General features: G+C 44.9%; 3 protein-coding genes and 1 long non-coding RNA gene across 16 annotated transcripts; 2 read left to right on the top strand and 2 right to left on the bottom strand.

The window, feature by feature from the left end:
- Nucleotides 1–6,529: 6,529 nt before the first annotated feature.
- Nucleotides 6,530–32,618, bottom strand: CBX5 (chromobox 5). Of its 3 annotated transcripts, none has more exons than XM_075591759.1 (6): nucleotides 32,315–32,614; nucleotides 29,206–29,262; nucleotides 17,139–17,301; nucleotides 16,377–16,542; nucleotides 10,755–10,852; nucleotides 6,530–8,659 (listed from the first exon to the last, which is right to left on the bottom strand). In XM_075591759.1, the coding sequence occupies exons 2-6, from the start codon at nucleotides 29,228–29,230 to the stop codon at nucleotides 8,509–8,511; spliced, it is 603 nt and encodes a 200-aa protein (XP_075447874.1). In that variant the 5' UTR covers nucleotides 29,231–29,262; nucleotides 32,315–32,614; the 3' UTR covers nucleotides 6,530–8,508. The 3 variants fall into 3 exon arrangements, with proteins under 3 accessions (XP_075447874.1, XP_075447875.1, XP_075447877.1); XM_075591760.1 differs by lacking the exon at nucleotides 32,315–32,614 and adding an exon at nucleotides 32,023–32,107; XM_075591762.1 differs by lacking the exon at nucleotides 29,206–29,262 and having other exon boundaries at nucleotides 32,315–32,618.
- A 220-nt stretch (nucleotides 32,619–32,838) lies between these two features.
- Nucleotides 32,839–41,528, top strand: HNRNPA1 (heterogeneous nuclear ribonucleoprotein A1). Of its 4 annotated transcripts, XR_012799972.1 has the most exons (12): nucleotides 32,839–32,998; nucleotides 33,678–33,785; nucleotides 34,699–34,845; nucleotides 34,933–35,143; nucleotides 35,274–35,366; nucleotides 35,764–35,877; nucleotides 35,967–36,206; nucleotides 36,289–36,441; nucleotides 36,930–37,010; nucleotides 37,155–39,825; nucleotides 40,491–40,564; nucleotides 41,421–41,528. XR_012799972.1 is itself a non-coding variant. In XM_075591757.1 (10 exons), the coding sequence occupies exons 1-9, from the start codon at nucleotides 32,984–32,986 to the stop codon at nucleotides 40,514–40,516; spliced, it is 1,107 nt and encodes a 368-aa protein (XP_075447872.1). In that variant the 5' UTR covers nucleotides 32,839–32,983; the 3' UTR covers nucleotides 40,517–40,564; nucleotides 41,421–41,528. The 4 variants fall into 4 exon arrangements, 2 of the variants coding, with proteins under 2 accessions (XP_075447872.1, XP_075447873.1); XR_012799973.1 differs by lacking the exon at nucleotides 37,155–39,825; XM_075591757.1 differs by lacking the exons at nucleotides 36,930–37,010; nucleotides 37,155–39,825.
- Nucleotides 37,152–103,440, bottom strand: NFE2 (nuclear factor, erythroid 2). 7 transcript variants are annotated; one of them, XM_075591753.1, is made up of 5 exons: nucleotides 103,305–103,437; nucleotides 102,513–102,557; nucleotides 58,149–58,259; nucleotides 57,731–57,927; nucleotides 37,152–45,068 (listed from the first exon to the last, which is right to left on the bottom strand). In XM_075591753.1, the coding sequence occupies exons 4-5, from the start codon at nucleotides 57,857–57,859 to the stop codon at nucleotides 44,004–44,006; spliced, it is 1,194 nt and encodes a 397-aa protein (XP_075447868.1). In that variant the 5' UTR covers nucleotides 57,860–57,927; nucleotides 58,149–58,259; nucleotides 102,513–102,557; nucleotides 103,305–103,437; the 3' UTR covers nucleotides 37,152–44,003. The 7 variants fall into 7 exon arrangements, 6 of the variants coding, with proteins under 6 accessions (XP_075447868.1, XP_075447866.1, XP_075447869.1 ...); XM_075591751.1 differs by lacking the exon at nucleotides 58,149–58,259 and having other exon boundaries at nucleotides 103,305–103,440; XM_075591754.1 differs by lacking the exon at nucleotides 102,513–102,557.
- Nucleotides 103,441–104,238: 798 nt separating this feature from the next.
- LOC142490007 (uncharacterized) lies at nucleotides 104,239–111,963 on the top strand. 2 transcript variants are annotated; one of them, XR_012799974.1, is made up of 4 exons: nucleotides 104,239–104,425; nucleotides 105,382–105,516; nucleotides 106,188–106,233; nucleotides 110,096–111,963. It is a non-coding gene; the product is annotated as an uncharacterized LOC142490007 (long non-coding RNA). The 2 variants fall into 2 exon arrangements; XR_012799975.1 differs by lacking the exon at nucleotides 110,096–111,963 and having other exon boundaries at nucleotides 106,188–106,414.
- Nucleotides 111,964–126,683: the final 14,720 nt, after the last annotated feature.

Raw genomic sequence — 126,683 nt, 5'->3', positions numbered from 1 at the left:
CCCCGATGCAATCTGGGGTGCAACTAGGTACTCACCCTCAAAGCAAAACCTCAATATCGTCTCGGCGATTACCACCACCTACCAGCTGTTCTTTCAGCTCCAGCGATGGGGTCTCGTTGTACCCTCCAGGGGAGCCAAAATTACTCAATTTGAGCTGCCCTTTGTTTTCATTGTGTTTTTCTATGTAATTTGGGTCCCATGTATTTTCATCTATAGGACCTCATTAAACGGCTTTTTACTACACTGTCATATTGGTACTCACTTTCATTGTCAGGGACGTTCTATCCTCTGTACCACATCAAGACCTATGCAAACCTTCCATTGCTTAATTAAGTATACTTCATGTACTTCCAGTTATAAACAACCAATCAGTGAGCTGTCTCATTGCCCACTCTCCACTTTTGGAGTGTTGCTTAGGGCTCTGATTTGTGTTTGTTTTACTTCTAAAGGGAGGAGTGCAGCAAATATGTAGTATTCCACAAAAAAAAAAAAGAGAGAGAGAAATAACCCAATGTGAGTATAATATGGAAAAAAGGAATGTGCCCAAAACAGATGTGCAAAGAGCAAATATATTCAATTTATAGATACAGTGATACACAATATATCATTTGTTCATAGAAAAGTCCTATTTCCAAGTGTAAAAGACAGTCCATCCAAGGAAAAAAGGGGATCCAAATTATCCCCAGAGTTCAAGGGGTTAACAAGGTTTTGAATAACCCAGTATGAATACACTTGCGCTACCGGAGACTCTGGCAGCTCTCAAATGGACGAAACCACATCCAGAAGCAAATCTAAAAATAGAAATGAGAGCGCGCGCTCCAAAGCGTAATAAAGTATAAACAAATATTTATTAAAATGGAGTACAAGTGGCACTCACAATGGCAGAATTAAAAACATTTAGGTTGACATATAGTCACCAGCCGGTTCCAGCAGATGGACAGGTAGTCTCAGCGTCTCCAGAAGTAGTGGGACTGGTACAACCTTCCCGTGGGTATGTGGAGGGGATCCAATGTGTCCCAGCAGCTGCTCAATCGCCTCGATCCAAAACCAGCAAGAGAAACTACAAGCCGGCTGATCGATCAGCTGTGGAGGCAGGAGCTCGAGAGGCTGTCCCAGTGAGGCGAACGTCGTGACAGTGACGTAGCCCAACGCGTTTCATCACACCACGTGACTTCATCAGGGATAACATTGGTATACTCTACACCCTTTAAATAGCCAACCGTTGCTTAGCAACGTAGACCAACTATTCAAAGGCTTGAAACTTTATCAAGGAGAGCGGAGAGCCAGGAAAACAATGTAAAATAGCAATTTCAAACATGCTATTGCTAACAGTTATATAATCCATAACAGAGGAGTTATCTAATGATAAATAACCTATTAAATATAGTCCACTGTAACAGGTTTACAGAAAACTTTAACTACCCACATCCCATATAGGGTAGAATGAAAAGGAGATAAAGCTGATATAATAGCTAAGATTATATAAACTAAATCTATCTATCTATATATATAAAACTCAAGTGTTTGATTGTTAGTAGATGTGGGGAATCTCATTGGTCCGTCAGTCCACCCCCCCCCCCTCTCATTGGCCACGAGGTACACTGACATCAATGACACACCTACTCCACTGTGACACACACACACACATACTGCCACAGAGTCTCACCATACCCCCCGAGACTGTCACCCGAGACTCTGAAGCCTAAACTGAGCCCTCAGCATAGCCTCTGACACCCTCTACCTGCGGACTCACCCTACCCCCCTGGGATCACCCCTGTGGACTCAACCACCGACCTTGTTAAGTCTAACCCACTTTCCAACCCTCTCTCCCTGCACCCTTTACTACCTCTCCACCTCCTCAATCATCACACCTCACTTTCAAACACTCTCTCCACCTCCTTCAACATCACACACCATCAATATAACCGCCTCTGCTGTCCACCCCCCCTCTTACCGGTCCACGTCACCGCTGTACACCACTCACAAATCACGATCTCCACTGTTCAGACCCCACGCACCTCCGCTCAGCAGGCCTGACAAATGGCCGACTACACCCCACCCCCTCTCACCGGCACCGCTATATACAGCCGCTCCCCGCTTACTGTCTCAAAATGGCCACCTTCCCGGTCGCTCCGCTATCACGCCTCTGCTTTGCACCCCACCTTCCCGCCCGCTCCTCTATGTCCCCGCTTACCCCTACAAAATATGCCTGACAACATCACGCTCACCGTCTCCGCTTTGCAGCCAAAGCCCGACTATACCACCACGCCTCCGCTCAGCAGCCCTCACAAATCGCCGAATAACAATCACCCTCTCACCGCCCCTTCTATATACACCCGATCCCCGCTTACTGTCCAATGGCCCAGTAATAAGCACACTCACCGCCTCCGATGTGCACGATTACTGTGTCAAAATGCCCGTTCCCGCCCACTCACCTATGTCCCCGCTTACCCCTCCAACAATTCATCACGCTCACCACCTCCGCTGTGCACCCCCATTACTATGACAAAACAGCCTTTATGTCCCCAATTGCTTACTGTCTCGAAATGCCCGGCTTCCCGTCCGCTCTGCTATCACGCTCACCGTCTCCGCTTGCCACCACACGTACTGTGAACAAATGCCCACCTTCCCGCCCACTCCGCTATATCCAATGGCCCAGTAATAATCACGCTCCCCGCCTCCGCTGTGCACCACGATTACTGTGTCAACAATTCATCAGGCTCACCACCTCCACTGTTCACCCCCATTACAAGGACAAAATGCCCGTTATATCCTCGCTTACCCCTACAAAATAGATAAATGCCAAACGAACAATCACGCTCACCGCCTCCACTGTGCCCGGCTTCCCACCCGCTTACCCCTACCAAATGCCACAATACTTTTTCACCAACTCCGCTGTGCACACACCCTACAAAATGTCCACATACCCCAATAACTGCCTCCACTATGCCTCCCCGTTACCCCTCACAAATGCCTTGCCTTCACCGGCTTCACACCGGGAAACGAAGCGTTGAAAGGGGGGGGGGAGGGGGAAATCGGAGATGTGAACTGGGTGGGAGGAGCGCAGCTCTGAACGAAGGGGGGGACAGAGCTGTGGAGGGGGGGAGAGAGTGGAAGGGAATGGAGGGGGAGAAGGTGGGGTGTAGTCGGCCATTTGCCAGGCCCGCTGAGGGGAGGCGCGGTGGGGTCTGCACAGTAGAGGTCGTGATTTGTGAGGGGTGTACAGCAGTGGCGTGGACGGGTAAGAGGGGGGGTGGACAGCAGAGGCAGTTATATTGATGGTGATGGTGTGTGATGTTGAAGGAGGTAGAGGTGGAGAGTTTGAAAGTGAGGTGTGTGATGATTGAGGAGGTGGAGAGGTAGTAAAGGGCGCAGGGAGAGAGGGCTGGAAAGTGGGTTAGACTTAACAAGGTCAGTGGGCGAGTCCGCAGGGGTGATCCCAGAGGGGTAGTGTGAGTCCGCAGGGAGAGGGTGTCAGAGTCTATTCTGAGGGCTCAGTTTAGACTTCAGTCTCGGGTGAGTCTCAGGGGGTATGGTGAGTCTGCAGGGGTGAGACTCTGTGACAGTATGTGTGTGTCACAGTGGAGTAGGTGTTGTCCGTGATGTCAGCATACCTCGTGGCCAATGAGAGGCGTGGGGGGGGGGGGGCGGATTGACAGACCAATGAGATTCCCCACATCTACTAACAATCAAACACTTTTGAGTTATATATATATATATATATATACTATATATATATATATATATATAGTGTTCGACAAACCTATACATTTGCACGCCCTGGGCGAGTGAATTTAACATCGTGGCGAGCTCCTATTGGCCCAAGCAGCACACGTATGGTACTAGGTGGCGAGTAGATTTTTTTGGTGATTTGTCGACCACTGTATGTATGTATGTATATATATATATATATATGTATATGTATAAATGTAATACTATTCAAGAGGAATTGTCTATGTAGGGGAGACAATTTAATATCAGTATCAAAAACATGTTGGATGCACGTATATAAAGAGCAGACATCACACGATGCCCAGATAGAAGTTTCTTTCCATTTAATCCCCGAGATGGAGTCGATGATGTGCAGCGTGTCCTTGATATATGACCTTAGGACCAGGACATAGGGTTGAAGGTAATCAACATACTGGGACAGTCTCATGATAAAGGGCCAGCGCCCAAAACATCATATCTCTTCAGATGTTTTTTTAATTATGTACATTTTTTCTATTTTTGCACTCCGTATGTCTATGTAATCAATTGCAATTGTCACTTTTTTTTGTCTGTACGCTGAAATACAAATACTTATTTGTATGAGACTGGTGTCCTTTCTTTATTAAGATTGAAAAGTGTGTGTGGGGGGAAAAAACCCACTCAAATGTTTATATTATTGTCACGGGCATCACTGCTGTGAAGCACTATGAACATAAATGGTTATCGTTCGCTCTCTCGCTATATATATATATATATATATATATAAATAAATACATACATACGTCAATTAAATATTACTCACTGTTGAAAATATTGACACCAAATGTATTTTTCTGTGAAGATACATACACCACCTTTTTTTGCACCTTAACCAGTCTTCTGCCAATAATCAGGCCATTTCCTAACCTCAGGAAATTGTTTGTGAATAAGTCACTTATTCACCCTGTTGCTGCAGCTAGCAAGCAAGACAATACAGCAAATGTATTCCTGGCCCAATATGTAAAGGCTTAACGTTAAGAGTCTTTAAAAAGCCCCTTGAGATCTTGGAAAGCACACTGCAGGACAAACTGAAATTAAATTGTTGTGGGTGAATACATGTATGCGACTCCCTTGCTTTTGTTTCATATTCTCTATATTTAAATTGTTCTACTTGATTTGCAAATGACCAATATCCTCCATAAATAAAGCAATTGTTTTTCACGGAGAAATAAAACATATAGGGTCCTAAATATTTTTTTTTTAAATACCGTGCCTTATTTTGGCACTAAATACATCTGGCAGGACTGCAGGTTTAACAAAGTGGAAGCATACAGGCGTTGTGTTAATACAGATCTGTGCATATTTAACATATTCAACTGTATGAGAACCGCATCCAAAGCAAAATAGATTTGAGTCTCCTGGGCTCCCTCAACACTTATTGCTAAAGTGTGCACAGACTACTCGGACTATATAGGGATAATGTTGTCTACAATACAAATGTGTTATATAGCACATTTCACTAGGAGGCAGTTTTCTGTGGCCAGTTTGCGTTCAGCGTGCACAGGAGCCTTACGGATTTGGTTGAACGCTTAGAACAGCCAATTGTTACTATAAGACACACACACACACACACACACACACACACACACACACACACACACTGTAGCAAACATGCCCTGGGCTAAAATGATGTATTTGTCCATTTTATTTATTTGCTATGTGACCACTTTTTGTGTTGTGCCTTGGAAGTCACTGGTTTCTGTGAAAATCAGACTTCACCGTACCACAATATTGCATCACATATCATCTTTACACAGTACTCTGTATTTACAGCTTTTTTTTTTTTTTTTTTAGAAACCAATGTTTTATTTTCATGCAGACTTCTTAAAAATCATTTGCTGCCCAATGGGCTTGCAGCAGGTTGTACTGCAATACACTACTGTCATCCAGCAGCAGTATTGCCTATCATAACACTGTTTTAGATTCTGGGCATTTATCCATCTACTCAATGCATTGAGACAGCAGAAGGGACATTCTGTGTGTCTTCTTTACAGGATGCAAAGGATCCAAGCAACCTCTAGGTGGATACAGACCAGATCACAGCTCTTCCACAGGAGTAGATGTTGCCACCCAGCCTTAGGCTGTGGTTATAGTGCCGGCGACAGCAACGTCGCGGCAAAACAAATGCATTGCCGCCGCCGCCGCCGTCGCGTGCGCATATAGTAAGCGCGACGCAACGGTCGATGGAAGTCATCTCTATTTGATTTTCCAGTGACCGGCGCCGGCACTATAAGCGTAGCCTTACAGGTGGCAAATGCAGCGTGAGAGAAGGAAGGTGTGTCTCTATTAACAGCTTAAAAAAGGCTAAAGAATTACATTTATTTATAGCTATAGGGAGGTTTTTAAATACTCCTAAATATTCCGGTAAAATGTTTTATTTTAGCGCAACCCTATTGCCTTTACATACAGCAACAGTAACACACAACTTTCACTGCTGAATAACGTTTCTCAGGGGTTCTTGCAGTAAGGATTGAACAACTTCATGCCTGTTTTACTGACTTAGTGCATTGAGAGATGATAATACAATTAGATCAGAAGTGGCCAACTCCAGTCCTCAAAGGCCACCAACAGGTCACATTTTAAGGATATCCCTGCTTCAGCACAGGTTGCTCAATCAGAATGGCTGAGCCACCTGTGCTAAAGCAGGCATATCCTTAAAACCGGACCAGTAGGTGGCCCTTGAGGACTGAAGTTGGCCACTCCTGAATTAGATAATTATCGAAGGTCAACTGTTACAGGCAACTGAGGATACTCAAAATAAATGTTGCCATTACATAGCCATGTTCCATCTTAAAATTTTATAAAACCCAAAGAGACGCAGTTCATTTTTATAAGCAAGGGATTGCTACATTTAACAAATAAATTGCCTAGGCGGACTATTATAAATCAGATGGTGCTTTGGGACAGAAAGGTAAAAAACAAACCGTAAGTTTCACTACAACTCTATAGGGGTATTATGTACTTGGCAAACAATACTCATTATCATAGCATCCATTTTGGGCCTCGGATATGACATAAGAGCATGATATTCTAGTACTAAATATGGTACATTAAATGAACCACACATACAAGCCCACACCATCTCTAACAATCTCTCCTAAAAACGCTGAAGTCTCCTTCACGGGGCAAGTAGTGGGAACCATTTGCACTGGTGTAGTGGGCTTTTTTCAAAGTGCTTTTGAATTACATATCACATATAGGATTAGTCATCTCCAGAGTGGAATCCTCTTCTTATGTGAGACGTTCTGGCTCCTTGCTTTGGTGTCATCCCAAACATCTTCAGGAACAAAAACAAGTAAATTCAAAAGAGACTCGACATCAAGGTATACAGATACAGATATTTAAAAAAGAAAAATATTTAAAACAATTAAAAAACACAAAGTCTTCTCCCTTTAAGAACAACCGTCCAAGTATGGGAGTAAGCAGCGAAATTCCCTTCACAGTACACAATATACCACTGTTAATACAGGGAGGTCCTTTCACAATGGAGCCCGGCTGTACCCAACCAACACCAAATATTATGAACCATTAATATTAAACCCTTCACCACCACCTTTGAAACACTGTAGGGGTTGGGTTATCCTTACAATTTCTGTTAAAAAGGGGATGAGGGTATATTACCACATATTACAGTCTAATGAGAGTGAATAATGAAATCCTGCTCTCGGAGTTAAATTCCAGGCATTAACTCAAGAAATGCCCAAATGTTATCGACCACATATCAATGTAATTCAATATACAATCTGAACTTTTAATTCTTTGTCTTATTATCCTTGTTTCCAATTTATAATTCCATATTAACTTGATTTTTTTTTTTTAAATCTTTACTTTTTCTGCATTGATTTATCTTAATTTTTTTCTATTTTATTGTGTATTTCTCTCCATCTCCCTTTTCCCAATGTCTCTTTAGTGTTCAAGTTTTTTGCTCCTCCACTAACCTCTCCTTTTCTCACAGATTCCCAGGCACACAACTTCAACAGGCATGCATATATTGCTTGGCACCAACATGAGTTTGTAGGGCAGTATAAACAGGGGCAGGTTCTACTCCTGGGATTCAATTTAAATTTAAAAAAAAGAAGAAAGAAATGTATACATTTCTTAAATGTTTCTTCAATGTTAAAATAAATAAATTTTAATGTTACCGTTTTTATATCCTATTAAGACTTACATAGGAACTATTTTATATGTGCTCCATTTAAAGGAACTATTTTATTATACAATGGAGGAAGGACTAACATTTCTCAACCAATAGAGAAAATTTTTCATTCATCATTGAAAAAAGCTTCTAAATCCCTCCAATCACAAAATATAACAACAAATTAACCTATATCAGAAATAATACCATCAAGACATGGCATTATGTGGTAGTGAATGGCACAAGTGCGTTAAAGGCCATTGGCAAACTCCTCCACAACAGGCATTGCTGGCCAGGTGATGCCACATGTCCCGATGGCATTATTACTTGAATAACCAACCTCTACAGTGCCTCATTGCTGATAGTGGTTGATTTGCCATCACTGAAACGTCTTGTAACTCATGGCTGTCAGATCTGGTGCAAATGCCACTGCTGTGTGTGTTTCAGGACAAAAGGGTTCATTATATATATATAAAAAAATTAAAAGCAAGGTTCTTTCCTTGATAACACTTGGACCAGGGCAACGCTGGAGAAGGGCAGGTAAGGAGTGTGGGGAGGCTGTGTGTGCGCACGAGTGTGTAAAGGAGAGGAGGTATATACACAGGTTAAAAGATGGCATTGCTTTAGCTTTTCACAGCTTCCTTCTCTTTGCTTTCTGTGTCCTCAGGGTAGGCGTGCCAAGTCAGTCTCTCCTCATAAAATGCTATGACGATTTGGGGGCACTTCAGGTTGGCTTCTTTAGCTAGTACCAGGTCAGCTTCGTCAGAGTCTTTCCTACAAAGCAAGAGGCAGGGATAAGACAAGAAAGAAAAAGTGTATTGTGGAGGCAAAGTGTGAAGTAAGAAATCCTAGTTCAAAGCCAACACTTTTCAAAAGGTTCAATCCCCTCTGAATATCAAAACAAACTCATTGAAATGTTGTAGTTAATGGGTGCAATAAATGCTTTAAAAAAAAAAATTGAGACGTATAACCACTTTATAAACATTTCCACTATAGCTTTTAATTTTGTAAACAATGTTCATTGAGCTTTGGGAGCTTCACCTCATCCTTCCCGGGTGGTTCTTGGAAATGGGAATCCAATCAAGATATCATCAGTATGGAGAAAATAGAAAACACCAACCTTACTTCCTCAAAATACTGCTGTTTCCTGTGGTATTAGATAATACTCACTGCTTTTTTAATTTAAATTTAAAATGCAACTCAACGCCAATTTAGAGTTTTAATATACTGAGCATCCTTTGATTTCTATGGCAGGTTTTAGGCAACATCCCAAGCAGTGCAAGATCTTTGCAACACTTTCATGTTTCTGATCATTTATTGCGTTTATTCCCAGCAATTCGACCTATAAACTAACAATAATGTAATATATTAAACCTTAGTAATATAAGAATACATTGTAGCTGCTGAGTTACACTGACTGAAGCAGGATTTTGCTGATCAATCACAGGAGAACTAATCGATTGGCAGCTTAGGTAATTCGTTTTCAAATCAAGGCTATCAAATGTTGCATATATTAAAACCAATTATAATTTTTTTTTTAAGGCTAATTGGATTGCCTCTTTACATGTGCCTTTTAGGACAAAAATGAACTAGTGGCAGTTATATGTTTACGTTAAACCTAGGTGATTGATACTTTTCTAAACAAAATCAGCCACCTGTAACTATGCATTAATTTTTGTTTAAATGTTGGCATGTAAACATGGTGAATTAAGACATTGGATGGGTTTGATGTCCTCTGGCTACTCTTGTCTGATATCAAGGTGTTCAAAAAGTTCTCAAAAGCAAAGCCTCCCCTCGCTCCTCCTAACTTATCTTTATTGGTCCTCTAACAGGAATAGGTTGAGCTAGAAGTTAACACTACCACATTTAGAGGCCCTGTTGAAAGGGAAATTCTTAATTTCCCAAAGAAAACCAGAAGACAATTACTTTAAGTATTACATTTGTTTAACCCTCTAGTACCCTAGTGCCCGTATAACTTATTGGACGTCATGAGGGATGACACACAGGTGGCGCATTTGACATCCATTGAACGTCAACCGTTGGATAATTTTCTAAGGGAAATCTCAATTTATTTTTTTATTTTTTAAGTCCAACAGGTCTCTTTTAGTGTATTGCTTGACTCACTACACTATTTTAATCTAGTGTATGTAGAAAAACGATATTGGGCCACTTAAGTATTATATATATCTACAGTAAAACATTTCTAGTCTGCAAAAATAGGTTCACCAATTACACATTTCCCCTGCAGTAAAACGCTGTAAACAATTGTGAGAACCCTAGAGCTAGCCCTATACAGTATGTGCACCCGGCTTGCATATTTTATCTTGAAATAATGTATTAACCTATTAAGTGTGATAAGTAATGTTCCCCCGCACTAAGAAAAATAAGCCAATTCCTTAATAAAAGCCGCGTTACTAAATGGCTCAAAAAAAGTTTCAACATCAATACGTTTCTGGATCAATAAGCAAGTATAGATATAGGATAAAATATCTGTTGTCTAAATTTAGCATAGGTTGAACTTGATGGACCAACGTCTTTTTTCAACCTCATCTACTATGTAACTATGTAACATGGAATAAGATTGGTTTACTCCTTATAAGTCATAATCTGTCATAATTAAAAGTTTTTTTTTTTTTATATCGGTGCTAGAATTCAAAAGAGAGAATGTCCTCTTACTTTGTGGGAAATCTTTCACTGGATCGGCATTTACATTGCAAACGTCTACAAGCTACCTCAAATAGAAAAAACCCGCAAATACATAGAAAGTGGATTAACAGGACAAGATTCAAACTGATAACTACATCTTCCCTCTGCCATGCAAAAGGTTTTCACACAAGTTGACAATGCGGCACATTCAATTCATGCTTACCACTTCATGAGGAACATTAGCTCTCCACAGGAATCTGTAGCGCCAATGATCTTTTCTGGCTCCAGCCCCCTCTCAAAGCCCCGGGCAATGTCATTGCTCTGCAAGGAGCAAACGCCTTAGTCATATCAAAATATGTTAATTTATAATCCATTACCACTTATTTCATAATACAGTTAACTGGGAATATTAGGACAGGATTTTGTGACCGGGATCTTTCTCACAGAGGTGTTTATAAACCAATTAGGTTAACGCCCATTTTGGGAATACTTTGTACAGTATAGTGCTGCATGCTTTTCTGGGGCGCACACAAACAAATGATACCATTTGCCAATGAATGGGCTAGAAAAGCAGTTCTGAGCCAACTGTAGAGCAATATTTCCCTCCTTCAATGCTAGAATGGCCTATGAGACACTGGTAGGTTTTAATCTAGGTGTGACGCAGTCTTAAAAATTATGGAAAAGAACAAAACATTTAAGCTTTAAAAGGAAAGTGGAGACAAAATAGTTTACATCATAACCATTAAAATGGAGTCCGGGTATTCCTTTCTAATTTAATATACACGCCTCACTAATACATCTACTAAAACAAAATGCACCGAGCACTGCTGATTAAATATACAACAAAAACCATTTGTACATAAAGTCTTTGTTGAATGGATTATATATTATGATGAATACCACAAGATGCATCTAGTTTCGTATTGGTAGCCACACAGTACTAGGTGCACAAACACCCACCTCTGCCAACGACACATGCCCTTTCCTCTCCTTGTTAGCATTTATATTGTGTTAGTTGGAAGATGAAGCACTATTCTGCTCTATCACATGTTAATGATGCTGAGGTTTGCTTAGAGAGCCTGGACATCATTGTACGTTTCCTTGCCAGCTATATTAATAGCTCTATTCCAGGTTTCATACCAGTGGTTTTGAACCCTTTTTTTGTTAGGGAACCCGAGAATTCGATTGTTAAATTATGAAGGACACACACATGAACTCTTGGAAGTATGCCATTGGGGCCAGGTGCCTAAGGCAATGTTTATAGTTCCGGCGACACGACATCAGGCTGCGGTCGCTGGAAAAATCAAATTGAGATGTCATCCAGCGATCGCAACCAAGCCGTTACGTCGCGCTTACTATAAGCGCACGCGAGGCGACAATGCATTTGTTTTTACGCAACGTCACCACTATAAGCGCAGGCTTATTTACTTTACTCAAGCCAACTATGAACTTCTGCCTCAGTTAATCAAATGTTCATTAATATATAGGTTGCAGCTTCCTCCTGCGGCACTATTATTGCAATGAATTCTTCCCTGGTAGGTACATAGGCAAAGAATTTGTTTCATACCTCTGCTTTTTCCTAATCTCCAATGACTTGCCTGCCCATGTCACACTGAAAGGATCCTATATTTTCTTTCCTAATTTTTTTGTTAAGGTACAGTACTTAAAGAACTTCCTAGAGTTGATCTTACTTTCTATTGCAATCCTTTTCATTTTTTTGCTAATTTGATTGCCCTTTTGCAACCTTTGTTATATTCCTTATAATTCTATAATGCCTCGTACCTTCTGAGTTTAAGAATCTAAACGCCTGCCTCTTTTCCATTTCCTCCCCTACTTGTTTATTTAGCCACATTGGGTAATAAAGATAAAAGAAACAAGCCTAAACCAAAGGTATACACTGATAAGTGTGCTTTCTAACAATGGTTTAAAGGGTGCCCATTTATCTTCCACATTTTTCCCTGCAAAATCATCATCTCAATGATGCAGATGCCTTGTAGATTATTCCTCAGTTTATTAAAATCTGCCTTTCTAAAATAAAGTCTTGTTGAATCCATGCAATATGGTTTTTGATAAATTTATTTCCAATGAGACCATGTTATGATCACCGTTTCTCAAGGTTCTGACTTGAATGTTTGTTATTACCTCTACATTGTTTGATATTACCAAATCCAGTAATGCCCCTCTCCTGGTTGGTTCCGCAATAATTTGGGTCATGTAATTGTCTTTAAGCACTCCCAAAAAACTGTTTTCTTTCGTTGTAATGCTAATCTCATTGCTCAAGTCTATGTCTGGATAATTAAAAATCACCCATTATTTAATTTATTTATAAAATGTTTTAGAAGGAAGTAATACATTGAGAGTTACTGCCCGTTTTCAAGTATGTCCTGGGCATAGTTATGATGAGAAATAATACATGGTTACATAAGTGAACAGGGTATACATTATATAGAAGACATTGCATGCACAATTAAGGATAATATAAATTACATGTGTATGTAACAGTTACATACCAGATTAAAATGTGAGACAGCATTAGCTTCCAAAGAACTTAGACTGGTGGCGACAGAGTCTCCAGTAGATTGTTTCGGTTTCCCAAATGTTAAATGGGAGTCAAACCATATGCCCATATTTAAAACTAGTAACAGGAGTTAGAGTGGTATTAGCGTTGGTTCTGATCAGGGGCGCAGTCATTGGAAGCTTTAAAAATGTAGCCTTGGTCCCAAATACCATTGTTACAGTCTTGTCAGTGTTTAAAAACAGTTTGTTTTGGGAAATCGAATTTTCAAGTCTCAAAAAGGTCACATTGAAGTGTGTTCAAGGTCGGAGAGGCTAGGGCTGTGTGCATATAAGATTGTGTCATCTGCATACATGCGTATTGAAGCTCCCTTACAAGCTGTAGGATGATCATTGATGAACACGGAGTAGAGTAAAGGCCCCAGAACAGAGCCTTGCGAGACACAGCAGGTGATATCCAAGGGGTTGGAGTGTTTGGGGCAAAAGTCAGATTGGAATTGGCTAGGGAAATTTGTCTTGGTATAGTAATCGCTTAATTGGCAGTGAACACATTTTTCCATGACTTTGGATAGAATTGGGAGAAGAGAGATTGGCCTGTAGTTTGAGACAGTGTTTTTGTCCCCACTTTTGAAGATTGGGACAACTCAAGCAGTTTTCCAGGTCTTAGGGATATGGCCTGCAGGCAGGAAAGAGTTGACTAGGGAAGAAATTGCTTTGGCAATGGCTGTGGCACCAAGTCTTAGTTACTTAGATTGCAGTAGGTCATTATGCAAACGTGACCTAATTTTGATGCCTTCTCTATTTGAAGAAGTATTTTGGCTTCCTCTATCTCAGATATTTGGTGGTTTATAGCAAACATTTTCTTTGTACTAATATCTATCCACAAGGTCTCTACATTTGCATACTTCTTTTCATAAACATCTTCCCTTATAATAGGTTTAAGATACGATCTAACATATAAACATACTACACCTATTCTATTTACTCGATCATGCTGAAAAAGGGAATAACCCTCTAAATGAACCGCCCCCAGTCCGGAGTTTCATCCCATCATCTTTCAGTAATGCCTATGATGTCATACTGCTCCCTTGTAGCTATTAATTCAAGTTCCCCCATTTTATCTCGTCAGGATTCTTGCATTAGCAAGCATTTATTTAAGGGTTTTTCCAGTCTGTGCAATTATCTTATCTGCACCTGCCTTTCAACTTCAATTGAATTTAGTGTTCAGACATTTTCTAGTAGTATCTGTATTTAATGTGGGTGCCTCCCAGCTTGCCAAACTCCCAATTGCCCCCATTCTACCCCCATGACCCCTTGCTATTTCCCCATCCCTATCTATTCTATTAAATTAAGTTAATCTGTTTCTTGTTCTCCCCCCCCCCACCCCCACGCCCCTCCATCCTAGTTTAAAAAATCACCTCCAATTTATTTAACATTCTACCCTTAGCAGACGATCCCTCTTCATTGAGGTGTAATCCGTCCCTGTCATAAAGACAACACTTCTTAGAAAAGGAGTCCCAGTGCTCTAAAAACCACCTTCTTACACCACTTTTTTTTAGCCATGCATTAACCTCCCTAATCACCAACTGTCTCCCTGGGCATGGCACTGGTAATATTTCAGAAATACTACCTTGGAGGTCCTTGCCTTAAGCTTGCGGCCTTGATCCCTGAAATCAATTTTTAGGACCCTCCATCTCTCTCTAACTTTGTCATTAGTGCCAATGTGTACCAAGACCGCCGGGTCAGTCCCAGCCCCTCCCAGCAATCTGTGAATTTGAAACAATTAAGCGCAATAGAGTGAAAACAATATAAAACAAATGAACCAAAATCAGGTGCAGTGTTTGGCAAGTGAATAAAGTACTCACATCAGGCCTGGGACATAGTAAGTTTAAGCTCGCTGAGGCGGGCTGAGCACAAAGCCCCTGCATCTGTCATCAGCGCGGCTATAGTTTCCCCCTCCGCATGCGCACTGATGCGTGCGGAGGCTCAGAAACTTTGCCGAGACAGGCAGGTTTCAAATTTGCCGCTCGGGGAAGCGGAGGAGCGGTCACGTCTCCGCTAGGGACTAGGCAGGGACTAGGCCCGCCTCCCGCTCCACCTCCTGACACGCCTCCGCTCCGCCTCAACCCCATCCCCAGAGCGCGCTCACTGCCTCGCCTGCAAGGACAGAAAAAAGCTCAATTTTCAGCAGGCGAGGCAGAGCAGGAGCGCGGCTGAACCCTCTATGTCTCAAGCCTAAGTATTGAAGATAAATGTCTCTGTAAACAATTCCTCTCTTAAAAGCATGTACAGGGAGGACATGGCATAATACAGTTTTATTTTAACATGAAAACAAAGCTGAGAGAGAAAATATACACTCACATTCTCCCAGCAATCTGTCTAGCCGATCGGCAATGTCGAACTCGAGCCAACATGTTTGGTTCATGCGGTCATGGCAACAGATTGCCCTAATAATGGAGTCCCCTACTGCCACAATCTTTCTTGGTCTCGGAGTATCCCGAGTCCCCTCTGTGCTGTAGGAACTATTCCCCTGGTTGCTTGAGGAATCAATCTCCCCCAGCCTTACCATTCCTGCCCTGCCACCCCCAATATCTTCACTCAATCTAGCAAATCTATTGGGATGGGTCAGCTCAGAAATGGCCTGCCTCTTCCCCTAACTGTTACTCCGCTACCTACCTGTTCCTCACTCACAGCTGCACCCTCTGCAACATTAGTCCCAGACAGGGACTGCTCAGTGAGCACTAAACTCCGTTCAAGATTGTCAATGTCCCTCAATATTGCAAGTTGCTGCTTCAGAGCAGCAATCTGAGACTCAAAATAGACCACTTGCTCACACTTTCCACAGCGGTATGCTCTCTGGAACAGCCGCTTCAAGTGCATATACACGTGGCAAGAAGTACATAGAGTGGCATTCTCAATCCTGCTCATTGTTGCAACTATGGAGTTATAAGTGCCAACAATGTACTTCCTATACTATATCTGGATTCACACCTTCATTGTTTCCACTCTTGGTTCTAACTTCATACTTGATACAAAGAGCACTTGAAATCACAGTAATCCAGTCACACAGATCGGGACACACAAGCTTAGGATTCATTGCAAGCCTGTTCTGCAAATGCTGCAAAATGTTTTTATATAAACAAATGTTACTATTCACACGCAAATAAAATGGTGATAGTGTCTAAGTAACAGAAACCATTTTAGTCTGATATAAATTAAAATGGGATGTTCTCTCACAAGCCCCCCCTCCCCCAACCCTTAAAGTTTGTGTCATATAGCACTTATCTTGTGATATTCCAAGATTGAGAAGCGACTGTTAATGGCATCTCACCTCTCGCCTCTTCTTTGCTTTGATCTCCTCACTCCCAGCTTTCCTTTTGGTGCTTTCAGTCTTCGGTTTTGGTTCGCTCTCCTTGGGTTTCTTGTACTTCTTCATGAATTCAGAGATGAGCTCAGGACAGTCGAGGTTTCTATCTGGCTCCCATGTGTTGTGCTCTCTGGGATGGGGAGGAGAATAAGCATCAAACCCACAAGCTCTCTATTATTCATTGCCACTCGATTACTTTTTAAAATACTGCGTAATAGATGGCTTTATACAAGAGTACCGTAGGCTGAGTCCATGGTGACTGTAGCCGTGCGGAGGCGCGCTGAGGGAAAGTGGGTGCTTTCCCTGGCCTTAGTTCGCGTGCCGTCCGGGGGCGTGGCAGGGGTGGGCCAGTGACGTCACGTAGCTGGTTCGCCCTCATTGGGCGAACCGCTCACGTGACCGGCCCTGCACTCCCGTCAGCACTTAAACTAAAAATTTGATAAGGCCTACGCATCCGCACGCTTGCGGAAGCGTGCGCGAGCCCCTGCTAAAGCCGCACTCATTGCGGCTGCAGGGGCTCACTGCCGAGCGTAAGCGCGCCTCAGCACGGGTCAGCGCCGACCATGCCCGAGGCCTTATGTGCAGCATCCCAGCTCCATGTGGGTTGGACATAAAATTACCTACTTACCACAAAATGCTTTATAAGTGTGACATGTTCAGTTAATAATTTACCCTCCTGTATGGTTGAGCCCTTAAACTGCTGCCAATAAAGCACAGGTTACTTACTCAGAGAACCCTTTCCACTTAAGGAGATATTCCACTTGCCCCTTTACCATTCTCCGATCAAGCACTTTTTCTACCACATATTCTTCTTCTTCTGAGGAAGAGGAGGCATCTGATGTTCGCTTGCTCTTTTTCCCCATCTTGTTGCTCCTACCCTGCCTGGCTCCTGCAAAGACAAGTGAGGGATAGAACAGCCTGTGGTGTGATCTGCTGCTACATTGCTACAGGAGGTATGACTTGTGATAGAAAAAAAATAAATGGTGATTTCACCAGCCATTTGCATGCCCAATGTGGTTGTAATGATAAACAACCATAAAGTAGGCACCAAAAACAACAATCATCTTACATAAAATGGCTACAAAAGCTGTGGTCAAGCATAAAAAGGTGCTCTGATTTTTTTCTAAATGCTCAAATTGCCAAAGGTGTAAAAGTACAGAAAACAGATGAGTTAATAAATAAAAAATAACGTACGCAAAAAGTGCACTCCTACCGAGGGAAGTATTGGAGTGGTAAGGCTGCGTTCATAGTGCGCGCGCGACTTGAACAAAATGCAGCAGCTCTATGGGAGCGGCAGGAGGGCGTGCGATTTAGAGCAACCGTGCGGCAGAATTGAGCCAACAAACTGTCTTTTCACATGACGGCCGCGTCACGTAAGTGGCTCAGCCAATGAGGGCAAACCAGCCCTGTGACGCGTCCACCACGCCTCCTCGGCACGAGCGTTCTGATGTCCACAGATCGCTCTGGCGAACGGCGAGACGCCATGCGCTCCGTCACGCACCTGCACTATGTACCTAGCCTAAGAAAGAAAAATAGCTCATCTATTTAAACAAGTTATAAGAAAAAAACCGAGAACTGCAAAAACAAATGATTTTAATCAGTACATTACCGCTTTTGATGGGGACCAATAAGAAAATTAACAACGTAACCAAGATAATACTGCAGCAACGCTAAAGTTTCAATGAACAGTTTCATTACAATGCCAATTGCTCAGTTATTTTGAATTTGCCCCCTTCCCCCCCAAAAATAAGTTTTAGATTGGGTCCTCAAGAGCTTAAGTGCAATATTTTCCGCTCCACGGACCCCTTGGTTCCTGAGATACTTACCGGTATTAATTAATGGTTTGTAAAGGGGATTTAAATGGCCGCTCAATAGGCAGTGACAAACTATGGTCTGAAATTTGGTGGCCATTTTGTCTCCCATGGTAATGTTACCGTAAGTATCTTGGTAACAGGGTGGGGGCTGGGAAGAGCCCAATGGTAAAGTGTTCCCAGGGCTGAAAATAGCATGGTTCTGCTGTGAGGGACGCACCATTTCACATTCTATATAAATAAAATGGGGGTAAAAAAAAATATATATATACATATATATACATACATATACATACAGGCATACCCCGCATTAACGTACGCAATGGGACCGGAGCATGTATGTAAAGCGAAAATGTACTTAAAGTGAAGCACTATCTTTTTTCCATTTATCGATGGATGTACTGTACTGCAATCATCTATAACTGATGTAAATAATGCATTTGTAACAGGCTCTATAGTCTCCCCTCTTGCGCACAGCTTCGGTACAGGTAGGGAGCCGGTATTGCTGTTGATGACGTGCTGACAGGCGCATGTGTGAGCTGCCGTTTGCCTATTGGGCGATATGTACTTACTCGCGAGTGTAGTTAAAGTGAGTGTCCTTAAAGCGGGGTATGCCTGTACATACATATACATACATATATATTATTGAGGATTGTTGCTTTATTGCATTGATCCTTTATTTTTCTGTCCGTGTCACACTACGGTGCTCAATAGTGACACACGCTTGTAATTTAACAGTACATATTTACATATGTGCGCCAGACATCCAACCCCCCCCGCCTCTAACTCCACCCCCAAGCAACATTTTTCTTTTCAGGGTGTACACACTTTATGACCATCGCACACGCTTTAGCATATCCCTCATGTTCGCAGAGCATGCCAAACAGACAATGGGGATCTGTCTGTTTCCCTGCTTCAGCAGTAAGACTACTTGGGCCATAGGTCGCTTCTGTTAGCATTCATTTGTTTTGTTTTTTATTTAATATCCATTACAGAAACCAGAACTTGGCTGCCGCCCAACGATATCGAAAAAAAAAAGCCAAATTAACCACCAGCTTGCTGAAAAGTCTGTGCTACACGTTAATTTTGAGGAGGGATGACGAGCGGTCATTTTCATCACATTATCTGCAATAGGGGGTGCCTCGGAGGTGATCTACCACCCACAGACCTCCAGGTTTCGGACAAATACTTGCCGAGTACGCACAAAATGGTCCACAGGGTGAGCCTTCAGCAGCCAACAGAAAGCTGCAGTGTTATCGGGAGATGACGCTTTATGGTGTCACTCCCGTAGCCATATTCAGTATGGACCCCAATATTCTAGGAACTGGGGGAGAACTGAGGGTCTGATGACCGCGGATCATCTCCGGTGTAACCATGTATGCAAAAAAATAGGTATTGCTGCTTAAAGACCAACTAAACATATAAGATATAGAAAATTACATGGATAGATAACATTCATAATAGTTAATGCCTTAAAGCTACAGTTCAGTTGTTTTTTATTTTATTTATTTTTTTACTTCAATAGTTTCATGTGGGCACTCTCTAATTACCTAAAGAACTGTATAGCTGCCGGTCAATTCGTTCTCCGTCTATTGATCGGCAAACTTTGGTGACATCTTTAAATATGGGGAATGTAAATCGTTGCTATAGGAACAAGCATGCTTGTTAAAATAGAATACAAGAAAATTGGTCTTTCAAAGTTGTTATTTTTTAAACAGCAAATGCTAAAAGTATTTTTTCTTACTACAGAACTGATTTATTAAAAAAACCACATGCAGGATATTGCCTGAACTGCAGCTTTAAAGGGACTTTAAGACCTAAGCAGAAGGCACACAAGTACCTTTCGTTTCCTGACATACAGTACAGATATACATATACATAGTTGGTAATCTGTATAACACCTCTAAACTGAAGGTTCATTAGCACTTAGTGGGAGACACTGTATAGGGATATTTTATTACTCTACCAATTCTCCCCTCCAGGCACAGATTAAAGAGCTGACCAGCTGAGGTTATTGGCTGAAAACCTACTGGTCCTTTGTTTCCCAAACCAAAAACAGAGGCAGATGTCCAAATAGTGGGCAGAAAGGGGAAGCTGGCTGCAACACCACCACTAGTCTCACACTGCTGAATTTCTGCCGGGGACCTCAAAACTCAAGGATCTTAACCCGTCTAAATTGCGACAAGGATTTTTTAAATAAAGTTTGTTTTACTATATACTAGATGGAATGCAAATAGCTGAAAGAGTAACACGTCTAAAAAGAGCTGATTATACAAGATCTCACCAATTGCCATAAACCTTTGGCATTTACACATTTAGAAAGGTGTCCAGGACAGAGAGTGACCAAGATGAATTGGTCTCATTTGTGGTAAGTTCGCATGAGAAACAAAATATGTAATTACATCATGGTTTGATCAAGCTGAGCTCTATTTTCAACGGCCAGGAGAAGAGTTAATATTGCTGTGATGCAACTACAAGGACCAGCAGTCCTTCCTTGCTATACAATAAAAACGCATTACACATACAAAACAAACGTTTCAGATGAGCAAAACCAGGTGAAGGGGAGAAAAAAAAAATGTTTAGGAGAAGAGGCTTTTTCAGGACCACCAGGATTTGTTACCCTAACCAGGGCTGAGAAAAGAACCAGAGCAAGCATCTAAAAACAGCAAGGATTTAATCCATATCAGAAGATATTCTCATTTGGTATACCCCACCTCACTGAAAGAGTTAATCTTTTTCTTCTCCTGTTGCCTATCTTGGTACCTCCTCCCTCCCTCCCTCCCCCCCTATCCCTGCCAAACAGCACTGAAAGGAAAGCAGGGAGAGGAGAGCTGCAGACGAGATTAGGCTGCCCTCCCCCACCTCTTGGGGGATGGGAAGGGAAAGGAAATCAGATACAGCCTTTGCTGAGGACAGAGCTCTGGAGGAAGGCTTGCAGTGTATGCACATATGTAAGCTTGGATGGGTCTTGCTTCCACTGCCACTCCAAGACAATATTTTAGGGTTGTCTATAATAAATAACATTTAATTGGAAATAGGATTTGGGTTGATAAACACTATTGGAGGGGTGGGGGGTAGAATAGCCAAAACGTGATAGGCATTTGACGAATTAGACTAAACAAATGTAAAAAATATATATATTTATAGTGACCACTTCATAATATATTAACCCATTTAATGGGAGATAGGTTCAAATAAGATGCAAATATAATGTAGTAATAGTTTGCCGATGACAGATTAATAATCAGGGTGCTAACTAGAACCAACATCAACACATTTGTATAAGACCAAAAACGAGTAAAGCGAAATCCTTCCCCATTATACGTAGAAACCTCGTTACCACTGAAAAAAATAAACCTGGTACACCTACACACCATTGCATTGAAGTGCCTTATTTTAATGTTTTATTGTGTACAAGGACAGAATGAACAATTCTAAACATGATTCAGACAGGTCCCCAAACCTGCGTTACCCCATAAAAACAGCAATCCGACCGCAGCGAGGGATTCTGGGTAATAACATGTACACTCAGTGCATCACTTGTGTATAAGGAAGACCTAGGGTTCATATGTACTGCATGACATGTCTTTTTGCCAGACTGCTTAAAATACGCAGGAAATGTTTTTTTTAATTCTTACTTTTATTAATGCAATATTAACCCATTAAGCGCTTCCTGACATAGTATTAACCAAACGTTCATGCTTTAGTGCAGCATAATGTAACAGTTACGTCAGAGGGGGAAACAAACAGCATCTTCATAAATACTCAAAGGTTAGATTGAGGAAACCTTCTTTTGGAAGTGAGGGGACATTAACCTTTAGTAACCAGATCAGGGAGACACTAAAATCCCAGCATTTCCACACATCATTTTGTTTCTCCTGTTCCTTATACAGGAGGGCCCCAAGTATACGGTGGGTTCCGTTCCAGGGGCCCGTCGTATAGTGAAAATCGCCGGAAAGCGGATCCGCCCGTTCTGCGCATGCGCAAATTATGATCTAACATGGCGGCCCCTTCTCGGTGCCGCCGTATCGACGGATCGCCGAAAAGTGGGGCCCTGCTGTACATCTAGTTCTGGCAACTGAGATGGGCGGGTGCCAACATTGAGGAAGTTTCTCAGGAATCCACGCATGCGCCGTCCAACAAACGTAAATTGAATTTTGATCTGCGTTAACGGCAATTCAAGTCAATGGCCATTAACGCCGATCGAGGCCCAATTTCCCTAATCAAAGCTTCTAGAACCCCTCCAAAAGCAGAGTGAAGTCTAGTTTTACTAACTATAGGCACGAAGAAGATATATTTTACAAAAATGTTTCTGACACGCTGAATTCAGGAAGACATTGTTTACAGTTGGAAGTGTTTGTCACTGTTTCCAGTGCTTCTATACTGCTGAAGCTCTTCTCTATAAAATCAATATTCTTAGGCTGCGCTTATAGTACCGGCGACAGCAACGCCGCTTCCAAACAAATGTATTGGAGCCGTCACGTGCGGTTATAGTAGAAGTGACGCGACGGATTGGTCCCGATCGCTGGAAGTCACTTCAATTTGATTTTTCCAGCGACCGTAGCGTGACGTCAGTGTCGCCGGCACTATAAGCGCAGCCTTATATGTCCTGGTAGCTTGAAAGGTGAATTCTATTACATATAGCCCAAGTGTGACATCAAGTGAACAATTAATACAAGTTGATAATCACTTAACTTTATTTATTTTGTTTAAGAGCGTTTGTTTTACCCTTTGGACTGACGTTCTTGTAATAAGTGGGATAAAAAGAAGATTTGTTTCAGAAGATTCTATAGATTATAATTTATCTAGGTTTATATTAAGAATATTATTACTACTGAATATTTCTCTTGGCGATAAAATCCAAAATGTTTAGCACTCGGGGGTACAAACACCCTCTGCACTAAAAAGGATTAAAGGCACAAGAAAAAGCAGTTTCGTTTTAAAATAAATTCTCTATGTACTAAAAAGTGAAATGTTATACTCAAGCCACCCATCAGCAAACTAATTACTAACATCAAGGTTATATTTACCATTGGTAAATACAATTATTTGAACTACATTTAATTTAAAGCAGCAATAATAACCCCCCCTTATTTTTTTATATGTAAACCATGTGACAATATATAATTCTACATTCTACCTAAGCTGGCAATCGTTTGCTGCTCCTGTTATAAATCTGTCAAAATCCTGATTGTGCGCCTAACGAAATAGCCGCCTTTTAACTTTGTGTTGCAGTCTGTGAAATGCTGCAACTGATATGTAACATTATATTACAAAGTAACACATTATTGTTACAGCTTTCAGAGTAATAGACTGTCCTCTGTTTGGAACATAACAGATCTGTTTGTGATACTTTGTTGCCAAAGGGCAGAGCACAAAATGTGTGTGTCAGATCCTGTTTCAAAAGAGGAAGTGAATACGACTTTCTAAATGGTTGCTGTAGCAACAAATGGATCAGTACATACAATTTGTTTAATTGAAAATGGCAATAGGAGCTAGATAATATTGGCTGCATTGTTTTTTTTTAATACAGTACGGATATTAAAAAAAAAAAAAAAAAGGAATGTTAACGTTTTGCAGCTTTAAAAATTGTGCAACAAGTGCTGGTTAAGAACTGTAGATTCCTCTAGTACCGAGTGTTTGTTGTGCTGGGTTATAACAGCTCTGCGCTAATGTGCTTGTAGAGAACTCAATTTTAAGATTCAAGAGTCGGTATTAATACACAGAGAAGCTCCTATTGTATACCACTGCAAGTTAGGGCGACCACACTAACAGAAACACAAACCTAGGGAGGACCAGGCAAGGATCTAAAACAATACTGTCTCATCAGAAGAACTTTTGATTTGTAGAGATCTAAAAAGTAGTATTCCTGACAAGCAGTTTAATTGGCAGTAACAGGCAGACAAAACCCATTGAGACCATAACAATTTGTTCTCAGGGGTGAGCTATTCCACCGAGTACAGACCAAGCATATTCAAATTACCCATCAACATAGGTGCTAATTGCCAATGAAGTGGCCTCTTGTTTCAGACTATTGAATTAACGAGGCAAACAGGAAAGCCTAGCAGTTGACAATTGACATGAAAATAGACAATATATCTCTCTCTCTAAAAATCTACTTGCTGGCTTTTCCCAGTGTTTTATGTTCTATCTAGATGAACTAGGAAAAGCGTTGGTTCCAATTTAACATGGTCCATTACTAATTATATAGTCAGACTCTAATGAATCAAAGTTTTTACGTGTCTAATTTACAGGATAGCCTGCAAAGGACACATATTTGGTATTATCTTCCTATTTGGCTTCAGATATCCAAAAGGAAAATCAGGAACAAAATCAACAATTGTACAGAATGTACACGCCAAGCATAACTGACCAGTCACTAAAGAATGAAACCAGCACAGTGATGGCTTGGGCAACTATTAGGTCATTGTAGCTGTGTTAATCTAACTGTAATTGTGCCAAAAAGGAGTACTTCAATAGCAGGTTTTACTTTGAACTAAGATTATATTTTTAAAACCAGATTTCCAGAATACAGTCCTCATGTCAAGCAGTACTGGTCTACAAATTATTTACCAAGTAAGAAAGCAGAGCGGCAATGCTGGTAAAAAAAAATCAGGAGGGCGCACCAGCAGAGACAGACAAGCATATATACTAGGCAACAGATTAGGTGTGTTTGAAAACTACACACCTTTTCCTGATATTTCAACTTTGGTGTAATGCAATGGTAAGGAAAAAAGGTTAGCATTAGCATGCACTCTTCTACAGGAAAAGGGGGTGTTTTAACTGAGGCAACATGCCTGTTCAATATAGTCAATCCTTCAGAAAGCCGAGTCTGACCCCAATGCATTGTAGCTCATTAAACATGCAAGAAAAATATCACTAATCATTATAGGCTGTTTAATCTCTTCCACAAAGAAAAGAGCAAGCCTAATAGCAAATCAGCACTACACCTGAGACAAGGGGATACATTTTCTATCATCGATGTTTCCCCCCCAAATGCAGCACATAAGTGTTTTCAAAACACACGCACTTGTTGATTGTCGTCACTCCCCCCCCCCCTATTCTCATTTCTGCTTATTCACATTGCAATCTTATTTCCCTTTTATCCCCCAAGTTTATCTTCGTTCTACAAAAAGGTCACCTGACAGAGCATGCAATCTCTCCCACTTGGGGACAACTGATGTACAACACATTGCTTTTTGCCTCTCAGACACCTATTTATCCTGTTCTACATGCCTTATGACCCAGTACAGCTCTAGGCTAGGCAAGACCTATTAACCAGATCACTAGTGGAAAAGGCGGCCTTGCACTGCTCTCAGGGCTGTGCAGATGTTTTCGTATTTTAGGGATTTAAGGTATGTGGTACGTTTTATGCTCTAAACACTTCATGTTTAAACTCTGACACACATTTCAGACAGACACTAAAGCCATTAAACACAAACGAACAGAGCAAGCTGAGTAACGGGAGGCGTTCTAGTATGAAATTACAAATACGTATTAGAGGAGGAAGTGTAAACTGTGAGACGCTGGCACATTGCCCAGTAGTGTGAGGAAGAAAATTAGGCCCTTCAGTGCCAGGGGGAGCTGCAACAAACGCAGAGGCTAATTTTTGTCCTGACAGCACCAGTGCAACATGTTACAAGCCCTAATGGGCCTAAAGAGCTGAAGGTGAATATGCCAATACTCCAATTCACTACAAGATTTTTAACCCCTATGCTTCCTGAGACATGTAATGCATGGGGATGTCTCGAAAGAAACAAAAATGACAGGCATATGAATAGAATAGGAATGTGGGGCGTGAGAAACTAAAAATATTTTGCAAGCCATCAAATGTATAGACAGCCAAAAGACGACCTACCACATAGCTATGAAAACTTTATAGGATGTAGTGGATGGTGCACATGGGGATAAGGGAAACATCTAATGGGTGGTCCCTAGAGTGGGATCCACAGAAAGTCCCCACCAAATTTGCACTCTTAGCCACATAGATATATACTTGGATCGTATAATACGTCCTAAGACCCAACATCTCTATGAACCGAAACTAGTATAAGTTAGAAATATTATAGATATGCAGTCATTGAAACAGTTAAGTGAATTACAATAAACAAAAAGCACAAGTTAAGGACACAGTGCTAGATAAAAGGTTATTTTATTCCAAACGGAAGACATACTTCCAGGTATATAAAGATGTGCTAAAACAATCTAATATCTAAATACCTTATCGTCGCGGGTATAATTCTAACATCACATTCTAATGTAATCAGGCCAAATAAGATCGTATAGAATACCCAACAAGATCTATTGTCTCATAGGGCTGATTGTAATGGGATAGGTCATTATGGTTAATACCATATGCATAAATAGCAATGGATGATGTAATTGCTGAGCATTGTCCCACACGAATATAGTTGGTAAAAATGAAGGTAGGCACTGCTGCATATAGATAAGTAAATAAAACTGACAGAATACAGGTATATGTACCTGAATATGCGTGCAAGGTATGTCAGTTGTGTATCATCAATTGATATAGCGCTATAGATAACCCTGATCCGTCCCCTGTAAAATTGTGACCAGCAAGATCATAGGACACAAATATGTATTAACATATGCACTAATCTATAAGAGAATAGAGTGCCGCTGTATATAATAAGCCATCAGCTAAATATCTTAAAAATAAACATTCCAATCGCCACACATTACACCATCAACACAGAACTTGTGGGTTTAACTTGCACACTGCAGCGTGTTGTAATCCTGCTAACACATGGTGTGTGTCCTTAACTTATAGGTATTCACTTACCTGTTTCAGGGACTGCATATCTATAATAATTCTAACCAATACTATACTAGTGGTGGTTAAGATATTGGGTCTTAGGACGTATACTACGATCCAAGTATATATCTGCTTGGCTAAGACTACGCTTATAGTGCCGGCGACACGACGGCGACGTCAGGCTGCAGTCGCTGGAAAAATCAAATTGAGATGACTTCCAGCGATCACGACGAGCCTTCGCGCTGCTGTCGCCAGCACAATAAGCGCAGCCTAAGTGCGCAAATTAGGTGGGGGCTTTCTGCGGACCCCACTCTTGGGACCACCCATTAAAGCCATCAGCTGTGCCTGTAAATTATATGTTCACACCATCAATGCTACAAATTCATTTTATTGATGTTGCAGAAATGCAATATCAACACTATTATAGAACAAAAAAAATTGACATGGGTTAGAGATTGGTTATCCTTCTAGTAACGTGTGAATGAAATAGACATGGAATGCAAACCGAGGAATAGAAGCAGCTGTGTAGACTGCAGCAAGGGAGAAGGCTGGAGGGAAGCAGAACAAGGAAAGCCATGTGCTAAGCCCCTTTTCTGGGGTTTTTTTTCCTCGTCAACCTCAGAGGATAAAGGAAGCATTGTCCATTGACCTTGGCTGCTTTACACTAACCAACCAAATGTCTTAACAGAAGCATACATTGGGCAAATGTAAGAAATGTGTTGCATTCAAAGGACTTCATTTGGTATTGAAATTCAGGTGTCTGGGCAAGAGGGGGCGGGGTGACCTCCTCATCAAATGAACATACTTTGTAAGCTCTCCAGGGCAGGGACTCCTTTTCCTATTGTTTTATGTCTGAAGCGCTTATTTCCATTGTGTTATAATATTATGTCACGTTTATTACATAGTAGATAAGGTTGAAAAAAGATGTACGTCCATTAAGTTCAACCTATGCTAAATTTAGAAAACAGATACTTGATCCTATTTCTATACTTGCTTATTGTAAAGCGCTATGTACCTGAATGGCACTAAATAAATAAAGATATACATACTTCATTGGATCATAATAGAGAGCATCTCTATATTATTCCAGGGAAAGCATTACAAAATTGCCTTAACACACCTGGCCAGAACTGTGATGCAGATTGTGTCGTGCCCTTTAACCCACATTAATAAACAGAAGGGGCCTTTCCTACAGTTGTGCTTTCTCGATTGGTGTTCAGAGCAGACGATGAGTATTAGAAATGGTTTGTGATCATTAGGAGTTATTAGTGAAAGTCAACAGCGGCCTCCTCTAATTAAGCACTAGAAATGCCATTGTGCCCCAACAATACAGCGGTGCAGAAAGACATTTGTTCCATCTCCCAAATGTAAAAGTCCAAAGCATAGTTCATCTCCGGGTACAAATTGTTAAAACGATCTGCGATGAAACAACTGTTAATTATAAGTTAGGGAAAACGGAATTAGCCGAAACTGCACTGGCGATTTGTGATTGCAGTCAGAATAATTGTTCTGTTTCAAAAACTATTTCTCTTATGATAAATTGAATTCTGGCCTTTTAACTTTGAGAGGCACAAGATTGCATGCATGCTAAGGTGAAGTCCAGACATGTGCACAGGACATATTCAGCCGTTTAACCCAAGGGAAATCTAAGAAACGTACTGAATTTTTCTATAGAGCTGTATATAGTGAAGTTAATAGATACAATTAGCCAGTTCTCTAAATGGTTAGTGTGCTACTTTTAGAATGAGGAATTCAGTTTTTCCTTGGAAATAATATGCCTAGTAGAACACTCAGTACAAACTTGGTACTATGGTACTAACATGTAAAAGAATTTGCTTTCAGTCTCATTGTAAGAAGAAGAAAAAAAAATAGTGTTCACTAAAACTTAGATACAAAATACAGTAGGTCAGTTAATTCAACAGTGATAAACTGTCTAAAATAGCAGATATCAATATATTAAAATAAACTATGAACATTATTAATAATTCAAGGCTCAAACTCATACCTAAAGAGAAGATAAACACAAGACGATACAAAAGGCTCTTAATTCTTATCATTACTATTTGATTTTAAACAGATGATTCAAAATAACTACACTAAAAAACAGAATTGTAAATTATACATGCCATTCCTGTATACACACACACTGGAAAAAAGGGCTATTTCACAAAACATTCAGTAACATCTGGTTCTTGGGGTCTAATACCTGTAGGAGCCTCGGTGATGTCCATGATCTGCTTCCGAAATGGGAGGAGCCGGAAAACTTATGTTGTAAAAGAGAGAGAGTTTTGAGCAAAACAAATGCAAGTTGTACGAGGGCGACAATTTTTAAAACATTTGCTGACTGAAATACACTGCACATTAATTTGTGACAGAACAGTAAGCCAGCAGGTGAAAGACCATGACAACATTTTAAGAAGTGCAGCAAGACCAAGTTCCAAAAACATTTTAAGAAGGGCTTTTGGGTCAAATATAGGTTGAGTTTTTGGGGCTTATTTTGCTCTACAGTGTGAAATTACACGGTTGTGACAACTCCCAGGGAAGTATCACGTTAAAACTGTTTCTAGATGACACAAACATCACCAGGCATTTAAATGTGTGTGCTAGTAATTTGATTAGAATTTGGCCCAAGGGAAATGTGGGTACCTGAACAAAATCTGAAATGCCTCTAAAGTTTTCTTTTCTACAATGGGGAAAAGGAAAGATCACTACAACATTAAGCTAGAGAGAAGAACATTAGCACCTGAATGGCCTGTTGTGCTGATTGTGTTTACACCTCACTTTTACCAATATGGAACATTTAATGAACAATGAAACTCTTACTGGGGCAGCGAAAGCAATCACCCCACAACTCAAGGTGTTTGTTAACCGCATGTGGTTTGCTATGTTAATGAGAATATTTCATTCACGAATTAAAAGGTGATACAATCAGGGGGTGTCGAGGTTTCATCTACAGCTGAAATGGAAATTATGCATTAATATGTATGTATATATCTATCTATATCTATCACTCTATCTGTAAGAGGGTTATTTTAGATAAGGACTAATTTTTGATACATAATACAGCACACATTTTAAACTGTTAGGGCCACATAACAATATTTTGGATTGACTGTACTTTAAGAAACAGCACACAGTATGAAGTTGTACAGTGTAGCAGAAGCAAGCCAAAATGTTGCCTTACTAAATTTTCATACAATGTTAAACGAATGTGATTCAAAGTATTTATACATGTGCAACGGAAGTTTGAAGTACTGTAGTGGTATTTGATGCTCATATTTTGATGATAACCCATCTTCAATGTATATTACTAAAGGGTTAGGTCATTATCGCAAGATCAAACCAACATACTATGATAAAGGGATTTTAATATAACATACAAATACATTTACAAAAGCAGCAACATGAATATAGAACATATTTGTCCAATATAACATCAAAGCTCTATAACCTTCCCCCCGCCCCCCTCATTGAGCCAGCAATGATTTTCTCACAGATTATTAGGACTGTTGAAAAATTATGGACTCTGGAGCACACTGTTTAGTTAAAAATTACGATCTGCTGCTTGTGTTTACAGAGTAGGGGAGGGTACTTTTCATCCTTGTTCATAGAGTTTTGCTCGTAATCTGCCGCACTCAATAGTATGATCACTGGAATCTCAAGGACATTTTCTCTTTTTAATTGGACAGAAAAAGAAAGCACAATGTTTAGGGGGAAGTCCCTTTGTCCGGTTCTTTATTTTTGTCTGCCAATAAATAAAAAACAAAAAACTGTCCTTGAGATTCCAGTGATCAGACTATTGGGTGAAACAGATTACCGACCAAAGATTATTAGGACTCAGAATGTCTTGGTTATGGTAAAGCAGCCATATTAGGGCTAGGCAGAACATGTCCATTATTTGTCTGGCTTGACAATTAGCCTCTACCTAAAATTATAGTGTGCCTCTGGGTCAACAGTGTATAATTGTGTCTTCATGTAACAATTTGGTACAAATATAAGGTGTGTTAATTCTTAAAATGATTAGTATGTTGCTGTGTTATTTCCTGACAGGAAGTATACTGCATAGTAAGAACATACAGTATTGCCCCAATTGGGAGCATTTCAATTATACAAGATCTTGAAGATATGGAAATACATATCAAACATATGCCAACATTATTGGTCTTATTAAACAGTCAGAAGTTGCTGGTCATTGCCCTGTGGTTTTATTTATCATATAATGGGGTCGTGTAACCTTTTGGGCACTTCGAGTCCCAACAGATCACAAGCTCATGATACCCTGAGCTCCTCAGTAGTGCCCCGTTAGGTCACCTTTAATACAACCACCTCTTGAAATATTGGTCAGGCTGCACCCCCTAAAAAAACAAAAGCGTTTTTAATAACGAATAAGCAATTCCTTCACAACAAGCACACATGTTAAAAGCACACATCAAATGTAACAGTGTGTCATGTATTGCATAACCACCATGTATGAAACACATGCAGTATTAATTCAAATGACTGCAAACATAACTTTATTGGTGGTTATCCAGTAAAGGTACCAATTCTTTCAAATTTATGTTAACATGTAGAAAACATAACACATAATCCCCAGTGCAAGTGGCAGTGGCAGGGGCTGAGGTGCAAAGAAAGCGCTGCTGCGGCCGGCGGCTCTCACACACTACTGTACATATACAGTCACATAGGCGGCTCAGGTGAAAGGAAAATACTCTGCAGTTACTATGTGTAAGGTGCTGCGTTTCAATGAATGTGTGTGTGTGTGTGTGTGTGTGTGTGTGTGTGTGTGTATATATATATATATATATATACACACATATATATATATACACACACACACACACACACACACACACAGGGCAAAGCGTTATAAAGAGCTTCTTTTAGGGAGATTAACATGTACACTATTTCATGGACGTGCAGTGGAATGAGTGAAATGTCTCCAGATAAAGCACGGAAAACTGTTTCTGTCGCTAAATAGCAGGGAATGTCCCTGATAGGAACTGTATGTTTCCTGGCTCCGTACCTACACACGCCGCCCGCTCTCAGCCGCGCTCCCTGCTCCCGCAGCCTCTAGCCTAGTCTATAGCACCGGTAGTAACGCCATGTCCCGCCCACCCCTACATTGTGATTGGCTTCTCTCTCTCTCCTGAGCTTGTTATTGGTCGCCCATAGCTGTCACTCATTTCTCCACCACCACAGTCTGTCTCCTCACAATGAGCCCCGAGCGCCCCAAGCTCCGGAATCAGCGAGTTCTTCCCCTCTCGGCTACAAGGGGGAAGGGGGGAGGTAGCGTCGGGGGAGGTGCGCGCACTCACCTTCTCGCGCAGGATACGTGAGCACCGGCGCTGTACGGATATTGCTCGCTCTCCGGTATACCGTGCTCTTACCGAGGAGCGCTGTGCGCAGCGACCAAACCCCGCCAAAAACAACCCGCACAACGCATGCGCAGTCCCGCCTCTCCACATCGACGTACGCCCCTCACTGTGGGGTACGGCGGGCACATTGCGCCACGTTGTATTTTCACTTATTTGGCGTTAAAATGTAGCAGGTGAAAATTCACGCGTCGGGCTCGTAAAAAAAAGTGAAAAAAAATACCGATACAGTAAAACAATGTTGGTGAACGGTTGACAACGGCTAATGGGCGGTGCTTTTTTAAAAACCATGATTGACAAGCCCATAGACCAATAGGAAGCCGCAAACGGAGAGGTCTGTGGGCGGGAGACCATGGCCAGAAAGGGGCTGTGACAAGGGAAGGGGCTCTGCTGTATCCATAGTGATGGTCTAACCAATCAGACACAGGCCTCGTGATATAGAGACGCCAATCAAATGCGGCCGGAATAGGTGTGAGCCAATGAAGAGGTCGGTAGGCGGAGTTTCGCGCTAGATATGCGGTTCTCTAGCCTCTTTTAGCCCAGCGCTACACTGCCCTCTACTCTCTCTGGTAGCAGCCATCGTGAAGACAACATCGGAAAGCCGCCGCCATCATGTCCAAGTCTGAGGTGAGGCCCTCGCTCATGAGTTATTCGCATAGCTCCTACAATCCCATTCCATCCCCTTCCCTTTGTGTTCCTTTCTGTTGTACGTCTTTAGAAATGATTATATATAGCGTTATTATTTTTATATTACGGCTTGCGCTGCCTACATCCATTTGTGTATATATTCGCAGCGTGTTGCAGTAGCACAGCGCGTTTCATGACCAGTACTCCTATTTAAGTGTCTCTTTTTTGTACATAATGTGAATAGTCGTTCTGTGAGGAGAATAAGATTACCGCTTCCACCCCTCCCCTGGGCCGCGGTCGCCATTTTGTGCCTGCCGTCCGTCTCGCCCAGCGGCGCTCCCTAGTCAGCTCGCGCGCTGCATGTATGCGGTACGGGGGGGTGCTGCAATTCGCATTCGGGGTGCACCCCATCGTTTGAGGCCTATGCATGCGGATATTCTCTCCCACTCCTCCCTCGGGGTTCATTCCTTTGTCCGCCGCCATGTTGTGTGCCCCTCCCCCCGCCACTTCGGTGGCATCCATTGTGCGGGGCCTAGTTTAGCGCCGCCCTTCGTCCCTCTACGCGGTGACGCAATGACGCACCCACATGGCGCGCCGCACGTGTGACTTCCCTCGGCTGGATGCAGCCGGAGGGCCACTCTTGTGTAATAGTGACTTTGATATGCGTTTCTCTCCCAAGGAACCCGAGCAGCTGCGAAAACTCTTTATCGGAGGCCTGAGCTTCGAGACGAGCGACGACAGTCTGCGCGGCCACTTCGAGCAATGGGGAACCCTGACCGACTGCGTGGTAAGAACTACATCTACTTCACGGACCCCTTCCTGTATGAATGATTTCTAGTTGGGCCCATATAAAATATATATATTTATTTATTTTTATTTTCTCTATTATAAAATTAATTCGTGTGGATAAGTGACCCAGTTTGTTTGAAAGTCCTATTTCTTTACCCCAAATACAGTTGGGAGACCCAAGAATATCTGATGGTGTGCATCTAATATTCTTGTGTATCTTCCCACTGTATTTGTTTAACGTACTGACCCATCTATTGTCCCGAGCAGTCAGGTCTCCCGAATTATTGTAACTTTTTTTTGTGTGTTTTTTTTTTTTTTGTTTTTTACTGGGAACTAATACATTGAATTAGCTCGTTTTCAAGTATGTCCTGGACACAGTTATAATAAAACATGGTTGCATGAAATGAACAGCGGTAATGTATCCAATTTGCATTTATTATGCCACATAAGCACCTACATTGCTGATCGTGGCACTTTAGTCCTAAGTTGTTTTGGATTTATTTATTTTTAAAAATTTGGTCCTGGTAAAATTTAGCTTTGTTTCTACTGCACATGGTTTTCATACATACATACATACATACATAGTGGTTGACAAATCACCAAAAAATCTGCTCGCCACGATGTTAAAGCCACTCGCCCGGGGCGTGCAAATGTATAGTTTTGTCGAACAGTGTGTGTGTGTGTGTGTGTGTATATATGTATATATATGTGTATATATATATATATATATATATTGTTGATGCCTTTGAATATATCGTCAATAGCATTAACACTAGTTATATGTATCTTTATTCATATAACACCTGCCGTCTAATCAACACTTCATAGATGGACACTAGTGACGATGACCTGGTTTGTTTTTTTTTCTATTCCACTGATTTATTTAAAAAAAAAAATTCTCTTCCTGTCAGGTGATGAGGGATCCAAACTCTAAGCGTTCCCGTGGCTTCGGCTTTGTTACATACTCTTCAGCAGAGGAAGTTGATGCATCTATGAATGCCAGGCCGCATAGGGTTGATGGACGTGTCGTTGAACCCAAAAGAGCGGTTTCCAGAGAGGTGAGCTTGTGTATATAGTTTTTGTATGGCTTTGGTTCTCATTTAATCTGGAAATGTGATGGCTGATTCTTAGTTGTACCCTTGTAGGACTCTCAAAGGCCAGGAGCGCACCTTACTGTCAAGAAGATCTTTGTGGGCGGTATAAAGGAAGACACAGAGGAGCATCACCTGAGGGATTACTTTGAGCAGTACGGCAAGATAGAAGTGGTTGAGATAATGACTGACAGAGGCAGTGGCAAGAAGAGGGGCTTTGCTTTCATCACATTTGAAGATCATGATTCAGTGGACAAGATTGTCAGTAAGTATATTTTTGTTGACATGTTGATTGTTGGTGGCTCCATACAGCTGCTGATTGTCATTCGCTCGTTTCCTGTCTGTTTTATGTACCATATTTGTTTCATGTTTTTTAACAACTATTGTTTCCACAGTACAAAAATACCACACTGTCAATGATCACAACTGTGAGGTGAGGAAAGCACTCTCCAAGCAAGAGATGGCCAGTGCATCTGCCAGCCAAAGAGGTAAGTCCTTGTTATTGCATATTATGTTTCACCTTGTGTTTGCGGTCTAAGGCTGAGTTCAAGGTGGATGCAAGCCACAAGCTTCCGTGCATGGCTCCGTCGCGCACTCCTGCAGCGACTCTGTTCAGGTTGCAGGAGTTGGGTCGCGGCATTTGGGTGCGTGACGACTGTGTCACGGAGCTGGTTCGCTGATCCCGCCTCACGTGGTGCGACTGCAGCCCGAAAAATCCATTTCGGTTGTTGCAGCAAAATGTAGCAGTACCGCTGTACTTTCCCACCACAAGAAATTGCGCACATGGTTCGTTTAAAACCATGGCACTGTTCCGATCGCGCGCACATCGCGTAGTATCCATCCTGAACTCAGCCTAAGACTGAACTATAAATTGCATTCTCATAGGGCGGAGTAGCTCTGGGAACTTTGGCGGTGGTGGTGGCGGAAGAGGTGGATTTGGTGGCAATGACAACTATGGAGGTCGCGGTGGGAACTTCAGTGGCAACAGAGGCGGTGGCGGTGAGTTGTCTATGCACATTCACTAGCTTGCTTGTGTGGTAATTGTTTTGTTCTCAACATGCTGATATAAACTTTTGTGGTTGCAACAGGTGGGTTTGGAGGTCGTGGCTATGGAGGAGATGGCTACAATGGCTTTGGCAATGAAGGCGGCGGAGGTGGTGATTATGGCAGCAGCCCACCCTACTCTGGTGGTAGCCGTGGATATGGAGGTGGCCAAGGCTATGGTGGTACTCAGGGAGGTGGTGGCGGCGGCTACGGTGGAAATGGCAATTACGACGGATACAACAATGGTGGAGGAGGCGGAGGAAGTGGCTTCAGTGGTGGAAGTGGTGAGTGTCCAGATGACATCAGACATTAAAAAAATGTTTTAATATTTCAGAGTACCCTTTTAATATATCTTGTGCTTCCCAGGTAACTTTGGGGGCAGCGGTGGTGGCGGAGGCGGGTACAACGACTTTGGCAATTACAACACCCAGTCATCTTCTAACTTTGGCCCAATGAAAGGTGGTGGTGGCGGCGGTGGCGGAAGCTATGGAGGACGGAGCTCTGCACCTTATGGCGGTGGTAAGAATTTGTTGAGACCTATGCTTGGACAGGAGTACATATATTGTTTTACCTTGCCACAAATGCTGATTAAAAACCATCCTGTAATTTAATAATTTGCACTGAGAAGCCGCTTCAGATGCTTGGAGCAGCTTAAGTCATTTTTGTTGAACTTGTAAAATGCTTTAATGGCTGCTCTGTAGTGTTTCTTGCCTAAAATGACACTCTTAGTAGAGTAGGGTACTTGGCTATAAAACTCAAAGGCTTTTAAATGTTGCCTAATCCCACTTCGTGAGACATTATTTGTCTGTCTTAAAGGCCTACAATTCTAGTCACATGGTTGTCTTGATGTCACATCTTGCTAGAGGCTGACTTTGACAGCCACACTGCCCAGTATGGGAAGGGTCTCTTCAGGACAATCCTCTATATGCGCTGTACTTCTAGTCAAACAGCTGTTGGTTGTCCACCGTATCAGATTGGATAAGTTGGTTCCAACTACTTTCCTTCAGGTGGCTATGGGGGATCCAGTGGTGGTGGTGGTGGTGGCAGCAGCAGTTATGGCAGTGGAAGGAGATTTTAATCCCCTCCAGGTAAGATGCATATGACCTACTGTAATGTATCTGCTATTAATACAAGCTACATTAAATAGTCTCATACAGAACAGGCAACTGTCATTGGACCTAAGATGTTTGAGCACATGTAGATTAACACATTTATTCCATATTATTCAACAGGAAACAAAGCTTAGCAGGAGAGGAGAGCCAGGCAAGCGACAGGTTACTACAAAAGTTGAATTCAGCCAAGCACAGTTGTGGCAGGGCATAGCTGCTACATGAAGAAATGTGTTAGCGAAACATTAACGTGTGGGGAAAAAACACACAGGACTGTACTCGTGACAAATTAATTGTTTGAAGACTAGTTTGTTTTGTGGAAGTGTCAAGCATTCCTAAAATTGGGTTTTTAATGTATAGGTTTTTTTTTATTTTTTTTTTTGCAGCCATGCTGTTCAAGAACTGTAAAGATTGATCATGACGCCTAATAAATACTTGTGTTCTTTTTTTAAAAAAAAAAAACATGCATTGTGAATTTAAGCCTTTTTTAAATCGGCAGTGAGTTGTGGAAGTAGCTGTGCTTAAGTTGGGGCAAACATAGCTTTGCACTCTCAATGCTTCCCTTCTGGATCATTTTAGCTAAACTCTTTAGTTAAGTGCTTGTTGTACAGTGTTGAACTTGTTTTCATTTAAAAAAAAATTGGAAGACCATTCAGTCTATGGGACAGTTTCATCAAGCAGGTACAGTTTAGCGCATTCAAATCAACTGGAATTGATGTTTGCACGTGTGCCAAGTCATACAAGCACTTGAATCTGCCCCTAAATCTCTGCTGATCCAAAGTGAGGGAATCGGGGGGATATAGTACTTAACGTAAACTTTTGGAAAGTGATTCACTTCTATAGCTTTTTAGTAGGAACAAACAAATCCCAAAAGGCGAATTCATAACCACATTCCAAGCTTCTGGTACTGCATGTTTAAAAGGGAATTTGTGTTGCCTAAGTGAGGCCCCAGCCTCAACCCTGCAGTGAGTTGTGTATTTTTTATTTTTTTTTTATTTTTTTTTTTACACGATGCTCAGAATATACCTATTTTGTAGCCTGTAATTCTTGGAAGTATAATTTTTTTTATTTTTTTTTTTGCTCAACCCTTTACTACCATTAATACCACAGAACATGTTGGTTACTATTTATTTTTGGCAATATGGTTCTGATGTAGTAACCTGTGAGCCATCTCGTACTATATCAGCTGCATTTATATAGATGTAAATATAACTTTTACATTGCACCTCAAAGCTGCAATGGGTTTATTTTTTTACTTTAATGTTTCTGAGAGCTCTTGCACCACAACACAGTGCTGAATTGTTTAATGTAACTAGTTTTTCAGGCCATAACTAAGACCAGTAAATGTGTTACAGAAGGGAGAATGGTGCTTTTTTTTTTCCCCCTCAATCTTTGGCTTGTTTTTTTTTTGTTTTTTTACTGAGGCCATATTTTAATTTTTTTTGAAGGTGCAGTCCCCCATCTGCCCCCCAAAATAAGAATGACCCAACTTGAAAGGGAGTTTAAAGTGATCACTTTTTTTTTTATTATTACTATATCTATCTAGCTCCTTGCCCTGTCCTTACTAGAGCCAATAAAGGGGAGGGCTCTGGCAGTGCAAGCAAGTACTAAGACATTGCACCAAATGGAGAAGCCAGAGGGAATAACATTAACCCACCCCCCACCCATATATGTTTCAGATTGTTTAAAACAAAACCAATTGCTTTGGATAAGAGGCTTCTCTTTTTTTTTTTTTTTTTTGGCACTCTTAAATATAGTGCTGGCATTTTGTACACTTTGTTCCTAAGGTGAATTTTCACTTTAAAAGTAGATTACTAGACTTGTCTTAAAATAAAAGGGAAATGGTCCCAAAGGCTGCAATGGTGTTCATATAGCAACCTCTGCTTAGATTCTATCCCAGCAAGGCTCGGTGGCAAAAAGCAATGTTTCTCATCTGCTCTTAAGTGGCTGGAAGTCTAGTTTTGTCTTAGTGCGAGGGGTCTTTCAAATTCATGTTTAATGTGCTTTTAGGTATGAGACACCAATTTAATTGTTATGAGGAAAGTGCACACACAGCTGTACAGTACACAGAAATTGTCGGGCACAAAGTTTCCCCTTGTCATAGTTAAAGTAGTTTTTGGTAGACTAATACGTGAGTCTTCACGAAGCACACTGGTAATCAAACCAGCTTTTAAACTGACAACCAGTGCACTACTATCTAGCCCAGGTATGAAGAAATATAGAGGTGGTACAAAAGCATGCTAAGGTGAATAAATCTTGAGTGAGCATGGGAGCTGCACTGTTAACACTCGACTCGCAACCAAAATTCACTATAGTGATTGTGCTGGACTGCAGCACCCACTTTATTTTCTTTTATCGTAGCAGTCTAGTGGGTGGGGTTGTGGATTTTCCTATTTTATGTTGACATCTTCCTTCCTATTGTGGCTGGGAGAGCTCTCCAGCTGACCTGATAGTAGTAATTAACAAGTCTGCTTGGCATGGTCAGCTAACATACAAAATGAGCTAGCATGGTCCTCCTGAGGATGAAGACAGTCAGTAACAAAGTCAAAATAGCTAAAAGATCCAGAGGCTGCTAGCAAGCAAGATGTGCCCACCAGCTCAGACCAAACTTCCCTCAGCTGAGAGAGAGTAGCCGGGCATCCAGTAAACCAGATAAGAGTGCAGACTTTACGGCTAGCAAGATAAAGGGATTCATCAGCTCATCGGAAGGAGTCAGACCAGAGTACAGAGTCTTCATGTTAAGCCTAGCAGGCAGTTCGAGCCAGAAGGGACAGTTTTGTTACCTTGCTAGTAGGTAAGAACAGATTTTTTCCTTCCATTGTTTACTGGTTTCTTGTGACTTTGCAATGTATACATTCTTCGTAAAATCTGAGGAAGCTTTTACGTGACACGTTTTGAGTGTACGCATCTGTTAACTGTCGGTGGGATTTATACTTTTTGGTTTAGTGCATCACATCTAACGCTTCTTGTGTAGCACTACTCTGTACGTAACATGCTTATTAGCTTATCCCGCCCCATATAGCTTGTTTGGAGCACAAGAATGCTACTTGCATTACATTACAAGGTGCTGACTGGGTTACTGTCAATGACCGTACCTCCGTACTACTAATCACAAATGTACAGGGTTGGTCACGTACAAACAAACAAACAATGCATACATGTCCCTAATGAGGCCTGTGCTTGGGAGTTGGTGTGGGTTCTAGATGGCAGTGCTGTTACCTTTTTAAAAATGACCTTTTTAGAGACTAGGTCTTGTTTGCAGTACACTGTACATAGAACATGTAGTCTGTGTACCCTGTAATTTTAATGTAGGGCAGGCTTGATTTTTATATTTCTTGGGGACAGAAAAGGCTCTCATGATCTCTAGTGGAAGAGAATACACCTAGGTAATTAAAAGTTTGAGGTTAAGTGGGCAGACTTTTGGAATTTATGCCTTCTAACAGATTATGTTATTTTTAGGACATGTGGTTCTACATCCCGGATGACTCATTCATGCCATAGATTTCAGGATATATTTGGATCCTTCTTTCAAGGTAACTATTCCTTCTGCTTAGTTGCTTAACCTTCCCCCACCCCCCTCCATATCTAGTTCTACTGTATTTTGCTCACGAAAGCTAAATTAGTAATGTCTAACAGATTGTAAGGGATATCAGCAGGATGTGTAACATTCTCGCACTAAAGTATTTATATAAAAAAAAAAGTTGGTAGCTGTGTTGGACCTTTTTCTTCCATGTAGTAAGAAAGGGAGTGGCTGGTATAACTTGTCTGTCCAATTAAAAGTGATGTTACAAGCTTTCAAACCTCTGGGGTCCTTAATTGGGTTTGTCTGAAAGACTCAGTCGGGTACAAAAGCTTGTAACATTAGAACTACTTGTTGGTCCAATAATTGGTATCATACTTTGTTAATCCCTAAAATATTGTAAACCAGCACATCTACCCCACTTTCATTGTGCTTTACTGAAGCAAGGGTTCACACAAGGCTTCCATTCTTTAGCTTTAACTAACTCATACATGCAGATTCTTAACACTTATCTATCGTGTGTGTCAGAGTAACTGCACAATTGGAATAGGCTAAAATGGCACCTCCTTCCTAGATGTATTAACAAGACTAAGTTATGGTGAGTGTACAGATAAAAATTTCACTTTCACAAACCTGCCTTTCCCCATTACCTCTTGGCCTACAGTGCTTCCACTGCAGCCAGGGATTCTGGGTAATGACATGTACTTGGGTTTGTTTTTTGTCTGTACTTGTATTCGTAAGGAAATTGAATGTTGAGTTTGATTTCTGTGTCTATCATAAAAGGATTGCAATAGCTGTATCCAAACGATAAGTACCTTTTGGTCTTATGTATGCGAAACAAACACTTAACACTACTTCTCTCCCTGCAGGTAAAATTGAATGTTGGCGTTTGACGGTCCACACAAGTGACTTGGGTAGCTGCCGTGCAGCTTATTTTATGAAACCTGATTATTTTAATAAACTTTTTATTTTTTTAACTTTTATTCATTCTGTCTTTTGTTACATATTTCTTCTGCAGAGCAAGTGTAGAATGGAGCAGTAACCTTTGCAACATCTGTTCTGTCAAATTGAATTTACCTGGTAGACGACATAATTCAGAATTTAATAAAATGAGCAAACCAACAAATTATAATCCTGTAACTATCAAGGCCCATTTCTATTATTGCTAGTGTCAAATAGAAGTGATCATCTGGTCCAGGAAACTTATTGCAATAACGCAAGTAAAATTTATATTTGAGGGATGAACACCCTTGAACACTGGTACAATAAAGTATTATGAATAGTGTTTGGCCTTTTCTGATAAATCTTACACTGGTTTCTGAGTGGACAATAATGCCCTCCTTTCTGTATATATGTACATCACCCACAGAGTTTTTGTTTTGGTGAAAGTTTAGACTTTGCATGGCACTGGCATACAATCATGGTTGTATAAATGGAGTATTACGACTATTGGGTTATGCCTTGCAAAATAACAGATGGTTTTATCTGATTCCTTTAAGATATTGGAGCTTTTAATTGCACAACTGATATTAACAAAAACATGACATTAAAAATAAATTCATATGCAGGGGCAAGGATGGTGTTTAAAATCTTATTTGGCGTGTCAATTTACATATTCAGAACTCTGGAAAGTTGTTGCCATTAGTTACTCGTGTTTATTAACAGTCAACACAACAAGTCAGACGTTTGGATATTTATATCTCTTACGGTGAGATACATTGAAGTTAGTCAGGTGCCACTGGGCACCCAATTTATATTTTTACATTACCACAACATGGCACCTACCATTTTGAGTACAGTGGTCTGTGCACATGGGATCTTTTGACCGCAACAAAATTGCCACTGGCGCTGCCATAACTACTGACTGCAGGGTGAGTCGCTGCCAGTGCCTACAAGTCAGGCACCTCTGATGTGTAGGACATTGCATGGCTGCCAGCAGTGGAAAATGAAAGGTGTCCAGGGTGCTGCGCTTGATTTCTGGAGCAGTGGAGGTGGTGATGGCGAGGTAACCTGTGGTCACAAGTTATAGCTGCAGCGCCAGTATCTATTTTGGTCGTAGCCAAATGTCGGAGACCATTGCGGACAGGTGTTTTGCAGGGCATTGTGCATTGGTTCAAAAAAAAGAAGAAAAAAAACTGCTCAAAACCTTGGTATCATGTAAATTAATATAACAAGTGTGTAGGCGAGGCATAGGGGAATAAACAACCATGCACAAAAAAAGGATCCAAAGAACCCCAAATGTTGCACTCATCCACAAATATTACAATATGTCAGACCTAGTGGTCTCCAAACACAGTGTTGGTTTTAGCTGGTGTAATACACCACTGATATACAGCTTGTGTATCTGCTTTATGTATCAACCATAAGATAAGTGACTGGGTCTAGATATAAAGAATATATATATATATATATATTTTCCAATGCACACCATTTGCAAGTAAAAGTGCACCTTGACAAATGTCCCACTGGGGGACCGAAACGTCGGTTTTTGTCTTCTAGCAAATATAGAAAATGTATGATCTTACCTTCATGCTGTCCCTTGATGTTGTGTTGCAACCGGTATGGCAGTGATTTCCAACCTTTTTTGGGTTTGGAGGAACCCTTGAAGTATTTCGAAAAATCTCAGGGAACCCTTATCTGGCTGACACATATTAGGTTCGACAGGGGTCAGTCACAACATTCCATACCTCACGAGCCACCTCTATTTCCCACCTTCTACCCATGTATTTCTTTCCCATCCATCTCACTAACTCCCGCCTCGCGTGTATTTATCACTTGCGTCTCACTCTTACTTCCACTTTTCCTCACTCCCTCCTGCCCCCCTCTCTTCTCTCACTCGGGGAGGGGGGGGGGGTCTGTGGTCCATAGGAGGAACCCCTGAGACTGCTTGAAGGAGCCCCTGGTTGAGAATCACTGCGGTATGGTATATATCTATCTCTCTAGGTATACTCACATGCATATTGTTGTCTTTATATCTGCACTGGGGATCTTTAAACACATCACTAAATATTATTCACAAAGCGTGTTTAATATGTCAAAGTTTTATTATTTTGTGCCTTAGCTATGACCAGTCACTTATCTTATGGTTATTGATATCTATACCAGGTACACCACTCTGATATACAGCCTAGGTGTATTACACTAGCTAACATCAACACTATTTGAAGACCACTAGGTCTGACATATTAGAATATATTTATGGATGAGTGCAACATTTGGGGTTCTTTCTGATCCTATTTGGATATTTTTTTTTATGCATTGGTTGCAAGTTTGCATTGTAGCTGCTTGTGAGGTACCATTTATTTTCTATTTAAAATAAAAAGTGGCACTTTATTTTTTCCTGTGGTTCAAAATTACGAGCTACTTCATATGGAAATCGCTTCACTCTATCAGTGTTTCGCATTAGTCTTGCCCTATTACATCTTTAACAATTCAATTGGCCAATGAAGTGGTCAGTCCAGGCACCCCATCTCGGCGTGAGGGGCAAGAAACATGATACCATCTGATGTCTGCTTCAGCAGAAACTCCTCAGGTTGTTTGGGGTGGCCACTCTCCTCTCTCAGTGCACACAAAACCTCTTGCTGGAGCAGCTCCAGCTTCTTTTTCAGGTCTCCCATTTCCTTTCCTACCTTCTCTTGCTCCATCCTCAGTCCTTCTCGCTCTGTCTGTAGCTGTCCTAGTTCCCTCTCCAGGATGGAAATATTTTCCATCTTTCGCTTGCGGCAGTTTTGAGCAGCAACTTTATTCTTGCCACGCCTGCGAATGTCTCTGACCAAGGCCAGCTGTTGCTCTGTCAAAGAGTAGCGGGAGAGAAGCTCATTGAAATCTTCTACAGGCAGATTAACAATCCTTTCAGTGGGAAAGGGAATATTCATTGTGACTGCCCGCCTTTCATCCCGACTACACACCAGCTCCTGAGCCTGAGATGCTCCATATGGATGGGTGTCGGTGATGTCGAGTTCTGAGAGTGCTGGTGCTAAACGATACTGATCTTGGTAATTTAATGGGGGAAACATTTCAATATATTCTGATTGCAACCTCTGTGACTCTATACTCTCCAACTCTATGGACTCGCCATCACTAAAGTTCAGAGACAACCCTGAGTCGGATTCAAAGTCTTCCTGGCCCTTGTGTGGCTGCTGACCAGAGTGGACACTGGCTAAACCCACAGACATACTCATGTGGTCCACGGTAGGTGCACTCAGCAGCCCACTCATTGGCAGGTTCTTGGGAAAGTGGACCATGGTCCCCATCTGATTCATGCTGGATGAGATAAGCATGCCTGTGTAGGCAGTGGGGCCATATGCTGAAACCATGGGTAACGTAGGGAGCCGCTGGGGTTGACAGGTAATTGTGTCTACGTATTGGTGTTCAAAGCTCGGCATATTGTGATTCAAGTTTGGTGTCATGATTTCCCCATGAAAATTTCCATGTCCATATCCATAGGTGTGCAATATGGGAGCCTGGGTCCCATACCCACCAGTGTCACTTGTAGAGACACTCTGCATATCCAGCCCCTACACAAAAGAAAATATATGTTATAAAGAAGGGTTCTACATTTAATAAGTTATTCAGTAATTCATGGAGCTATTGTCTAGCATGCTAGAACCTCAGTAGAAATCCTTTGGTCTATTTCATCAGGTAAGTAAAGCTCCACAGCATAATACATTTTTCAGCATGTACAGATAAAGAAGCACGGCTTTCAATATTGCTACGGTGTTATGAGGTGCATATTTTTCTACCAGCAAAGGCATTCATAGTGTGATGCTCCCCAAGTGTTCATTACTGAATAGTGTTTTTTTTAGACTCCTCAAATAAAATAGTGCAGCAATCTTTTACTTAAAGGATAAGAGTGATCCATACGGCTTCAGATTGTCAGTCAGTTCTGGTCATGTAACTCACTTCAGGTTCCTTAGTATAAATCATTGGTATGAAAGCCATAAAGTAGGTGTTCACGCCATAAGATGTCAATGTTCTTAAGGCCTTTTTGACAAATAATGAGTGTTCTTTACCATCTTTGTCTTATTGAGCCCTGAACTATTTAAACACTTAAACTCTCAAGGGCAAAGAATATTATGGTATGAATTAGTTTAAATGTATGCAGCGATAATAGTTATATTGGACCAATATAAGATCACAACCTGCCAAAATGCTCTGCATGCCATCCAACAGTGATGGTGTTGTATAGAAGTTTTAATCTGTGCTCATCCTTGTATTATTACTTTGACAACCAAACACTGAGAAAGGATCATCACCCAATCTGCAGTATCAGCTTCCCCACTAGGGGAAAAAGCTTGCCTTCTAGGGCATGGGTGTCAAACTCACTTCATATGAAGGACTTGATTATTTATTTATAAAATGTTTTACCAGGAAGTAATACATTGAGTTGCCTCTCGTTTTCAAGTATGTCCTGGCCTGGGCATAGAGTTATTATGACACATGGTTACAAATACATGGCTACATTAGGTGAACAGGGTTATACATTATATATAAAGACATTACATTAGGTGAACAGCGTTATATATATATATATATATATATATATATACATATATATATATACATATATATATACATATATATATACACACACATTGCATGAACAGTTAAAGATAAAATAAGTTATAGGCGTATGTAACAGTTAACAGTCCACATTAAAATGCGAGACAGCTTTAGGTTTGAAAGAACTTCGAGTGGTGGTGGATGTGAGAGTCTCAGGTAGATTGTTCTAGTTGTGGGGTGCACAGTAAGAGAAGGAGGAGCGGACGGATACTTTGTTCAACCTTAGGACCATGAAAAGTCCTTTGGAGTCAGATCTCAGGTGATAAGTGCTGCATGTAGTAGGGGGTGAGGAGTTTGTTCAGACATGGGGGTAGCTTGCCCAAGAAGTATTTGAAGGCAAGACCGGAAAGATTAACTTTGTGCCTAGACTCAAGTGATGGTCAATCTAGTTCTTTGAGTATTTCGCAGTGATGTGTGTTGTAGGTACATTGGAGGACAAAGCGTCATATTGAATTGTCTAGTTGGCTAATTTGAGTTTGGGGTGCTGTGCCATATACTATGTCCCGATAGTCTATAATTGGTATTAGCATCTGCTGTGAGATGCACTTTCTGACCCGCAGGCTTCGGGAAGATTTGTTCCTATAAAGTACACCTAGTTTGGCATAGGTTTTGGATGTCAGGGTATCAATGTGCATCCCAAATGTTAAATGGGAGTCATTTAACATTTGCTGCTGCATTCCCTGAAGAAGAAACTTTCAGTTACGAAACGCGTTGGAAGAACTCATTGCTCATTTGCCTGACCCAAACCTTAGCCAAGCATACACTTGGTTTGTGCCTCCTCATCATTGCTTGCCGCCCTGTGTGTCTAACGCCGCCTTGGACTCTCCTCTACACTCCGGAATAGAGGGGAATCCTGTGACCACGGGACTGAGCGGCGCGCTGTTGGTGTTTCGAATCTGACCTGTGGGACTAACGGAGGTATCTGTGCCTTGTTACGGGACATTTCACGGGACATTTCACCGGTCCTCACCATCCTGTTACCCTGAGATGAGGGAGACGTGATTCAAGACTCCACGGAGGTTCCCTTCCTGGCTGATGACTGCTGTTATCCTGGTTCAAACTGCCTCCTCTGAAGAGCTGCGACTCCAGCCTTCTCTCTGTGTGGTAACCCCACTAACCCATTGCCTGTTTTATTCATTATTGATGTACGCAGAACCTTTAACCTTTTTAGTAAATTCATCTTTTTTACTTTACTTCACTATGTGCCTTGTTTTTGTGTCTTTCCTGTAGCATTAGGGGTGTCGAGCCACCCCTTCAAGAAAGGCTGCAGACGCAACTATAGAGACTTCCCTCACAAGGTCCAACTATTGTTTTATTTTAATATCACCTTTCACTGTGTTTATTATCCAGCACTGTATGTGGGACCATGTTTTAGCTGCGCACTGATCACCTTTTTCCTATAGTTACTGTGGAGTGTTTAGAACAAAAGCCAGATTGGAATTGGCTAGGGAAATTTTTCTTGGTATAGTAATCGCTTAATTGGGAGTGAACACATTTTTCCATTACTTAGTTTAGATAGTACAGCTCAACCCCCTTATAACGCTGTGCTTTGGGTCCAAAGAATCACATCGCGTTATAAGCAGATCGCGTTAGAAATAATGTCCAATTGTATGCATTGTACAATAAAGTATTTAAGATACCAATAATCGTGTTGTAAAGTATTCATAAGTACAAAAATCAGGAGCCATGCTTGCATCGCGTTATAAGCGGATTCGCTTGTAACGGATTGCGTTATAACGGGGTTGAGCTGTATTGGGAGAAGAGAGATTTGGCCTGTAGTTGGAAACAGTGTTTTTGTCCCAATTTTTTAATATTGGGACAACTCAGGCAGTTGTCCAGGTCTTAGAGATATGGCCTGCAGACAGAATAGAGTTGATTAAGGAAGCAAGCGGTTGGGCAATGGATGGGGCACCAAGTTGTAGGTACTTTGATTGCGTCAGGTCTACATTGGCTGCGTAGTTTTAATTTGAGGGGTGCTTATGTAATCTCTCCAGATACTGGGACAAATGGCAAATTGTGGGCAGTACAGTATTGGGAGAGGGTGGGGCTATAGGGGTTCTCCCAGATTGAGTTCATGTTTGTAGTTCGTGATGCGTTTTGCTCATAGGGAAGTAGCACACCCCACAAAATATTAATTGAATGTGTTAGCAATATCAGTGGGGTGTGTTAGAGTAATATCCTCCTTAATGATATCAGATGGTTGTTGATGGCTAGAAGGCTGGAATATAGTGTTCATGACCGTCCAGAAGTTACCTGGATTTGATTTATTCTGGTGAAGCTTGTCAATGTAGTATTTGGCTTTTGTGTGTCATGTTTAGATTTCATTGTACTTCATTCGAGTCATACATTTTCAAATTACGCAACTAATACATAGTAGTATTGTTGTATGCTACATGCCAGAATTATGCAATAACCCACATGCTCTTCTGAACTGCTTCTCCCCACGCATTCCCCTCCTCACTTGCTTATCCCCCCACATGCTCTTCTCCTCACAAGCTTCTCTCCCACATGCTCCCCTCCTCGCCAGCTTTTTTCCCTATATGCTCTTCTCTCCAGATTCTCTAATTTCCCCACCCCCTCACCAACTTCTTCCCTACATGTTCCCCTTTTCACCAGCTTCTCCCCCACATGCCCTTCTCACCAGCTTCTCCCCCACATGGTCTTCTCACCAGCTTCTCCCCCACATGCTCCTCTCACCAGCTTCTCCCCCACATGCTCCACTCACCAGCTTCTCCCCCTTTTTTGCCCCTCGCCACCTTCTTCCCCACATGCTCCCTCCTCACCTGCCTCTACTCTACATGTCCCCCCTCCCTTTCTCTCTCCCCCTTACATTCTCTTACTCAACCCCTCCCCTCTCATACTCCGCCTCTCTCTCTTACTCTCCTTCTTTTTTACTCCCCCCCTTTCTCTCACTCCTCTTCCACCCATTCCCCTCTCTTTCACTCCCCCATCTTTTTCTCTTACTCCCCACTCCCGTCTTTTACTCCCTCTCTCTCTTACTCCTCCCCACCCTATCTGTCTTATTCCCCTCTCCCCTCTCTCTTACACCCCCCTCCCCTCTTACTTATATAGCCTAGCTTTCTGGCAGCTACTTACTTTTCCTGGGCCTTTCCTCTGTCAGTCCTGTTAGTGCAGGCAGTGGAAAGGTTAATTCCTTCCGTAGGCCTGTGTGTGTGTATTACAGCCTTGGATGCTGTAATCAGTATTCAAGGGCGGGCCTAGCAACTTCTGAGGATGTCAATCTGGTTGGAACACACACTGTATGTTTGGGCCTATCAGTATCCAGATCTGGTTTGCTATGAGTCAGAGTTACAGACACTCCCCAAAGATTATAAATTCTGACATCCTCCCAAATTATTCATTCTTTTCTGTTCAGCACTCCAAAGAATGGAGTCATAGAAAAGGAGAGGCGTCTCTTCCTCCCACCCATGAGGGAATGGTAGGGAAGAGGAGAAGGCCTGAGTCAGGGCTCTGACTTAAGGAGAAAGTAACAGGAGATAGTGAAGCTACAGCTATGAGGAATGCCTGTGTTCTCTGTCGTGAGCTGACTGCAATAAACCATCAGAAAAGACAATGTGGTCTGTAACTGTCTCTGTATGGAAGAACGTCAGTAGGGGCCCATCCCCTGAACATCCACAGAGGATCCCTGCAGGCTGGAGGCGCTGCACCCACTGAGACCAAGGTAACCTGTCCATCCTGCCCTGTTTCTCCCCACACCACTGCGGAGCGCTCAGCCTTCCTGTTACCAACAGGTATGCACCACCAGACAGCGTAGCAGAAATGGCATACCCACCCCTATCTCACTTAGGGGCAGGGGTAGATGGGCTACACTTACATTCCCCTATTACGTTCCCTGGACAGCAGTGTCCTGTAGAGCAGGGGTGTGCAAACTTTTCAGTTCGCACCCCCCCTGTCTGCGCTCCCTCTTGCTTGTGCCCCCCCTCCTTACCTGCTCTCGGGCTCCATGCGTCATATGACGTGTTGCCATTTGACGCTGCGTTGTCATGGCGACGCATCGCCAAAAAGCTGGCTGAGAGCAGGTAAGCAAAGTTGCGAAGGCCTCACTCCTCCCCCGGCATTTAATTTACCTGCCTGGGGGGAGAGCGCAGGGCCTCTGCAACCGCTGTGCCCCCTCCCCTCCCAAGAAAAGCCAGCGCCCCCCAGTTTCCGCCCCCGTGCTGTAGAGAAGATCTGCCGGCACTGATTAGGAGCAGAGCGGGTGAGGTGAAATCAATGTGTCACGCGGTCGTAGCAGCAAGAGCACACAAATGCTAACCGGGCACTACTATTGGCCCGGCAAGCTTTGCGATAGTTCCTGCTACAGTTAAGCAGGGTAGCAGTGGGTGGCAGCTCTCCCGTCTTCCGGTAAAATTAAGTGATGAAGCTGCCATCTAATGCTACACCCCCGGTCCTGCTCTGCGGGCCAGACAAAAGTGCTACGTGAGCCTTATGTATGACCCCTATGGGCTTCAGTGTCACCTGTCCCAAACCTGCGTCTACTTGTTTGCTCCTCTAAAACCTATAAACCAGCTGCAGAGGACACAAGAACATATGGTTGTGTCTATAGTTTCTTTTATCGGTTAAAGAGAATTTATAACCACACTGGCTAAACTTCCTAAAACACCTGATAACTCACTATAGTAGTCGTCCTGTATTGATGGCCATGTCTTATTTCACTTCTTTTACAGTATTGCCTTTGCTTTCTCTTTTTCATGCTTATTAGGTTAGTTTCCTTAAAACGATTCCACCTGATTACTACAACTTTTGAATTACTGATAAATGTTTAGTTAACTTAAGCTGAGCTCATCATAGCTTTTTTTTTTTAGTGAGTAAAGACACTGACTCTGTAAACAACGACCCTAAGTTTGAAGCAGTGGGACCTGGTTCAATTCCCAGTGTCGGCTCCTTGTGACTTTGGGCAAATCACTTGATCTCCCTGTGCCTTAGGAACCAAAAATATAGATTGTAAGCTCATCTGTGCAGGAACTTTGTCTGTAACAATCCTATGTGCTGCATACTGTTAATTGTAAAGCGCGTTGAGTCGGAATAAGACGTTTAGCCGCAGCCATCTGGCTGCAACCAAAACGCCACCGATGATTCACCGTCGGGACACTTCGCTGCAGGGCAACTCTTCGAGGGACAATTCGCCGCGATGTCCGGTCCACCACACACCCGACCCAACAAGCCAAGCCAGGTCTGCCGCTCTGGCAACTGCAAGTTTAAATGTCCCGCACAGGACCGCTACACTCTGATCCGCCATCTTTGCAGTTGTCGGAGCGGGCGGTCGCTGCCGACCTGGTTTGAAGGGTACGTGGCAGTTGGGCGCAGGAACCGACATCGCGGCGAAGTGTCTCGCGCCAAAATGTCCCTGCAGTGAAGTGTCCCGGTGGAGTCCCCTTGGGAAAAAGAGCTATATGAAATAAAGTTATTATTATTAAGCAGCAGATACTGTATATTATGTGATGTTTGTTATTGTGCTCTTGTGAAATGGAGGAAGGCACCTAGAGAGACAGGGATATGCAGGGAAACGGAGGGAGGGAGGCGTGGAGAGAGACAAGGAATTCTCCCCAGCAGCTACGGGCCTCTCTCTCCTGGCCCCAACTTCCCCAAGGTAAGTGTGTGTATTATTGTTTGTATTTTGTGGAGGAAGGGGGGGGGGGGATAATGTGTATATTGTTTGTGTGTGTTGGGGTTTTATATTGTGTGGGAAGGTATTATGTTATTGGGGGGGTATTATATTGTTGGGGGGGTATTATATTGTGATGGGTATTATTGTGGTGAGTGTTAGTGTGTGTATTTTTGAGGAGTGTTATTGTGGGAGGGGGGGTATTGTGTGGGAGTGTGTGAGGGGGGGATTGATGGAGCGGGATTGAGTGAGAGGGGTCATTGAGTGATAGCAGAGAGGGGGAAGAGTGTGAGGGGAGGGGGTGTAAGAGAGGGGGCAGATGGGGAAGAGGAAGTGTGAAGGGAGTAGAGTGAAGGAGGAAGATGGGGTAAGAGGAAGAGTAAGAGACGGGGGAAGAGAAATGCATGGAGAGAAAGGGGGGAAATAGAGGGGTGGCGGCGAGGAGCTGTGAAAGGGGGGAGGCGGCTTGCAAGGTTGCCGACAAGGGGAGGGGAGAGTGAGTACCTGTAAGAATAAAAATCTACTTTCACCACTGAGTATTGTGACCAGGTTTCAAGATTTTTTTTAAGGTTTTTGATTATGTATTGATAGTTAGCTTGATACATTAAGGAATAATAATTTGTGATCCTCACCCCAAGGTACATGATTTTGTTTTTTTGCAAGGTAAAATTAAAGTTAGAGACTATTAGCGTGACTGGTTCCGGTGGTAAATGTATATTTAAGGCCTCTGGCTTCCTGTCATTTACCTTAAAGCCAGAAGTGGTCACAAAATCATCTGTGTTATTTAAGCTTGGGAGGGACGTCAGGGGCCTTGTGAGAGTAAGCATTATATCATCTGCGAATAAACTCAGTTTATATTCCTCTTTGCCTATCTTAACTCCTGGGATGTCACACATTTTTGCTGGGAGTGGTTCTATTGTGAGGGAGAATAGTAGGGGAGACAGTGGGCACCATTGTCTGGTCCCGTTGTTTATCGGGAACTGCTTCAAGATCTGCCCCGCATTTTTGATAAAGGCTTTTGGTTTTCTGTAGAGCCGCCTAATCCAATTAACAACATTTCCCCTCAATCCAAACGCCTTCAGGGTGCTAAAAAGATAGGTCCAATCCACCCAGTCGAACATGTTTTCTACATCTAAGGCCGGTTCTATACTGCATGCGTGTGCTACGCCGTTGTGGCGGTAGGCGTAGCCGGCCTTCATTAATAAAAGTGGAGCCCGGCTGGCTGCCCCTGAAACCATATGGTAAGGGCTGAGAGTGTCAGCTCTTGGGTCTAATATTGTACCTTACTGCGTGGCCTGTAATTTTGTTCCTCTGTTATACTGTCCCCCATAGGGGTATAAGCTAGGAACTGTGTATGTGGGGTTAACTGTGTAAGTCCAGTGGGCTAGTTAATGCATTCTTTGTGTATTCCCTTTGCCTCATGGGCCTCCAGCTGTCTGTGAAAGCTTATAAGTGGATTGCCTTGTATGGGTGGCCTCTTATGAGAAATAGCTGCAGGGCAGAGATGTCTGGAACATGAGGGAAAAGGGTGCTTCTGTGAAAGAGCTATTCACACAGGGAAGCATGGGGAGGCCTAGCCAGCAGGCTGGATTTCGGTCCAGGAGCCCAGAACCAGGGTCCTATCAAGGTAAGCCTTTGCTGAAGAAAGCGCCTTGCAACTAGGAAAGGGTAGATCTCCTTCCCCAGACCCCAGTAAGTGTGTATATTCTCTGTTTCTTGTATTTCTGTGTGTTTCCGAGGTCTTATCAGAATAAACCGCAATTTATTTTACTGCATGTTTTGCCTTGTGACTGATCCCTTAAATATAAAGGTGTATTTGGCCTGGCCTACCGTGACAGCCGTGCGCGGCAGTTTGAGTTGACTGAGGTTAGTCAGTCATTCTATAATGGTGCTGCACGCGCGCACGGCAGGGAGCATTGAACCGGCCGACAGGGGGGAAGATGGAGAAAATAAAGAATTTGCGCCACTACCGCCGCTGAAATGTGTGTGTGTGTGTGTGTGTGTGTGTGTGTGTGTGTGTGTGTACAATGTTAATAAAAAAATTATTAAAGTATTTATTTCAAAACTTATTTAAATACATACACAGACACACATATACATACATACATACAGTACCTATCTCGCGCACAAAAAGTGTGCGGCACGTGCACGAGCCTTCGCACAGGCACACGCGCGCGCACGGCCGCACACAGTATACAACGAGCCTTAGGCCAGGTCCCCACTGGCTACTGCAGCGCCCGCTGTTGGGGACGCTGCAGGGACAATAGCCACTGCACAATGGGACCGGGACCGCTGCGAGGGGGGGGCGCTGCGCTCTGCCGACAGCGACTCCTGCTCGCAAGAGAATTGTGATCAGGAGTCGCGACGGAGCGCCAAGCCACGCCCCCCGGCGGTTCAGCCAATGAGAGCGAACCTGCCGGGTGACCTCACGGCTGCGCCCCCCCCCCATCCCCGTCACGCCCCCCCCCTGTCTTTTGGTCTGCAGTTCCCTGCAGACCAGGGGAATCGGCTGCACGCGCATCTAAAATTAAGCCCGCCTAATCTGGATAGATGTGTTTTATGAGTAGAGCATTTAAGCTAACTGCCAGGGCCTTTGACAAGATCTTTATTTCCGAGTTGATCAATGAGATCGGTTGGTAGTTTTTGCAATCAAGAGGGTCTCTGCCTGGTTTAAATATCAGAAATAGAGGCCAGTAATTTGTGATATTTTTTGTAGGGCCAGGTGCCTTGGAACCTCCATCCTACCTCTCCTAACACAATTTTAACCTTGTCTGTAACTTTTACATACCTCCATAAATCATACACTAACTAACTATTCTGTAAATTGAATATATAACCTCTGTTCATTTAATGTAACCATGTATTATCATAACTCTGTGCCCAGAGCATACTTGAAAACGAGAGGTAACTTTAAATGTATTACTTTCTGGTAAAACATTTTATAAATAAATGGCTAGCACTACTCTCTTTTCCTCGAAACCCAATGTTTCAAGCTGTAGTGGTCTGTAGTGTTGCAGAGGGAGATGTGGGAATTAAATCAAACAAAGAACCTGATTATTCTCCTGAAACAGATTAGCAGTCAAAGACACAAAGGATCTCTTCCCTGTATGCTGCCTTTAGCACACTGTAATCCATCCACTTCAGGCCCATCCTACATAAGCCACTGCTATAAATTCAAAAGGCAAGTTCCACCTAAAATCTTATGTAAGTGTAGCCAGGTCCTCTCTGGCTCCCCAGTGCCCCCTTTCACCCTCCCTTAACTCTGTTATGGTAGGGGTGCTTGCGGGTGACGATGGGTTAGCCGGCGGCTCCCTCTGCCGGGCACCGCCATGTTGTGTGTGCACGCGCAAAAGTTCGCACATGCGCAAAGTGATCGTGGAATGGGCAAAGTGGCGCTCCGTAGCTCAGGGTCTGCTCAGAGTCGCGCATGCGCAGTTGAGTGCAGCAGCGGCCATTACAGGATCGCGCATGCGTTGTAAAGATAGCGCACGCGGCGCCAATAGAGTAGAGGCTCTAAAGGAACTACATTACCCAGAAGCCTCTGGGGACTGCCCTTTCACCCATATCACCTGCTGCATTACAGCCAATAGGGCTTACAGATTCTCCTGCTGCAAAGGGGATACATTGTTGCGCGCTGGAGTCAGGAAGCTGAAAGTGGAGCACAAGTGTCAGTAGGAGCTGGGACACAGACGGGAGGGTGTATATGTGCAGGGAGGCAAGTAGCCTCTGCACTAGGCCAGAGATCTCCCCTAAGCCCCAGCTAGGCTCCTACTCACAGATCAAGTTTGTGGGTGCTACAGGGACAGGCCCTTAGGTAGGGACCCTGCCCCTTTAGTTGTTTGTTAGCTCAGGGACACAGCCAGAACGCTGCACAGCCCTGAAGGTTGTGGTCTGGGACCAGACCCTGTCCAGTTACAGAGACGGTTTCCACGGTGGGATCATCCTACAGGACATCATCCCACGCGGAGGTGGAATCGTCACGGGATCAGAGGATCCACTTATCTCCACGTCAGCGCGCCCGGGTGTGGACACACCCGGCAGGTACCGTTATACAACAAGTGCACCAACTATATCCTCATCTAGTACGGCGCTGATCACGCCTAAGGGGTGGGGGACTTTTGGGACTTTGGGTACATGGTGTGGGGTGAAGGCCCTGCGAGGCGTGGGGCAGTTGTATCTTATGTGTTATCTCCATGTTCAGTAAAGCCCTTTCTATTTTTACAAAGCTTTGTGTTCATTGTGTGATTGTGTCCTGTGAGGGACTGCTTCGGCTCTGCTGGGATCCCTTACAGGTGGAGGTGCTGCACCATATAGTAAGTGATACACCCCAGGCACTCCGTGGCAGAGGCTTAGACTCCTGTGAGCCAACAGGTAAAGGGCAGCACCAGTAGCATAATTACATCCTTCCCCAGATCTCACTTAGGGGTAGGGGAAACAGGGCTACATAATGCACAGACATCTTGTGTGATTCAATGGTACCTCATTATTGAGATTTCTGGAATAGGAAGGTGAAGAGAATGGACCTGTTCTGACTTGTAGGAATCCTGTGACTGAGGCACCATCTTACCACACAAGAGTTTTAAGCCACTATATTTGTACAGAAAAATAATACATATATTTATATACAAACTGTGTGTGATTAGAAAGGTAATGTGAACTCCCAGACTCACAGGTGATTAATTCTACATTAAAAATTACAATGTTGAAGATGTTGAGATTAACTAAGTCAAAGTAGTCAAGACAATTGAGCGAGCTGAATGTATCATTTTCGAGAGCTGTGGTGTTAAAATAAGGGGGTGTCTCCTCCGTTACATAATACCAAATCATTACCTGTATGAAATTGCAATGTACTAAGATGACTATTGTACCTATCCCCTTGTCTCCCCTTTTTTTTCTGTACCCCACTAAATATAATGAAAAATAAACAGTTATTAAAAAAAAAATTAGGCTGTCTGAGGAAAGCAGAATGGATTGGTTACTGTCAGAGCCCTGACATTTAAATCATGATGCTCTACCTAGTTCTGCTATTTCAACCCAATCCTGCATTGGGCAGTTCCCCTATTGAGTTACTTGTACATACACAGTTTTGTCACTATACCTCCATTTTAGGCTGCGGACATAGTGCATGTGACAGCGCGCGCGGCACGAACAAATGCATGTAAGTGCACCAGTCCGGCCATGCTGCGCGCTATGTGACAGCACAGGATTTGGCGGAGACAAATTTTTTAGATTTTTTGCGTGACGGCCGCTTCACAGGAGCGTTTGAACCAATGAGGGCGCACCAGGCTGGTGATGTCATGGCCACGCCTCCCCGTCAGCGCGTCATCAAAGTCCACAAATCATGACAGGCGCGTGCGCCTCCTTGCGCTCTGTCGCGCGTGCACTATGGCCGCAGCCTAAGGCTAAGATTATACATGAGTTGCAGGGCGTGTGCGCTATCCGGTGATGTCACCGCTGCAATCCAGCAAAGTGGCAACTTGAACTGTAGTCAGGAGGCAGCCGGAGGAGACAGGGAGGCGTGGTCGTGAGCGGTTCGCCCGCATTGGCTGAACCGCTCATATGACGCGGCCGTCGTCTGCAGAGAACACTTTTGAGTCTCCTCACCAGTCTGTGGCTTTGCAGTTCAGTGCTCCGCGGCGTCGCGATAGGTATGTAAGGTTTCATTTGATTAATGCACTTTGTTTTTCGTCCGCGCGGCGTCGTGCCCTGCGAAGCCGGCGTGCGATTTTAGGTATAATCACGGCCTTAGCATGAAGCAACCCATAGACATAAGTCTCGATATTAGTAAGTGACATAAGTTAACTAAAGTAAGATAAACACGAGTCACACAGGATGTCAGCAGCAGAGCTGTGACCACACAGAGACACAGGGATACTCAAGGAGTCAGTACCAGAACTAAGAGCAAGCAGAGACAAAGTGCGATTCAGAGGGACATACAGAGAGCCAATAGCAAAGATAGGGGTAGACAGGTCACACCAGGAATAGACTAACCTGCAGATCAACAATGGACAGAATTTCTTGCCAGGTGAGATCCATGTCCCCTTGGACACCCTGTTCTCCCATTGAGGTGGGCAAGAGTGGGTTGCAAGTTCTAGCTTGAGGAGGAGGGCAGGGGGGCATGATCCTGTGGTTGAGCCCAACCAGGCTCTGGGCCAAGACGGCCCCAAAATGTTTGCCACGCCCAACACCTAGGAATTGAGAAGAGAAGGGAAATGTTAGGTGAAAGCAGGCAATGGGAACATGAAACCCATTTGGTTTTCAAGATATTATAGAAAGTTTTGATAGAGTATATAGCCCAGTTTCAACTCACAATTTAATGCTAGTTGTATGGAGGCATCTTAAAGCAGCAATACTACTTTACCCTCTTTTTTTGTAAAGCATGTGACAGTGTATAGTTCTATATTCTTACCTAAGATGGCAATCGTTTGGTGCTCCTGTTATAAATCTGTAAAATCCTGATTGCGTGCCTAACGAAATGGCCGTCTTCTGACTTTGTTCTGCAGTCTGTGACATCCTGCAGCTGATATGTAACATTATATTACTAAAAGTAACACATTATTGTTACAGCTTTCAGAGTAATAGATAGAGTGCTGTTTGGAACACAGCAACAGTTCTGTTTGTGATACTTTGTTGCCAAAGGGCAGAGCTCAAAAAGGTGTGTCAGAGCCCGTTTTAAAAGAGGAAGTGGATATGACTTTCTAAATGGCTGTTGTAATAACCAAAGGATGATTAGTACATACAAATTTAAAAAAAAAACATTAAAAATGGCATTAGGTGTTAAAAAAAATGCAGACAGTATTATCTAATACTACAGAACTTATTTATTTAAAAAAACAAAGAATTTTTCACGTTTTGCTGCCTTAAAATGGGAGTTATAAATGACGGCAGAGGTTGACACATATGTACAGTATGTTAATGCAGTCTTGCTCACTAAATTGTAATATGTTTAAGATACAGAATATGAAAACTACAACATTTGTGAAGACAATGACTATGCAATAAAAAAAATGTTTATAACTGGAGCGCTTTAGATAGAGTCTCGGGTTATGCAATATCCAGGTTACCCCATTGTTATCTAAATTTACCTGAATGTGAAGTAACAATACAAAATATTAAGGACTAAGAGGTGTATACACGATTGCAATAAGAACTATCATTTACTATCAGTGTTCCATGGAATGTCACGATTTTGTTTAGATGTGTCACTTAATCTGTATTAAAGTTTATGAAAACTACAACACCCATAAACCCCTAAGTGTAAGCATAAGCAGCAGAGAGCAATAGGGTCTTAATCTACATTGTCCAAGGTGGCCGTAGCCATGGCTGGTACTGGCTATCTTTCTGCCCCTCCCTGTCATGTAAGTCCTGATAGCTGCAGGCTGTGGCAGGCTATCATCTCGGGTTTTCCCCACCCTCAGGCAGCCTCCCTGAGTGACACGAGGGGGGAGGGGGCACTGACAATTGGTCTGTGTGCAGCCAATCCACGTGCAGACCTTGTGCCCTCCCCCTCTGTGTCTGGGAAGAGGCATGCCAAATTATAGTCAGTCCAAGTCTCTCCCTGCTGGGATTGAGGCGTGCTTTCAGCCCCTTAGGGGGCTGATGAGAATAACAAGCAGGATTGCAAGGCCTCAATTCTGAGAGAAGACCAGGCAACATCCATAGGTCTGGGACCTGTGCTATAATGGACTGCATTCACTGTAATGCCACCTGCAGTGGATGCTATGCAATAAAGAGGATCCTGTTTTATATACCCCTGCCTGAGTCTACAGTCTATTGGGTAGGGGTATGAATGATGACTTTCACAGTGGGGACTGTCTCCAGCCATGCTGAAGCCTGCTGTGAATGGAGGCATTGCACCAGATAAAGAAGAACACAGCCTGAAGACATCCAAAAGCCTGTCCTGTTTCCCCATACCAACGTGGACCCTCAGCATCTCCGGGAACCTAATAGGTATGAAGCACCATGGCACCGGTAGCAAAGGCCAGATCTCCCAGAGGAGGGGAAGCAGCGCTACAATTGGAGGCACTGCTGAGATGCAGGCTTTCAGGGCAGTGCAGCACAGAAGAAGCAGGGGCCGGGCCCCTGAGGCATCACCAGGGACCCTGGACATCCATTTTCTAAGCTAAGCAAGGGAGGAACCTCTCCCTGAGGCGACACCAGGGAGGGGGTTACCTAGACCCTTACTAAAAATAAGGACTATGTTGGGGCGTACCCAGAGGGAATGTACCAGGGAGTGTGGATACCCTTCATAAGGAAAAAGAGACTGCTGGGGCGTACACTGTGGGAACTACCAGGGAGCGTGCACCCTTCGTTTAATCCAAACCAGTGGTTGGGGCGTACCCTGACAGGAAATCCAGGGAGCGTGTACCCATCTAGCGGTCTAAAGTTGTACTGTGATGGGGCGCACCCTGATGGGAAATCCAGGTGACACCGGTAGCAAAGGCCAGATATCCCAGAGGGGGGGGGGGGAGGAGAGGGGAAGCAGCGCTACATAAACAGCAGAGAGACATAGGGCCTTACTCTACGTTGCAGAAGGTGGCCATTCAGGCCGATTTAAAAAAAAAACATTGAAGTCAATAGGGATTTTTTCAGCCCGAGCAGCCGCTTCACACAATATAGTCTCCAGCAAAGTGCTTTGACCTGGATAAAGCAGACAGACATGGGAGAAAAAGGAGCTCTGCACATAGGCAGACCTTCCATAAATATAAAGAGTGATGTAGCCGGTGACAAGTTTCTTATGTTGCTTAAATCATTTACTGACAGGTGTGAAACAGTGTTTCACCTATTCAAGAAATCTTCCAGGAAATGTTACCCCTCAACATGATCACATTTCTAACAACAGGAAATCCCAGGGGCATTTTTTAGCTGTTGTTAGTTCTGCGCAGCGTCAGAAGACGCCTTCCGTGTTCCGCTGGTGCCACGCTGCCGAAGCGCATTGCAAATTTACCCTCTAGTCCAGTAGTACCCTACATGATATCACGTGCATCGACTCAGAGTCACGTGATTCGCGGCCTCTGCCATAATCATGGGGGTGAGGGGGGACTGGGGTGAGGTAACTTGTGTGCAACCCCATCTCTTGCCAACCCCCGTCCTGTGGGTTTGCAGTCCCCATCTCCAGTGGCTGGCCCTATCTTGAGAGTCACATCACCTCTTTGGCAGAACAAACAAGGTAGGATGCACTGTGTACAGGCATACCCCGGTTTAAGGACACTCACTTTAAGTACACTCGAGAGTAAGGACATATCGCCCAATAGGCAAACGGCAGCTCGCGCATGCGCTTGTCAGCACATCCTGAACAGCAATACCAGCTCCCTACCTGTACAGAAGCTGTGCGCAAGCGGGGAGACTATAGAGCCTGTTATACATACGTTATTTACATCAGTTATGCACGTATATGACGATTGCAGTACAGTACATGCATCGATAAGTGGGGAAAAGGTAGTGCTTCACTTTAGGTACATTTTCACTTTACATACATGCTCCAGTCCCATTGCGTACGTTAATGTGGGGTATGCCTGTATGTGTTAAAAAAAAAGAAAAGGGGAACAGTGCACAACTAAAACTGAATAACCCGTGAAGTGGAAACAATAGTTAATAAACTAAAAAGCCCCATATAAGTGCAAGTGAACAATAGTGCAAATATATATAATATAACCTTAAATACAGGTATACTAAATAGCGTCTGCAGCCGTCATGAGGGGTGGCTCAGCACCCCTGGAACTAAGAAAATGAAACAAAAAACACAGCGCACAATGCTAATAGTGAAGTAAGTACTATGAAAAAATTTATTAAAAGATTAAAGTTCTGCGTACATCAAGCAAGAGATTACAAGCAATCAACGAAGCATGATGTGGGTTACCGCACGCTGGAACTGAGGATCGCAGATCAGATTCACAGCAGGTCACTTCCTATACAGCAGCAGTGAAATCGTTCCGATAATCCCAAGTCCACAGACCTCCCTTAGGTCTAGCCACAATCAGCAGTGTCCTTAGTATAGCAGTAGGGATAAGGGGAGCTGGTATACAACCACTGTAGAATTCCGAGTACTCTCCATGTTCCTTGCTCCACCCGACGCTACCGACACTTCCGATCACGTGACCCGGGTGCTTGGTCACACAATGATGACACAGCTCTCACGCGATCTTCTCCTCGGAGTCTAGATGTAGATTCGGTCGTGCGCAGTAGATAGGAGCAAGTGGCAAATGGCAAACTCACAGATAGGAGGAATTACAGATATAGCTACTATAGTATGGAGCTATTTGGCATTCATCCAACATGTTTTGTAGCAGAGCGCTACTTCTTCCCTGAAGAAAAATATATCCTACTTTGTCCCAGATAAATGTGCACTCAACAAGGGCAGGCAACCCGTAAAACACGAACTGCAGCAAAACCCGGCAAGGATTGGGCAGAATCCCCTCTTCAGGAGAGACCTCCGGGCGATCTAAGCCAGTTTAGCCGGAAATTTGCGATGAAATGCCCGGACTAGGCATGGACCTCCCTGGACTTAATCCATGAGTTTGTCTCAGGGCCTTATCCCTTCCACTGGACCATGTACTGTAGTCCACCACAGGATCTTCAGGAATCCAGTATCTGGTGCACCTCAAACTCCTCCTGGCTATCCACCAAGATTGGTTTAGGAGGAGGGAGACTAGGAGAAAGGGATATTTCACTGGATGTTCATCGAAACAGTCACTGTTGTTAGCTCGATTAGGCAATTGTTACTACCTAAGGGCACTTCACAGTACTGTTGCCACTACTAGCTATTGTAACTGCAAACCGCGTAGATGGATAAGGTATTAACAACCTTGTATGTGTTGTTGGATAACCCTATGAAAAGGGCTCTAAAATATTGCCATCTACGTCAGAGACCTTGAGGTTTTTAACGGGTGAATGCTCCTAATGGGTGTTCGGTCATGCACTATACTGAAGCCAGGGTCACGAATGGTGTATGAATAACTCCAGTTAGCTTAACTCATGTCTCACCTCTTCCAAAGCACAAACAAGTCCTTTTCTCTTTCTTGGTTTTATTGAGGGAAAATCACAGGGAGATAGGTGCTTGTAGATGTAATGTTGGGAGAGAGTGCTTCTCTGTTTGATGTGCAGTGTATCAATGATGAGACAGTGTAAAACAAAAAGGCCTTGCTGGGGTAAATAGCAGGCAGTTACTCACTCAGAGTCCAGGGTGAAAAGGAAGTGAGGAGCAAGGGTCACACTAGATGGGAAGTGAGACTATACTAACTGTCAGCAAGGACAGGGGAGAACATGGGAAAGTCCATTAACTGGAGGACTGGAGATGTTGCCAGAGCAACCAGGGGTGTGACAGACTGGAAGGAAAAAAGGCTACATAATGTATCCATTCCATCTGCACTGGGAGTGAACTGCAACGAAAGTGACATCCTAGTGCAGCTAGCAGGCAGAACTGCCAAGGGAAAGGGGGGCTGAAACAGAAAAGGCAGACAGGGGTATTTCTGTTCCATGACACTCCCCGTCTGGTATCTGGAGATACCACTATTTTAGGTGTATGTGGAACATATGTGCAATGCATAACAAGAATAACATCACATTCTCAAACAATGCAAGAGTCCATGTCCACATAGCGATGTGACACTGGCCGGTATCACTGGTATCAAGGTCCCTTGGCCAAGGTTCTTTGGCAAAGGATGCAGGGTGGATGCACAGCTCCAGGTTTGATGGTTGCACCACAATGTCTTTGTGTAAAAGTCTCTGGCACTGTTTCCTTTTATGGCAACGACAAGAGAACAAGAACCCCAAGGAGAGCACTCATACACTGTAAGGTAGAACAGGTAAGCCAGAGACCATGTGTTGATGTAGAGGAGTGAGTGAATAATAAAACTGTGTCTTCTTTATTTGAGTCGTAACTCTAAACATTAAAATATGGGGGAACGCTGTGTGTCAATGGTGATGATTAATGAGCCAGTATACAGCAAAGTTAAAATTGGACGAGTGATCCAGAGATGAAGTCCCTGTGCTATCTAAACTCCTAGGTGAACTGCTGCTGATATAAACAGCTGTCCCGATCAGTATACACCCCACCGTGGTATATAGTAGGTGATATAGTGATATACCCTAAGTTAGGGGTATGGCCACGTCCACACAGAGGTAGATAGTCACAGTGGACAAATATGAGGCCCAGAGACAGATATCAGTGCGTATCAGTAGTTATTCAAAACAGTACACTGGTAGTGCCTGTTAACATGTGAAACTCCAAGTCGTGGAGTGACATAGATAGGTTAAGGCACCTAAAGCAGCATGACTGGCTCCCCTTAATGCTCGACTGGCTCATTAATCATCACCATTGACACACAGCGTTCCCCAATATTTTAATATTTAGAGTTACGACTTAAATAAAGAAGACACAGTTTTATTATTCACGCACTCCTCTACATCAACACATGGTCTCTGGCTTACCTGTTCTACCTTACAGTGTATGAGTGCTCTCCTTGGGGTTCTTGTTCTCTTGTCGTTGCCATATTTGTATTATCCCCTGATAGCAGCACCTCCACTCCACGTTCATCCAGTCAGCAGTAGCGAGGGTTATCCTCCCCCTTCCCCCCCTCCTGTTCGCTACTGTTTCCTTTTAGCCTTGTGAGAGAACAGTCTTTTTGTCTCTGTAGTTTTACCCACAGAGTGCATCCCCTTGTAGGTATGCCAGTCGTGGTAGCCTGTCGCTCTATCACCTGGCGTTTGGCAGAAGGAGATGGCTTTTGGCTCCTTGCGGAAGCGGAACAACACTCCTGGAAGATTGGTTGTCGAATCTAGTCCAGTAAAGAGGGCGTCGTTCAGGGGGACTCCCTGGAGCTGAGCGCTGGGGCTGAACACTGCCCGAATTTGATCGGGTTCCTGAGGGTGGTAGGCCCCAGATGATTGGAGGTACCGGCATTCTTCACCTTCCTTCATTAGAGGTGCTGGCTTTGCGTGGCCGGTAAGGAACATCTTCTGGATGAAGGCCACAAAGTTGTTTTTGGTCTCTGGTTCCCTTTGTAGGTCGCATAGGAGTGAAGTGAACCTAGAGATGGCATGTTCTCCATTGTTTGGGAAGCGCCTTCTTGGTGAACGGAATGGTAGCGGGTTCGCCCAACTGCCAGGTCCGTTTCTGACGAGCTCCTTGACCGTTGACATCAGGAATTCTCCATCTCCCATTAATGGTGTTTGCTTGTCGTCGTCCTTTGTGGTCTGGGACGCTGTGCACCCTAAGTCATTGGTGCATTCCTCTTGCAAGAGAACGTTTCCACGTATTTTGGTGATACGCCTTTGTATCTCTTTGTTGACTGCCCTCAGGAGGTTGTTCTCTCCTTGGACATGACGAAAAACAGTCTCTTTTGCCCTAGTAAATCCCTTTATGAGATGTCTCTGAGATTGTCTTTTTTTAGACGTGTGAGAGGACAGTCTTTTTGACACTGTGGCTTCACCTGTAGGGCGCAATCTTTTGCGGTTATGCCAGCTGTGACAGCTGGCTGCTTTATCGCTGGATACTCTGTGGAGAGGAACGACTGTACGTCCTAGCCGTGCCATTGCTCGCGAGAGGATCGTCCGATTGTTTATTGTCTTTTGGATGACCCCTTTGTCGGTCACCTTTGGGAGGTTACTTTCTTCCTTCAGTGGAGTCGACTCGTCATCCTTGGTTATCTGAACCGCTAAGCATCCTAGGCCATTGTCACAACCCCCAGATGCAAGGATGTTTTTGTTGACCTCAGGGCTATGACCTTGTCTTTTCTCTTCACTTGGCCCTTCGGTCACTTGGAGATAGCCAAGACATGGTTCAGAGAGAGATGTGTGTCCACATTCTGTTACTACCGTTCTGCAGGCGTCAACATAGTTTTGCCCGTGCTCTTTGTCGGTGCACGCGTTGCCCACTATCACCAATCCTAGGTCAAGTCTTTGGGCGTATAGCGCGTTGTGGGGTCCGTTATGCTGTTTACGGACTTTATGTACCCTCATGATGTCCCTGCCAAGCAGCAGCAAGATCTTGGCGCCTTGTTCTACCGGTAGGATGTAGTTGGCTATTCCCCTGAGGTGCGGGTAATGGCGTGCCATGTCTGGCGTGGGAATCTCGTCACTATTTGTGGCCATGTGGCTGCACTCGATGAGTGTGGGAAGGGGCATGTTCACTTTGCCATCTATTGAGCATATGGTGTAGCCATTCACTCTTCTCCCTGTGGTCTCCATTCGCCCTGCGCACATTCTGAGAGTGTAAGGAGAAGCACCGTCTTGTATGTTAAACATGTCGAAGAACTCTGACCTGACCAGCGATCGGTTGCTCTGGTCGTCGAGGATTGCGTACATCCGAATAGCCTTCTCAGGTTGTCCCTGGGGGTGCGACAAGGCATATTCTGGAGCAGGATATTTTGTCACCTTCTTTTCCGCAAACCTCAGTGTGCTGAGATGTGACGGATGTTGACTCTCCTTCTTTCTCCCCGCCATGCTCCGCTACGGAGGGTGGGTTCTTGAGTTGGTGGAGTGTCAGCGCCTCTGGGTGTAATGATGTCACGTGCTTGTCACTTTCGCACACTGTGCATTTGATCTCTTCTTTACAGTCCTTGGCTAGGTGAGTCGTGGAACCGCAGCACCTGAAGCAAACTCTGAATTCTCCAAGCAACCTCTTGCGTTCCTCTAGGGACTTCATCCTGAACCCAAAGCACTTGTTGAGTGGGTGTGGCTTCTTGTGTATGGGACATTCCCTGTTTGGGTCCCTTGGTTCCTTGCCTCCGGCGACCGACTGATCGGGAGTAGTTTGGGTCGTGGGAGGCACGTCCGTCCTGCGGAATGAGATGGGTGTTTGGGTGTTACCATATCTCGTCGCTGGTCTCTCGTTCCTCAGGCTGCTTGCACTGTATGTGGTTTGCGCACCCAAGATGAAACTTGGATCGTTCCTTTTCCTTGCCGCTTCGCGGATGAAGCTCAAGAAGAATGAGCAAACAAACAAATCAATATAAGCCCTCTAAAAAGCGCTGACCCCACTATTAGGAGTTTCGAAACATGTAGGAGGTCTTTTGGCATTACTGAGACACCGTAGCTGTGGAGAACAAGCGGTGACGTCACATGAGGAGTTGATCGTCTGAACTCTGGGAGAAAGCAGCAAGCAGTGTGCAGCAAGCAGATACCCGAGCAGAAAAGGGGATCCTCTTCCGTGGATTGACGCAATTTCACCTCGCAGCAAACGGTCCCATATGCTGATAAGACCATTTCAATAACGCTTATGTCCTAGTCACTTTTGGAGTGTTGGAGTGAAAAATCGACACTGAGTGAGGGAGATTCCAGCAGACCAAACCACGTGGGATCCGTGAGATGATCTGAAGGAAAGGGACGGATGTCACAGATTCTCTCAACTGAATTTTGCCAGCCCATATCCTGTAAGTAGGATTCTAGGATTTTAGATAGGGGGACAATTGAAAAAACACACTACGCAATTGGCGTGCCCTGTTGTCTTTTCTGTTATTCCAGAAACAGCTGAACATCATATACAAGGACTGCCACTCCCCTGTCTGAAACACCACTATCAAGACCAATAACCCGCTTAAGGAAGCCTGCATTAGAGACTGCCTTGTTGGTTCACGGTATTTTGGACTTTATCCACAGCGCCAGGAACGATTAATTTGTGTATATATATCAAGAAGAATGAGAATGGGGGGTAGACGACTTGCTTCTCCCTTTTGTATTTGGAACCTTGTGAAATCCACCTTTCTTGGAGGTTGAAGGGTAGCTTCTCCAGGATGGGTCTCACTCCACGAGCTGAGTCTAGGACGTTGAGACCTATTAAGGAATGGTCTTTCCTTGCGAACTCCAGTTTTTGCAGCAGGTCCCCGAGCTCTCGTAACTTCGAGTAGTCTTTGGTTGTGATCTTGGGGAAGCTGTCGACTCTTTTGAAGAGCGAATCCTCGACTGCTTCGGGGCTACCGTAGGACTCTTCTAGCCTTTCCCACACTAGGTCAAGACCTACTTGGGGTTGGTGCACGTTTGTCGCCCGAAGTCTCTTCGCGTGCTCCCTGGATTCGTTCCCCAGGAACTTGAATAACAGGTTGAGCTCTTTCCTTGCTGAGAAGTCCAAGCTGTTGATTGCGTCTTTGAACGTGAACTTCCACATCCGGTAGTTCTCAGGGCGGTCGTCGAAGCTGATGAGTCCTGCTTGCACCAGGTCACGCCGGATCATGTACTTGGCTATGTCTGTCAGGCCTGAGGCATCGGCGTGTTTGTCCCGTTCTGAGGTAGTTGCTGGGATGGTCCGTGCGGTCGCCTCTTCCTTGGCGTGGACGCGTGATGACTGCTGGTCGGTGTGAGGGGCTGTGTTTTCCAGTGTGGGTGTACCTGGATGGCGAGCCCGTTGTAGTGCATCCGTGTGCGCTCTGGCGTGTGGATCACTGTTGCGGCTGTGGCTATCCCAGGCAGCATGTACCATTGAAGGAACAGCGTCTTTTCCTCGTGGGCCTAGCAAGTCTTCGTTGTCTGTGGAGTTGCTCCATCCGTGTTGAGATGGCGCGCTGGTGTTTACACTGAAGAGGCTCCTTACATAGTCTTCAGTGCGTTGGGCTGGATCCTCTGAAGCTATCCGTCTGTACGGTTGCTCCCCGCCGTCCTGTCTCGCGGCTGCTTCTAGGACTTCAGCTTGGGCTATGGCGGCGGCGGCTTCCTTCTCTTGGTTTAGGGCCTCTAGGTTGATGTCCACCTCTGCCTTTTTCCGTGCAGCGGTGGCAGCGGCTGCAGCAGCGGTGGCAGTGGCTGCAGCGGCGGTGGCAGCGGCGGTGGCAGTGGCTGCAGCGGCGGTGGCAGTGGCTGTCTGCTCCTCCTCTTCCAAGCGGGCCCTTTCTAGTTTCATGACTGCCTCTTTCTAAGCGTATGCGGCCCTGGCATGTGCAGCCTCTGCGGTGGCTCGCGCCTTGGTGGCGTTTGCGCTTGCGCTTGACGCGTGAGATTGCGCTGATCTTGCTGACCTTGAAGAATGCCTGGATGTGCTTGAGCTCTGCGATGCGGTTTCCAGCAAAAGGTCTTTCCTCTTACTCTCGGCTTCCGTGATAGAGGTTCGCACGCGGCTGTCACGTGTCAAGTCAATGTTATGCTGTAGGTCCCTTTCTTGCAGGCTTTCGCCGGTGTTAGCCCTGGCCAAGTAAGTGACGTATGCCTCTGACAGCTCTTGGTAGCGTGCGTGATCTATCTTTAATTGAGTTATTGCCTGCTTGAGCTGTTGTACATAATTGCCGGCGCCGGCGACATTGCGTATCCCAAGTGTGGTAGTGTTCCAGGCCAACTCTAATTTAGCGCGGTGCGCTTCAATATCAGTCTCATATTTTTCGCGGGCCTTTTGTATCAATGTGTCTGTCCGTTTGGGCCTTGCCTCTGTCTGCGCCTGTTGCAGTTGCGCAGCGGTCTCTGTGTCTGAGTGATCGCTCTCCTGTTTGATGTCCGGTGAGGCTCTGAGTTCTGCCATGCTTTAGGTGTGTTTAGGCCTTTAGCCAGTGCGTGTGGCGTGCGGTCTTTTACCTGAGTCAGCGATGGGTGTCTGTCTCAGATGATGCCGAGCGGTGTCCTGCAGCGTGCAGCATAGGGGTAGCTGTATTCACAGGTGTCCGGTGGCTCTGACCCGTGCCCTGGTGGGTGTCCGGTAGCGTGGCCCTTGATGGCGCTTGCCGTGGGGACGTGCGCAGGGGTAGGTGAGATGGTGGCTCCTCACTATGGGGCTGTGCAGGGGGTGAACTCAGACAGAGAAAGGCAATTAGGTTTGTGTGTAAGGTGCACTGTCAGTCTGCAAAGCTGCTGCCTCGTGTGCAAGGTGTATGCTGGCTGTGTCCAGTGTAAATCCGCTTGCTTATCTGAAAGGCTGCAGGCTGCGTGCAGTTTGCTGTATAAAGCTTGCTGCCCTGTCTGGCAGAGTGAAGCTGCTGCTTGTCCAGAGACTATTCTGTATAGCATAAAGTCTTTGAGTAGTAGCTCCTGTGTGATTCCCTAACACAGGTCTTTGTTTTACTATACTGAAGCAAGGGTCACGAATGGTGTATGAATAACTCCAGTTAGCTTAACTCATGTCTCACCTCTTCCAAAGCACAAACAAGTCCTTTTCTCTTTCTTGGTTTTATTGAGGGAAAATCACAGGGAGATAGGTGCTTGTAGATGTAATGTTGGGAGAGAGTGCTTCTCTGTCTGATGTGCTGTGTATCAATGATGAGACAGTGTAAAACAAAAAGGCCTTGCTGGGGTAAATAGCAGGCAGTTACTCACTCAGAGTCCAGGGTGAAAAGGAAGTGAGGAGCAAGGGTCACACTAGATGGGAAGTGAGACTATACTAACTGTCAGCAAGGACAGGGGAGAACATGGGAAAGTCCATTAACTGGAGGACTGGAGATGTTGCCAGAGCAACCAGGGGTGTGACAGACTGGAAGGAAAAAAGGCTACATAATGTATCCATTCCATCTGCACTAGGAGTAAACTGCAAGGAAAGTGACATCCTAGTGCAGCTAGCAGGCAGAACTGCCAAGGGAAAGGGGGGCTGAAACAGAAAAGGCAGACAGGGGTATTTCTGTTCCATGACATGCACGGATCACCCGCTATTTTATATAAAGTTAGTCTTTGTAGCCGGTTCGTGAGTATTATTTGGTAGCCTATGAGCCGGTCTCAACAATAGCCCTAGTACTAGATTTTCATGTATCCCAGTAGTTGAATTACACTACCGATCAGGGTGTTAACGATAACGATAACGTAGCCTTGTGTATAAAGCCGGTGAGGAAATGCCTTATCAGTGCGTAGCCTCTAAGTTTGGGCTGGATCAGTGCTCACAATACACGCTCTTGCATGCAGGGATAGCAGTGCTCATAACTAACATGTATCGAGTAGGAGACACCATGAGCAACACACATTAACAGGCTAAAACTGTCGAAATTAAAAATAGCACATAATCGGCCGCATCTTAGTTGAGCCCTAAGCGTGGTGACACGGACCACTTTCCTCAATCACGCCCACTAGTATGATGTTATCCGTATTACGCTAACGTGTCGACGTACGTTTTGCGCTAAGCACGCTATCTCAAGGCTAACAGGTAAAAATTCTGGCTGGGTCCTAAGTATCTTATATTTTTGTTCTCCCCTGGAACCATTAACCCCCTCTGCCCTAAAATAGGAGGTTAGATTACAGATGAGAAGGTATCTACCCTGTATACACCCTGTATCCACAAGGACTGCAGATCCCACTTCTACCCAGACTTCAGCGACATCAACATACTTACTGGAGAAAGTAATTCCTGGAGGTTTAAATTCCCCTGCATCAGCCTGCATGACCCAGTACAGGGAGATTTAAACCTCCAATTTGTTTCAACTCGAGAGGATAGTACCGGCGTCACCTCAGTTAAGTAGCTTGGGTCCCAGGCTGACCCAATAGCTACAATCAAAAGGGACCACCTGCTTCCTATACGTAAAAAAACAGGTGGAGGGGCAAACAACAAGTATGTGGTACTGCCCTGTTAATTTTAATGGTGTGGGCTACTAAGGACCCCAGGCCTATACCTGTTCAAGCAATATTTTTATTAGTTGGGACTTCCTCCTTCCTCTTTATAGCAGAGGCACTGTTAGTGCAGCGTGGGAAAAACTGGTACTAAATCACCATCATAATCGAAGACAATACTGAACTTACGGCCTGTTATTTTCTAAGAAAAGAGCCACAGTGTTAACCAGGTATACTTTAGAAGCCATATCAAAGATAACACGTCTAGCTACGTGGCAGGGGCCCACTAGTACAACCCTGATGGTTTCCGTGAACTTTTTTCCTCACAGGGTCAACCCATGTATCTCCAAAGGGCTGTTTTATACTCTATTACTGTAAGGAATCGGGGAACACGTCCCCTGTGGCGTGTTCCCTCCTTACCTCCTGCTGCACAGCATCCCGCTGTCAGCGCACGTTCCTCGTGGCGCGCTTCCTCCTTGCCTCCTGCTGTACAGCCTCCCGCGCACCGCACAGAGAACGCGCCCACGGAGGGCTTTCAAGGATCACACGGAGCTTGGCTCCGCCCCTCCGCTTGTACCACGCGTGCACCGCTCCCCAGCTGCGCGTCAACACTAATCTCTCTCCCACCTGTCTCCTGCACCTTGCAGCCTATCCCTGCTTCTGGGGAGGCCACGCCTCCGCTCCTCCCCTCAGCCCTATTCGTCCAGCTCTCCTATATATGCTCAGCCTTTCCTTTCATTCTTTGGCTGAGCATAGTTCATGGTAGCCTTGTGTTCCCACGTCCCTGCCTTGCCGTGTTCCTGTTGTGCTTTAACCTTCTGCTGCTTATCTCTTATGTGTACCGACCCGGCTAGACTTTAGGACCTCTCTCTGGATTACCGACCCCGGCTTGCCTCTGACCATCCGCCATTCTCCATCCCTGACCACGGCTATCGGACCAACTACCTTCCTACTGGCTCCAACCCCAGACCACGGCACTCCGGACACTGACTACTCTCCTGGCACCTACCTACGACCTCGGCAAGTATCAAGACTAACCCACTCTCTCCAGCCCAGACCCGGCGATCTTGACTATCCACCCTCCAGGCGTGCCTCCGCTGCTGTGGGTGTGCAGTTTCAGACTTTCCCACCTCAGCACCGGGGTCCCGCCTTGTTCGTGGTGAGCGCAAGTGTTACAATTACATACTCAGAGAGTCAAGCCATACATTCACAGACAGTATACGGTGCAGGATATTGACTATCAGCAGCAATATTGCTGTGCACTACAAAGCGCAGCATTGAATCAAGCGCATTCACCAACCCTGAGTCAGGAAGTACAGAAGAGAGAATAGCTGAATATAAAAACAGGGCAATGTATCTCATTGGTTAAAGCAGCAATATCCCCGACCCCCTGAAGCCTATATAAGTTTAACTCATATTGTTAGTATCTTGCCCCCAATACATGTCCCTTTAAAAAAAATAACAGTGTTTAATAAAATCATTATTTTATTAAGGTCTTGCTTCTGAGGTTACCATGGTAACCTTTTAACTTCAATGTCCATTTTAACCTCCAAAACACTTTATATTTCAAGCGCTTATATCTCCTGAACAAAGCATCAGCTTTTCAAATGAAAATCAAGGTTGTAAAGAGCGAAAAAATGGAACAAATAGGGTTCCTTCACTCATCCTCTCACTGTCAACTCTTTCTTTTTTTTCTTTTTCTCTTTTCCTTCCCCATTTTCTTTCTCTCCCCCTCTTCTTTTGCTAGCACCTCTGCTCCTTGCTCTCATTATGTCCACCCCCTGCCAGCCCCCCCCTTTCCTTCCCCTCCTCCCCCCCTTCCTTTCCATCTCCTGCAGCAAGTAGATAAGACTCATTATCAGGAGCCTTGCAGTGTTCTTACGCTTAGCGTTGTATCAGCATGTACCCAAAACGCTGTCCCAGGCCCCAGAAAAGCTGTCTTCGGGCCTGGCCGAGTGCCTTTCCCTGTCAGTATTTATGTATGGAACTGTGTTAAAATTAAAGTTTGGATAGTGCATGTGTAGACGTGCATCTCATGTGCATGTGTGTTGTGTCAATGTGCAGTGTAGTATCACTACACAAGAGTGCACACTCCTGTCTCAAACACAGTATTTGTGCGTGTAATTATGTGCTAGTGTAGAGGTGGTCACACTTGTGTATCACAGTGTCGAAATGGGTGCATGTGTACTGTATATGTAAATAACTATACCGCTTCTTATGGTAACATTGCATGACAAAAAGAACGATTCCTGCGCTCCTACCAATTAGGCTAAGATAAAATAATAGAATTTGTAGTGACAACTGCGCTCCAATGCTAGACCATAATGAGATTGTTGAAAATGGAATCAGGCTAGTAAGAAATAAACATCTCTGTGGGGCCAAATAATCCCTGAAGTTGGGGTGAATGGTGAAACCCCTGTGACTCCTCCATAGGGATGGTCCCCCTCCAAACAGAATGAAAAATACTCACATACCGCACTGTTCCAAGTTCCTGTATGATGTGCAGCCGAGTGATGAAGTCAACTGTAGAAAAAGAAAGAACTGGCGCACAATCCAAGGATGTGGGTCCCAGGGTTAAAGAAAATGATTATTTAATGAAATTCCATATAACAAACGAAGGAGAGCAACCTCCTACGCGTTTCGTGTACGGTTGTACACTTTATCAAGGAGTATGGCAATAGCTCACAAACAGTTCTTTTTATACCCTACCTGTGTTTCTTATTTTCGCGCCAAAACCGACGGCCAACAGGCGCATCAAAGGAGCGTCATCATCCCCATAATGCCTCCCCCATCTCAGGAAATGAAGCCAACAACGTAGATGCGGCTTCTGATGCTCCACAGAGGGGCGGAACAGGGAGTTTCTCTGCCCATCTACGTTGTTGGCTTCGTTTCCTGAGATGGGGGAGGCATTATGGGGATGATGACGCTCCTTTGATGCGCCTGTTGGCCGTCGGTTTTTGCGCGAAAATAAGAAACACAGGTAGGGTATAAAAAGAACTGTTTGTGAGCTATTGCCATACTCCTTGATAAAGTGTACAACCGTACACGAAACGCGTAGGAGGTTGCTCTCCTCCGTTTGTTATATGGAATTTCATTAAATAATCATTTTCTTTAACCCTGGGACCCACTTCCTTGGATTGTGCGCCAGTTCTTTCTTTTTCTAAGATAATATAATAATCTCATGAAAAATTGGTAGGAGCGCAGGAATCGTTCTTTTTGTTTTTATATATGTTAAGGCCTATCTTTTTATCTGCAGCAAACTTCTATAGGGAGGAGCGCGGTATTATGTACAGTTTCTCACAATATTAGGCAATCCTTTTCCTTGCTGCATACTCCCAAAGGACATTTTAAATACAGTATCTCTGAAACGTTATAGGGGTAGGTTTATTGGCTCATCTGCTTTACATAGCAGTTACTGAGCCCCTACCAATTTTCTAATTAGGGCAGGTATAATACACCCTAGTGTCAGTCTGGACATCACCCTCCATTGAATGGTAGGGGAATGTGTAAGGCTAAGGCCCCGCTCCCTCAGTCAGCGCGCCCGCACTGCAGACAGGCGGGGCGCTGACAGACACAGACCGCGATATGCGGTCTGTAGGGAGCGGGAGGGGGGCGGGAGTGGGAGGGGGGGGCGTGGTTTGAGCGGAGGGACCCACTACTCCCCCCCTCCCTCCACGGGCTCGGGCTGCAGGAGGGAGCAGCTGCGGGCTGCTGTAAGGTAAGCAGCTCCCTCCCCCTTCTGACACAAACAACACACACACACACCCACACCCCCCCCCTACCTTGTGTAGGAAGCTGCCTGATGAAAGCTCCCGCCCCCGCCGCTGATTGGCTCATCAGCGCACCATGTGACGTGTCACCGCTCGGGATCACAATTTTCTTGCATCCCCTGGCGGCTGACGCGTCACAGCGCGTAGTGAGCCGTGCAGCGAGGGGGGACTGGGACTGGCTCCGGAGGATTCCCCTGCTGGTGGGGAACGCTCACGCGGCCGCCCGCGCCGCCAGGCGCAGCGGGTCCCAGCCCTAAGGCTGACAGAGATACAAATATGTGTTAGTTTTATTATATTCACACCAGGGAAATTGTGCACCCAGTTTGCCTCTATAGTAAGGTAAGTATGATACTGGCTTCAGCCAGATTTTAATCGCACTACTCCCATAAGCTCATGATTTTATTTAACCCCTTCAGGGCTTTCACACTTTTTTCACCAGTCCATGGCACAACTATTATATATATATGTGTAGGTACCTGCATTAACGGGTATGCCTTGACGTGGCATGCAGGCTTACAAATGCTTTGGCCAAAGGGTTTAACCAAATACCCTTTTTCATGAGATTATTATTTTATTTTAGCCTAATTGGTAGGAGCGCAGGAATCGTTCTTTTTTGTTTTTCTATATGTAAGGCCTTTCTTTTTACCTGCAGCAAACTTCTATAGGGGGGAGCGCAGTATTATGTACAGTTTCTAACATTGCATGACAGACACCACACTGTGCAGTTCCTTAGTAAGCACATTGTAGCATATTATGGCAGCGGCAGCTTTTCCGAGTTCACATTAAGTGCATGGGCCATCATATTCCATACTGAGGGGGAAGTAATATTAATATAGGGGTATGCAAGACATTTAGAAATGTCGCTCTGCGAGTTTAAATCGGTGGTTTGTTTCCCCACTCCTAAAAAGAAAGGAGGGTAAATGGAAGTGAAAGAGGCCCCTGAATATTACTTACTAGGGTCATTTCACAAGCGAGCAACAGCAGGAAAGCCATGAAACCTGCTAAGAATAAGTTGCTCTATTCAGTGAGTGGGTGCAACAAGTTCAGAGAGAGGGCAAGACTTCCCTAAACATCTCCACACACAGAAAATTGCCCTTTAAAGCCTAAGCAGAATTTAACTATTAGTGTATAAATGCCCAAGTGTGTCATTGTCATGTGTATCTACAAGTGTGACTCTAAACAGACCTGTGTCATTGCATGTGTATCATTTTGTAGTTTTTCTCAGCTATGTCACTGGAGTTTCCTAACAAGAATATGAATAACTAAAGAACATTGCACAAGATCAGGACCGCTTAGAGGTTTGTCGCCGGGGCAGAGGACTCAATTGTTGAGTGGGAGAAGGGGTCGTGCGGGCAGATCCAGTTGTTGAGCGAAAGAGGGGGGTGGTGGTGAGGGTTGGGCGCAGGCCCATTTGCTTAGACGGGAAGGGGCCGACCCGGTGGAGCCGTTATAGGGAACCCAGTGCGACAATGTAAGTTTGGAGAAAAATTAAGGCCCCTTCCTCCCCCAAGTCCAGGAAAACAAACCCGCCTTCCCCCTGCCATTGTTGGTGGCCCTGCTCCTGTTCGTGGCCCTGCTCCTGTTCAAGATAACGCTAGTGGGGTCACATTAAACCCCTTTCTACATAGGAATTGTTTCCACAGAACAAACATATCTAAATTCATTTGTATCTGTTAAACTAGGAACGTCTACCAATGGCACCTCATCCTCTCACTGCAGTATGCCATTATTCTAGCACCCCCCACTGCATACACTGGTCTATAATGGAAACACAAACCCTTTCTGCATGACCCTCTGATATTCTAGCGCTTCCCACACCCCACACAGCTCTGCTATGGCACCTCAATCCTCCACCATAGCACCCTATTATGCTAGCACTGCCAACATGCAGTTCTGCCATTCTAACTTAGGCTGCGTCCATAGGACAATCAGCGCTGAGCCGTGCGGGCGCTCCGCGATGAGCCCCGTCATCCTCAATGAGGATGTCTTGAGAGGTGACTCCCGCGACCGTCCGCAGGCGTGCTGAGGCGCAGGGATTTTCAGCTGACAGCAGAACCTGTTTCTGAGCGCGTTGTCGGCTGAACCTCCAATCAGAGCGAAGCAGTGTCAACGTCACAGCGCTGTGACGTCGGCTCCGTGACGTTGATGTCGGCGCTTCGCGGGCTATTGGCGCAGTGACGTCAGTGCCCCGCCTCATCCCGCCTCCTGATCGCGCACGCTGGCTCGTCTGCTAGTTCATGCAATCGCTCCTGATTGCGCAGACGAGCCTCAGCGTCAGCGCGGAGGAGCGCGGCTCCCCCCTCTATGGACGCAGCCTTAGTCTACAGCACACCTGTGCAGACAGAATTACACATTTAAAATAGACAAAGAAGACCAAAATGGCTAGCTAAACCCCAATATAAGGTAGTGTCCCTAAATGTCAAGTGTCTGAACGTAAATGGTAAACGTGGGTTAGCCCTAAAAGAATTTAGAAAACTCAAAGTGGACGTGGTCTTTCTGCAAGAGACACATTTTGACACACAAGAACCTCCTAACACCTGTAGGGGGACATATCCCACAGTGTTTTACTCATCCTTCTCTAGAAAAATAAAGGGGGGTAGCAATCCTAATAAGGCATGATATACCATTTCAGACACTGGAGATTAAAGGGACGGGAAGGGAGATTCCTGGTAGTTCACGGCCTTCTCTCATCATTTCATATCACGCTAGTCAATGTGTATGCGCCTATTGAGGGACAGGTAGATTTTTTTAAAGGCCACATTGGAGTCTGTAGGAGGCAGCCGTGACCAGTCCATGATTATAGGAGGAGATTTTAATATGCTCTGAATCCAGATGTTGATAAAACCACACATCCAGGGCAACCACACTCTGCATTGACATATAATACAGCGAGGAAATTTAGAGTGCTAACTAAAGAATTTGGATTGATAGATGCTTGGCGCCACTCATGTAAAGGCCAAAGAGATTACTCTTTTTACTCGCCACCGCATGACTCATACTCAAAAATTGATCATATATTTGTGACCCCCAATATTTTGGAAGTATTGGTTCATTCTGACATAGGACCTATTTACATGGTCGGATCATGCTCCAGTTGCAAAACTGTTTGACCCCCCATTTGCTAGAACTGAATCATACCATTGGAGGATGAATGACTCACTGCTGAACCACCTGGAGATTAGTACACAAATAGAAGAGTCATCAAAAAACTATTTTCAGATAAATAATTGGTCAGTTGAGTCCTCCACAACCCTATGAGAGGCCCATAAGGCCACGATTAGAGGACAACTCGTATCAATAGCGTCATACAGAAAGAGAAAGAAATTAGAGATTCAAAAAAGTTAATAGATAACATTGTAACATTAGAAACTAAGCATAAAGAAAATCCATCAAGGAAAATCTATAAGATTTTAAATCAAGCAAGAAATGAACTTAAAAAATTGCAAATGAAGGATGTAGAGAAGGCACTTAAATGGACTAAACAGACTTACTACGATAAGGGTGATAAAGCAGACCGTATCCTGGCAAACAAAGTTAGGGGGTTTAAATCTAGAACGTAGGTCCCAGTTATCAGGACTAGGGGGGGGGGAGATTTGGTTTATAACCCCTCAGGGATAGCAGAGGTATTTGCTAACTTTTACACAAAGCTTTATGACCATTATTCGTCAACCCCAACAGCCAAAATCCCAGATTTGGATCAGATTGATGAATATTTGAGGAAATGCAAACTCCCAAAGCTGTCAGAGGAGGACCATAGGAGTTTAAATGCAAAATGAACCCAGCTGGAACTTAGAGAGGCGGTCAAGTCATTAAAGCCAAAGACTCCGGGTGGATTTTCAAATTTATATTATAAAAATGTTAAAGGGATCGTTGGGCCATGTCTACTTGAATTATTTAATGGTTGTCTGAAAGGAAAACAAATCCCCCCACAAATAACGGCCAATATAGTAGTGATTCCTAAGGAGGGGAAAGATCCTATGTGTTGCGGCAGTTATAGGCCAATATCGCTTCTAAACACAGACTTGAAAATTGACAGTAAAATTCTGTCCAACAGATTAAATCTGATACTTCCCAGACTAATTCATTATGACCAGGTGGGATTTGTGAGTGAACGCCAAGCGTCGGACAATACGAGAAAAAGTATTAATATTATCGATCATGTAAATAATGTAAAACCTAAAACTGTGTTATTGAGCCTAGACGCGGAAAAGGCGTTTGACAGGATATGGTGGGACTTTTTAGACAAAACTCTAGAAGTACAGGTATTTGGGATCTCGTGGGTGTTTCTGCAGGGAGTTCGGGCTCTCTATCAGACTCCAGCAGCCACGCTGAAACTACCAGGTGGGGATAGGTATCAAATAATAATCAAGAATGGGACCAGACAGGGGTGTCCCTTTTCACCCCTGCTGTTTGCACGAACAATTGAGCCTTTGTCAGCTACCATTAGAGGCTCCCCCAACATACAAGGGGTTAAAATAAAAGATGAGAGCTACAAATTGTCACTGTTTGTAGATGATATTATCCTTAGGAAAACTAACCCATTGACATCTCTCCCAAACGTACAGTCTACACTTAGCAAATTTGGTGAGCTATCTGGATATAAAGTAAACACAGGGAAGTCTGAAGCTATAAATTTAACATCTGACAAGGATGTTGAGATTCTCAAGCTAAATTTCAATTATAAATGGAAAAATACTAATTTGAAATATCTAGGGATATAGCTCACAAGAGACGATCACTCACTATATAAATATAATTACCCGGAACTATTCTCAAAAATTAAGAAAGATCTTCAATCCTGGAATTCCCTTCATATATCTTAGGTAGGACGTATAACAGCAGTCAAAATGAATATTCTTCCCAGACTTTTTTTATATTATTTCCAGACACGACCAATCTCTGTCCCACATAAAAGTATAAAAGAAATTCAAAATCGGATTATGCCATTTATCTGGAGAAATAAACAACCAAGGACAGCTAAGTCAATTATGCTGGAAACTAGGAAAGGGGGAGGTTTGGCGGTCCCAAATATTCTAAAATACTATATGGTGTCACATATATTCAGTGTAGGTACCTGCAAAATTTGGTTATGCCTTGACGTGGCTTGCAGGCTTATAACGCTTTGGCCAAAGGGTTTAACAAAATAACCCTTATTCATGAGATCACTATTTTATTTTAGCCTTATTGGTAGGGAATCGTTCTTTTTGTTTTTCTATATGTAAGACTTATCTTTTTACCAGCAGCAAACTTCTATAGGGAGGAGCACAGTCTCGCATATGAAGCAGATGATTTATTGGCACTGTGCAAGTGGGATGTACAGTATAGCAGGGTGGATCTGAGCTCAGTCAAAAAAACGATTGGGCTGTCTTCTCTTCTGTGGTCGAGTGTCGAACCTGAAGGGGGGAGGTGTGTGTTTGTGTGGGGGGGGGGGGGGGTTGGGAATGGGAGACAGTCTGAACCAGCAGTGATTGGTTTGCACTGAAAATCTGGCAGATGGCCAAAAGAAAATATAAGGTGATGTCAGACCCATCTAGACTCATCCCTTTGTTTGTTAATCCAGGATTCCTTCCTGGTATGCAAGGACAGGGATACAATAGCTGGAGAGATAGGGGGATCTTAGAGGTGAGAGATTTGCTGGTGAGGGACAAACTAATGCAGTTTGAAAAACTGAGGGGAAAATACAATCTACCACAATCTGAGATGTTTAAATATATGCAGATTCGACACTTTGTAAAAAGAAGTCCCCAAGGAATTGTTTCCCAGACCCACGTCATTTGAAGAACTATGTAAAATTAGAAGATACCAAAAATGGTTAATATCGTCCCTATACCAAGGTCTAACTCATATGAAAGACACTCCCGTCCATCAATATATGGAACAGTGGGCTTTCGATTTTCAGACAGAAATAACTAGAGAAGACTGGGAAGATATATGGGAAAACGTGGGTAAAACTTCCATATGCACAGTAACAAAAGAAAACATATAAAATTAAGCTAAAACGGTATTATAGCCCCAAGAGATTAAAGCAGATGTTTCCGGAGGCATCAGATAGTTGTTGGAGGGGATGTGGACAGACCGGAAATATAGCACATATCTGGTCGTACTGCCCGGCAGTACAGATCTAATGGGGGAAATTTTTGAAATTGGTAAAAGAAGTTTGTGGATATTACGGTCCCGCTAGATCCAATCCTAATAATTCTAGCCAAACCTATGGAGAATGTGAATCCCTGCACGCTCAAATTAATTTCGCACATGCTAATGGCAGCCAGATGCACCGTGGCAGCGGCGTGGAAAAAAAACACTCCCCTCCAGAAGAGAAGTTATTAGGAGAATAAATGAAGTTCAGCTAATGGAGAAACTTACCTCATGCCCTAAACCACACTACGAGGAAGTTCTACAGGGTATGGGAACCATGGGATGTAAGAGATAAGCTGAGATAGCTAGAGTGGATTGGGTGAGGAGGGATGGGAGAGAAGAGAAATTATCCATTAGTGAGAGAGGAGAGACAAGAGGGAAAGGCCCCATGAGGACTATTATATGATTAAGATGGGAATTTCTAAACTCTTCAATGTTGTATGATTTGGAATGTGATTGTTGATGTATTAAAACTATGTAATTCTTTCCCCCCCCTTTTCTTTTTGTACCCACCATCTCTCCCATTTTCGTGTTGAAAAACTTAATAAAAATACAAGTTATAAAATAGGCAAAGAAGGGTGGGAAGCCATGTTGGTCCTTTCTTCCATATACTGTAGTAACAAATGAGTGAGAGGGAATAGCAGGTATGATACCTTTTATTGGTCAAATTAAAGGTATTATACCACCTACTCCCTCTCCGTCTTTTGTTACTATATTTAAAAAATTACTTTTTTTTCACTTAAACTTTTTGCCATTTTTTTGGGGAGGGATGAATGGGAACAGAAAGCAAATAAGGAGGTGGGGGTGGATAAGGAGTCAGCAATAATTACCATTGCAAACACGGAGCCATCCATTACAAGTACAACATCAAGACAGTATTTGAATACAGTGAGAGTTTTGATGAGAAGAGATGTACCTAGGACAAGGGTCTCCAAACTCAGTCCTCAAGGGCCACCAACAGGCCGGCTTTTATGGATATCCCTGTTTCAGCACAGGTGGCTCGGTCTTTGATTGAGCCACCTGTGCTGAAACAGGGATATCCATAAAAGCCGGTCTGTTGGCGACTCTTGAGGACTGCGTTTGGAGACCCCTGATCTAGGAGAACACATATCAATAATTTTAACATTAATCGACCTATTAGAGGTCCATTGCCTTTAGAATATAAATTGTATTTTGTTTCTTTAAATGATACTATCTATTGATCCAATGGTCCCAGATTTTGTGAAAGCTTTTCATATAATGTTTTAGGAAGGATGGAAGACTTTCCAATAACATCACGATGGGGTTGGGTGATTCTTCCATGCAGCCGCTATTCAGCCACTGGCAGCTGTCAAGATATGGGAGATTAGTTTGTGAATGGAAGGATTCACGGTCTCCATTGGTTTGGACAGAATAATTAAGATTGGATCAAGAGGAATTTTAATCTCCAAGGTTTGTTCAATTATCTTTTGTATCATGACCCAGAATTGTTGCACATTAGGGCATTACCACTAGATCACCTATTTGACCAGCATTGATTTGGGGAACATCAAGCTAAGTCTTTTTGGAGTTTAGTGGTATCTAAATAATGTTTGATAAATATTCTCCTTTGATGAAATACATATAGAAGTTTGAGATATTATGCTAACTGTCCACCCAATCATCATTTGAAATTTCAACCTGTAAATCCGACTCCCATTTTCTCATTTATTTATGATTGAGGAGATCACCCATGAGGACTAGTTCTTGATATAAAATAGAGTCTAGGCCTTTTTGGTACTTCCTATTTCTACACAAGTCTTCAAAGGTGGTTGTACTCAGAAAGTCAAGTTTTGGAGATACATGAAGTATGAAATGCGTAATTTGAAGATACCTACAGTAAATAGCTCAGAGGGGCGTAGGGAATATTTGGAACAGAGCTCATAACAGAGTTTCCACTTCGCCAATAGGTTGCCTATACCTATAATATTTTTATTTTTCCAGGCATCAAAGGAATTTGTATTCCATCCTGGTGGCAAATTCAGATTATTGAATAAAGAAGCTAATTTAGATGGAGGGGAAGTCAACAGAAATTTAGATTTAGCTGTATTGCAGATGCTTAGGGTGCAATCGATTTATAGGAGATGAAAACTGTTGGCCAAATTTCTTGGCTTTTTCCAACCAAAAGGAGGGAAGTTAACGACGTAGGTTTAACATATGAGGCTTCTATTTCAACCCAACAGTACAACTTTGGATTAGTGTACCAATATATAATTGGCTTTAGATGAAACGCCAAGTAATATCGTTTGATATCTGGGACCACTAGGCCTCCCCTGTCTTTGGATCAAGAAGGACTGATCTCACCTGTCTCTTTGGCCTCTTGCCAGATAAATTTAAACGGCTTGTTTTGTAAATGTTTTATATATTTGATAGAGATGGGGATTGGAAGGGTTTGGAAATTATATCAAAGTCTAGGTGAGATGTTAATTTTAATATAATGTATGCGACCAAGCCAGGAAACTTGGAATTTATTCCATGTTTGCAGATCTTTTTTGATTTGTATGAATATACTGCTAACACCCCTCAATATACAAGCTAACATCCTGCTGGCTTTGCCGTTGCTTTGTTATATTACTTGCCTAGTTTAAAGTCAGCTAACATAATGACTCCCAGGCCCCTTTCCTCTATAGTAGCTGACATTATACTGCCATTAATCCTGTATTCTGCCTTTGTATTTATGCGACCTAAGTGCATTATTTTGCTCTTTTGGGGCATTAAATTGTAGTTGCCACACTTGTCCATCTCTACCTAAATCATTAATCACTTTGATATCTCCCCCCCCCTCCCCGGATACCAAACTCTTGCAAATATTTGTGTCATCTGTAAAAAGGCATACTTTCCCTTCTAGGTCATCTGAAATGTCACCAAAGGATATTTTCTTGTCCTTTCAGGGATTTTTTTCATTTTTTTTTTTTTTTTTAAATCTAATGCTCCATTCGGGAGATTAAAGCAATTAAAATGCTGTGTACAGATGGTCAAATGGAGAACTACCCAGTGGAGCCCAGTGCAGTCTAAAGGTTAACATCATAACCTCAGATGCTAGTGTACCCCCCTCCTAAAGCGTTACTAACGTCGCTGTTGTATACTAGTGTAACGGTCATATCACCCCACCCAATCGCATATACCGCGTGCGTGGAGAGAACATGCAATGTTACCAAGGGGTGCGTGGTGCAATACCTGTTGGCTCACAGGAGGCTGAGCCTCCGCTATAGGGAACCTGGGGCAATATATTACAATACTAATGATGCAGCGCCTCCACCTGCGATGGCTCCCACCAGAGGGGGAGTAGTTCCTCGCAGGACAATACACAATGACCACACGGACAGCTCTATATAACTATTGACTTTACTACTTGCAGCAACATATCTCATCACATCTCAACACATGCGCCACGGCGGACGCTAACCACTCTAGGCGTCACGGCGGACGCTACCACCTCTAGGCGTCACGGCGGACGCTACCACCTCTAGGCGTCACGGCGGACGCTACCACCTCTAGGCGTCACGGCGGACGCTAACCTCCCGCAGAGTGACCCCACCCTGTGTCCAGTAACCCCCACCCAAATGTCTTGCACTCCCAAAGTCATATACCAATGTCTGCATATATGTGTGTGACTGCGCAGCCACTATGTCTGGTGATTAGGCCTTGTTGGTGCACGTGAAGGGTAGGTTACCTGCCCGCGGCTCCAGCCACGGGTACCGCGATATCACGGAAGATCCGCCCGATCCGACGTTGTCCTCCACACCGCGTTGGGTGACCTCCAGCGCGGATAATATCACCTTAGTCCCAGGGTCTTTAGTGGTGTTCTGAGCCCAGAACCCACCTCACAGGGCCGCACGACTTAGGCACTGTGTCCCTGACTAAGCTACCAATAAATGGGGCAGTGTCCCTATCTAGGGCCTGTCCCTAACTCCACAATCTATTTGGTGGCTCAGGACCTAACTGGGGCCTTGGGGCTGCTGGCCTAATGCAGAGGGTCACTGACCCCTGCATCTACCTCTTACCCCTAGCTGGTCCGGATCCTGACTGACTCTGTCTGGCAAACCCCGCGAAAATGTATCTCTCTGGGAGCAGGGGAATCCGGCCTTCCGATTGGCTCCCTGGCGTCACGTGTCTCTGCCCCTGTGCACCCTGGGGGCTGTCCTTCCCGCCCTGCATGTGCGCGAGCTGTTTGGGGGCCTCTCGCGCTAGCTGGCCTCCTGCGCATGCGCAACAGCGCTGAACATGGCGGCGCCCTTCACTTCAGCCGCCGGGCCGGTGGCAACGCGATCGCGGCCTTAGCGACGGCCCGATTGCGTCCCCGGCAACCGTCCCGCTCGCGTCCCTAGCTACCAGGGATTCCGATGCCGCTCGCGTCCCTAGCAACCCAGCAACGTGCGGCTCGCGGGACAGCAGGAAGGGGGGTGAGTGCTCCAGGGGGGGCATGGCTACATCCTCCCCCTGGTAAAATCCCCAACGTCCTCGCTTGGGACACCATGCAATACAACTATATACAAAAATTATATAATGAAAAGGGCGTAACATACTTATATAATGAAAATTTCAACAACCAACCGTGATTTCACTATATCAGCTCTACATCAGATTGTACATTTCACTGAACATCACAATAACTGACTGTACTCTGCTGCGAGCCCACTGCTGAGCCTCATAATGGGGTGCCCCAACTTGATCATAGGTTACCCGATTTGGAGGGTACCTGACTCTTTGGCCCCTACGGAGTTGTTCCTCTGCGACTCCCTCGGGGGAGTAGTACACACAGTCCTGAGGCTCAGCCTCTTCCCTTGAGGGGAGAATTGTCTCTGTACAGTCTCTGTTAGACACAAAGCTCGGGCTCTGTGGATCCAAAGGCTGGCCTGTTGGTGCCACCTTAGTAGGCGTTGGCCTACGGGGCCCTTTACCCGTAGCTCCTCTGGGAGATGCCCCTTCTGTGGAATAGTCCCTTTGAGAGGGTCCCTTCATAGGGTCTTCAGGAGTTTCAGAGTGGGTCTCGTTATTTACAGTCTCTTGACCCACCTCTGATAGATCGGACTCACCGTTGAGCGGCGTGGCCAGTATCTCTGTCTCTTCATCTTCCACTTGTGGGATGGGAAGAAGATGATTACGGTGCCATACCTTTACCCGGCCATCAGTGTCTTTGATGCGATAGACCGGGAGGCCAGGCATCTTGGATTCAATTTCATACACTCCGTCTCTCCATCGGTCGGCCAATTTGTGTTTTCCCGGGACTCCGAGGTTGCGAAGCAACACAGCATCCCCAGGACGAAGTTCCCGATATTTGACCTTATGATCATATCGTCGTTTGTTTCCTGCGTTCAGCTTAGCTGTGGACTTTTCTGCTTGTTGATAGGCCTGCTGTAAACTGTCTTTCAGTCTTTGTACGTATTTGAAATGAGTGGCATTATGTATCCCATCTGTCGAGACTCTGAGACGCACATCCACTGGCAGTCTGGCCTCACGCCCAAACATGAGGAAGTAAGGGGAGAATCCCGTTGACTCGTGTCTGGTGCAATTATACGCATGCGCTAGGCCCTCCACATGTCGACTCCATTCAGATTTTTGCACACTCTGTAGAGTTCCGAGCATGTCCAGTAAGGTTCGATTGAATCGTTCTGGCAGCGCATCACCTTTGGGATGATACGGGGTCGTTCTTGATTTTGCAATGTTCAGCATTTTGAGCAGTTCTCTGATCAATGTGCTCTCAAAGTCCCGCCCTTGGTCGGAATGAAGGCGGTTGGGAAGACCATAGTGAACGAAGAACTTTTCCCATAGTACTTTCGCGACCGTGATAGCCTTCTGGTCTTTTGTGGGGAAGGCCTGGGCATATCGGGTGTAATGGTCCGTGATGACCAGCACGTTACCGATGCCTCGGCTATCAGGTTCGATACATAAAAAGTCCATACACACCAAGTCCATTGGACCAGAACTCTTAAGATGGGCCATGGGAGCTGCTCTGGTAGGCAACGTCTTGCGTTGAACGCATCGGGAACAACGGCGGCAGTGTTGTTCCACCGCTTCCCGCATCTTGGGCCAGAAGAACCGGTCTCGGACTAGCCCAAAAGTCATCTCTACACCGAGATGCCCGTGTTCATCGTGTAGAGACTTCAACACCAGGTATTGTAAGTTCTTAGGTAGGACTAGTTGTCTCCTATCCGGGTGGTTATGGTATTGCACCACCCGATAGAGCAAGCAATTGTCTATTTCAAATTTGTCCCATTCTCGCATGAGCAAGGCCACCAAGTCATTGGGCGCACGTTTCAGAAGGGCTGGGTTCTTTTTTTCAACGGCGTGTCGGATGATACTAGCGACCGGATCTCGAATTTGGTAGTCTACCAGATCTTTCCACCGGAACACTTTGTCGTGCGTGAGGTGCATCCCCTTTGGGTCGCAGTAGGCGGCGGGGACAGCCTGCGACTGGCATCCCAAAGAGTCGCCACTCGTAACTCAGAGAAGGCCACTTGGTCATTAACTATGGCTGCAGTTTTACACATAGCCCGCACTCCGGGTCCGGGAAGTTCTTCCCATTCTTCATCATCGGGGGTGGCGAGTAATCCTGGCCTTCGGGAGAGGGCGTCCGCCCCAATATTCAATGGCCCCGGCTTATACTTCAAGGAGAAACGGTAGTTACTGAGGGCGGCCTGCCATCTGTGGCCGGCTGCATCTAATTTGGCCGACGTATTGATGTACGTGAGGGGATTGTTGTCCGTCCTTACCTCGAAGGTGACACCGTACAAGTAATCGTGGAGCTTCTCGGTGATCGCCCACTTGAGAGCCAGAAACTCCAACTTGTGGACGGGGTATCTCTGCTCACTGGGTGTCAAGCTGCGGCTGATGTAAGCTACCGGCCGTAGGCCCTCCGGGTGCTTCTGGTGCAGGACGGCGCCTAGTCCATTTAGACTGGCATCCACATGCAGGACGTATGGCTGTTCGGGATCCGCATAAGCAAGTACAGGCGCTTCGGTCAGACACTTCTTCAGCTTCAGGAAGGCCCGCTCACACTCAGAGGTCCATTTGTCACCGAACGGTTGGCGGGCTGATACAGCATTCTTCCCGGTCTCGGAAGGGTATATCTTCAACAGATTGTTCAAAGGTTTAGCCTTGCTCGAGTACCCTTCCACGAAGCGGCGGTAGTACCCGCAGAACCCTAGGAAGGATCGCAACTCTGTGACGTTCTCTGGGCGAGGCCATTTCACCACAGCCTCTACCTTGGCAGGGTCGGTGGCGACCCCTTTGGCGGACACGATGTGCCCCACGTAGGTCACCGAGGTATGGCAAAATCGGCATTTGTCTAGGGATAATTTCAACCCTTCGTTCCCCAGGCGGTCGATCACTTTAAACAATCGCTCTTCGTGCTCTTCCAGAGTCCTTCCGAAGACGATGATATCGTCCAGGTACACCAGACACTCCCGGGGAATCATGTCCCCGATAGTCTTTTCCATCAACCTTTGGAACGTGGCAGGCGCCCCACATATACCTTGGGGCATACGGGTGAATTGATAGAATCCCAGGGGGCAGATGAAAGCTGTCTTCTCCTGGTCTTCCGCCGTCATGGGCACCTGATAGTACCCGGATCGGAGGTCAAGCACGCTAAACCAGTGACTCCCATTCAGCGCATTCAGGATCTCTTCAATGCGCGGGAGGTTGTATTGATCCGGGATCGTGCGATTGTTCAGTGTTCGATAGTCGATACACAGTCGTACGGACCCGTTCTTTTTCCGCACCACCACGATGGGCGACGCGTAAGGTCCTCGTGATTCCGTCACAATCCCAGCTGTTTCCATGTCTTGGATGGCGTTCCTCACATCGTCCACATCTCGAGGGGCAAGGCGGCGAGAATGTTCTCGGAACGGAGTGGCATCACTCATCCGAATGGTATGTTGGGCACTGCGGCTGCACCCCACATCCATCTCGCTCGTGGAGAACACATGTCGTCGTTGCAGCAGCTGGGTGGTCAACCGCTCTTTCCACTCTGTGGACAGCGTCGACTCGCCGAAATTGAAGTCCAGATCGACTATCCGCTCGTGCGCGGCCGCCGCCTTCACCTGAGGCGTGGCTCCCACCGGGCTGACCGGATATATGCATCCCAACTTCTGGTCGACATCAAACTCCATCGGAAAGGGGGAGAGATTCTGCACGTACACGTGGGTTCGGATAGGGATCTTAGCCGTCCATTCCCTCACTTCGGGTAGTACTCTATACCCTCGCTGAACCTCCTCTTCTTCAGGCGCACTCTCCAGCGAGAACAGTTGGTCGTTCTGGTCTCGGTCAGGATAACAACACCAGACGGCCATCTTTTGCACTCCCCCTGGTAATATGGTCGTCAGTCCTCGTTGACGATTGTAGAGGTCCCCATGATGCTCCAAGGCATATACCCGGTGGCACTCTTCTCGTAAGATGGGGTCTAGGAGCGAATCGGCCAGCGGCAACTCGTTGGTCTCTTTCAAGTAGGCTCGGATTATAGCTTGCACTATGTCCGCATTGGTTCCCAAGATGATGGGGTACTTGCAATGGTCTTGGGGCTCCGGGCATACCATGGCCGCCACCTGCATGAGGTGCTTCTTGCCGGTGTTCAGTTGGAGTATGTCCAGTTGGACCTTTACAATCCCATCGATGGGGTAGTCTTCATTACTTAACCCCCTAACCTTCATATGTTCGGCCGGCCTTAGTGGGCAGTGTTGAAGGTGCTGATCATAGAACCTGCGATAGATTATGGTTACTTGTGACCCTGTGTCCAATAGGGCCGAGGCGTAGATCCCTTCTAGTACCACGGGCACGATGGCCGCAGGGCCCACTTGACTGCAAGCTTCACCGGATGAGGCGTCATCCTTGGGGCCAGGGTCAGAAGGCGCATCCGGGGTTTCCGAATGAGGGAGTCCGAGGTCAGCTTCTGCCATTGGTACACTGCAGACCATAGATCGGGCTGATTTTCCTCTATCGGGAGGGTGTTCCTCAGGGTGACCTTCCTTTTCTGGGCAGTTACGGATCACGTGGCCCTTCTTACCGCAGTTATAGCATACCACCGGGCGGCTTTCCGGGCGACTCGTGGACGGGGAAGATGGTCGGTCGGGGGGTCTTGGTTTGTACCCCTTGGACAAGGCAGCAGACTCTTCCTTCTTTTCCGCGGAGCCCTTTCCTTTGGAGGCAGAGGAACTCTTAGGTGTAGCGGTGGAGTGTAGCATAACATGAGCCTCCTGTAATTTCACTTGCCGCAACAACTCGGTGAACTTGTAGGGGCCCCCGTCCATTATCTTGCTGCAGAGCATGTTGGCTATGGGGTGAGTGGGGCTTGATACCCGCAGATACTGCTTATGGAGAGCTTCATCCATCCTCGAGGCGGAGACCAGCTTACGATTTAGTAGGACCCCGAGGACCAGCTGTAGGCGGTGGATAAAAGCCGACAGGTCCTCTCCTGGATGGAAGTACTTCGTCCAGAGCGCCCCTTCGTCTTCTGCTAGTCCGTACGCCTCCAACAGGAACGCCACCATTTCCAACGCTGTCAACTCTGGGTGTTGGTCCCTGTGGATGGTCAACATAGTAGACGCAGGGGGTCTGAGGCATTCCATAATACGCTGCCGCTTTACAGTGTCAGTGCACGACCACTCCTCTACTACTTTTACTGCATTCTCCCTCCACAGGTCTATTCCTTCCTCCCCCTGGGGTATTGGTAGTATTCCAGAGAAGGCCTTAAGCTTCCTATAACTTTGAGACTGGGATGCCACAGTGAGGGCTTCTACGAATTGGGGTAGCGTCACCCCCATTATGGAACCTTCGTTTGTTGCTCTCTCTCCGATAGGCCGGGAGTTTACCTCGCGGGGTACGGTGTCGGGTGGAGAGGGAGGACCGTCAGCCCAACTACTGGCGTCCGGGAGGGCGCTTGGGGTGAAGGAGACTTTGAGTTGGGGACGGGCAACCCGGTTTGGGGTACTGGACACGGGGGTAAGTGGTGTCCAGGTACTGGTGGACGGTTCGTCGGGATCTTGAGGAGGGGCTCTGATCGAGAACATTTCCCGTATTTCTGGCAAGTCCGAGTATATAAGGGGGTATCCTTCTGGTGGGCACTCGGGGGCTGTCAGAATATTCGGGGCCACTTCAGGGCCTATGTCCCGGCATACTGTGAATAGTAGTGCACTCAATTGGTAAGTAGAGTCGAACACCCTGCCACGGTACCATATTCTATCTGCGCCTAAGAGCCTGCTCAGTGAGTTCCGGATGTCAGTTTCAGGCACTAACGCCGGGACGTTCCCTACTGCAACCACGTGTCTAGGTGGTTCACGGATGGTGGTGGCCCACGCGTGGACCTCTTGACGTGAGGGAATTACCATGGTGCTGATTTTTGGTGATTCGGTTTAGAATAGGGCACCCCAGGTCTAAGATCTCAGCAGCGCCTCCAAATGTAACGGTCATATCACCCCACCCAATCGCATATACCGCGTGCGTGGAGAGAACATGCAATGTTACCAAGGGGTGCGTGGTGCAATACCTGTTGGCTCACAGGAGGCTGAGCCTCCGCTATAGGGAACCTGGGGCAATATATTACAATACTAATGATGCAGCGCCTCCACCTGCGATGGCTCCCACCAGAGGGGGAGTAGTTCCTCGCAGGACAATACACAATGACCACACGGACAGCTCTATATAACTATTGACTTTACTACTTGCAGCAACATATCTCATCACATCTCAACACATGCGCCACGGCGGACGCTAACCACTCTAGGCGTCACGGCGGACGCTACCACCTCTAGGCGTCATGGCGGACGCTACCACCTCTAGGCGTCACGGCGGACGCTACCACCTCTAGGCGTCACGGCGGACGCTAACCTCCCGCAGAGTGACCCCACCCTGTGTCCAGTAACCCCCACCCAAATGTCTTGCACTCCCAAAGTCATATACCAATGTCTGCATATATGTGTGTGACTGCGCAGCCACTATGTCTGGTGATTAGGCCTTGTTGGTGCATGTGAAGGGTAGGTTACCTGCCCGCGGCTCCAGCCACGGGTACCGCGATATCACGGAAGATCCGCCCGATCCGACGTTGTCCTCCACACCGCGTTGGGTGACCTCCAGCGCGGATAATATCACCTTAGTCCCAGGGTCTTTAGTGGTGTTCTGAGCCCAGAACCCACCTCACAGTGCCGCACGACTTAGGCACTGTGTCCCTGACTAAGCTACCAATAAATGGGGCAGTGTCCCTATCTAGGGCCTGTCCCTAACTCCACAATCTATTTGGTGGCTCAGGACCTAACTGGGGCCTTGGGGCTGCTGGCCTAATGCAGAGGGTCACTGACCCCTGCATCTACCTCTTACCCCTAGCTGGTCCGGATCCTGACTGACTCTGTCTGGCAAACCCCGCGAAAATGTATCTCTCTGGGAGCAGGGGAATCCGGCCTTCCGATTGGCTCCCTGGCGTCACGTGTCTCTGCCCCTGTGCACCCTGGGGGCTGTCCTTCCCGCCCTGCATGTGCGCGAGCTGTTTGGGGGCCTCTCGCGCTAGCTGGCGTCCTGCGCATGCGCAACAGCGCTGAACATGGCGGCGCCCTTCACTTCAGCCGCCGGGCCCTAGCTACCAGGGATTCCGATGCCGCTCGCGTCCCTAGCAACCCAGCAACGCGCGGCTCGCGGGACAGCAGGAAGGGGGGTGAGTGCTCCAGGGGGGGCCTGGCTACATCAGGCCCCACCCTGGGCTGCTCTGGGGATCGAGACATCACGCAGGGTTATTTAAGGAGGGACTATTCAAGAAGGTTAGCTTCTAGGAGGACATGAGGAGAGGAGCCTCGGGGAGAGTAGATAAGTAATATATAGACCAGAATGCCCTGTTTATTATGTTTTAAATAGGGACAGTACCCGTTAAGGTAGGATCCCCGAAAGAAGGAATGGAATCCTGAATAAGTAATAAAAAGGAATATGAAACGGATCAGCTCTAACCGCGGATCGGCGCTAATATTCCTCATCAGTCTGTATGGAAGTGGCAGTTCCCAAACAGGCAAAAGGTATTGGGTCAAGAAAGAAAGACCCGTTAGGAGTCCCATAGGGGCCCAGAGTAGTAGGATCAATATGATGATGGTGTAGAAAATAGCTGAAGCGCTCAAATGCAGGTATATTAATCCAAAATAAGCCAAACCACTAAACCAGGGTACTAACAAATGATATAGTACCTAATGTGTAATAGTATGGGTACTATCCTCCTGAAGACAGGTGGTATATGGTACAAGCCCACTTACCATCAGTCTCATTGGCAGGTTCCCCTGGAAAAAATGCAAATACTCACATCCTGGTAGGGTAGGTAGGCAGGCTGTGCAGCTACTAAATGCAATACAGGGAAAAAGGAGACCAAAAGCGCAACAGCACAAACGGAGCAGGAAGGACCCAAAACGAAAAATAATTAAAAGGACACTTTAATGTGACAAAAGACCCATCCAACGCGTTTCGAACGTCACAGCGTTCTTTTTCAAGGATCCTTGAAAAAGAACGCTGTGACGTTCAAAACGCGTTGGATGGGTCTTTTGTCACATTAAAGTGCCCTTTTAATTATTTTTCGTTTTGGGTCCTTCCTGCTCCGTTTGTGCTGGTGCGCTTTTGGTCTCCTTTTTCTCAATATGATGATGGCTCTGAAGCAACAACAGGAGGCCGGGCCCACACTTACTCAGAGCAACTAAGTCACACAACCTTCATTGAAGTGTTAAGAGTAGGCACTGATGGAAGGCTGTATTCATGTTTGTCTGTTATAAAATATAGTACAACGTTATTAATATGTGTATGAGTGGACCCTGTCCATGGGGACACGAATAAATGACTGCTGTACTACAAACGTTTCTGGCGCCCATTATTCTACGACCTTGCTACCTCATCGCTCAGCCATCTGAAACCATTCACCCGAGTCGAGGTGACCCATGCGGAGTGGCCATATGATATACACCGATGTAATCTCCCTAGAAGCCGGGCAGAGAGGGTTACACTAGGGATTAAGAAAATCTATATTTTAAAAAACAAAATGAAAAAGAGCAGGAATTGCTCAGGAAGCAAGATACTAGCATTATATGAGCTAAGCTCATATTGGCTGCTGGGGAAATTGCTGTTTTAAACTGAAAAGAAAAAAAAAGTTATTCTCACGCCATGCAAACCCAGTGCAGCTATGATTTATACCTAAAGATATTATCAATTTAGTACAGTATATATATATATATAAAAAATCAAAAACATATACTCGATACCGTTCTGTGGCTAACTAAATGCTTTGTAACATCGCCCGAAGAAGAGATCAGCGTATCTTGAAAGCTCGCACAAATAAAAGCATTTCGTTAGCCACAGAACGGTATTGAGTATTTGTTTTTGATTATTAAGCTCGTCAAACACGGTACTGATACCTCTACATCTATATATAGATATATATATATTAAACATATTTATATTTCTTAATTTAGAGTAATTCAATCAAATAATATATCTACAAAGAATTATGAAGTCTTTAAAAGCTACGGCCATTACAAATGAGCATGAAACCCCAACATGACCAGGAACTATTTAGGTACTTAAGGCGCATCAACTTGTAAGCACTTATTTTGACTCGAATTAGACCAAATCGGGTAGAAATTTTCGATGAATGGCTGCTTGGGTCCAAAGGATTTTTCTTTTTTAGTGCAAACTAATACGGGTAAGCATTTTAACTGGTGTTTTGCTTTTGGTTCCCATTCTTTTTTGTGTTTTTGTTTTGTTTTGCTCCATTGGATTAAGATGTGTCCTTCAACCCATGTTTTGGTTTGGCCAAAATGTGTCTATTAATTTTGGATTATTGGAAAAATGTGAATTTGATTAAAATAAATAAATCATAACATCATATAATGTGGAGCTTTTGTTTGCTTGCTATGTAAGTGTGTATGCCATTTGAAAACTATTTGGCAAAAGAGGGTTGGGGTTCCTTACAATGCATCTGATCTCAGACACGCTATTAGAGAGGGTTGGGGTTCCTTACAATGCATCTGATCTCAGACACGCTATTAGAGAGGGTTGGGGTTCCTTACAATGCATCTGATCTCAGATGCGCTATTAGAGAGGGTTGGGGTTCCACAGAATCTCACAGTATAATGATAGGGTTTCCTTAACCAAAAACAAGTTGAAAACCACTGTAGTAGTCAGTCACCCAAGTTAGATGGTGTCTCTCTATGCTTCATAAATAAAATATATAATAAAAAAGATGTACTTTTAGAGCGTAGGGACAGGTCAGATGGTGCTATCTAATTCTCTGTCTATCTACTGTATATAAAAAATATTATAATAGAATTATTAAGACAACAGATAAGAGTGTTGAGACACATCGTCACACATTCTCTTTCTATCTATGCTTCTCCTCCTTGCTTCTGGGGATATATCTCCCAATCCTGGTCCCTGCCTTATTTCTACTTGCTCTCATCCTCGCCTCCCACATACAACTTCTAGTCCTTCTGGTGTCAACCCCTCTAACCTCATTGCCATCCCCTGCCACCCTCCCTCCTCTCTCCCTTTCTCCTGTGCCCTTTGGAATGCTCACTCCCTTTCTAACAAGTTCCTCTCTGTCCATTACTTCTTTCTCTCTCACTCTCACTCTCTGCTTCTCTTTTTGCTATAACTGAAACTCGGCTCACTCAGTCTGACTCTGCTCTTGAAGCTGCCCTCTCTTACAGTGGCTTTCTTTCTCCCACACTCTGCGTCCTGATGTCAGGGGTGGAGGCGTAGGGCTCCTTCTCTCTTCCATTACCGAACCCTTCCTATTCCTCCCTCTCTTGCTTTGCCCTCCTTTGAGGCTCACACTGTCCAGATTTTCTCTCCTCTCCCTGTCCATGTGGCTGTCATCTATCGCCCACCTACCTCTACTCATTCCCCTTCTGTCTTTCTCACTTTGAATCCTGGCTCTCTATCTTTCTCTCTTCAGACTCTCCTGATTTTCTCCTTAGGAACTTCAACTGCCACATTGATGACCCCTCTCTCCCTTGGGCCTCCCGCTTTCTCTCTCTAACCTCTTCTTTTGGCCTTCAACAGTGGACTGCAGCCAGCACCCTCAAGGATGGACACTACCTAGACCTGGTTTTCACTAAAAACTTTTCACTCTCTGATTTCTCCATTTCCCCCTTTCCTCTCTCTGACCATCACCTTATCTCATTTTCTCTCGCTTCTCCCCATCTCCATCTACCCCTCATCTCTGCAGAGACCTGTGTTCTATTAACCTACCAGCTTTTGACTCCACTTTGCGCTCCTCCCTCTCCTCTCTCAGCCCTGCTCCAGACCCTGACAATGTGGTCAGGAACTACAACTCTGCCCTATCCTCCTCTCTTGATCTACATGCCCCACTCTTTCTCTGCCGTTCTTGGCCTTCTAACCCCAAACCCTGGCTAAATTCCCACATGTGCATCCTGCGCTCCTGCACTCGTTCCTCTGAATGCTTCTGGAGGAAATCTCACACTCTCGCAGACTTCCGTCACTACAAATTTATGCTATCCTGTTTCATCTCTGCCGTCTCTGAGGCTAAACAAACCTACTTTCTTCAATAATCAACACGCACAAGTCTAATCCATGCCGACCCTTCTCTGTCTTTGACTCCCTACTCAGACCACCCTCAGCTGCCTCCTCTTCTTCCTCCATCTCACCTCAGGACATTGCTGAATATTTCAAGGAAAAGGTGGAATCCATACGTCAGGACATACCCTCTGTTTCCTCCTCCCATCCTACACTGCTTCCTAACTCTCCTCCTGCCTTCCTTGACTCTTTTTCCGCTGTCACAGAGGAGGATGTGTCACTGCTGATCTCCTCTTCTCCCTCTACCACTTGCCCTCTTGACCCATTCCCTCCCATCTCCTAAAACCTCTTGCTCCTACTATAATCCCTACGCTCACACAGATTTTTGTTATTTATATGATTGTCACGTGTATTACCACTGTACATTAATGGCGCTATATAAATAAAGACATACATACACCTGGAACTGATTGACTAGTATCTATGTATACAGATGTAACAGGTGTTACTCCCGTTAACGTGAGGCAATGCCTTAACGCTACTGCATTTTTCAGCAAGTGCTTTTAAAAACCATGGTAACGCGTACAATATCTTTCCAATATTTACTGCGTTATTTCTTGCATTATTCCTTGTTTACTAAGGTAATAACGCATGCTACATCTGTATATAGTCTGACAGAAAGTAGGAGACCAAGTTAGTAGTAACTAACATAGATTACAATTAAAAAGCAATGGTCCTTAATTTGTTCAGATTGCCAAAGTTTGGGGGTTGGTTCGGATTGCAACAACAAATTTAGGTTTCGGAATTGTTAACAATTCTGGAGGGAAAAAAAACTATTTGAACTTTGGTTGAACTTTTTTGAACTTTAAAGGACCAAACTAACCCACTCTAAAAAAACCAACAACAAAAACCAGGGGGGCCTCCAAAGTTAAACTGAGCTATTTTCAGCTCTCTGGATCTTACTGGTGAAGTTAATGGCATTACTCTCTGGTTTTTAAAGGGGATTTAAATAGCTGTCCAGTATGAAGCTGCAACCTATGCAGCTTCCTGTTAGACCGAGGTTTAGCAGCCATTTTGTTTTTGCTGGATGGAGATTTACACCTGGTAACTTCACCTGTATCTCAGGAACCTGGGTGTTCACAGAGCTGAAAATAGCATGGTTCAGCTCTCCCATCTTGTAAAAAAAAAACTAATATGGAAGATTGATGCTTTAAACTTTTCCCAAATTTGACGTTTACTTAAAAGTTCACCCAGCCTTCATTGGGGTTTGGCTCTAATTTTGTTCTGATTAGAAAGGTTGTTCTGAAGTTTGGATTTCGAACCTGTGATCACATTGTTACATATAGTTATGAGTTCAAAACTTTTGGAAATCTGCAACCTATTTAATTTTGTGGAGAATAGCTTGTTTCCATTACGCTGTGTAGAAACCATTATAACACCAATGTATTCAAGTGTGAAATCTTTAGAATTTTGTTTATATCAGGGCTGTGCACTCTTGGTTCCTTGGTACCGTTGGGGCACGAGAGTGGCGGGCGCGGGTGTTGTGTTCACTCTACTGCATGTTCTATGCAGCAAGGTCTATTTACAGCAGTGAGGACAACGAGAATACTGTCCCAGGAATCATTTGCATTTATTAAACAGTCCACATAACTGTAACAGTGATTCTTCACACAGATAGCTTCAATATAAACTTCTCCTTTCCTTATACAGGCGGTCCTCGCTTATCCGCCGGAACCCGTCCCGCAAACCGCTGTCGGATAACGGACCTGCAGATTGTAGGTCCATGTTAATCCGCGGCGTTGAGAATCGGGTAAGCGGTTCCGACGGTCGGATAATGCGTCCAGCGGACTGCATTATTCGGCGTCAGAAATCGAGGACCAGCTGTACCTCTGGTTTCTAACCAGAGGGGGCACTTATCCTTATTTTTCTATACCTAACATTTTACTGCAGCACTTCAACAGGAACTTTAACATGACCTTTACAGCTCAGTCAGACTGGGCTCTTTTATAGAGGGCTCCTAACTCCTCCATTCCCTTTGGGCATACATTTATATCAAAAGGGCACAGTTAAAGATATACTGTCTTGCCCCATAATTGTGATCACAGAGTAACCCTTTGTAGCCCACAGTGCAGAGCTCCACTACCCTGTACGAATCATAATTATCTCTCGTGTCAGGGAGAATTAATAGAGGCATCATTTATTTTCCATGATTGCTGTCACAGGTCCTAGGCCCTCCAACTAACCTTAACCCACAATTATGATTATAGGCTGCAATAACACCAGCAATTAGCAGCTGTTAGAGGGATGGGAACTTCGTGACTTACTGTATATCTCCACTTATATCCATTTAGCTTTAGTTGTTTACTTTATCTTGTTTTTATAATTCTGTGCACAGTTCCAGTCTTGGATTCCTGCTCCTTGTGGTTAATAACTATTATTATTATTATTATTATTATTATTATTATTATTAGCATTCATAAGGTGGGGACATGGGGAGTAACAGGCAACAACAGCAATATTACACAATTGACAGACATTGGCTCAATAGGAGGGCCCTGATCCCAGGTTGATTCCTTTAAGGTGCTGCCAACCACAGCAATTGTGATGAGGTTTGTGGCAAACCGAGCGTGAGTAATTTATTCTACTTATCTATAAATCTAGTCTGTGATAAATCTCATTTGTTCTGATAAGCACTTTTATCAGATCAACCTATTAACCACTTTTATTGCAATACTCTGGAGATTAAAACACTATTATGTTTATAGGCTGCAATAACAGTAGCAATATGTTGTAATCGGTTTGATACACAGGTTTTGCAACTTCATGTAACTCTTTTTGTGCTTATGTAAGCTTTGATTCACTATGTAGAAATACATTGCGTATTCTCCCAATACAGTCGGACTGTCCTGTTATCTCTCTCACTCGCTGCACTTCCCTCAGCATCACACACTTGCACTCCCACATCAGCCGATTAGTGGGGTGTGAGGAGGGGGAAAGGGGGGGTCATTCAATCCAGGACTTTATAGACATTTGGATGATTTAAAGATCTCTGCACAGCCACACCGCTCACTTTAGTGCTCAGAATGACCATTTCCTGCACTATTTTTCATCTCCCATGGAGCATGGAAAAAGTTTCTATGATCTTTAACCCTTTGGGTGCCAGAGGGGCCCTTGGCACCAGGGTGCTGCAGCCCCTCCAACACACCGCGGTCACGACGAACGCGGTGCCACTGGATCCGGAAACAGGGAAAGTCCGCCTCTTCCGTTTCAGATCGCGTTCTGCGCTCCCCTGGAAATCTGAGCAGTAAAAGGCCATGACGTAACGCATGAAGTGTCAGACCCCATCTCGTAACCCATGGAGTGTCAGACCCCATTTCATAATCCATGGAGTGCCAGACCCCATGTCGTAACCCATGAAGTGTCAGACCCCATGTCATAACCCATGGAGTGCCAGACCCCATGTCGTAACCCATGGAGTGCCAGACCCCATGTCGTAACCCATGGAGTGCAAGACCCCATGATGTAGTGGCTATGTCTTAGGGCAGGGGTGCGCAAGCTTTTGTTGCTGCGCCCCCCTCCCTGGTCTCCCCCGGTGCTCACGCCCCCCTTACCTTAGTGCGCGTCAAATGATACCGCAGGGTCATGTGATACCACTACACGTGACCCGCAACGTCATTTGATGCTGTGTTGACATGAAGACACGTCCAGAAGCCGGCTGAATCTCAGTGAGTTCAGGTTGCAGAGGCCTCACGCAATCCCCCGGCATTTAATTTAAATGCCGTGCCACCCCAGAAAAATCACGCCCCCCAGTTTGCACACCCATGTCTTAGGGCACCCAAAGGCTGAAATAAGTAACCCAACCATAACATTCACTCATTCTCAGATGCACAGGCAGTTTTTTTAACAAATTTGATACAAAGCCTCAATTGGGCTATTTAACATAATGTTCACCTAAGTTACCGTCACAAGAATAGTGACGCTTATCCGCTAAAGAGAATAGCATCATGTTAACCAAGTTTTCCTCAATTAAATAGTGTTGCGTACATTTTGGAGGGGCTCAAGGGCTTACAACACTTTGGCCAAAGAGTTAAACTACAAGACCATTTTATTCATAAGATATCTATATCTATCTATCTATCTAGATATAGATATATATTTAGGCACTGTACCGTGTATTGGTGTCTTTGGATGTAGCACTGAGCTCTGTCTGTGTTTCATGTTCTTTCTCTGGTTTTAAATATATATTGCCATGCTCAGTAGCACTCCTCTTTGACACTTATACGCATATATATATATGTTGTGGTTATATTGGGGGTTCAATTTGAGCTTATAGGGGTCCTGTATGTTTAACATAATGTTCACCTAAGTTACCGTCACAAGAATAGTGACGCTTATCCGCTAAAGAGAATGGCATCCTGTTAACCAAGTTTTCCTCAATTAAATAGTGTTGCGTACATTTCTTTACCCGTTTCTTTTGTTTCTATAGCAGCAATCATTTTTAAATATTTATCAAATACAGTCCAAAGAGCTTTGCCCCCATGTTTAATACAATCAAGTTATTTTAAAAAGGGTAACAGAAGCGCTACTTTTTGTGCTCTCCCTCACAGAGGAGGGGGGGGGGGTTAGAAAAGTTATATGATGAACTTGCAACCTGGGGTACATGGCAATTTTATGTCTGCTTCATTTTTGTACCTTTCTTTTTATCACCCCGCATGATGTCCCAGCCTGAGGTGGCGTTAACCTCACTGACCAATAATACTCTGCATCAACTGTATAACTTGCTTAACATTTTCATCAAATGCAGCCACAAGGAGGAAATACTGCAGCTCGTCATTGCAAACTTCTCTTGCTGCTGTTACCTAGACCAGTGGTGCTCAACTTCAGTCGTCAATCACCCCCCTCTCCAAACAGGTCCGGTTTTCAGTATAGCCCAGCTTCAGCACAGGTGGCTCAGTCAGAGGTTCAGTCGGATTGAGCCACCTGTGCTGAAGCTGGGATATACTGAAAACCTGACCTGTTGGGGGTGCTTAAGGACTGGAGTTGAGCACCCCTGACCTAGACTATCAAGTGAATACACAAAAACCCGGATTGAGTTAGTCATCGTCCAATGGGAACTCTCTCTCTCTCTCTCCCTCTCTCCCTCTCCCTCTCCCTCTCTGACCCTCACTACGTTCTCCTTTCCCGATGACCATTTATCTCACTGTCTCTGTCTCTGCCGTCGTTTACACATCTCCTTATTTCTCTTGATTTTAAACCAGCTCACAGTTTCTCAATTTTAGTTCCCCTCTGATACTCTCCAATACTTTCTCCACTCATCCCCTCTGTCCTTCTCCAATCTCTCAACATTTGCCCTTATTGCTTCTGTACTATCACTCTCCTCTACTTTTTTCTGTATTTGATTTGTCCTCTGTCGCCTTTATCTCCCCCCCCCCACTCTCCCATTTTCTCCCATCCCACTCCCACTGTGCATTAACTATTTGAACAATATTAAATACTATCCTCATTTCCAGCAGCCTCCTTCTCAGTTTCTTACCCGCACTCGCTCTTTCCTTGTTTTATTTAATACCTCACTTGTCTACTCTCTCTTTCTCTCCTTTCTGTGTGGTTGTCACACCTAACGCTTTTCTTCCTCGCCTTCCCTGTCTTATCTATTTGTGTCTCTTTACGAATCCTCCATGCAAACACTAAAACACAAGTCAGCTGAACTCCTTCAGTCTTATGCGATATGTGGGTATTATAAATTCAGAATCTGCAACAGTTGGGTTACCATCAGAAATTGATCTCCTACTGGATTTACTCTAATGGATACAGTGCAGCATAAATAGAATTACCAGCAGATAGTCCTATTAACACCATTGTACCCTCTAGCACCAAAGTAGTTAAACCCCCCACTGAGGCTGCACAGCTGTGGAAGTTCTTACCTGCTTGCAGAAGCAGCTGAAAACTTCTTCCCACTTGATTTTCACCTTTCAGAACAATGCAACAGAGCAGAAAGCCGTAAGAATCCCAAAATGATTGCCCCCATAAGAGAGAGACAGAGAATCCTATTTCAGATGAAGCCACCCTATGGGGAGCATGTTAAGCTGCTCCTTCCTATGAAGGTGTTACACTTCAGTCAGCTGCCCATTTCCTCTATTGTGCCCTCTTTGTGTCTGTCTCTCCCCCTTTGCTTTCACTCGTTATCAAATGTTCTGTGTTTTAGTTTTCTGTAGACAGTCCCTTGTCCCTTCCCTGGACACTTGCCCCTTGTCCCTTTCATTCCTTTCTGTCACCCTGGCTTGCTCACTTCATCTCACCCATACCTCTCCTCTGCTTTTCCTCTCTCCCTTGGCACTCCTCTCCCTCGCTCTACTTTATCTCTGTCCTCCAGTCTTGCTTCTCTCTCCCTTTTACTCCCCTCTCCTGACACTTTGTGTATTTTGCTGTTTATCTTGTCCCTCTCTTCTTTCTCCCTTTCCACCCTCTCCCCTTGTCTCTCCTGCCCCTCCCCTTGCTTCTCACTATCCCCTTACTTTCTGTATGCCTCTCTTTCCCCCTCTCTGTCACCTTCCCTCTTTTACGACCACTCCCCCTTTCCCTCCACCTGTTTCACCCACTTTCTTGTCTCTTTCCACTCTCTCACCCACTTCTTGTCACTTTATCTCTATCTGATGTACCCTCTTTCCCTTCCTCCTTCCCTCCTGTACGCCTCACTTTCTCACCCCCAGCCTCACCTTTGCCTCTCTGACCTCTCTGTCCCCCTCCTCGCTGAGTGCTTTCCATATCACTGGAGCTCCCCGCTGCACATAGTGGATACAGAGCCCTCCTGGCTTTATCAGCACTTGCTGACTGCATTAGGACTTAAAACCACAAACTTCAGATGGTGGCATCCTCTCCCCACCCTCCTGCTCTCCCCACCCTCCTGATCTCTGTTTCCTCCTCCTCCTCCATAGTAGCTGATGTCCGTGGGCCAAGATCAGACACAGTTGGTTAAATCAGATAAACGTTGTACTTACATTTATTTCCATATTATTATTTATAATGCGCCAACTTGTTTGCTTCTCAGTACATTACATACACAGGGGGTAAAAGACATTAAACATAACAAACGGATCAACATGATTTTATGCAGAATAAAACAGTAGGTCTGGAGGTTGCTGTTCCAAGGAGCTTACAATTTAAGAGGTGGAAAGGGGAATCACGGCCGGCTTGATGGTTATTGCCATCAGTGCGACTGCACTGGGTCCTGCACTTACCGAGGACCCGAGCTCTCATGTGGGACCCAACCTGTGGAGCGGGTGGGGCGGTGACAATGGAGGAAGCCCACGCAGGTGGAGATCATGAAAGCCGAGCCCTACTTCTGGTGGGGCCCAACTTCTGTGTCAGGACACCCCGGGTGGGCTCCTTCAAGTACCGTCACCACAACTGCCCCACAGGTAGGGCTACGGGGAAGAGAAGAGGCCCAGCACACACACACTGAACCGAGATCCGCGATTTGGCAATCCGGTCCTGAAAGGGGTAGAAGGGCACAAGAATTGGTGCGGAGAGGGGATGGTGTCAGTTTGTTCATGATGAATATCAAGCTATCATGGTAAATAGGATATTCTTTAGTACACTTGCAGTACATTTACCCCTACCCTTTCCAAATTTCTTACCCTTTCCATATTGCTTACCTTTCCCATTTTTACCACACCAATTTGTATACTTTTATTGGTACAGGAATACTTCCAAAGGCATTGCAGTTGATGAAGTTGTATTGGAGATAATGTTGTCATGATGGATGTATATTCTTCCAAATAAGTTATATATATATACTTCCAAATAAGTGTCACGTGAGATAAATTACATTTAGCAGGTATGTTTCTCATTTTTTCTCTTTCTTTTTTCTCCTCTCCGCTTCTTCCCGCTTCTTCCACCTCCCTCTTACGACTCCTTAGTATTCTCTTTCACCATAGCTGCCATGTTTACTGTAAGGAGATTGTCATAAATAGGGTTTGTAGGGTGAGACTAAGTACTGTATATAGGTCAAATACACTATCAATCCAAGAATAATTTTGCATGACAGAAACATTTCTCAACAAATTTATTAACCATGTGACAAATGAGGACTGTTCTGTAGAATCCATTACTGTCCCCTATCTCCTTACTAATTTTGTCTGTTGCATTTCAGGTGTAGTTAGCAATTATGTCATGGGATTCACTAGCCTCTGATAACGGGTATTGGAGTTTGGTCCAGTGTTCATAGCCATTGGCTTGTACAGTATGGCAGAATATGCCGTATGGAGCCCAAATAGCCCTTGTCAGAGCTTATTGAATTCCCCCATAGACTGCAATGCCAATCAGGGTCCTTTAGCACTGATCGATGCTGAGATGGTAATGTCACTATTTCCAAACATGTTTTTGGGAGGCGGCTAGAGCTTACTGCACCATTGAACATATATTCATAGATGACCTCACTAGTAGTCCTATATTACAGAGAGATACTTGAGCCAAATCTGTACACTTGAGATGACTAACACTTGTCAGATGTGTCCCTTACTCATTATCTCATTTCACCATCTTTGTCACCTAAATTCCTCATCTCTTTTATTGGCCCTATCACGACATCCATATTTTTCAATTGTACTGGCTGAATAATATAGTGGTACTTGATGTTTTTATAATAATTTAGATTTGACATACATTTCTTAAGATTGACCATGTTATTGCCAGTTTAGACCAGATTAGACTTTGTGGTATAACAACTCATAATAGCCGATTCGTGTGTACAAACCTTTCAAAACCTTCCGGATCTCTTCTTTATATGCACAGGAATGAAGCATGAGTATTACGAACTTCTTTACTACACAGTTACATAGAAAGGACGACCTTCAGATTTTTGGACCTGCAAATGACATGTTTAATAGTTACACTGCTTTGAAGTGTATGAGAACACTGCTAATAAGGGTGAGACGGTATTCTTTGGAGATGTTTGAGAGGCCTCTGAGCAACAGAGTACTAACCCCTGAAGAAGCAGCAATTTCTAGCTGCGAAACGCATAAGGCTGCGCATGTAGTCCCAGCAACGCGACGTTGTGTCAAAACAAGTGTATTGAATCCATCGCGTGCGCCTATAGTAGGAGTGACGCGATGGAGTCACGAATTGGTCGCGATCGCTGGAAGTCAATGAAAATTGATTTTTCAGCGGGCGCAGCGGGATGTCACCGGGCACGTGAGCGGTTCAACCAATGAGGGCGAACCGCTCATGGCCACGCCCCCGCCACACGCCTTGGTCGCCGTTTCTTGCCTCTAACACTATAGGCAGAAATCACTGTGACAACGGCAACGGATGACATCACAACGTCGCGTTGTCGGGACTATAAGTGCGGTTACGGGTGGTAAATTCCAGAGGTGGAAAAGGCTGGTGGCACAGTCTGGGCATCTGGGGATGTCACAGAGAGAGAGTGGACCTGGAAGTAATCATGCACACTGAGCAACCTGAGCATTAGGTATATTACAGCACCTCTCTATTAACATCGAAGTTATAACGCTTATATACATTATGAGTATTTTACTTTCTGCCTAACCATATGTAAATAATGCGATAATACACCATACATATTCTCCTGTGTTTTATAGGTTGCTCATGTGCCGAGCCCACGAGTTCCTTGGATAGGACCTTGAGGTCTCATCTAATATTAAGTATATTTCTTGTAAATGAAATACCTACACCATTGGGGATTTCTTCACTGTATAGCAACATAATACACACATTTTTTAAAATCTTGTTCCCCTGTGTACATGCGCCTGTTCTTTGAGGCACTGGCAGATTAAGACCCTCTGGGGCCCCTAGGTACCATGACTTTGGGGGCCTTTCCTCAAGGCGGCCCTCCTCCTGCAGCATTACAGCATAATGTGACGTGGTGTTGTCATGGCAACGCATCACCTTGTGACGTTGCAGCGTGACCTGACTTTGGGTCACCACAACGCTAAAGGAGGAGGGCCGCCCCAGAGAAGGTAAGGGACGCCCCTCTCTCTGATAGACACAGCTCCCTCCTCCGGTCGGGCAGACGTTGGATCCCAGCGCAGTCAGGAGGAGGCAGAGTATGGCGGACAGTGACCACAGGGCTGTTGCATCGGGAGCACTGGCCCGGGGCCCTCCAACCTTGGGGGCCCCAAGGCATGTGTCGAGTGGACAATCCGGCCCTGCCTTGAGGACTATTGCTTTGAAGAGGATCCTTAGGAGAATTTTTGAAGGCAGCAGTTTTTTGTATCCGTGCACTTATTTATTTATTTTATAATTACTTCATTGTTTTCCTATGTGTGAAATCTCTACACCTCTACAATCGCGGATATCTTTCGTATCATGTTTGTTCCATTTTTTTTTTCACTTTGGGCATTTGAGCACATTTTAACTTTCACTTATTTGCGGATCTTTTAGGTGACCGTGTATTTTTTCTTTTTGATCTGGTAGTAGAGAGGCCTGTAAACTGTCGCTCAGTTACCTATTTCTCTACCTTCTTCACCATTTCCCACTGGTGTGCCGGCTTTATTGGGAACAGATGTGTTAACCAGTCCAATGTAAACAAAGGGATATGCTGCACACCAAATTGAAAAATGAAATACATACAGTTTACCGGTGCTGCTGGTTCAAGGAGTACCTGTCAAAAATATTCCAAGGCAATACTCAGGAAAAAGGGAATCCAACACTCTACGGATTTTGTATCAAACGAATTTATTGCGCCACACAACGTTTCGACCTAAATAGGTCTTTCTCAAGTGACTAGATATGAAACAACTGAGTATAAGCCCAGTATATACTCAGTTGTTTCATGCCTAGTCACTTGAGAAAGACCTATTTAGGTCGAAACGCTGTGTGGCGCAATAAATTCGTTTGATACAAAATCCGTTGAGCGTTGGATTCCCTTTTTCCTGATTATTAACCAGTCCCATGCCAGAGAAGTTAGCAAAAAAACATTGTTATTTCTTCTAGCACTAAAAGGGGTTAATTTGTACATTTGTGTCACTGGGGTTATGATAATGCAGGCCCATAGCTGCCTTTGTTGCTTGTCTGTGAGCACGGTGCTGTTGGCTGGCTGTGGAGTGGAGTCTTGTCACTGCTGAACACAGATAAAGCTGTTTTTATCAGCAGTGCTAGCCGCCCTCAGCTCTGAGCCTACTTATCTGTACCCAACCGGGAGCAGGTAATATCAGTGTGTGTGTGTGTGTGTTAGTACAGTATATGTTTGTCTGTGCGCCAGTAAATTAGCACTTATATATTTTTATTTAACTTTGTGTCAGTCTATTAGTATTAATGTCTTTCCCTATTTGGGTCTGTATGTACATCATTAGGGGTGTATTTGTGTTTGTTTGAAATACACATGTGTATGTGTGAATTAGTGTCATTGTGCTTTCCTATTAGGGAGTATGTGAATCGGTGTCTATTTAAATATAGGCATGTGTGTGCAAATCGGTGTTCTCATATACATTACAACTAAGTTTGTTGGCCTACATATTTCCACCAAATCTCCTCTGTATAATATACTGTATATATCTACCAAATCTCCTTTGTATAACATACTATATATATATATATATATATATATATATATATATTTAAAACCAAGGCATGGAGAAATGATGATACAGCACACAGAAATAAATTGAACAAAAAGGGTATCATTAAGTCCAATAATAACACCAACGTTTCGGTCCTGCACAGAGGATCTTCCTCAGTCGTGTTATCTTGTTGGACTTAATTATACCATTTTTGTTCAATTTGTTACTGTGTGCTGTATCATCATTTATCCATGCCTTGGTTTGGGTAATGTATGTTGAGTGAATTTTTTCTGTTTAAGGAGTGTCGCTGTTTCTTGTAATTTTAATAATAATAAAAACAAATATATAAATATATATAAAATCAAAAACAAATAGATGATACCGTTCTGTGGCTAACGAAATGCTTTTATTTGTGCGAGCTTTCGAGATACACTCTCTTCTGTATCTCTTGTATGTAATTTCTTCTCCTGGCGATGTTACAATGGATAAAGTAAGAGAGGGTTTTACTTAAAAATAGTGCGTCTTGAAATGTATCTGTGACTGAAGCCTATCCCTCCCCCTGTGCAGTATGCGATTTATGACTTAAGGTGTTAAATGGTCCCTGAATGTTAGTGGTGTGTGTGTGTGTATGTATGTATGTGCGTATGTATGTGTGTAAATATAAATGTATAAAGCGCCCACAGTGTATACAGCGCTTTACAAAAGGTGTGTGTGGGAGTGTATACCAATGGTGGGGGGTAGGTGTAGAAATGCAAGAGGGTGTTGCATTACTATATACAGTTGGTCCGGAAATAATTGGACACTGACACAATTTTCATCATTTTTGCCCTGTACGCCACCACAATTGGTTTGAAATGAAACAACCGAAATGCAATAGAAGTGCAAACTTTCAGCTTTAATTCAAAGGGTTGAACAAAAATATCGTATAAACCGTTTGGGAATTTTAACCATTTTCATACACAGTCCCCTTATTTCAGGGGCTCAAATGTAATTGGACAAATTAACACAAGCATAAATAATATGTTAATTTTTAATACTTTGTCGAGAATCCTTTGCAGGCAATGACTGCTTGAAGTCTGGAATGAATGGACATCACCAAACGAAGGGTTTCCTCCTTTATGATGCTTTGCCAGGCCTTTACTGCAGCTGTCTTCAGTTGTTTGTTCGTGGGTCTTTTTGCCTTAAGTTTTGTCTTCAGCAAGTGAAATGCAAGCTCGATCGTGTTGAGATCAGATGATTGACTCGGCCATTGCAGAATATTCCACTTCTTTGCCTTTAAAAACTCCTGGGTTGCTTTCGCAGTATGTTTTGTGTCATTGTCCATCTGTAAAGTGAAGCGCCGTCCAATCAACTTTGCTGAATTTGGCTGAATCTGAGCAGATAATATATCCCTATACACTTCAGAATTCATCCGGCTGCTTCTGTCACATCATCAATAAACATTAGTGACCCAGTGCCATTGTAAGTCATGCATGCCCATGCGTGTTTTACAGATGATGTGGTATGCTGCGGATCATGAGCCGTTCCAAGCCTTCTCCATACTTTTTTCTTCCCATCATTCTGGTACAGGTTGATCTTAGTTTCATCTGTCCAAAGAATGCTGCTCCAGAACTGGGCTGGCTTTTTTAGATATTGTTTGGCAAAGTCTAATCTGGCCTTTCTATTCTTGAGGCTTATGAATGGTTTGCACCTTGTGGTGAACCCTCTGTATTTGCTCTCGTGAAGTCTTCTCTTTATAGTAGACTTGGATAATGATATGCCTACCTCCTGGAGAGTGTTCTTCACTTGGCTGGATGTTGTGAAGGGGTTTTTCTTTACCATGGAAAGGTTCCTACGATCATCCATCCACCATGTCTTCCGTGGTCGTCCAGGCCTTTTTGTGTTGCAGAGCTCACCAATGCATCCTTTTTTTGTCAGAATGTACCAAACTGTTGATTTGGCCACTCCTAATGTTCCTGCTATCTAATGTATTTTCTTTTTATTTGCAGCCTAAGGATGCCCTGTTTCACTTGCATTGAGAACTCCTTTGACCGCATGTTGTGGGTTCACAGCAACAGCTTCCAAATACGAATGCCACACCTGGAATCAACTCCAGACCTTTTACCTGCTTAATTGATGATGAAATAACGAAGGAATAGCCCACACCTGTCCATGAAACAGCTTTTGAGTCAATTGTCTAATTACTTTTGGTCCCTTGAAAAAAAGGGGCTACATATTAAAGAGATGTAATTCCCAAACCCTTCAGGTTGGGCTAAAGTCGTGAGTGGAGTACCTCAGGGATCGGTACTGGGACCCCTGCTTTTTAACTTGTTTATTAATGACCTTGAGGTTGGGATCGAGCGCAAAGTCTCCATCTTTGCTGATGATACTAAATTGTGTAAGGTAATAGAATCAGAGCAGGATGTAATTTCTCTTCAGAAGGACTTGGAGAGACTGGAAACGTGGGCAGGTAAATGGCAGATGAGGTTTAATACAAATAAATGTAAGGCTAATACAGATAAATGTAAGGTTATGCATTTGGGATGCAAGAATAAAAAGGCGACTTACAAATTAAATGGAGATATATTTGGGGAATCCTTGATGGAGTAGGATTTAGGAGTGCTTGTAGACAGCTGGCTTAGCAATAGTGCCCAATGTCATGCAGTAGCTGCAAAGGCAAACAAGATCTTATCTTGCATCAAACGGGCAATTGATGGAAGGGAAGTAAACATAATTATGCCCCTTTACAAAGCATTAGTAAGACCACACCTTGAATATGGAGTACAATTTTGGGCACCAATCCTAAGAAAATACATTATGGAACTAGAGAGTGCAGAGAAGAGCCACCAAATTAATAAAGGGGATGGACATTCTAACTTATGAGTAGAGGCTAGCTAAATTAGATTTATTTACATTAGAAAAGAGGCGTCTAAGAGGGGATATGATAACTATATACAAATATATTCAGGGACAATACAAGGAGCTTTCAAAAGAACTATTCATCCCACGGGCAGTATAAAGGACTCGGGGCCATCCCTTAAGGTTGGAGGAAAGGAAATTTCACCAGCAACAAAGGAAAGGGTTCTTTACAGTAAGGGCAGTTAAAATGTGGAATTCATAACCCATGGAGACTGTGATGGCAGATACAATAGATTTGTTCAAAAAAAGGTTGGACATCTTTTTATATGGGAAAGGTATACAGGGATATACCAAATAAGTATAAATGGGAAGGATGTTGATCCAGGGATTGATCCGATTGCCAATTCTTGGAGTCAGGAAGGAATTCATTTTTCCCCTTAATGGGGTTTTTGTTTGCCTTCCTCTGGATCAATAAGTAAGTATAGATATAGGATAAAGTATCTGTTGTCTAAATTTAGCATAGGTTGAACTTGATGGACCTACGTCTTTTTTCAACCTCATCTACTATGTAACTATGATGTGAATACCCTCAAATTAAAGCTGATAGACTGCACGTTAAGCCCATATTCATTATTTAACTGTAACTTGAATTTATTTTGGTACACAGCCGAAATAACAAAACGTGTATCAGTGTCCAATTATTTCCGGACCTAACTGTATACAGCAGGGCCCCGCTTTTCGGCGATCCGCCAATATGGCAGCACCGAGAAGGGGGCCGCCATCTTTGATTCTCCATCGCACGTGCGCAGAATGGGCGGTTGCGCCCGGCGCACATGCGCAGACCAGTGTCTGCGCACGCACGCAGGCTGCGCGCGCAGACCATAGGCCGCGCATGCGCAGAACGGCGAAAACGCCGTTCTGTGCATGCACAGAACTGAAAATCGCCGGATCCGTTTTCTGGCGATTTTCACTATACGGCGGGCCCCTGGAACGGAACCCACCGTATACCCAGGGCCTTACTGTATATATATATATATATATATCATCACTAACATACTTTTTTATATATATTATATATATATATATATATCAGTATGAGGAGATTTGGGGCAAATATATACATCTCAATATATATACATATGCTTTTGTATTTGTGAAACTCTACTCCCTTTAATTTGCTTGACACATTGGCTCCCTGTGTGTTTATTTGATCTATGTACAGACACATTTGTGTGAATGTGTCTGTGTGCATATGTGTGCTTGTGCAGGATATATACAGTAATACATTTCCAAGTATGAACAATTGAACCCTTTTGCTGCCAGAGTTAAGCCATTGAATTGCAGGCCCTTCTGCTCACTCTGACCCCCTCCGGCTTCTTTCCCATTGTCTCCCACCTGGAGAACAATAAGGGGTGGGTAGCCATATTGGTCATTTTCTCCATGTATTAAAGTAAGGCAGGAGTAGGTGGTATGATTTTATTGAACCAACAGATGGTTGATAAATTACAAACTTACGTATACTTAAAGGAGAATGCTGAGAGCATTTAGCTTGCTCCAATAAAGAGTATCACCCTACCTACTCCTCCCTCCTTTGTTACATAGTTACATAGTAGATGAGGTTGAAAAAAGACATATGTCCTTCAAGTTCAACCTGTGCTAACTTTAGACGACCGATACTTATCCTACATATGAATTTACAGGCAGTCCTCGTTTTACAATGCTTCGCTTTACAACGAATGGCTTATCCAACGCAGTGCAGTGCATACCTATGTTCATTTTTACAACGCCAAAACGGCTTATCCAATGCTCTTACGATGCTTTGCAACGTTGTTTATGTGTATGTGTATATATATATATACACATAAACAACGTTGCAAAGCGTCGTAAGAGCATATATATAATATTATATTATACTACATAATATATTACTTATTATGTTATATTATATATATATAATACAGTATATACACTATATAATGTATGTGTGTGCTGCATATCTTATTGCCTGCGTAAAATATTTGGTGTATTTTAGTGTTAAAAATGCCTTCAGGAACGGAACCTTTCATTTAAACAGTGTTCCTATGGGAAAACGTGTTTTGCTTTACAACGTTTCGCTATCCAACGCCATTTTGAGTAACGCATTGTGTCGGATAACCGAGGACTGCCTGTACTTGCTTCGCTCTCCCATGCTCTTTTGTTCCCCAAGTTTCTTGTCATTTTGTTTCTTCACCGCTTCCCTACTTTTTCTTAACCTGTTTTTTGTTTGTGTTCTCTTCATTTCATCTTGTCCTTCCACATAACCCACCTCTTTCCCTTTCTGATTCTTCACCCTGGGTCTCTCTTCTCTCCTCCTGTCTTATCAGTGCTCTCCCCTCCCTCCCCTTTACCCTGTCATGCCAGCCATGCCTGACACAAAGGGGCTTATTCTTTCCTCTTAGAGGATACCTGTTCAATCACCACTGCACCTGCCTTAAAGGCGAAGGACACATATTGATTGGTTCTGCAGAGCATCACTCCGTTAACCTCGCATAATAATAATAAATAAATATTTATTGGTGTTCTCAAAGTAATGCCAAAAATTCCATTTGCAATGTTTAGTACAGAACTCTTCAACTGGCGACCCTCAATGGGCCTTGATGTGACCCTTGGACTCTCTGCTCCGGCTAATTTCATAGAAGTTGCTAGTTTTCTTTAAACTGAAACTCACTTGTATTGTATTGTATGTATTGTATGTCTTTATTTATATAGCGCCATTAATGTACATAGCGCTTCACAGTAGTAATACATGTGGTAATCGAATAAATAACAGATAATATAAATAACAGATCATGGGAATAAGTGCGTTAGACAAACATAACATTAAGGAAGAGGAGTCCCTGCCCCGAGGAGCTTACAATCTAATTGGTAGGTAGGGAGAACGTACAGAGACAGGAGGAGGGAGTTCTGGTAAGTGCATCTGCAGGGGGCCAAGCTTTATGTATCATGTGTTCAGAATATCCACAGTGCTATTCATATGCTTCTTTAAGCAAGTGTGTCTTAAGGTGGGTTTTAAAGGTGGATAGAGAGGGTGCTAGTCGGGTACTGAGGGGAAGGGCATTCCAGAGGTGTGGGGCAGTCAGTGAAAAAGGTTTAAGGCGGGAGAGGGCTTTAGATAAAAAGGGGGTAGAAAGAAGACATCCTTGAGCAGAACGCAAGAGTCGGGGTGGTGCATAGCGAGAAATTAGGGCTGAGATGTAAGGAGGGGCAGAAGAGTGTAAAGCTTTAAAAGTGAGGAGAAGAATGGAGTGTGAGATGCGGGATTGGATTGGAAGCCAGGAGAGGGATTTCAGGAGGGGAGATGCTGAGACAGATCTAGGAAAGAGTAGAGTGATTCTGGCAGCAGCATTTAGGATAGATTGTAGGGGAGACAGGTGAGAGGCAGGAAGGCCGGACAGCAGGAGGTTACAGTAATCAAGACGGGAGAGAATGAGGGCCTGAGTCAGAGTTTTAGCAGTCGAGCAACAGAGGAAAGGGCGTATCTTTGTTATATTGCGGAGGAAAAAGCGACAAGTTTTAGAAATGTTTTGAATGTGAGGGGCGAATGTGAGAGAGGAGTCGAGTGTGACCCCTAGGCAGCTTGCTTGGGCTACTGGGTGGATGATCGTAGTTCCAACAGTAATGTGGAAGGAGGTAGTACGGCCAGGTTTGGGAGGTAGTATGAGGAGCTCTGTTTTAGCCATGTTGAGTTTAAGGCGACGGAGGGCCATCCAGGATGATATAGCAGAGAGACATTCAGAAACTTTGGTCTGTATAGCAGGTGTAAGGTCAGGTGTTGAAAAGTATATTTGTGTGTCGTCAGCATAGAGGTGATATTTAAACCTAAAATATGTTATTAGGTCACCTAGAGAGAGTGTGTACAGAGAAAAGAGAAGAGGTCCTAGGACAGAGCCCTGGGGTACCCCCACAGAGAGATCAATAGAGGAGGAGGAGGTATTAGCAGAAGAGACACTGAAAGTACGATGGGAGAGGTAGGATGAGATCCAGGATAGAGCTTTGTTCCGAATACCAAGAGTATGGAGAATGTGAAGGAGAAGAGGGTGGTCCACGGTGTCAAATGCTGCAGAGAGGTCGAGTAATATGAGCAGAGTGTAATGACCTCTGTCTTTGGCAGCATGGAGGTCATCAGTTATTTTAGTGAGGGCTGTTTCCGTAGAGTGAGCAGTGCGGAAGCCAGATTGTAGAGGGTCTAGGAGAGAATAGGTGTTGAGAAAATGGAGCAAGCGAGAGAATACAAGACGTTCAAGGAGTTTAGAGGCAAAAGGCAGGAGGGAGACAGGTCGATAGTTAGAAAGACAGGTAGGGTCAAGCTTGCTGTTTTTGAGTAATGGTATGACTGTTGCATGTTTGAAGGAGGATGGAAAGGTTCCAGAGCAGAGGGAGGAGTTAAAAATGTGTGTGAGCGTAGGGATTATAGTAGGAGCAAGAGGTTTTAGGAGATGGGAGGGAATGGGGTCAAGAGGGCAAGTGGTAGAGGGAGAAGTGGCGATCAACAGCGACACATCCTCCTCTGAGACAGTGGAAAAAGAGTCAAGGAAGGCAGGAGGAGAGTTAGGAAGAGGTGTAGGATGGGAAGAAGAAACAGAGGGGATGTTCTGACGTATGGATTCCACCTTTTCCTTAAAATAGTCAGCAAAGTCCTGAGCGGAGATGGAGGAAGGATAGGCAGCTGAGGGTGGTTTGAGTAGAGTATCAAAGACAGAGAACAGTCGGCGTGGGTTAGACTTGTGCATGTTGATTAGTGCAGAAAAGTAGGCTTGCTTAGCTTGCGAGAGGGCAGAGTTGAAACAGGATAGCATAAATTTGTAGTGAAGGAAGTCTGCGAGAGTGTGAGACTTCCTCCAGAGGCGTTCAGAGGAACGAGTGGAGGAACGCAGCATGCGTGTGTGGGAATTTAGCCAGGGTCTAGGGTTAGAAGGGCGAGTGCGGCAGAGAGAAAGTGGGGCATGTAGATCAAGAGAGGAAGATAAGGCAGAGTTGTAGTTCCTGACCAGGTTGTCGGGGTCTGTAGCAGAGCTGAGAGAGGAGAGGGAGGAGCGTAAAGTGGACTCAAAGCCAGGTAAGTGAATAGAGCGCAGGTTTCTGCAGAACCGGGGTGTAGATGGAGGTGGAGAAGGGGAGAAGCGAGATAGAGAGAATGAGATGAGATGATGGTCAGATTGAGGAAAAGGGGAAATGGAGAAATCGGAGAGAGAGAAGTTCTTAGTGAAATGTAAGTTAATGTAATACAAACAGGGCCGCTAACAGGGGGAGACAAAGGATACTGGTGTCCCGGGCCCCATGAGTCAGTTGGGCCCGGGCCCCCTGCTCGGCCGGGTGCCAGTTAATTACATATTAAATTATTATTATTTTTTTTTAAATGCGGCGATTCTCGTGGTCCCCGCGCATGCACAGGGCAAGCAGGGTGTCCTGCCTGTACCTGTGGGCCCGCTTCCCATTCTCCACGTGGGACGGAGGGGGAAGCGCCAAGACAGGCCCCGCGCGCAACCAGCCCCCCCGCTCCCCACGTGGAACGGAGGGTGAAGCGCCAAGACAGGCCCTGCGCGCGCAACCCAGCCTCCCCGCTGCCGATGTGGGACGGAGGGGGAATCGCCGTGCACGCGCACAACCCCCGCGCACGCAACCCAGCCCCCCCCCGCTCCCAACTTGATATGGAGGGGGAAGTGCCAACTCAGCTTCCCCCTCGCGCGCCTCCTGCCCTAGTCCGCCTTGCCCCCCCCAGCCGTCCACCTCCCGTGCCCCCCTACCCCGAGCCCCCCTCCCGCCCCTGGCAATAGGGGGAAGTGTCTGGCGGCAAGGAAGCAGCACCCACCGGTCAAGGTAAATTAAACCGTCACCCACCGACTGTCACCCACCCACTGTCAAGTGTCACTGTCATCCACCCACCCAGTCACTGTCATCCACCCACCCAGTCACTGTAACCCACCCACCCACCTAGTCACTGTCACCCACCCAGTCACTGTCACCCACCCAGTCACTGTCACCCACCCAGTCACTGTCACCCATCCAGTGTCATTCACTGCCTCCCACCCACCGTCATTCACTGTCTCCCACCCACTGTCATTCACTGTCTCCCACCCACTGTCATTCACTGTCTCCCACCCACCGTCATTCACTGTCTCCCACCCACCGTCATTCACTGTCACCCACCCACTGTCATTCACTGTCACCCACCGTCATTCACTGTCACCCACCCACTGTCATTCACCCACCCAGCCACCGTCATTCACCCACCCACTCACCCAGGCAGACAGGCACATGTCTTTTGTTGAAAATATAAAAATAAACAGGTTGCATTGTAATGTTTTTTTCTGTATCACAATAAGAAAACAGTTAAGTAAAAGTTGCGCGCTAAAAGATATTTTTTCGTGGTAGGTGCGCTATGGTTTGGGGGGGAGGGGTGCGCTATGGGTTTGGGGGGGGGGGGGCTGCTCCTTTCATTTGTCCCGGGCCCCATGATTTCTGTTGGCGGCCCTGAATACAAACATATATATGCTACTAGTCTACATATGTTATAAATCCTTACAAAATGTTGAAATATATAACTTAAATTAGAGGTGTCAAACATAACACGTGCTGCATCCGTCCCGCAAGTGGGTGCATTTTTTGCCGGTAGATGAGGGAGAGCCGGAGTGCAGGAGGGGCCTCGACTGCAGAAGGACCTATAGCAGGACTTGCCGGGCCAATAGTAGTGCGGCCAGCCTTGGTGCGGGATCCTGCTGCTGTGACCACATGTCTCCTCCTCACCCGTTCTGCTCTGGGCTCACCTGCTCACAGGATCCTGCCTCACCCGCTCTGAATCAGCGTGATCCATTCTGTGGGACACGTGGTCTGCTGGTGAGGTGTGTAGGAGGGGGAGGGGGGAGAGAGTGAGGATGGAGAGAGTGAGAATGAAGGGGAGGAGTAAAACTGGGGGAGGAGTGTAAGAGAGTGATAGTGATGAGAAGAGGGAGATAGGGGGGGGGAAGAGAAGAGGAGAAGCAGGTGAGGGGAGAGTCATGTGAAGGAGAAGAATATGTAGGGGAGAAGCTGTTGAGGAGGGGAGAGTGGGGACAAGTTGAAGAGGAGAGGAGAAGCTGAAGAGAAGGACAGCATGTGGGAGAGAAGCTGGAGAGGAGGAGAATGTGTGGGGACAAGCTGGTGAGGAGGGGAGCATGTGGGGGAGAAGCTGAAAAGGAGGAGAGCATGTGGTGGAGAAGCTTGAGAGGAGGGGAGCATGTCGGGGAGAAGCAGAAGAGGAGGAGAGCGTGTGGTGGAGAAGCTGGTGAGGAGAGGACCAAGTGGGGGAGAAGCTGGTGAGGAAGGGAGCATGTAGGGAGAAGCTGGAGAGGAGCATACAGTATGGGGAGAAGCTGGAGAGGAGGGGAGCATGTGAAGGAGAAGCTGATGAGGAGGGGAGGATGTTGGGGAGAATCTGGTGAGGAGGGGGCATGTGGGGGAGAAGCTAATGAGGGAGAGCATGAGGGGGAGAAGCCGAGAGGAGGGGGATATGTGGAGGAAGGAGGAGAGCATGTGGGGGAGAAGCTGAAGAAGAGGGAAGCATGTGGGAAGAAGCTGGAGAGGAGGGGAGCATGCAGGGGAGAAGCTGGAGAGGAGGGGAGCATGCAGGGGAGAAGCTGGAGAGGAGGGGACCATGCAGGGGAGAAGCTGGAGAGGAGGAGATCATGCAGGGGAGAAGCTGGAGAGGAGGAGAGCGTGTGGGGGAGGAGCTGGTGAGGAGGTGAGCGTGTGGGGGACAAGCTGAAGAGGAGGGGAGTATGTGGGGGAGAAGCTGGAGAGGAGGAGACGTGGGGAGAGGACGGAGAGGATGGGAGTATGTGGGGGAGAAGCTGGAAATGAGAAGTGTTCTGGAACCTCTCTGCACGTTCAGTTTCTCTGTTCTGAGGAAGCCATTGCTGCTCAGTGTAAGGCTGAGATTATACAGCCTGCGATTCTGCTCGCGCGCTTGTGTGCACGCTCGTGCGCCAACCTCAAATTGACAAATATATGAGCTTGTAACATCGGATTCGGGAAATCTGTACCATCTAGTATGGAGTTAACTAGGTTTTGTAGATGGGGAATAAGAAGACGGCACATTTTTTTAAATATAAGTTTGAAAACCCATCTGGACCTGGGGATTTGTTTGGCTTCAGGGAGCTAATCACCTCCGCTGTCTCTTCTGGCATGATTCACTTGTTTAGGTTATCTTGCTCGTGCTCAGGAATAGTGGGTAGTCCTGATTAAGATATTTTTCCAGCTTCTTTCCATAGTTCTGGGATTTATTTGTTTTTTTTTTACCATCATATAGCTTACTACAGCGGTGCGCAAAGTGGGATTTTTCTGTGGGGGGTGCGGCGTTGCAGAGGCCCCGCGCTCTCCCCCAAGGCATTTAAATTAAATGCCGGGGGATCGCATGAGGCCTCTGCAACCCTAAACTTACCTTCAGTCTTCCGCGTCCGGATTTATGTCCATGGCAACGCGGCATCAATTGACGCCACGGGTCATGGAACATGATGGCACACGTGTCAAATGACTCAATTCACTGTGTATTTTTGTCATATTGTCATATTGGATGTAGCTTTGTGCTTCTTTGTTTTTTATTGTATATATATATATATATATATATATATATATATATATATATATATATATATATATATATATGTGTGTAGAGGTATCAGTACCGTGTTAGCCGAGCTTCAATAATCAAAAAATAAATAGATGATACCGTTCTGTGGCTAACGAAATGCTTTTATTTGTGCGAGCTTTCGAGATACACTGATCTCTTCTTCCGGCGATGTTACAATGAATGAAGCAAGCAAAGGGAATACTTAAAAACAGTGTCTCTTGGAATGTTATCTGTGCTTGTCCTTCCCCCAGTGTGGATGTGTTTTATGGCTAGAGGTGTCAAAAGGTTCCTGAAAGCAAGTGATGTAAGAGTGTGTGTGTGTATCTGTGTGAATATAAATGAATGGAGAGCCCACAGTATATACAGTACTTTACAAAAGGTGGGTGTGGAGTGGGAGTGGATATAAATGGTGTGGGTAGGTGTGGAAATGTGAAAGATTGTAGCACAACTAAAAGTGTGTGTGGATACTATGTGGTCCCTATTGGTGTATAGGGATGGAAAAACAAGGAGTATTAGTATGTGTAAGAGACAGCTGTGTGTGCATACATATAGCACAGTATGTACAGAAATGGCCTTTAGCGCTCATGGGAAGAGAGTTCACTTGTGTCAGTAATGACTCATAAAATTTCGATCTCTGTTTAGGCCACCGCTAAGTGTCCCGAACAGTTGCATAAATTTGTATTCATGCAACCGTCTCTCTTTCGGTGTTTTAAGATTACCTTTGAGTATGGCAACCCTCAGATCGTTCATCTTATGGCCAGAGCAAGAGAAATGTTCGCCGACAGGACTGTCTCTTGTTCCGCGTGTGATGCTGTGGCGATGCAGGTTCATTCTCTTGTTTAGCCCCTGCCCTGTCTCACCTATGTAGTAGCAGCCCCCTGGGCATTTCATGCACATGATGAGGTACACGACATTGTTGGAGGAACAGGTGAACCTTCCTCTGATTTTGTATTCCCGATTCCTGTGTGGTATTTGTATTGTGTCCGCTGTGTAGAGCATTGCGCAGGTTTTGCATCTTGGGTCCTGGCATGGTTTCGTCCCGCATTCAGTTGTACTGCTGAATACTTTACTCCTCACCACAATATTCTTGAGATTATGGGGTTGTCTGTATGATAATAAGGGTGCTTCAGGGAAGACCTGTTGCAGTCTTGTATCTTCCTGGAGGATTAGTTGTAGTTTCCTGGCGATCTTGCGTAGGGCTCCTAGGTGTGGGTTATATGTGGCCACCAAAGGTATATATATGTATTAATTTGACATCTTTTGTTTGCATAACTACCTCAGGTGGTGGAAGTGTATAGATATGATTTGCAATTGAGTAGGGGTTAATATTAACTCACTGGAGGTACCTTGAGCAGGCGAAAGGTGAGTTGGCTAGAGTAGCCTTGTGTATTAACCGTGGTTGCATATCTAAGGCCTCGGGCATGGTCAGCGCTTATGCGCTGACCCGTGCTGAGGCGCGCTGCTGCTCGAAACTGAGCCCTTGCAGCCGCAATGAGAGCGGCTTTAGCAGGGGCTCGCGCACGCTTCCGCATGCTTGCGGAAGCGTGTGTCTGACACAGTTTTGAAATTTGGCGCTCGCCGGAGCGCAGGGCCGGTCACGTGAGCGGTTCGCCCAATGAGGGCGAACCAGCTCCGTGACGTCACTGGCCTGCCCCCTTCCTGCCCCCTGACGGCGCGCTGTGTAAGGTCAGGGAAAGCACTGTTTTCCCTGAGCCTAAGTGCGCCTCCGCGCTGTTTGGGGCACTATGTCCCAGGCCTAAGTCACGTGCTCACTTGTGTGCTGTTCGTGGCGGTGGTATATTGGGACGGATTTAGCGGAGATGTTAACTCATCTGAGGGACCTTTGCGAAGGTGAGGGTGCTTGCGAGTGTGAGTATTAACCAGTGGTGGGATTCAGCCGGTTCACAACGATTCGTGCGAACCTGTTACTAAAATTTCACATGTTCGTCAAACAATTGCTTAATTGTCTTACCTGTCTGGCGGGCAGCGGGCGGCATCTCCCAGCATATCTTCTCAATATAGCTGCGCAGCATGAAATGGCGGCGCGTTGCCATGCCAATGGAAACGCCACATGATGTAACCGCATCACGTGACGCCCTGTTGGTATGGCAAAGGGATTCTACATGACATCATGACGTTACATGTTGTTGCATTGTAATGGCAACACGGCGCCATGTGACGCCACGCAGCCATATTGAAAAGATTTGTAGGGGGAGCATGCGATGCCGGAGCATGCTGGGAGACGGTGCCCGGCGCCCGGACAGGTGAAAGAGTTTCAGTGGGAAGATCCCGGAGGACGCCGCTGAAGGTAAGAACCGGTTACTAACATTTCTGAATCCCACCACTGGATAAACCCTTGTCCTGTAGAGGAGATATTGTCCATTTGACGGACCTCTGTGGAGGTGAAAAGTAGGAGTGCTTGCGGGCGTGAGTATTAACCCTTGTCCCGTATGCAGGTCGCGTGCTCGCAGGGTGTCGTACGTGACACAGTATTATCACTGAAGAAATTAGGTAACGATCATAAAAACTCTTCTTATTTGTTTACTATGTAGTCTTTCAAAGTTTTTAAAACAATTTGAAATAGTTGTCAGATTTGTATAACAATTACGTCAGTCGCCTACATTAAACCTATGGAACATTGTCATTAGTTTATTTTGGTTCTAGACAGAACTGCACTTTTTAAGCAATGCGCAGAGCATATCCCTAACCACTTAATGATAGACAAGTGGATTACTCTATTAAATCAAGCACAGCATTAACCCATCATCCTCTACATGTTGCTTTTTGTATAGAGCCGCTTAGCCCTACAACTGTGAGCCATTGAGGGTGGGGGATTTTCCTTTCACTCCCCTCCCCACCCCCCAGTGGCTACCCCTGTGCAAACATGTTACCCTGCTAGTGCCCCATTGCGAAGAGTCTCAGATGTCTTTCCGTTGCTCTGCCCGCTGAAACATTGCACAATGCTTTTGCCGCTCAGGATGGGAATGTGGTTTTAGCTAAGAGAAGCTTCTTGTACATAAACCACATCAGTACCCAGGTCCCCCCTGCTCCCAGTGACGGGTTTATCTGAAGAGTCAGCCTTCCGCAAATAATATTGCCTTCCCCACTGAAGCTGGAGAGAGAGGAGAGGCAACCAAAGAAACAAGGGAGGAAAGATGAGGGCAGTGTGCTATAGGGAGGTGTATGAAGAGAATAAGCACAGCCTTGCCTGGTCTACCCAAAGTATTTTTTCTTTTTCAATAAACTAACTCTGCTTTGCCTTATTTTTTATTCTGATCAGATACTTCATTGTAAAAATGCAAATTGAGGAAATATTCCTGCAGTATCCCTTACTAACATAGTTATAAGCACATACCTGGCTCTTAACAGTAATACATTGTATATATTATAATATTTATTATTGTGCTTTTATAAGGCCGAGTCCATAGACGGACAGGCCGTGCTGAGGCGTGCGGATGCTCCGCGCTGAGCCCCTTGGATGCCTTGAGAGGGGGCTCATGCAAGCGTCCGCAGGCGTGCTGACGAGTTGGAGGTTTCAGCCGAGCGCCAAGCTGTTTTTCCGCGCTCTGTTGGCTGAAAACCTCCAATCACAGCACAGCAGTGTCAACGTCACGGCACCCAGCGACGTCACTGCCCCGCCTCCAACCACCTCCCCCCAGCTCCGATCGCGCCCGCTGGCTCGCCTGTATGGGCATGAAATCGCCTAGATTTCAGCAGGCGAACCTCAGCGTCAGCGCGGCTCGGATCGCCTCACGCTTCTATGGCCCGGGCCTTAGTTGGCCTTATAGAGATAAGACCTTGTCCACAAAGTCACAGTATCCTTTAGCATTCACTCCGGGCCATTTCGTTGAACTCTTTGTAAAGCAATTTAAACTTTCAGGCTTTCACTTCCATGTATTATTTCCTGGTAAAACATTTTATAGATAATGCAACTCCAGTGCATTTATTAGATGGGAGTGCCACTTTACATTGATATATTTGTTCAGTAAGGTCCACCCCTGCCAAATGGAACATGCTGCAAAGTGGTGCTAAGTATAATTGCACACTTCTAACCATCCACATTTCTTCTACTCAAAAGCCTCCAAACATTATAACTACTCTAATGCCCTTTGCCCAACCCATAGATAAACCCAAACTTTAGTCGTTATTGTTAAGGATGGGATAGATGTAGGGATGTTTTAGTTTGCTTCTCTTTGCTGCAGCGTGTCACCAGAGGAAGTGTGTGGAAGGTTCTGCGGCGGCTCGATAGCCTAGGGCGCCGCCATGTTGTTGCGTAATAGTTAGGAGCACTGTCAGAGCGGCGAGAGGTCGCGCATGCGCCGTGCAAGCGCGCGAATGGTGGGCCAATAAGAAAGAGGCTCAGCCAGTAACTACAACTCCCAGGAGCCTTAGCGAAGTCACCTGACGCCAGGGAGCGAATAGGAGGGCCGGATTCGCGGGAGGCAGGAAAGGGAAGCGTGGGGGAGAGACCACGCTAGCCAGAGGGCACCGGAGGAGCAATGGGAGAGGTAGTGTGTGAGCAGGGGGTCAGTGACCCACCTGCGTAGGCAGATTCCTCCTCAGGCCCCAGTGTATTCCCTGAGTCACCATAGCTTGTGGTGCTTCAGGGACGCCCTATATTGGTAGCGACACATGCCCCTTACTGCATAGACAGATAGGGTCACAGTATCACGGAGCTGCGGTTGGTGACAGACATTTGGGCCCAGGCTGCTGTGCATCGTCCGCTACTTGTGAGAGACTGCGCTGGATCGGTGGATCCTTTGTGAAGTTGTTGCCGGTCACCACAGTCACCGGAAGGTATTTACTAAAGTACACCAACACTGGTCAACAGGCGCTGATCCCGCCTTAGGGAACACTCTTTGAGGACACTAAGTGGAGTGGCCAAAGGACTGAGCCTATATACCTAATTACAGTTACATTGACACGGTGTAGGGGCATGCAGGGACGGGACAGTGACATTTCTCCTTATGAGAATGGCCGAGCCACTAGTGTTACAGTATAAGTAGTTGATTTATGTGTATATGTGTTCTTGCCATGCTTATGCGTTAAGGGTTTATCTGTACTTTACAGTAAACAGTTACAATCATATGTGTGTTGCTATTGTTCTTACCCAGGGGAATCTTACGCAATGGGAATCCTGGGTAAGTGGAGGCGCTGCCAATAAGATAACTATTACCCCAGGCTCCCAGTTAGCGGAGGCCCAGATCTCCTGGAGCTCACAGGTGTGTGCAGTACCCGTAGTCACTCTAGAGCGTAGGAAAGAGGGCTACATTTGGAGGCGCTGCTGAGATCTCAGACCTGGGGTGCCCTATAATTTTTTTCTCAATTGTGTCTTTTAATTCACCATGTTTGTGCCCTCGCAGACCGAGGTGCGTAAGTGGGCCCAACGACATCAGATCCCAACGACATCAGATCACACTGGCCTGCACCATTGCCATTGGAAATGTCCCTGCCGCCACCTCCTTGGGCACTGTGGCGGATCAAGTAAGGAAACTTCCGTTCCTGGCCACGGCCTGAGTGGTAGATCATAAGTATGACCGAGAGTACACCTGGCGTAAGGTACTATTTGCTACAGAGCATGACATATGCCCAGAGGCCATCCCCTCAATACCAATCCTGCCTGACGCTCCAGGCATCCATTGCTCGCTAGTACAGGTGGGTGTAGCCGAACCCCTGGCTGCGTCCACGCCCCAGGAGTACCCTGGTCCATCAAGCACATCAACGGCCAACCCCTTCCGTACCCCTGAGAGCAGTCTGGGTCCCCGGTGGCCCGCCGCAATGGGCCTAGGCGCATCTTTCACCCCTCCACCATTCAGCCTTCGCTAAGTAGAAGCAGTATGTCTCGAATTGACGCATATGCCCCTGTCGGGAACAGCACGCCGGATAATGTGTCCCTTCCTGTGCTAGCCGAGGCCATACATCAATCCACTCAGTCTCACCAGTACCGGAAGCTAAAAGTGTTTTCTGGAGACAAGCCAACCCCTCTGGGAGAAGTCGGCTTTGAAGAATGGTTGGATCACGCAAAACAGGTACTCCCTGAATGGTCCTGCATTGATGCCGTACGGAGGCAGCGCATAATCGAATGCCTGCGACCACCAGCTTCCCACATGGTGCACTGTTACCGGGACGACCACCCTGATGCAGATACGCACGGCATCATTTATGCCCTCACCAAAGCCTATGGGATTCCAGTGGATGCGTTTGCCCTGATGGCCAAGTTCCACGCCCTGACTCAGAAAGGAGAGATGGTTTCGGATTTTCTCAGGCATCTACACTTGGATCTATGGACCCTGGTGAGAAGGAAGGTGGTACAAAAGGCAGACGCCGATGGACTGCGAACTACACAATTGCTGCGACATGTTTTAGATTGGTAATTTTCAGCTGTAATTCTTCGGAACTACTGTATGTACAACTCAGATTTGCACACATAGTAAACTCCTTCCACTACATCCGGTATCCGGAAGAGTCAGCGGGTGCCTGGTGCCGGGACAAGCCCTGTCGTTTGATGACCTGATGGATCGTGTAAAGGGACATGAAACTGTGTTGCTGGGCCGAGATCTGACCGTGGGTAAGAAGACGGGGGTGTCTTCCAAGGAAACCAAGAAACCCGAAGCAAAAGCTGGAGATGGGACCCCAGACAAAGAAGAGCCTGAGGAACCCGAAGCCGCCCGTGGCAGCCCCACATCGGGACGATCTTCCCCGGCCTTCCGGAGTAGCCCCCTAAGAAGTAACATCCAGTGCTACGGCTGCGGCTGGATGGGTCATATCTCGTCGCAATGCCCTGGCAAACAGCGAACGGCGTCCCGACCGGCCAAGTCTATGCTGTGTACCCCTCAAACCAGTGGAGCCCCGGGTCAATCCCCGATGAGTAGCAGAATTGGACCGGCGGCCATCGTCAAGGTGGTGATTGAAGGTATCTATGCCTCCGCGCTAATGGATACTGGCTCCCAAGTAACCATAGTGTATCGACCCTTCTACGATCAACACCTCCATCGGTTGCCGCTACTGCCCGCCGACTCCCTGAGGTTGAGAGGGTTAAGCCATGAGGACTACCCTATTGATGGAGTGGTTAAAGTACACTTGGATATTCCCCA

Source organism: Ascaphus truei, chromosome 3, assembly GCF_040206685.1.
Source record: "Ascaphus truei isolate aAscTru1 chromosome 3, aAscTru1.hap1, whole genome shotgun sequence".
In the NCBI taxonomy this organism is placed as follows: Eukaryota; Metazoa; Chordata; class Amphibia; order Anura; family Ascaphidae; genus Ascaphus; species Ascaphus truei.
Note: the sequence above shows the minus strand (reverse complement) of the source record. Positions and strands in the feature narration are given on the sequence as shown.

Excerpts from the sequence above, each read along its gene's own strand:
- CBX5 (XM_075591759.1), bottom strand. The coding sequence starts at position 29,230 with ATGGACATCACCGAGGCTCCTACAG. Across the intron at positions 16,543-17,138 it reads AAGTGGAAAGGGTTCTCTGA|AGAGCACAACACATGGGAGC; the intron begins GTAAGTAACCTG and ends TCCCCATCCCAG. Across the intron at positions 8,660-10,754 it reads CTAATGTTCCTCATGAAGTG|GAAAGACTCTGACGAAGCTG; the intron begins GTAAGCATGAAT and ends CTTGCTTTGTAG.
- HNRNPA1 (XM_075591757.1), top strand. Across the intron at positions 35,367-35,763 it reads TGCATCTGCCAGCCAAAGAG|GGCGGAGTAGCTCTGGGAAC; the intron begins GTAAGTCCTTGT and ends GCATTCTCATAG. Across the intron at positions 36,442-40,490 it reads CTCTGCACCTTATGGCGGTG|GACATGTGGTTCTACATCCC; the intron begins GTAAGAATTTGT and ends TGTTATTTTTAG.
- NFE2 (XM_075591751.1), bottom strand. The coding sequence starts at position 103,425 with ATGCAGTCAGCAAGTGCTGATAAAGCCAGGAGGGCTCTGTATCCACTA. Across the intron at positions 102,558-103,304 it reads GAGAGGTCAGAGAGGCAAAG|GTGAAAATCAAGTGGGAAGA; the intron begins GTGAGGCTGGGG and ends TTGTTCTGAAAG. Across the intron at positions 57,928-102,512 it reads TCAGCTGCTTCTGCAAGCAG|GTGTTGGGCGTGGCAAACAT; the intron begins GTAAGAACTTCC and ends CTCAATTCCTAG.